Source organism: Guyanagaster necrorhizus (assembly GCF_019112545.1).
Source record: "Guyanagaster necrorhizus MCA 3950 unplaced genomic scaffold BT62scaffold_74, whole genome shotgun sequence".
Classification (NCBI taxonomy): Eukaryota; Fungi; Basidiomycota; class Agaricomycetes; order Agaricales; family Physalacriaceae; genus Guyanagaster; species Guyanagaster necrorhizus.
Window position 1 is genome coordinate 1 of NW_025064953.1, and position 118,513 is coordinate 118,513.

At 43.4% G+C, this 118,513-nt stretch overlaps 26 protein-coding genes across 26 annotated transcripts; 17 read left to right on the forward strand and 9 right to left on the reverse strand.

The window, feature by feature from the left end:
• Window positions 1–21,266: 21,266 nt before the first annotated feature.
• On the forward strand, window positions 21,267–21,476 carry BT62DRAFT_1013970 (uncharacterized protein; the record flags this gene model as incomplete). Its single annotated transcript, XM_043178136.1, has 2 exons — window positions 21,267–21,336; window positions 21,391–21,476. The coding sequence occupies 2 exons, from the start codon at window positions 21,267–21,269 to the stop codon at window positions 21,474–21,476; spliced, it is 156 nt and encodes a 51-aa protein (XP_043032901.1).
• Window positions 21,477–23,237: 1,761 nt separating this feature from the next.
• Window positions 23,238–24,650, forward strand: BT62DRAFT_983431 (uncharacterized protein; the record flags this gene model as incomplete). The annotated part of the gene is made up of 6 exons (XM_043189782.1): window positions 23,238–23,585; window positions 23,646–23,730; window positions 23,797–23,884; window positions 23,918–24,137; window positions 24,228–24,407; window positions 24,429–24,650. The coding sequence occupies 6 exons, from the start codon at window positions 23,238–23,240 to the stop codon at window positions 24,648–24,650; spliced, it is 1,143 nt and encodes a 380-aa protein (XP_043032902.1).
• A 6,280-nt stretch (window positions 24,651–30,930) lies between these two features.
• On the reverse strand, window positions 30,931–32,113 carry BT62DRAFT_737417 (uncharacterized protein). The gene has a single exon (XM_043182090.1). The coding sequence runs from the start codon at window positions 31,832–31,834 to the stop codon at window positions 31,232–31,234; it is 603 nt and encodes a 200-aa protein (XP_043032903.1). The 5' UTR covers window positions 31,835–32,113; the 3' UTR covers window positions 30,931–31,231.
• A 1,216-nt stretch (window positions 32,114–33,329) lies between these two features.
• BT62DRAFT_737843 (uncharacterized protein) lies at window positions 33,330–34,654 on the forward strand. Its single transcript, XM_043182092.1, has 6 exons — window positions 33,330–33,496; window positions 33,545–33,737; window positions 33,791–34,049; window positions 34,098–34,241; window positions 34,366–34,387; window positions 34,463–34,654. Exons 2-5 carry the CDS (start codon window positions 33,562–33,564, stop codon window positions 34,366–34,368), a joined length of 582 nt encoding a protein of 193 aa, XP_043032904.1. The 5' UTR covers window positions 33,330–33,496; window positions 33,545–33,561; the 3' UTR covers window positions 34,369–34,387; window positions 34,463–34,654.
• On the forward strand, window positions 34,616–35,826 carry BT62DRAFT_737737 (uncharacterized protein). The gene is made up of 3 exons (XM_043182091.1): window positions 34,616–34,755; window positions 34,807–35,636; window positions 35,696–35,826. Exon 2 carries the CDS (start codon window positions 34,917–34,919, stop codon window positions 35,469–35,471), a length of 555 nt encoding a protein of 184 aa, XP_043032905.1. The 5' UTR covers window positions 34,616–34,755; window positions 34,807–34,916; the 3' UTR covers window positions 35,472–35,636; window positions 35,696–35,826.
• Window positions 35,582–36,163, forward strand: BT62DRAFT_939008 (uncharacterized protein). The gene is made up of 4 exons (XM_043187637.1): window positions 35,582–35,636; window positions 35,696–35,771; window positions 35,827–35,990; window positions 36,038–36,163. The coding sequence occupies exons 3-4, from the start codon at window positions 35,862–35,864 to the stop codon at window positions 36,098–36,100; spliced, it is 192 nt and encodes a 63-aa protein (XP_043032906.1). The 5' UTR covers window positions 35,582–35,636; window positions 35,696–35,771; window positions 35,827–35,861; the 3' UTR covers window positions 36,101–36,163.
• Window positions 36,164–36,168: 5 nt separating this feature from the next.
• Window positions 36,169–38,363, forward strand: BT62DRAFT_939010 (SET domain-containing protein; the record flags this gene model as incomplete). The annotated part of the gene is made up of 10 exons (XM_043187638.1): window positions 36,169–36,583; window positions 36,614–36,824; window positions 36,852–36,866; window positions 36,984–37,133; window positions 37,182–37,338; window positions 37,390–37,443; window positions 37,494–37,642; window positions 37,739–37,854; window positions 37,912–38,044; window positions 38,096–38,363. The coding sequence occupies 9 exons, from the start codon at window positions 36,169–36,171 to the stop codon at window positions 37,935–37,937; spliced, it is 1,293 nt and encodes a 430-aa protein (XP_043032907.1). The 3' UTR covers window positions 37,938–38,044; window positions 38,096–38,363.
• On the forward strand, window positions 37,754–38,375 carry BT62DRAFT_939011 (uncharacterized protein). Its single transcript, XM_043187639.1, has 4 exons — window positions 37,754–37,854; window positions 37,912–37,933; window positions 38,012–38,044; window positions 38,096–38,375. The coding sequence occupies exon 4, from the start codon at window positions 38,096–38,098 to the stop codon at window positions 38,249–38,251; it is 156 nt and encodes a 51-aa protein (XP_043032908.1). The 5' UTR covers window positions 37,754–37,854; window positions 37,912–37,933; window positions 38,012–38,044; the 3' UTR covers window positions 38,252–38,375.
• On the reverse strand, window positions 38,292–40,724 carry BT62DRAFT_989550 (uncharacterized protein; the record flags this gene model as incomplete). The annotated part of the gene is made up of 8 exons (XM_043190167.1): window positions 38,292–38,550; window positions 38,604–39,224; window positions 39,274–39,429; window positions 39,485–39,869; window positions 39,921–40,046; window positions 40,182–40,312; window positions 40,347–40,628; window positions 40,657–40,724. The coding sequence occupies 8 exons, from the start codon at window positions 40,722–40,724 to the stop codon at window positions 38,304–38,306; spliced, it is 2,016 nt and encodes a 671-aa protein (XP_043032909.1). The 3' UTR covers window positions 38,292–38,303.
• Window positions 40,725–41,224: 500 nt separating this feature from the next.
• BT62DRAFT_737983 (uncharacterized protein) lies at window positions 41,225–42,114 on the reverse strand. The gene has a single exon (XM_043182094.1). It carries the CDS (start codon window positions 41,792–41,794, stop codon window positions 41,315–41,317), a length of 480 nt encoding a protein of 159 aa, XP_043032910.1. The 5' UTR covers window positions 41,795–42,114; the 3' UTR covers window positions 41,225–41,314.
• Window positions 41,911–42,418, reverse strand: BT62DRAFT_737997 (uncharacterized protein). The gene has a single exon (XM_043182095.1). The coding sequence runs from the start codon at window positions 42,287–42,289 to the stop codon at window positions 42,026–42,028; it is 264 nt and encodes an 87-aa protein (XP_043032911.1). The 5' UTR covers window positions 42,290–42,418; the 3' UTR covers window positions 41,911–42,025.
• A 628-nt stretch (window positions 42,419–43,046) lies between these two features.
• On the reverse strand, window positions 43,047–45,913 carry BT62DRAFT_737965 (uncharacterized protein). Its single transcript, XM_043182093.1, has 2 exons — window positions 44,338–45,913; window positions 43,047–44,288 (listed from the first exon to the last, which is right to left on the reverse strand). The coding sequence occupies exons 1-2, from the start codon at window positions 45,693–45,695 to the stop codon at window positions 43,388–43,390; spliced, it is 2,259 nt and encodes a 752-aa protein (XP_043032912.1). The 5' UTR covers window positions 45,696–45,913; the 3' UTR covers window positions 43,047–43,387.
• A 3,206-nt stretch (window positions 45,914–49,119) lies between these two features.
• BT62DRAFT_913725 (uncharacterized protein) lies at window positions 49,120–49,497 on the forward strand (the record flags this gene model as incomplete). Its single annotated transcript, XM_043183893.1, has 2 exons — window positions 49,120–49,264; window positions 49,319–49,497. Coding segments are annotated over 2 exons (324 nt in total), but the record flags the coding sequence as incomplete, so codon positions are not given.
• Window positions 49,498–49,754: 257 nt separating this feature from the next.
• BT62DRAFT_939016 (uncharacterized protein) lies at window positions 49,755–50,536 on the forward strand. Its single transcript, XM_043187640.1, has 2 exons — window positions 49,755–50,184; window positions 50,248–50,536. Exons 1-2 carry the CDS (start codon window positions 49,771–49,773, stop codon window positions 50,413–50,415), a joined length of 582 nt encoding a protein of 193 aa, XP_043032914.1. The 5' UTR covers window positions 49,755–49,770; the 3' UTR covers window positions 50,416–50,536.
• Window positions 50,537–51,524: 988 nt separating this feature from the next.
• Window positions 51,525–52,898, forward strand: BT62DRAFT_939017 (uncharacterized protein). Its single transcript, XM_043187641.1, has 2 exons — window positions 51,525–52,493; window positions 52,550–52,898. The coding sequence occupies exons 1-2, from the start codon at window positions 51,612–51,614 to the stop codon at window positions 52,703–52,705; spliced, it is 1,038 nt and encodes a 345-aa protein (XP_043032915.1). The 5' UTR covers window positions 51,525–51,611; the 3' UTR covers window positions 52,706–52,898.
• Window positions 52,899–54,605: 1,707 nt separating this feature from the next.
• On the reverse strand, window positions 54,606–55,051 carry BT62DRAFT_1013980 (uncharacterized protein; the record flags this gene model as incomplete). Its single annotated transcript, XM_043178137.1, has 3 exons — window positions 54,606–54,720; window positions 54,784–54,864; window positions 54,906–55,051. The coding sequence occupies 3 exons, from the start codon at window positions 55,049–55,051 to the stop codon at window positions 54,606–54,608; spliced, it is 342 nt and encodes a 113-aa protein (XP_043032916.1).
• A 1,162-nt stretch (window positions 55,052–56,213) lies between these two features.
• On the forward strand, window positions 56,214–57,707 carry BT62DRAFT_924732 (alpha/beta-hydrolase; the record flags this gene model as incomplete). The annotated part of the gene is made up of 8 exons (XM_043184650.1): window positions 56,214–56,302; window positions 56,327–56,405; window positions 56,453–56,639; window positions 56,672–56,758; window positions 56,808–57,110; window positions 57,162–57,374; window positions 57,426–57,500; window positions 57,601–57,707. The coding sequence occupies 8 exons, from the start codon at window positions 56,214–56,216 to the stop codon at window positions 57,705–57,707; spliced, it is 1,140 nt and encodes a 379-aa protein (XP_043032917.1).
• A 3,195-nt stretch (window positions 57,708–60,902) lies between these two features.
• On the reverse strand, window positions 60,903–62,513 carry BT62DRAFT_913717 (P60-like protein; the record flags this gene model as incomplete). Its single annotated transcript, XM_043183892.1, has 7 exons — window positions 60,903–60,969; window positions 61,028–61,104; window positions 61,160–61,411; window positions 61,467–61,784; window positions 61,859–62,217; window positions 62,275–62,339; window positions 62,395–62,513. Coding segments are annotated over 7 exons (1,257 nt in total), but the record flags the coding sequence as incomplete, so codon positions are not given.
• A 1,314-nt stretch (window positions 62,514–63,827) lies between these two features.
• BT62DRAFT_939023 (uncharacterized protein) lies at window positions 63,828–66,294 on the forward strand. Its single transcript, XM_043187642.1, has 9 exons — window positions 63,828–64,362; window positions 64,414–64,446; window positions 64,495–64,690; window positions 64,738–65,154; window positions 65,202–65,402; window positions 65,455–65,547; window positions 65,596–65,770; window positions 65,823–66,010; window positions 66,059–66,294. The coding sequence occupies exons 1-9, from the start codon at window positions 63,866–63,868 to the stop codon at window positions 66,119–66,121; spliced, it is 1,863 nt and encodes a 620-aa protein (XP_043032919.1). The 5' UTR covers window positions 63,828–63,865; the 3' UTR covers window positions 66,122–66,294.
• Window positions 66,295–67,455: 1,161 nt separating this feature from the next.
• On the forward strand, window positions 67,456–68,339 carry BT62DRAFT_939025 (uncharacterized protein). Its single transcript, XM_043187643.1, has 2 exons — window positions 67,456–68,146; window positions 68,199–68,339. Exon 1 carries the CDS (start codon window positions 67,658–67,660, stop codon window positions 67,934–67,936), a length of 279 nt encoding a protein of 92 aa, XP_043032920.1. The 5' UTR covers window positions 67,456–67,657; the 3' UTR covers window positions 67,937–68,146; window positions 68,199–68,339.
• A 2,261-nt stretch (window positions 68,340–70,600) lies between these two features.
• BT62DRAFT_939028 (uncharacterized protein) lies at window positions 70,601–72,086 on the forward strand. The gene is given in 5 exon segments (XM_043187644.1): window positions 70,601–70,937; window positions 70,986–71,130; window positions 71,187–71,419; window positions 71,469–71,554; window positions 71,567–72,086. 5 exon segments carry the CDS (start codon window positions 70,656–70,658, stop codon window positions 71,757–71,759), a joined length of 939 nt encoding a protein of 312 aa, XP_043032921.1. The 5' UTR covers window positions 70,601–70,655; the 3' UTR covers window positions 71,760–72,086.
• A 2,699-nt stretch (window positions 72,087–74,785) lies between these two features.
• BT62DRAFT_924739 (uncharacterized protein) lies at window positions 74,786–76,470 on the forward strand (the record flags this gene model as incomplete). The annotated part of the gene is made up of 3 exons (XM_043184651.1): window positions 74,786–75,754; window positions 75,831–75,949; window positions 76,338–76,470. The coding sequence occupies 3 exons, from the start codon at window positions 74,786–74,788 to the stop codon at window positions 76,468–76,470; spliced, it is 1,221 nt and encodes a 406-aa protein (XP_043032922.1).
• An 815-nt stretch (window positions 76,471–77,285) lies between these two features.
• On the reverse strand, window positions 77,286–79,987 carry BT62DRAFT_924740 (uncharacterized protein; the record flags this gene model as incomplete). The annotated part of the gene is made up of 11 exons (XM_043184652.1): window positions 77,286–77,400; window positions 77,458–77,876; window positions 77,928–78,048; window positions 78,099–78,124; window positions 78,181–78,297; window positions 78,349–78,462; window positions 78,517–78,828; window positions 78,885–79,196; window positions 79,248–79,394; window positions 79,424–79,769; window positions 79,935–79,987. The coding sequence occupies 11 exons, from the start codon at window positions 79,985–79,987 to the stop codon at window positions 77,286–77,288; spliced, it is 2,082 nt and encodes a 693-aa protein (XP_043032923.1).
• Window positions 79,988–80,216: 229 nt separating this feature from the next.
• BT62DRAFT_983436 (2,4-dienoyl-CoA reductase) lies at window positions 80,217–82,925 on the reverse strand (the record flags this gene model as incomplete). The annotated part of the gene is made up of 7 exons (XM_043189783.1): window positions 80,217–80,593; window positions 80,649–80,742; window positions 80,795–80,829; window positions 80,903–81,057; window positions 81,114–81,151; window positions 81,210–81,342; window positions 82,906–82,925. The coding sequence occupies 7 exons, from the start codon at window positions 82,923–82,925 to the stop codon at window positions 80,217–80,219; spliced, it is 852 nt and encodes a 283-aa protein (XP_043032924.1).
• Window positions 82,926–83,010: 85 nt separating this feature from the next.
• Window positions 83,011–84,072, forward strand: BT62DRAFT_924742 (uncharacterized protein; the record flags this gene model as incomplete). The annotated part of the gene is made up of 7 exons (XM_043184653.1): window positions 83,011–83,097; window positions 83,151–83,267; window positions 83,339–83,453; window positions 83,509–83,615; window positions 83,673–83,803; window positions 83,842–83,919; window positions 84,033–84,072. 7 exons carry the CDS (start codon window positions 83,011–83,013, stop codon window positions 84,070–84,072), a joined length of 675 nt encoding a protein of 224 aa, XP_043032925.1.
• A 1,260-nt stretch (window positions 84,073–85,332) lies between these two features.
• BT62DRAFT_1013993 (cytochrome P450) lies at window positions 85,333–87,440 on the forward strand (the record flags this gene model as incomplete). The annotated part of the gene is made up of 11 exons (XM_043178138.1): window positions 85,333–85,516; window positions 85,577–85,901; window positions 85,956–86,104; window positions 86,155–86,270; window positions 86,330–86,438; window positions 86,493–86,506; window positions 86,566–86,755; window positions 86,806–86,887; window positions 86,943–87,059; window positions 87,136–87,303; window positions 87,362–87,440. 11 exons carry the CDS (start codon window positions 85,333–85,335, stop codon window positions 87,438–87,440), a joined length of 1,533 nt encoding a protein of 510 aa, XP_043032926.1.
• Window positions 87,441–118,513: the final 31,073 nt, after the last annotated feature.

The window sequence follows — 118,513 nt, forward strand, 5'->3', positions numbered from 1 at the left end:
TGTTTTCAGACTTGGTGAGTTTTCTATTATTTATCTTGTGTGGCATTACAGTACTCACTGGAACTACAGAGACATTATAGCTGCCTAACATTGTGTCTCCCAACATACCTGGACAAGATATGTACTAGTCACCTCCATTATACCACTGCTCTTCTCACTCTCATAGGTTTCCTGCAAAATGACTTGGCTACTGCCACCAAAGCTTTATAAACATCTCCTTACATTGGTGACTGTCCTACAAGGCTTCTTGCAGATATAACCTCACATATCAGAGCTGATTTCTCATTGCATCATAAAAGCATCAGTGCTATAATTCAATGCTCTGAGACAAGTAAATCAAGAATGATATATGAGATGACTGCTATGGTATTCACTATACCAATTAACATTAGAAAGACCAAAAGTGCTGATATAAGAGCTGATATGCTCTTTTCTTCCTTTCATTATAGCATTTGACCTGTTGCAGCATATTTCAACCCTGATATAACCATGCACAAATATCTGATCCCTAATGAATCTGTTAATCTTCACAATTGCTACTACTGCTTTCTGCAAACTCTGTTTCAATCTATGGAAAAAGAATTTTGTGGTGTTATTGTCAGCAAGAATTCTGATCCAGCCATTAAAGCTCTGAGGTGGAGAGACTATCTATCAAGTGGAGTTGTCTACAGAATATTGTATGCAAAGGGTGTTGCCCAGATTATATCAGTGGGAACTCTTGATGTTGCAGTCAAGCAATAGTGCTAATTTTTGGATAGTATGAAATTACTGCTGCTCAGACTAACCACTCTGAGAAGTCAAAGAAGAATAATGTAGAGCTTCTCTTCACAACAAACCAGAGTTTCAACAGCTTACTGTTAGACTCAAGCATCATATGAACAGAAACACATGATAGACAGTTGTCACCTCACACTTTGGGTGATTGAATAAATTCACTGATGTATATTCTGATTGATGTGTCACAAGGCCTAAAGGATTGGCTTCAGAGTAGAATGAGGTGAATAAACTTTAGCTCAAAGCTGGGGTTTCCAGCAAGAGCAAGTGGTCTTAAATACTATACTGGGCATGCTAATAATATTACTACTTATTGTGCTTTCCTGAGTCCTTTATGCTCATTGTCCTAGAGCATCATTATCATACATAAAAGGATCATTGTGTGTTGTCAGGCAACATTGTTGTGTCAAAAGACAATGACAAACTTGGCTAGTTGTGATGACTAAGCCTTTATCCCACAGTCTTAAGCACCTGTTTCTAATGCCCTGACTAAGTGTGAATAGAGGTTAAAAGAAAAAGAAAGGTGAAAAATCATAACATTACCCCCTCATTAAGACTATTGTCCTAATAGCTTAATTTAGAGATAATTCATAATTATGTATGGTGTCATCTGCATTCATGAGTTTGTTGTCTACCCACTGATTGGATTCTGGTCTATAGCCTTTCCAACTGATCAGGTAGTCAACAGTTGTGGTTGTTCCCTCCCCTTTTGCTCTGATCTTTTATAGTTTGTGGTCCAAAACTTGACTGACTTCATAGTGTTCTTCATCATCAATGAGTTTGGGTGGAGGGGGGAGTGGCTGTTTCTGGTTTGGGAATGCTGGTGTGACATACAGTGATAATAAGAATTTGTTGAATACATCTTGGATTTTTCAAGTTGTGGAGAGTTTGAGTTTGTATGCAGATTTCCTGATTTGTTTGAGTATCAAAAACAGACTGGTGTGTTTGTTGCTAAGTTTTTGTTTCAGGCAAGGGAGATAGAGATGGATTGTGTCCAGCCAAACTCAGTTGTTAGGTGTATATATATGTGCAGTTCAATGGTGTTTGTCATACTGCACCTTCATTGTTGTTGCAGCCTTTTCAAGTGCTGCCTGTGTTTCAGTATGAATCTTTGTCATTGTAGCAGCAAAATCAGAGGATGCAGGGGTTGAGGTGTCATGTTGTTTGGTGTGGCTTATGTGGGAATATTGTCCATGGTTAATAAAGAATGGGGTTTTGCCAGTTGCAGAGTGCATATAATTGTTATGTTGAAAGATGACAAGAGCCAGCTATTCTATCTAGTCATCCTGTTGATAATTGATGAATAGATGGAGGTATTTCTTGACCTCTTGATTGATACATTTGGTCTGTCTGTCCATTTGGAAATAGTATGCTGTTGAGGTGTTCTGCTTAATATTGAAGAGGTGATACAGATTATCTAAGAATTTAGAGATGAACTGTGGTTCTTGGTCAGAGATCACTATTTAGGGCATTCCATACTTCACATAGACTTCATCATATAAGATCTTTGCCCAACCTTCTGAGATTAGCTCTGTGGAGCAGGTGATTGAGATAATTGCTTTTGAGAATTGATTAATAATAACAATAATAGCATCATAGCTATTACAGTCAGGCAATCCAGTGATCATATCCACTGAAATATGAGTCCAGGGTGATGATGGGATCTCATTTGGGTGTAGTGGCACTGCTTGGGGTCATGTTGACATTTTGCCTCTCTGGCAGACCTCACACACATTGACATATTGGGTGATATTGTTTCCCATTTTTGGCCACCAGTATTCTCATAGTATGAGCTCCTTTGTCTTTGTGATCCCTGGATGTCCTGCTGTAGCATGGTTGTGACAGGTGGCAATGATTTCTCTGCACAGTTCTCAGTCTCAGGGAATATAGATCTATCTATCATAGTGGATCATTCCTCCCTCTTTTGTCATTCCTCATTCATGGTTGAGAGATGGTCCCATCTACTGATCCCATTTGTAGCTGTCCCTGGTAGCACTCTTGATTCATTTATAAATCTCCTCCTCTGTAGGCATTATCATTGCCTGGAAATATTGGGGTCAAAGGAGTATTACTCCTTCATTGTCTTATTTCTCTTGATTGTGATCTGCTTATTGGCTAAGGAGATTGGCCTTCTTATTTGCCATACAAGCTTTGTGATGAAGGGTGTATTGGTATTGGCTGAGCTCAGTCACCTATTGAGCTTGTTGTCAGTTTAGTTTTTGTGGCTGTCAGAAGTAACAAAGGTTCTGATGATCTGTCCAGATCTCAAAGACTTCGACAGCACTGATTAAATAATATCACCATTCCTCTAGAGCAAGCATTATTGCCAGTAGTTCTTTGTTGTATATCTTGTAATTTCATTCTGTGACAAAGAGTGTCTTTGAGAGAAAGGCTACTAGTCACTATTTACCATCTTGTTCTTGAGACAAGACTGCACTGATTGCTTCCTTGCTGGAATCCACCTCTACTTAGAATCTCCCTTCTTGGTTTGAGATGGTGAGAATCATGTCTTTAGCTAGGTGCCTTTTGAGGTCATCAAAAGCAGCTTGCTGAGAGTGTCTCCAGGTCCATGGGGTGTTTCCAGTGAGCTGTGTCATTGGACAGACTATCTTACTGTAGTCTCAGATAAATTATCAGTAAAAGTTGATGAACCCTAAGAAGGACTGAAGCTCTTTTTTAGTTGAGATAGGCCACTTGGTGAATTCTGTGACTTTGACAGGGTCTATGCAGATGCTCCCCTCACTGATGATGACACTGAAGTACTCTGTCTCAAGCACCTCAAATTCACATTTCTCTACCTTGAGAAACAACTTGTGCTTCCTCATCAATGCTAGTACTTGTTGTACTAGCTTCCTATACTCCTCCTTTGTTTTTGATATGATTAAAATGTTGTCAAGATATATGGTGACTTTTTCAGTAGAGATGAGATCCTTGAAAATGTCATTCATCATTCACTGGAACATTGCTGAGGAGTTAGTGAGTCTGAAGAACATGGCCATTGGTTCAAAAAGTCTCCAGTCAGCCCAGAAGGCCATCTTCTATTTGTCTCCCTCCTTGATTTAAACATTGTTATACTCTCACTGGACATTGAGCTTGATGTAGTACCTCACACCCTACAACTTGTCCATAAGTTCTGAAATCAGGAGTAGTGGATAGTGATTTTTGATTGTCATTTCATTCAGTTTGTGATAATCTTGCACAGGGCAGAGTTTATCATCTTTTTTCTTGACAAAGAAAAATGGAGAGGCCATAGGGGATTTGGATGGTTGAATCCTCCCACTGGACAAGTTCTCATTGAGGAATTTATCAAGCTCTTGTTGTTTGTTATTGCTAAGAGAGTATATCTCACAGTCAAGATTGGCATTGGCATTTGGGATTAGCTCAATTGTGTGATCCTAGGGTTTGAGTGCAGGGAGTTCATCAAAGCTCTCTTTTTTGAACAGGTTCTTAAAATTCTGGGCCTATTCTGGAATTATCTCTTTGAATGTTTTTTCCTCTCTTTATTCATTTGCTTTTGCTGCAAGATTGTTGGCATGATGGATGATGCAGATGTGGATTTCATGTTGAAGGTCTATAGTGAGGATAGTTTCCCCATCCTTCATCTCTTCATCCTATTAGTCCTCTGGATTTTTGTCTGGTAATTTGAAGAGAAGTTTTTGGCATTTGCAGCAGATGAAGGTTATCCTCTCAGTCTTCCAATTGATCAGTGAGTTGTGTCTGATCAACCAGTCATGCCCAAGGAAGACTTCCTTGATTCCCAAATCAGTGACTGGGAGGTCAATCCTTTTGGAATGATCACCAATTGTGAGTCTAAGCTCAACAAATTCAGTGATTGAGCTGGTAACATGCTCTCTCTATGTTCAGGCATATAAAATTGCAAAAATTGTGAATACATGGACTGCATTCCAGTCTAGTAAGTATGTAACAGAAAATAGGACTAGAGTGTATAGAAACCTAGCTATCATAATGCTAAACTGAAGTAACAATAAGCAGAGTGCATGGTCTAGTAACAGATTAATACCAGAGGGGTTAGACTGCATGTGAGGTCCCAGCACTTGGCTCTAAATGTGCCAATACTATTATAAGAGGACATGCTAAAAATAAAAAGACTATAATCAAAATATGATCAGCAAGTCTAATCACATTGATTAAAGATGTACAGCCATTGATGCACTGATGGGATATGCTTTAGAACAGAGAACTGAGACCCAAAGAAAGGTATCTGAGTAAATGGATATTAAACAGAGAAATAGACTGATGACAATAAAGTAATAAGTAGAGGAATATTACCTCAGAAATGAATAGTGCACATACCGCCCTGAGCCTTGCACACATACATATAGTGCCTTAGCACACATAACACAGCAAGGGACTCTATATCATACCAAGAAATGGCACCTTTGGTGAGTCAGATAGAATGACTGGTTGGACACAGGAAAGCAGAACATAGCCATTGTGGCTGGCTTCTGGCATGAGAGATAACTCTGGGAATCTGAGACAGTTTACTACTGTCAGAGATGTCACCAGAGAAATAAAAAAGTGAGCAGACCTGGTGAGGCCAGCTAGCTAATATCAGCTAGTGAAGAAACAGCAAGCACAGTTATCACTCAAAAGAGAATAAGCACAGTGATTGTGATATGTGTGCAAATAATACCCACAGGATCTGGCATGGAGTCCCATGCTTTGAGGATACCATAGTAGAGTATTTAAATATGATATTGTATGATTGGAGCATAAGTTTCTGACTCTTACAGTTGCAGTGTATTGGACACAGAAAGCCTTGCACTCTAGCTCTGAGTTTGTGTTAGTAACTTTGGGTGAGAGAATAAACTGATTATTGGATATTATTAAGAGTGCTGTGAGAACTAAGCGAGGCATCGAAGCTTGTAAAGGACTTGAGCTTAGTTTGATAAGAGGTTTTAGATTGTGCTCTAATCTGAGAATAAGAGAGCAGTGTCTGAAGGGCATCATCTTGAGTTTTTGAGGTATTTGTGACATGCAGCACTACAGGTGACAGAGGTTCAAATCCTTTGGCTTGATTAGTGTGCACTTTTGTGTTATTTCCACAGATTGGCAGATTCAAACCCTTTGGTCTGTCAGATAGTGTTTTATTGTGTTTTGTGTCTCTGGATCACATAGGTTTGAATCCTGTGGGTCTATGATTAGTTTAGAAGCTTGTGAACAGAGATCTGCACTCTTTGGCACTTGTGGATATATTTGTGATTGGTTTCTTTTGCTTAGAGCATAAAGCTTTGAGTCATGTATTGTGTGTGTTAGAGATTTTGAGATGATCTGAGCTGTGCTTAGGATGATTTGGAGAATTTTCTGAGAGTTTTTCAATATATTATATTGAGCTGCAGTACCCTTTGCCTTGGGGTCTGACAATATCAGTTGCCACCTCTTGTTCTGATAAAATGAAAAGCTTTGAGGCTTAGAGAGACCTCAGACTGTTGTAAGTATGCTATTATTGTTTGTGTGTGGTGATCTCATTAAAGAAGACAATTATATTTGTTGATTGCTACTTTTATTGCATTATAATCCCCTCATGAACTAAGAGTTTTGTGTGTGTGTAGTCAGTGGATAATGCTCTGCTGTATCTATTTTCACATTGCATGTGCTTAGATCCTCTTCACCAGCTTGATTCTTTGTCCCATTGATGTTGTAGACTGGGATTGGAGCTGCTGTGGTTTTGGTGAAGAGTCCATGCTGCTTGACAAAGATTCAGTTGATTGAACTTTCTGTACAGCCACTGTCAATCAATGCTGTTACCATGTGGATTGAGCAGTTTGTCAGCATTTTGATGTAAGCTTTGACTAGGAGGTTCTGACCCAGTGTTTTGGACCATCAAATAAATTTTCAGAGTCCTTATAGCTCATCAATGATGTGCTTGATGACAGCTAAGTGACTAAGAGAGATGAATGAGAAATGAACTCTCAAACACCAACACCTAACCACTCAATACACAATCACCAAATACAGTTGAGGTCAGTTGTTTCAAGTATGATAGAAGCACTCTTGCAGTCTTAAGTAAAATCAAAGAAACAGTCAATAAAGACAGTTATTCAACTCTATCTTGCTTTCAAAGATGCAATACTCATGAGAGTAGTTTATAGCAATGTTTAAGTATAATTAGAACTTAGAATCAACACCAAATTGTGCTTCAAATCAACTTAGAATATTCTGAAACCCAATGAACTCTGAAACCCAAATACTAAGTCTATCAAGCATTTAGGCTTGACTAGCTGCACTCTTGGCTGGCTAGCAGTCCTCAAAACCAAAGAACTTGTATTCTGATGCTGAAACCCTTATAGTTTGGAACCCAAATTAATCCAAAACCCAAAATACAGTTATTATTCCAATCCAATCCTCTCTAAGTGACAAAGCAACTTAAATAAATCACTCAGTCAAAGCAGAACTCAAAATCTGTTGTCCCAGGGACTAGCTACAGTGGGCTAGAAGGCCTGAATGTGGGAGTGGGTCACTTGCTTGCTATTTCCCCCCCATTACCTTCTTTTATACATGAACAATAGGTACAGAATCTATAAATAAAGCATTCAAAATAATATTTCTCCTGTTTAAAGCAGAATCACACCATTATTCCAGAATGGCAGCACTCCTGGGCTCCCCTAGGCTTGCCCAGACCTGCCTGGCCACCACACAGCTTTATTTTAAGCCTACAGTGCCTGTGGGTACCTAACTCCTTTCTGTCTACTCAAAGTTTTAATCCTCTGAGTTATTCTTAGTAGCTCAATCGATCAGGTCTAGTCAGGTCCAGTCAACTGGTCCTATCCACTCTATTCCTCTCTATTCTAAGCCCTTTAGGTCACCTGATACCTAGAAAATTTGGACTTAGGCATTTGAGTCAAAACTCACAGTGCTAGCCACAGATTATTAGGTCTTTTTTCTTACTACTCCTAGATGATGCTGTCTTTACTCAATACTCCACAACTGGCTATAGTATTACCCCTAGCTGTCTTAGAATATACTTGTCTTAGTGGCATGTAGAATTGGCCCCATTTGAGGTATCATTTCTAAGTCCAACTTGAACTTAGTATTTTCTAAGGTGTGATGCAGAACTTAGAAAATTCTAAGTTCAGACCTGACTTTGGATTTTTATCCTTAGGCCATGTTATTTTTACAAAGTCCAATTTGAACTTAGTATTGGTGACTAGCATGACTATCAGCTCAGAGCCTCAGCCATAATCCTCTACTGGCTAATGATCCTCAGTTACTAGCATATTCTAGTGTGTTATGCAGAATTTGCAAATTATAAGGCTGGACATGTACCTTGCATATCACTGTTCAACAGCAGCAGCAGCAGCAGCAGCAAGAAGAATGAGCTTGGACTGATTCTGAGCAGGCCTGAGAAGAGCTCACTGAGCATGCCAGAGTGGAAGCCCAGTGAGAGTATGAAGAAGAACAGGAGGACAGGAGAAGGTGACAAGAAGAGTGTGAGCATGAAGCTGCCCACCTTGGGTTGGCCTCTCTCAGCAGATACAGACTCTAAACAGAGTCCACTCACTCTCCCTTCTGGGAGCCTAGCACTTCAATCTATAGACAGGACTCTATAGTCCTGTCACCCTCAGTGAAGCTGCAAGAAGAGACCATACTCCCTCTCTCTAAAGAGACAACAACTCTCTCCCATGAACCTCCAGTGCTGACACTGCTCACTCAGATGCAGAGTTCATCCTCAACCTCTATAGACTATGAGTATCTCTCAATGCCTATATCTCTGACTATGTGCTCCAATGATTCCTCAGAAGCTGAGTTGCTGGACAGTTTCTCAATCTGGAGTTCTATGGAAACTTCAGAATCTATCATAAAGAACTGGTAACAGCATAAGTGTATGGCTGGACTCAGTATGATGTTGATCTTAGAGCCAGTCCCCAAATACATGCACCTCTAACTAATGGAAGCACTGCAGCTGAGCCAAGCACCCAGCATAACCAGCTCTCTAGCAACAGTCAAACCATTAGGAGTGAGCATCTTCAACCAGCCCATCAGTTCCCTCCTCAAGAGAGGAGAACAGTGAGGTCAAGAATGACAAGAACAATATGAGTAGCAGTGAAGGCCTCTATTGCCTCAAAGATTTTATAAAATACACACACAAAGAGATTGACAAAGAAGCATTGAGAGAAGAGATACAGAAAAACAGAAAGGAGGAATACCAGAACCTCTATAAGAAGGGGGTAATGTTTTTATGATGCAATATCAAATGGCTCATGTCACATATGGGACAATTGTATATTAATACAAAACCACTGAAACAGTGGAAAATTTTACAGTACTCAGCAACAAAATATGCAGTGAATATCTACAACAAAAGGCATCCTGAGGACCAGTTAGCTGATCTACTGGCTTACAAGTCTAAATTTGACATCCAACCAATGCCATAGACTCTATCCATAGCACCAAAGTGAGCTGTCTATATAGCACTATCTATTTAAATCCTACAAAGCCAATACTTGTATGCCACTCTATTCACTCAGTCTTCAGCATCTCAGCACTCTCAGTCTCACTCTCAGCTAACACATCAGACTGCCAGCCTTTGAAATTATTAGACCAGCAAAGAAAGCCAACTACTCAGAGGACAACCACCATCTGATAAAGCCAAGGAAAGTGGCAGAGAAAAGGAACCAGTATAAGATGATCTCAAAGTCATCAAAGTCAGGTTTACCATCCAAAATAGAGTCATCATTTGCAAAGAAGACCTCTCACAGGAAAGCTCAGTGGCCAACAATGACTCACTCCATTCATTCCTTAGGCTGCCAACCAACTGGCCTCACCTGTCCTTCAATGAGTGGCCCAATCCTATGGACATACTCCCTGAGAATGCTATGGTATTTCAATGCAAACCTGCCTTACTCTGAATGCTGCAGCCTTTTAAGAGAGCCTCAGATGATATTGACTGATTCCTCATAGACTGCAAACAATATTTCAAAGTCTATATCACTTATCTGAGAAATAACATAAACAAAGTCACTTTCACAGCCTCTTATCTCAAAGAGAAGATGAAAACATGGTGGATTCTGATCTCTCTAAACTTTTACTCCACTATCTGACAACACCATCATTTTCCCTCTTGGCTCATCTTTAAGCAGATGCTTAATGACAAGTTCATCAATCCAGCCATCCAAAAAGTCCACAAATCAAAAATCAAGGAGTTCAAGATAGGCAACAAGATGGCCAGAGACTATTTCAATAAGCTAGAATGACTTGCCAAGCTCACTGAAATTCAGGAAGACATAGCCAATGATGGATGCATGGTTGAGGCCTTCAAACATGAGGCACCCACATCTTACATCATGATGATCTCTGCCATCAGAAAGTTTATACCAAAAGGGTATGATGAGTAGAAGGAATAAATTATCAAGATGTATAAGGAATAGCAATAGCAGAAGATAGAGCAGTCCAATCTCCAGGACTACTGAAAGAATCAATCCTCTGCTTCAAAAGAGGGGAGTCAATCCAGAAGTCCTAAAATGGGTGGATCATCAACTGCCAGCACAACAATATATAGCATGCAGAAGACAGAAACAGACACTACATACACTGGAGCAGGAAAGCCCATGGATATCAATCAGATGAAGAAGGAAGAGAAGTGCTTCAACTGTGGATAGAAAGGCCATATGATAAAAGATTGCCCAAAGAAGAAGCAAACTCATGAAGACATTAGGGCACAGATTGCTGAGCTACAAAAAGAAGAAGAGAAGCTCAGGCTGGAAACAAAGATCAAAGAAGTAAAAGACAGAGCCAGCCAGTGAGTGATTCCACAAAACTAGCCAAAGAACTTAATAGGACTGTAAAAGTAGCTATTGAATAGACTAATAGTTTCTCTGTAGATACCAACATGTCTAAATTATGCATGCATTCAAATATACCTACATCAACTACCACACATCCTATCTCTGAATCACCAAAACCCAAAACTCAAGCACCTACAGACTGAACAGAGGGAGAGACCCTCAACAAGGTATGGCTCAAGCCATTTGAAACTGAATGGACCTGGCAAGCCATCAAAGAAGTGCCAATGAAAAAAGCAGCAAAGGCAGTACTCAAAAACTGAGTACATAAGACCTGAACTGAAGAAGTAATTGATGAAATGATTAAGGGCATGTGAAAAGTGGAATGGTGCTGAGTCTTGGAATGGCTTAATAAACTCCATGGACTATGGAAATACATCCAATGTACCAAGACCCTAGGACAGGACCTGACAGTTAAGGCCTAAATTAAAATCTTAACTGATTGATCCACTCATGCTGTGATCATCTTGATTGACAGTGGGTGCACTGGAAGCTTGATCAACTGTGCTTTCATCAACAAGCATGGGATCCCAACATGGGCAATAGCTGCCTCCATTCCTGTCTATAATGCAGACAGAACTAAAAACCAGACCAGTTTGATCACTCAATTTGTTGAACTATAACTAACTATTGGCAACTACTCTGAATGGATCAACTTAGCCATAACTGATCTAGGAATGAAGGAGATCTTCCTGAGTCACAATTGGCTAATCCAACACAATCCATTAATCAACTGGAAAACCAGTCAGATCATCTTTGCATGCTGCAAATGCTGAAAAACCCTATTTGAGCTATCAGATAGAGATCCAGAAGACCTGTGGAATGAAGAAATGGAGGATGGAGAGACAATCCTCATGGTGGACTTGGAAAAAGCCATCCACATACATGCTGTGCATCACACTAATGATTTGACAGCAAAAGCCAATGCAGGGAAAGAGGAGAAAACATTTGAGAAAATAGTATCTGAATGGATCTGAGACTATCAGAACCTGTTTGAGAAGGAGAGCTTCAATGAACTACCAGAGCTGAAACCATGGGATCAACTATCAAGTTAATCTCCAATGCCAATGCCAGTCTGGATTGCAAGATCTATTCTCTTAGCAATTACAAGCAGCAAAAACTTGATAAATTCTTAGACAAAAATCTCTCTAGTGGATGCATTCAACCATTGAAGTCTCCCATGGCTTCACCATTCTTCTTCATCAAAAAGAAGAATGATAAACTTTGACTAGTCTAGAATTACTGAAAGCTCAATGAAATGACAATCAAGAATCATTATCCACTCCCTCTAATTTTGAAACTCATAGACAAGCTTTGAGGGGCTTAATACTATACCAAGCTAGATATTTGATGGAGTTATAATAACATATGCATTAGGGAAGGTGACAAATAGAAGGTGGCTTTCTGAATTAACCAGGAGCTTTTTAAGCCTACAGTCATATTCTTCAGACTGACCAACTCCCCTGCCACCTTTCAATGGATGATGAACAATATTTTTAAAGATCTCATTGCCACTGGAAAGGTGACAATCTATCTGGATAATGTCCCAAGGACAAAAGCAAACATCAGAAGCTCATCTAATGAGTTCTCAAACTGATGAGAAAGCATAGGCTCTTCCTTAAGGCAGAGAAGTGTGAGTTCAAGGTACTTGAAACTGAGTATCTCAGAGTGATAATCAGTGAGAGAAGCATTCAGATGGACCCTGTCAAAGTTGCCAGAGTAATAGAATGACCAGAACCAACAAAGAAGAAGGAACTCCAGTCCTTTTTAGGCTTTATGAACTTCTATCAAAGGTTCATCTGAGACTACAGCAGGATCATGCACTCAATGACACAACTAACAGAGAATGCCCTCTGGTCATAGGGCCTCTCACAACAAGCTGCCTTTAATGATCTGAAGAGGTGGCTAGTGGAGGATGTAATTCTCACAATCCTAACACAGGAGAGAAAGTTCTGAGTAGAAGCAGACTCCAGTGAGAGAGCTATCAGGGCCATACTTTCCCAAAAACAAGAGAGGAAGTGGCAACCAGTGGCATTCCTCTCCAAGGCTCTAACCATAACTGAACAAAACTACAAAATATATGACAAGGAGCTGTTGGCAATAATGCTTGCCCTAGAGAAATGATGATATTATCTAATTGAGGCAACCCAGATCTTTGAGATTTGGACCAACCATCAGAACCTATGATATTTCCAACAGTGACAAAAGCTCAACTGATGATAAGCTTGATGGATAACAGAACTGAGCCAGTACCTGTATACCCTGTATTACAAGGCTGGGTCAGCTAACAAAAAGGCTGACCTCCTCAGTCAACAAGCAGATCATGATCAAGGAATCAATGATGATGAGGGAGTTATGTTATTAAAGCTGAAATACCTTCACACCATGATGATGCCAATGGAGAAAGAGATCCATGAACAAATCAAAAGCATTCTAAGAAATACCAAGAAATAAGACCAATAAATGGCTCCATCTCTTAACCATAAACAAGGAATGGTGAAAGAGAGAGGATTGATTTGCTATGATGAACAAATCTATATCCTAAGGAACAAGGGACTTTGTGGCAAAATCATTGCCATCTGTCATGACCACACAACAGTGGATCACCCAGATATCACCAAAATAAAGGAACCAGTCCTATAAGAATATTGGTGGCTAAAAATAAGCCACAATATTGAACAATATATCAAAGAGTGCAAAACCTGTCAATATGACAAATTGTCAATACAACCACAAGCTGCACCACTACATCTGAATGAAGTTCTCACTTCTCCATAGACTCATATATCCATAGACATGATCACTGGATTACCAGAGTGTAACAGATATGATGCAATCATTGTGATTGTTAATCACTTTTCTAAAGCAATCATTCTGATCATATGTTCAATAGAGTTGACATCCAAAGGATGGGCCAAAATCCTTCAAGATGAGGTCTATGCAAAGTATGGAATGCCTCAAGTTGTCATCTTGGACTAAGGCCTTCAATTTGTCTCCAAATTTTTGAATGACTTATACAAACTTCTTAATATTCAATGAAATGCCTCAATGGTCTATTATCCACAAATAGATGGGCAAATGGAATGAGTCAACCAAAAGATCAAAAAGTACCTCTGGTTATTCATTAACTATCAGCAGGATGACTGGGTTGAATAGTTGGCTCTTGCAGCCTTTCAGCACAATAACCAGATCCACTCTGCTATGGGGAAAATGCTATTTTTCATCAATTATGGTTGTCACCCAAATGTATCCCATACTGAATGTGCCCATACTTTGACACCAGCTTCCACTGATTTTTCCGGCATCATGATAAAAATTCACAACAAAACTTGCTCTGCACTTAAAAAGGCCACTTTCATCATAAAGAAGCACTATGACAAACATCAACTACCTGCTCACATGTATAACATCAACAATAAAGTCTGGTTGGACACCATCAACCTCCATCTTCCTCACCTGAAACAAAAACTCACAAATAAGCACACTAGCCTCTTCTCCATTACTGCCAAAGTCGGCCTGTCAGAATATAAATTGCATCTTCCAGTCAACTGAAAGGTTCATGATGTCTTCAATGAAACTCTACTCACTCTCTTCATTGGACCTACATTCTTAAACCAAGAATGACCACCTCCACCACCATCTGATCTGATCAATAACAAAGAACACTATGAAATCAATCAGATTTTAAATCACAAGCTGCACAAAATCAAAGTAAAGGGCAGTGGCATGACAATAACTATGGACTACTTGGTTAGTTGGAAGAGGTACAGCCCTGAATCCAACCAATAGGTAAACAAAAAATACATGAACACTGACAACACTATACATAAATATGAATTATCTCTAAATTAAGCTATCAGGACAATGGTCTTAAGAAAGGAATAATGTTATGATTTTCCTACTATTTTTTGATCTTGACCTCTATTCATACTTAGTCAGGACATTTAGACTAGCACTTAAGACTGTGGGACTGACTTAATCAGCACAACAAGCCCAGTCAGTCATTGTCTTTTGATATAATGACAACACTTGATGATGTACAATTACTCTTTTATAGACAGTAGCAATGCCCAAGGACAAAGAGCACAACAATCAGGACAAGATATGATAGGTAGTAGTATTTATATCAACAATGACTTGTAGTATATAAGAAAGCTCACTCTCACTGATAGTCTTCAGCTTCAAGCTAAAGTTTATTCATTCTCACTCTACTCTTGAGCTACTCTATTAAAGCCTTGAAGCATCAGATCAACAAAGCATAACAGGTAAACTCTAGTGGAAGGCTCAAATATGAAGTCACACTAGTTTATCACATGCTTATAATCATATACAACCTGAGCCTAACAGATAATGATAAGCTATTTAAAGCTGCAGTAGCTTATTTGGAATGAAAATATAGTATAAAGAGTATAAGAACATCTCTATACAACTCACAGGCCAATGAAAAGATAAAACAACCACACTAGAATGTGTGATAGAGTTTATTTAAAGTATATGGAGGAAATGAGAAAAAGTGGCATTATTACTTCATACTAGTAATATGGGCCAACAGAATCACTGTAAGAAAACAGATGGGATGCTCTTCTTTCTTTGCAGTTACTGGCACATATCTGATATTACCACTTGATATGCTAGAAGCCATATAGTTAGTCAAGTATTCAGAGAGAATTTTAGAAGATTGAGAGCTCTATGGCTTGCATACAATAGCACTAGAAAAATATACAGATAAAGTAGCAGAAATGCATGATAATATGGATGAGAAAAAGAAACAAGATATATTGAAGTATGCAACAATGCATGTAAATAAAATCAAGTCCTATAACTTCAAACAAGGGGACTTAGTTTTAATGTGCAATACACAGATTGAGAGTGCACTGAATACAAAGATGAAACTGAGATACTTAGACCCCTTAGTGTTGCTAGATCATTCAAGTGCAGAAAACTACATTCTAGCAGAGTTAGATAGTGCATTAATTGGTTCAAAGATTACAGCATTCTATGTGATTCTATATCTCACACACAATTCAATAGAGTTTGTTAACAGGATTATATACTGACTGCATAAAGATTCAAACAAATTACAAAGAATAATAAATATGCCAGAACTAAAAAAGAGATAGCTATTGAATTTCACTAAAGAATTTGAAGAATCATCCAATCCAAAGATTTCAGATGCAGTTAACTTAGATAAGGGTTAGCATGCAATTCAGGCCTTTCACAGACATGTTATTACAAGCAAAGACTGGATATACACTGCTAGATATAGCATTTATGAGAGAAAAAGAAATAGAATACAAGTGTAGATACTTAAAACTATGGAAAACAGCAAGACTCAAATCTTCAAAGAGTCTTAGAATAAACTTGTAAATGAGAAGCAGAAGCTCTGTTACAAAGTCAGAAAATTGAAAAATAGGAAAGCAATATGAGATAACATATCTGACACTTGTCAGAGTGATCTGAGAAAGAATAGCTATTGAATACTGCAAGAGTACAATTAGAAGGCCCCTCCTAGAGTTAAAATCTCTTAGTGAGGGGGATAGCAATAATGCACAATAAATAGCAGACCTTAAAGAGTTTGATGCATGTATCTCCAGTGGCTGCATCACTAGCCTTGGCCTTGAAGAGATTTATTAAGTTATGCCTGAGGACAGTCAGATTCTCTTAGTGTAAAGAATATAATGGTATACCTAGAGTATTACCACAAATATATTATCTATAAAGACTCAATAAATTTCACAATTTCTGTTAGTGACAGAAAAAGAAGAAATGAGGAGATTTAACGAAATAACAAGAGAAAATACAACTAATAGTGGCAATAACAATGTCAGGACATTGGATTGAAGTGATGCACAAGACAATACCAATCTCCATCCAAGGTAATAAGAAATTTTACACACAAAATGCAAAGGATTACTCTGAGAAATAACAAAGAAGAAAATCAACTGAGAGAGACTACAGATCTGCAGAATCCAGGCATGAGTCTAATATTGCATTCAGAAGCCCCCAGAAGGAGATTGATTCAGTTGGAATGCTGTAAAAACAGATGAAACTTAGTCTCAACTGAAATTGAAAGAGAGCACAACAAGAAAAGAGATATATTGAACTACTAGAGTTTTACAGGCCCAAGAGAGTAGCATGCATGACAGAATAGCAAGGTATAGCATAGAGGCAAGAGCTATAAAGAGAAAACTAAAAAAAGAATAAGAAAGTTTTGGCAGAGCAAAGAGTGCCTCAGCATTACTCACTTATATCAATAATAGAAAAGAGTGGTTTATCACCATAATATTGGATATGCATATATGGATATCTACTGGAGAGACTATGAAAGATCCAAATCTTAGTGGGGGGATATGATATGCCTGCTGCATATCCAGGCATGTAATTTTGTCAATTATGATAATATATTGACTGTATCACAATCTACTATGCATGCAATAAAGAATACAGCTAGAGTGCAGTAAAATAAGACTTGTATGACAGCTGGCTTGAGTGATGATAGATGAAGAGCATGGTCTAGCAGCAGGATGATACCAGAGAGGATCATACTGCACATGAGATCCCAGCACTTGACACTAATTGCACTAATACAAGTACAGAAAGACTCACTAAAAATAAAGAGCACATGATCAAAATATGATCAGAGCCTTGCACATGACTTTGCATTATATTGATCAATGATATGTAGGTATTAAATTGCTGAGAGATATGTTCTAGAACAGAGCAATGGTGCACAATGAGATAAACCCAAATATTAGAGAGATTGGCTAAGAAATGAGAAGATTTGGTGAAAGAAATGACCAGAAATGATCCCAGGAGTCTAGAATAACTTCTGTAGATGGATTAATTGCTCTGAAGAGATAAAAAAGTGAAGAGACCAGTGGCCAGGCCACTAATAGAGCTAATCAGTGTCAGGTTGCATAGAAACAAAAGGCAGGCCTGATCTAGAGCAGAATATGCATGTCAGACTGTGATATGTACACAAATGATATGCTAGAGACTCCAAAACAGAGTCCTGCACTTTGAAACTACTATATTTGATGTGTCTTAGTAAGTACAGTAGTAGACTATTTAAGTACCACATTGTAAGAGTAGTAGACAAGTTTCTGACTCTCCTATAGTTGCAGTGTATTGGGCACAAAGGTCTTGTGCTCTATCTCTGGGTTTGCATTTACAACTTCAGACAAGAGAATAGACTTATTATTGATATCATTGAGAGAGATATGAGAACTGAGCAAGACACAGAAGCTTGCAAGAGACTTGAATTCAATTTGATAAGAGATTTTAAATTGCACTCTAGTCTGAGAATAAGAGAGCCATGTCTGAAGGGCACTATCTTGAGCTTTTGAGGTATTTGTGACATGTGGCACTACAGGTAGCAGAGATTCAAACCCTTTGGGTCTGTCAGATAGCATTATATTGTGTTTTGTGTTTCTGAGTCATATAGATTTGAATCCTGTGGATCTATGACTGGTTTGGAAACTCATGTGCAGAGGTTTGAACCCTTTGGCACTTGTGAATGTGTTTGTGAAGTATTTCTGCTTAAAGCACAAAGCTTTGAGTCATGTAGTGTGTGTTTAAAGATTTGGAATTGATCTGAGCTGTGCTTGAAACCTTTTTAAGAGTTTTGTGAGAGTTTTTTGATGGATTATATTGAGCTACAATACTCTTTGCCTTGAGGTCCAGCAACATTCATTGCCACCTCTTGTTTTTATAAATGAAAAGCTTTGAGACTTAGAGAGATCTGAGACAGTTATACTCATGCTATTGCTATTCACATGCAGTGGAATCATTTGAGAAGACAATTATATTTGCTGTTACTACTTTATTGCATTATAATCCCCCTAATGAACTAAGAAGTGTTATGTATGTGTTGGTGTGGTTGTGATCAGTGGATAACACTCTGCTATATCTGTTTTCATCTTTCACACATGTAAAACCTCTTCACCATGCTCAGAGAGAGTAATAAAAGCAGTGAAAGATGGCAGAGTGTCATAGAAGTTGAGCAGAAGATCATCAAGAAGGCCAGATAGAGCAGGAGAAAGGTCTGCCAGAACTTGATGGAGGTATCTCAACTGCTCTGTATAGATGCAGCCTTATCAGCTTGGTCCAGATGGATACTGGAAGTCACTGAGCTTATTGGCTTCTTTCCTTTGGTCCTCTGCAACTGCTTCTATAGCTGAGTTTCCAGGACTGGCTTTGGATACAGAGTTTACCTTGGGCTTATTGAGAATTCAAGAGGTGGGAGATTCTTCTGAGAGGTCATAAAGAGAGAGAACAGAGGTGACATTTTGTTGAATTCTGTAGAATGTATGGAGAGACTGATAGTATCTGATTACCCAGATAGTAATTGACTGGTTGCTATAGCAAAGAAGGATAAGAGCAAAAAGCCTGAGCAAAGTGCCAACAATGGCACTCAAGAGCTTGAAAAATTTTGATGTGATGTTGAGGGTTGCAGGCATTTGGCTTTCTTCACAGACTAGCTGTATAAGAAAGAGGAAGATTAAAGCATTAAGCTAATTATTAGACCCACTCAACATATCACTAAAACACATAATAAACTAGTGCTGTATTGAGTTTATACAATCACACTAGAGTTCACTATATATGTTTGAGTTGGTGCAAATATGGCATTCACAGAGTAAGCTTAAGAAGAATAAGCAGTATAAATAAACTTTAGCTCAAAGCTGAAGTGTTACAGTGAGAGCTATCCTACTTAGATACATGTCTTAGAAGATAAATATAGTTCATACATTATTATATCCTCCTATATTGTAATGCTATAATGTGTAGTTGTTAAATACAAGACAGATGGGTATTGTCTGTTGTTGAAGTGTCTGTTATATTGTGTTGTGGTCCATCTATTGTGTCCATGTCATATTGCATGGTGATCATCCCATGACTCTAAGTGTCCTGTGATAAGATAGATGCCTGATAAGATATAATAAGAAAAATAGAAAAATTGTAACATTTACCTCTGTGATCAAGCAGATTGAATGCATATGTGCATTATTGATGCATGTCCATGTCATTATGTCTATTTTGTATCAGGTGCACATCAAGATTGCAGCTGGGAAATATGAGTGGGATTTCAATGATGAGGAAACAGATGTGCTACATGATGATCTATGGTATTTGGATGTATATGTCTGTAGAATTGAATGAAGGATGTGAATTTATCAATGCTTGTTGAATCTACTATAAAAACTGTGAACCAGCCTTTGTTAGTCATTCCTAGCATTAATGTCAAGCCACTTATTGCTTCCATGACTGTGTTCATTCTCTCAATGCCTATTTGCTGAATGAATGAAGGAATAACTTCAGCTATAAAGTAACACCAATCCAGTGGAAGTGGATCTACTGAAGATTCACTGTATGAGACCAAACACAGACTGGGAGAACTTCAAATGAGGAGGTTTCTCTCTAGAGTAATAGGTGGCATCTCAAAGGAATTGTATTTAGAGACATGGTCCTAATACTTATGGAACATGATCATATGAGCTATGAAGCTATGGTTGAAATAGTACAGTATAAGATGTAGTCTAAAGACTTATTACTAATCATAGTTGATTAGCAGCAGTGGAGACCTATACAAAGAGGGATGGTAAAAGCAAATGGTAGATGGCACCAAAGTGAGCCAGATTATTTGGCTTTCAATTCATTGTGATCTGGTTAATGGGTTGCATATTTAGTGCAAATGGTCACTTTTGAGAATTCATGGCTTGAAGGAAAGCATTATGGAGTACAAGATGAGAAAATCAATGCTCACTGCCCATACTGAAGTGCCTTTTGAAGTACTTACTAGAGCCATTGGTAAAGCATAGAATAAGTACACATGACATCTGTTCAAGGATCTACAGCTTCCTTTTTCCCCCAAGGAAAGCTACGTTGACAGATTGTATGAGGATCCTCAAAAGAGGAAAAAGTAAATAAGCTGCATCACAGAAAACTACCATAGGAATCATGGAAACTGTCAGTTAACTCAGACTCATCAGGCCAAAGTGCTAATCACCATGTGCAGTTACCTTGCTCTAATCATGACTAATAAACTTAAACCATGACACTCATGCCACTACAGATCTCCATTTACTTGTGTTGGGATTTTGCCAGAAAGTTCTAGAAAGGGCAATCCAGCATCATGCCAAGAGTTGATGAGTAAGCTCAAGCTCAAGAGAAATTTGTAGTAAATTCTAGATATAAGCCTGGAGAGTATAAATATAAGCTCTGTAGGAGCTGTAGAATAAGAAGTTCATACCATCTGGCCTTACCAGCCTGGAGTCTATCCTGCCTAACACCTGAGATTTCCAACAACTTGTACATCAACAACCATGTCTATGAAGCACCTTACATTGTGAAAGTCATGGATGTTGCTGAGTGCACTGATTTAAGGGAAGTGTTTGTGCCAAAATGCAGATTCTTGAGGGAACTATATTTCTGTAGAAGGTACTGTCATCTCTGTTGTTGTTGTTCCTGTTGTTTATGCTTCCAAAGCCACATGAACATCTAAATCTGAACCTTGGAGGCTCTGCTGACCTGTGGGGCCAACTGCTGGATAAAAATTGTTGACTGGATGTATTTTGTGATGAAATAAGGAATGCAGAATTAGTCCAAGATATGTTGCCTATAAGTAATCACCATCATCAGATGGCACTGACTGCTCTTGTTGCTCAGATTACATCTGTGGAACAGACCATGATATTGCCAGACAAAATACAAGGTGATCTTGAAGAGCAACATAACATCCTTGGAGAGCTGGAGAAAAGTGTGTGGGTCTTTGTTGTCTCACAACATGTTCTGACTAACCCTATACATGCAGAGCTCTACATCACCATCAAAAATGTACAACATGGCATGACTCCATCCAACAGCACTGACATGCCCTCTCCATGTTCAGGCATGTAAAATTGCAAAAATTGTGAATATATGGACTGCATTCTAGTCCAGTAAGCATATAACAGAAAATAGGACTAGAGTGCACAGAAACCTAGCTATCATAATGCTAAACTAAAGTAACAATAAGCAGAGTGCATGGCCTAGTAACAGACTAATACCAGAGGGGTTAGGCTGCATGTGAGGTCCCAGCACTTGGCCCTAAATGTGCTAATACTATTATGAAAGAACATGTTAAAAATAAAAAGACTATGATCGAAATATGATTGGCAATTCTGATCACATTGATCAAAGATACACTGATGGAACATGCTTTAGAACTGAAAACTAAGAACCAAAGAAAAGTATCTGAGTAAATGGGTATTGAATGGAGAAATAAAATGATGATAATAAAGTAATAAGTAGAGAAATATTACCTCAGGAATAAATAGCGTGCATACCACCCTGAGCCTTGCACACATATGTATGGTGCCTTAGTGTGCATAACACAGTGAGAGACTCCACATCATACTGAGAAATAGCACCTTTGATGGGTCAGATGGAATGACTGATTGGACACAGAGAAGCAGAACATAGCCATTGTAGCTGGCTCCTGGCATGAGAAATAACTCTGAGGGTTTGAGACAGTTTACTGCTGTCAGAGATGTCACTAGAGAAATAAGAAAGCAAGCAGACCTGGCGAGGCCAGCTAGCTGATATCAGCTAGTGAAGGAACAGCAGGCACAGTCATCACCTGGAAGAGAATAAGTGCAGTGACTGTGATATGCATGTGAATAATACCCATGGGATCCAGCATAAAGTCTCATGCTTTGAGGATACCATAGTAGGATTGTATTAGTAAGTACTATAGTAGAGTATTTAAATACAGTATTGTATGACTGGAGAAAGGAGTTTTCTGACCCTCCACAGTTGTGGTGTATTAGGCACAAAAAGCCTTGCACTCTAGCTCTAGATTTGTGTTAGTAACTCCAGGTGAGAGAATAAACTGATTATTGAATATCATTAAGAGAGCTGTGAGAACTAAGTGAGGCATCAAAGCTCATGAAGGACTTGGACTCAGTTTGATAAAAGATTTTAGATTGCACTTTAATCTGAGAATAAGAGAGCAGTGTCTGAAGGACATCATCTTGAGTTTTTGAGGTATTTGTGACATGCAGCACTATAGGTGACAGAGGTTCAAACTCTTTGGCTTGATTAGTGTGTGCTTTTGTGTGATTTCCACAGATTGGCAGAGGTTCAAACCCTTTGGTCTGTCAAATAGGATTTTATTGTGTTTGTATCTCTGAATCGCATAAGTTTGAATCCTGTGCATCTACGATCAGTTTGGAAACTTGTGAACAGAGATCTATGCTTTTGATCACTTGTGGATGTGTTTGTGATTGGTTTTTGCTTAGAGCATGAAGCCTTGAGTTGTGTGTTATATGTGTTAGGGATTTAAGTTGATCTGAGCTGTGCTTGGAACTATTTGAGAGTTTTGAAAGAGTGTTTCAATATATTGTATCGAGTTGCAGTACTCTTTGCCTTGAGGCCTGGCAACACCAGTTGCCATCTCTTATTTTGATAAAACAAAAAGCTTTGAGACTTAGAAAGGCCTTGAATTGTTGTAAGCATGCTATTACTGTTTATGCACTGTGATCTCATTGAAGAAGACAATTATATTTGTTGATTGCTATATTTATCGCATTATAATCCCTCCACAAACTGAGAGTTTTGTGTGTGTGTTGGTGTGAGTGTGGATAGTGGATAATGCTCTGCTGTATCTATTTTCATCTTATGCACACTCAGATCCTCTTCAGTGCTAAATCAAAAAACTACTTCGACCACCAAAGCAATGACACACCAATTCTCAACAGTTGTTATAGCCTCTGGCAGATAGCAATCTCTCCTCTGATCAAACTCTATTATCATATCTTTACTTCCTTCCAGGCTTGCATTCATGATGAGTCCTTGCCTGTTCTAGCTGATATCATCCAACTCACAGCAGAGCTCACAAGGACTGCCTCTCAGATATCGACCAATGCTTTCATGTGTCAGGGCTCTACCAGGAATATTTTGTGGCAACTGCTTAACCATCCAGTTTTCCAAGAGCTCAACCTCAACAAGATGAATTCAAACCACATTGTGCAATTCTAATATACATCTCCCCCCATGCTAGCAGCTGATATCATATGTGAAGAAAAGGCTGAATTAGGTTGGAGTGGTAAAGGTTCCATTCAAGGATCTTTCTCATATGCTCAGTACTGGATGCAGGAAGACACCCAAGTTTGTGGCTTATCTTCTGTTCATCTTCATGTTGATTTATCACTTCTCCAGCATGAACATTTTCTTAAAGCATGCTACTGCTCTTCATTCATTATCTCCATTACAGGATCTTGGATTGTTATTTTAGGCACTGTCTTCACAACTCAGCCAATCATCCAGTGTTTGACCAACTATCTATGACTTGGCAATAGTCATGCTAATGATAATGACCATGCTCTTCATTTTGCTCATGTTTTTCAGTCTCTGAGACTAGCCATCAACAACCTTGAGAAATACTACAAGAAGCTTGGACTCTCAGACTCCCATTCCCTACAGACCATTCACTTCTTTTCCGACATAACTGAATATGATAATGACACAAAAGTCATCAGATTCCAATACCTTCAGCCCCTAGAAATAGATGCAGCATGGGTAACATTCCTTGTGAAGCTCAACAAGACACATGGAGAGAAACAGGTTGTTGTAAAGTTTATTAAGCAATATAGTGCTGAAGCCCACAAGCTGTTAGCAAGTAAAGGGAAGGCACCAGCACTAAAGTATTGTGGTCCAATTTCCAGTGATGGCAAGTACTGGTATGGATCTCTTCAAATGGTCATTATGGAGTTCCTCTGTGGCCAGACGGTAGCACAGAAGTATGAAGTGAGCATTGCAGAGACAGTGTATAAAGCAGTTCCAAGTGCTGTTTAAATTCTTTACAATCAGTCATTCATTCATAGAGATATTCACACACCAAATATTGTGATCATTGATAGTGTGAGAGATAAAGGGGAGAGGATGAGGATAATTGATTTTGACTGGACAGGTGAGCAAAGCAAAATAAAATATCTGCTGCATATCAGTGACTATATATGGAACACACTGCATGTCAAAGACTATGATATTATTACATTTCAGCATGACATGACAATGGTTGATATGTTATAGTCAGTCCTGCATGTTGTTTATTGTTACTACTATCAAATTTGAGTGGTTGAAGCAATCATGAAACAAGGAGTATAAAGAAGAGTTCTATTTCATCAATACCCCTATAGATCATAGTGGGAATTTATCTTCTGATAAGTATCTTGCTAATAGCCTGGACTACTTGGAATATACTATTGTACAACTAGCTTGCTAGGCCATCACACTAGATGAGTGTCAGGTTTCTTTGCTCTCAATAGGAACAGCTTCAGTGCTAGCCCTTTCATCACATCATAATGCCTGAGACAGTTGTCATTCAACATTTCTACATTGTTTCAATGTCTGCATCCTTGTCAAGCATATACTAGGTACTTAATGAATATCCCAGCTTTTGTATGAGATTATGACTGACAGTTTTGCAGGAGAGGCAGTAAGGCTGATCTCAATGTCTGTTCCTCTGATGTCTATTTGCCAAATGAATGAAGGAATAACTCCAGCCACAGAGTAACACTAACCTGATGCAAGTGGATCCACTGAAGGTTCATTGTCTGAGGCCAAACACAGACCAGGAGAGCTTCAAATGAGGAGGTTTCTCCCTAGAGTAGTCTTAAGGCCAGACTTCTGGACCCAGAGTAGACAAAGGCTCTGAGGGAACAGTAGTTATAGATATCCATCCACTTTCATCATGATAGGAGAAAGCAGTCTACTGTATGATTCTCATTCTCATGAACAGCTGCTAAAGATGTTGCAGGCAGGTTACTTTTATGCAGTGGATAATAGGCCAGACTGAGTATAATGATCAATTGCTTAAAAGCAGAGGTATGTATGACTACTACTTACCTGAGTATGATGGTCAATTACTTAAAGGCAATTGACTATCAACTCAGGACAAAACTGTCTATGCTTATATAAGGTTGACATCAGGTACTTGTGTCATCCCACAACACTCCCTCTCAACATAATACTTCTCAGAGTTTAAGATCCAACAGTCTGATCATGTGAGTCATCTTCTCCTTCCCTAAGGCCTTTGTGAAGATGTCAGCAGGCATGTCTTCTGTGTGAAGATATTCAATATGTATGTGCCCCTGCTCAATCTCATCTTGTAACCAGTAGAAGTGGAGGTCAAGATGTTTGACACAACCATGATGATCAGGATTGTGAGTGACAGAGAGAGCAGACTGGTTGTCAATCAGCAGTGGAGATAGTGACAGATGATAAAAGCCAAATTCTGTGAACAGATTTCACAGCCACAGAATTTCCTGTTCAGCAGAGATGGCAGCTATATATTCAGCCTCTGTGATTGATAAGGTTACTATAGATTGTAGCCAGCTCATCCAGCTGACTGCACCTGTGCCCATCTTGACAACATATCCTGAGGTTGAGCACCCATTGTCTGAGTTTCCACTATGATCTGCATCTGTGTATGTTTTGAACAGATCTGAGTTTATAGCATCAGGTGAATATGTCAATTTTAAGTTGATTGTTCCCTTTATGTATCTGAGGAGGCATTTTAGAGCCTTCCAATGCCTCAATCCAGGGTTTTTGCTGAAATATGATAGGACACTAACTGCAAAGGCTATGTCAGGATGAGTGGTGATGGCCAGGTATGCTACAGAGCCAAGGATCTGGAAATATGGGATATGCCACATGGTTTTCCATTTCTCTGGAGCAGCAGGAGACATTGAGCTGAATAGCTTAGTGTGTAGATTGAGAGGAGTACTGACACTGTTACAGTCAGACATTCTGGTACATTCTAGGATTTTTTGGATATACTGTAGTTGAGAGAGTGTGAGTGTTTGATTTAGATGGTCTCTGTGTATTTTGACACTGAGGAAGAATGAAGTTGGACCTAGATCACAAAGTTTGAAGTGCTTCTTAAGATCATTGACAATATGTCATGCAGACTCCATGGACTTTGCAGCAATTATTACATCATTGACAAACACTGGAACAATAATCTGAGCATCATCTCTTTTATACACCCATATGCTGTGTTCACAGCATACTCTGTCAAAGCCCATCTTAGTCATAGTGCTGTGGAGCTTTTTGTGCCATTCATGCCTAGCCTGCTTCAGTCCATAAATGGACTTGAAGAGACGAAGCACCCAGCTCTTATCCTTTGTCTCAAATCTCTCTGGTTGTTGAAGGTATATCTTCTTTTTTAGATCACCATTCAGAAACACTGATGAGATATCCACACTCCAGAGCTCTAGATCCTCAAGTGCAGCAAGAGCAAGGACTGTTTGGATAGCTGCCTATTTTGAAGTAGGAGAGAAGATTTCAGTGTAGTCAAAATCTGGCTGCTGTGAGTACCCTTTTGCAATATAGGATGCCTTGTAGCATTCAATGGATCTATCAGGGTTATGCTTCACTTTGAAGACCCATTTTCCACCTATAGCCTTTTGCTCTGGAGAGAGCTTTACAAGCTCAAAGGTGCCACTCTCCTGCAGTGCATTTAATTCCTGCTAAGCTGTCTCATACCATTTTTCACTTTCCTCTTCTGGCTGAGTCATCACCTCTACAAGTGTCTTTGGTTCATTGTTGAGTGCAGATGCTTGGTTTGCCATCTCTACTGCTGCCTGAAATGCAAGCTCAAGAGCTTCTGTATATGTGATATAGTCATCATCATGCAATACAAAGATCATTCCGGCAACAACATCTGTCTCAGTAAGCTCTGGCTCAGCAGTGGTTTCATTAATGAGATCAGAAATGAGTTCATCTGAGTCTGGTGAGTTCATCGCATTAGTGCCAGAATGTTTATAGTAAAAACCATGTCCAGTGTTTAGAGATGGAATTATAAGACCTTTAGAGTTGTATTGTGGCTTGAAGCATGCCCGAGGACATAAAAGTGGTGAAGAGGGTATAGGAGATGTCAGAAGACTTGATAGTGGAGTAAAAGATGATCCTGAAGGTGTTTGCATATTTGATAGAGTGGATAGAGCTGGCAAGGATGATGAGAATGATGATGATGGGAGTTGCTCAGATGGCAAAGATGGCTTATCAATAGATATGTTCTCTTCCCCTTGATGAGACATCATCACATCAGGTATAGCAGTATCTGTGCTGTTATGTCTGTTTGTGAGAGATGTATCATCACTAAGAGAATTTATAATATTTTTATGATTTCCAGGAAATACATGCTCATTGAATACAGCATGGCTGGAGGTGATGAACTGCTGTGTAGAAGGGTTCCAGAATAGCCAGCCTTTTACTCCCTCTGGATATCCAACAAAGATATATTTTTGGGTGTGTGACTCTAATGCTCGATGTCCCTTTTTTCATACTAGCACATATGCAAGACATCCAAACACATGAAAGTGAAATATATCTAGTTTTCGGTGATTTGGATCTCATTCTGTGAAGAGTGTAGTGTTTGGAAGAGGATCTATGGAGATGTAATTTTGGATATGAATGAATACTCAGAGAGTGAGGTTCTGAAATGATGGTGGGAGATGTGACTCATTTAGCATGGCAGTGATAGCCTCTGCAATTGTGCAGTTGGCTTGTTCTGCTGTGCCATTCTGATATGGTTCATCAGGTTCAGTATATTGCCTTTTGATTTTATGCTCAGCACAGAAGTTGACAAACTCCTTTCCCATATATTCACTATCTTTATCTTTCTGAAACTCAATGATTTTGAGTCCTGGGTGGATATTCTCTGCATATGCTTTAAACTGCTTGAAGGCATTAAAGGCATCACTTTTATACTTCAGAGATGCAACAGCCCAAGTGTCAGATGCACTGCAGATAAATGTTATCCAGTAGTGATAGCCCTCTGGAGTTGTGACAGACATTGAACCTTTGATATCACTGTATACTCACTCAAGAAGGTGTTTCTTCTGCTCTGAGAGGCCATGAGGAATATTGTGGCAATGCTGTTTGCCAGCAAGACATGGTATGCAGATAGGATCAGTTGGAGGACCTGACTCTCACTTTATTCCAGTTACTAGCTGCTTTGTATGCATGTGCCATATAGTGTCTATATTTCGATGACAGCAATGTCTATGCCAAAGTGTGTTGTCCATCCAGCAGGTACTTGTAGAGCTTGAGTTTGCAACAATAGTGGTCAATTTTGAGAATGAATGTGTGGTAGCATTGACATAGCCAATATTGCTCTTGTTTACAGTTGCTGTGAATCAGATCTTTTCACCCTGGCTAAAAGTGACATCTGATCCAGCAATTGAGATCTTAAATCTCTTTTCCTGTGTAAGATGATAGGGTGATAAGAGATTACTTTTCAATGCTGGTACATATAATATGTCAAGAAGTTCCACCACTAAGCCCTTCTCCCTCTGAATCTCTGGCTCCAATACTACTGACCCAATCCCTGCTGAATAAATGACTGAATTGTCTGCAAGATGAATGAGAATGACATGTGGAGCATAAAGTTGGAACCATTGTCAGTGAGGGGTCATATGATGAGAAGCACCTGTATCAGTATTCCAATAAGACACAGCAAGTGATGATAAATCAGTATTTGCTTGGCTAGCAGTCTCCTCCTTTGTCTTGGCAGAGTTAGCAGCTTCTGAGTCCTTCTTTTCAGCCCCCTTGTGATGATGCTTCCCAGTGATATAGTTAGCAGCACATTCATGATCCCATTTAAGTGAGAGCTTCTTGGTTATACATTCTTCTTCTGCATGATTCTCATGAAGGCACCATCTACATTTTGCAGTAGCATTGGTAGCCTGATTCATGGCTGAATAGAAAGGTGTGGCTTTGAGAGTGACAGAGACTGCTGGATCACTAGCACACAGCTTCTGATTGTTTTCTTTATTGTGAAATGCAGTGTGGAGTCCTTCAAGAGTGAGTTTATCAGAGAGAAGAAATAGCAATGTGATGAAGTTTCCAAATTTGGGCTGAGGGAGTGCACAAATCAGGGCCATAATGAGAAGCTCTTCTTCTAACTGCTGCAGGCCAAAATGAGTGGAACACAGAGCACAGATATGACTCATGATTTGAGTGCCCTGACTGGCAAGATCTGGAAATGATTCTTCTGTCTCCTTCTTGAGATTGAAGAAGCTGTTGTAGGCTACAAATTGAGTCGCCAGTTTTCTTTGCTGATGGTATGCCTTTAATGTGTCCCACATCCTCTCTGGGTTGTCAAGACAGCTCTTGACATGAGCCTTCTGGGATTCATCAAGGCAGAGATAGATTGTGCCAGCAGCCGATACCTGAGTCTCCTTTCAGTCCTTCCAGTCCTTCCTCTCCTGGTATGTTGGCTTCTCAGGGTCTGCAAACTCTGGTTCAGGGTCACAGCCAATAGTGATAAGGTACTCGTGGTGAGTTTTGAGTAGGGCTGACATGTTTTCTTCCCACTCACCATAGTTGGAGGCATTTAGATTGTCAAAGCCTTTTTTGATTGTGTCGAAGGATGGCATGATGTATGTGGTGATATCATTTCAGTAGTAAAATGACTGATGGAGAGATAGCAGGGCACAAGCAAGATGTGAAGAAAAAAAACTTGAAATAGGCCTTAAAGCATGGGGCCCATAACTTGTTGCAGGCAGGTTACTTTTATGCAGTGGATAATAGGCCAGACTGAGTATGACAGTCAATTGCTTAAAGGCAGAGGTACATATGACTACTACTTACCTGAGTATGACGGTCAATTGCTTAAAGGCAATTGACCATCGACTCAGGACAAAACTGTCTATGCTTATATAAGGTTGACATCAGGTACTTGTGTCGTCCCGCAACAAGAGACCCGAGTCTGAAAGACGTATTCCAGGATCTGCACCTAGGAACTTTTGATTTCCGCACACGGATAAATCTGTAGGTGCTGATAACGGTTGATACGACTCGGAGATGGTGTGGTTTGCAACAGCAGTCGATGAGTAATAGACTTGCTGCCTCGGGCTTGGTAAACAGTGTTTGGAGTGTCCGAGTCAAATCTAGGTCGGGTTAGTCGGGGACAATGCTGACAAAATTCTGGGTCTTCGTAATAGAGAACGTATAAAAAGATTTTGTTTCGAGTCGCGACAAGTAAAAGACAATCATGACGCATGCTTAGTCATCCAGTCATGTTTCCTTCTTCCCACTGCAAGGACGGCGTCAGGTCTAACGCCATACCGCACCACACGCACAACACTCCGCGTTGGCCTTAGCTCTCTTGGATTTGCCTGGATCTACCGCGGCAGAACGCGGACAAGCGGGGATAAGTCAGCACCGAACAACTAATGACTCGGCTCGAGAATCGAGATGAGGAAAGAAAAACGAGAGGCGCCAGTATCAATAAAAAGTTTCAAATAACGATGAACGTACCTCCCCCCTTTGGCGACATTTTCCGAGTGTTCCAATGACGGTACCAAGGGTCAACAAACTGTAGTCAATGATAATCAGTACGTACATCAGAGCAGAAAGGTAAGGCCAACCTAGTGTTGATATACTTCCCTTCCCTTGTACGCTCCTTATCACTCTCGCCTTTTCTGGACCAGCGAGATCAATAAGACTCTGGAAAGGACGTCATTAGCAAGAATCATGGAGCAAGTAAAAAACAAACTCACCAAAACAGACGTCTGCACTCCTTCCACCTCTCGCTTGCAGCTTCGGACCAGGCTTACTACTGGCACCACGATCCGGTGTCTGCCTTCCACTCGGCGCTGGAGTCACTCGTCCAAGGCTTCACCACCCTCCCTACTCTCGATCACCAGCCGGAAAACACTATGACTCCGACTGCTCCTCTCATCCCAGTCCGTACAAGCCGTCCGTCGATGGCTCTCCCCGCGCTTCAACACATCCTTGACCCCCTTCAAGCTCATCACAACTTCCTCGCGGGGAGGCGGTCTGTCCGTATGCAAAGATGACAGAGTTGTATCCTTCCATGGCGGCATACACATGCGATTGAGTGACGGTGCTGTAAATAGGTTTGTTCGGTGAGCCAGTGAGTACAGAGTCAAAGTCAAATTTGTTCTCCGCAGGGTTCGGAGCGCCAGACTTTGCATGGAGAGGATTGACATGGATAGAACTGGCGCTTGACGACGGAATCCATGCCGAGTCTGCATTCGAAGGTCATACACTAGAACAGGATCAGGCTTGATATCAACAGAGACGCCCAAAAAATACATGCCTGATAGAGACCATGATCTTATCTCGCTTCCCATGGTCAGCATCGTTCTCAACCACGCCTCGTCCATCTCAACAGATACGTCTGCTTCAAGAGTCTCCGAATCCACCAGGACCGCTTCGGGGTCGACATTACTGACGTCCATCTTGCTCGTCGGTGAATCCTCGAACGTCAGCGTTTTGGATCTCTCGTATGGGGTCTTGCGTCGTGGCGACCCGGGTATCGTCGAGAGAGGCTTCGTATAGTCCTTGGCCTCGATTCCGATGACACAGGCGCCTTAAAGCGCTTGTGCGTCGAGCCTAGAATGTTACTTGTGCCGGAGGAGCTTGATCCTGTTCGGTTGATGCGGTTCACGAGGTCGCTGCTGCTGCTAGAGGACGACGACGAAGACAGAGGCCTCTTGCTGGACGTGAAGGGTGCTCTCCGCGCAGGCTTCGACGATGGGGTGCTCGGACATCTGTTGTAGTAGCTGCGGAGGAAGGAGGAAGGGTCGTCGTCGTCGTTGACAAGGGTCTGGATGGTGGGAATAAGTTAGAGACGCGTCTTGTCATGTGACCGCACTTTCCCGATCGTTCACTTCCGTTCTGGATTCATACAGTAACGAGTTCTGTCAGCATCTCATAAAGCCGGTTCACTAGGTTATCGAAGCGTATGGCCTTGAAAAGGCCCACTTTATAAATGCGAGCTTTAGCGAAATTGAATTTCAACTTGGTTTCAACCGAGCCTGATGCATAATGACTGAACGCTTCTTTTCAGCCCGTTTTGGTTGCAACGTTATGTCCCCAAGTGGACACCCATTGATAGGGCATGGACAACAATATCGACAGACTGGGCATAGGTGTTTGGTGCACTGACGATGGCAATTTTTGGCTGAGCTAGAGCAAGCAGATCCAGTCCCATTTTCATAGCACCACTCTAGTAGATGCATTCGAGAACCGGAGAAACTTCGGTTGGGATGTGTTTCAGATAGTCGAATACTGAGAGGAATGAAGAAAGTTTGTCTGCGGGAAGAAATACTGTGGGATTCATAGGTCAACCAATGATACAGAGACATTGGGAGAAGTCAGGGAGTCGATAGGATGATTGGTTTCCGTCCGTGCTTTAGGACCGGGTGATGGTCGTCGGAAGTTCAACTTGACCAGAGTGCGGAACTTCGGGAAGAAGCTCCGATGATTGGCACTAGCATGTTCCGTTATGCAGGGTCTTGCCAAATATCTCGGCTTTTTTCCACCAACCACGGAACGGCACTGTGATTCGTGTCGGTAACGATATCTCATTCCTACTAGCGTGAAATCTAGTCGATCTGCCTCGCAAGAACACGTTTTCATGGCTCAAGTCTCGCGACGAAGACTTGGGTGCGATGAGCAAGTCGGATATTCAGTCGTGGCGGAACGCGATGAAAGTGAATCCGCTGGTCTGTCATGGCAGAGAGACATGGTACTGAAAGACTGGTCGACGTCTATGGATATGGCCAACATCGGTTATTAGAAAGCAAAACAGAAAGACCTGCTTGCTCTCGTTCGGCATGCAGGTATGTGCCCTTTTTGTGGCTTGATCACTGATTCTCAGATAGAGCTCTCTTTATCCAAAATCTTGACATTTTCAAGCTGTTGGCGCTCACATACCCCAGATACGCTGATTCAATATCGAAGAAGGATGCTGTCGAAATGGTAGGAACGGAAATGATAAAGAGGGACAAACTCCGGGGGACAATGGATAGCGATGAACAAAGGCTGGGAGTAACAGAGGAAATGCTGGGTTGGCTGTCGCGTGAGGTGGTGCGCTATTCGAAGCTCAGTTCGTCAAGGTAAGCATCGTCTTATCTTGTCTTCGGTTCCAGCTTAGGCTATCGAAGTGCTTGTGCTCCTTCAGATGTGGGATATATGCATACAACATAATTCGACGTTCTCAGAAACGCAATCTTGGAGCGTCTTGCTCGGATCCATGGCTCTTCTCCTGGATATGATCAACGACTCTTCACGGGCGAAGGAATCTCAGGAATCTGTCAAATATGCTGCATTGGTCATACGAGGCGCGCATTCCGTTCAGTGCGTTTTCGTATCTCTCATGTGGCTTCACCGTCTGATAGATCCGTATCTGGACTTCTGCGGACTCTCAAAACGGATACATCTGGTGTGGATCGACAAGGCGCCGGTCAGGGACTGAGTGAAGTTTTGTCCGGTCTCGGAATGGAGCATCTCGAAGGGTTACTTCCGGATATCATCGCGAATGCACAATCTCCTACAGCTACCGTTCGAGAAGGCTTCATGTCGTTGTTGGCGATGACGGCCGGAAGAATGATCATAACTAACTATTCGAACAGGGCAATCGATCTGTTTGATCCTGGTTGGCGCATCCGGGTATGAATCTCGCTATCTTGTTTGTTCTCGCTAACCGCCTTTCCCTAGCAATCATTATGTTCAAAGTTTCCGGCATCTCGGGAAAAACTTGTGATCTTGATGAAGAAGACGTCGTCGATGCGAGCACTGCAGAGAGCTCTCGCCGCGCTTTATCTTGTTCGTCAATCGTCGATACAAATCTGGAAAGCGTTGGTGAGCAATACTCCCTGGACAGGTACGATGAATCCGTTTGGTAATTTAGAGGTATACTCATTGCTGTTGTGTAGTCCGATATACTTCCCGAACTGATCAGTCAAACAATTGTTCTTATATCTAGTGATGAGTCTGAGCAACAGGAGGTATGTGGGTGTCTTTGTCTGCCGTAAGTTTGATGAAAAGGTCGTTGGCGAAATCATGGTTTATTCTCCTCAAAGTCAAGGTGACGTCGACCGATTCGCGGACACGGGAAGGCGTCTGCTTGGTCCTGAGTGAAATCATGTGAGCCACCCTCGATCCGAGAGATAGACTGATTTTATTCGTTGTCCCTGTCGCTGGAAACGCGCTGAGCAAGCGGCTGACGGTCATTACCAGTGCCTTTGTCAAAGTTATCGAAGACGAGAAAGATGAAGAACTTTTTATCTTCAGCGGATGAGGCGACTCGTGCATCGTTCAGGTCGATCAATGACATTGAAGGGTTAAACACTCTCATGATGGTGCTCTTGGGATGGTCGGTGTATCATCGGTATATTATGTGTTAGTTCTAACGTTGTTACTTCAGGTCGAAGCACGATACCCTCAGACGGCGAAAGGGCGCATACAAGTTCTTCTCCCTCTTCTGCGAAGAGACTGAACTGGATACTTCGCTATATCAGACAGTTTATCTCTGCCATGGAAGACGATTACGAGGATGTTTACGCCAGTGCCCTACAAACCATCGACGTATTCCTCAGATCCGTTCCCAAAGACGAACTTGAATCGCTCGTGGTCCCCTTGCGGCGGAGTGTCGAGTCTACAGGTGCTCCGAGTCACTTTGTTCCTGGTTTCAGTGTCCCCAAGGCAGTTGGGCCTCTCGTTCCGGTCATTATCGCTGGTCTGACTACCGGTAGTAACGAGCAGCGGGAACAAGCAGCGTATGCTATTGGTCATCTCGTGGAACGTACGGAAGACACTGCAATCAAACCATTTGTGGTATCTTTCACCGACCTGCTGATTCGAGTGGCGACACAAGCAACGTCGTACCGACGGGCGGTCAAGACGGCCATTCTGGGTCCACTGACATCAATGTTGGAACGTATACCTGCGTTCGTGAAACTGCTCTACCTTCAGCCGCAGAGGACGTTTGTCAAGGGCGTGAGCGACCCCGCAGGTATTGTCGTTAGGAATAAAGCGGCCAAGGCGTTGGGCGTGTTGATGAAGAGCCAGCCTAGGTGGATGCAGCCGTGATGGAGCTTATCGCAGGAGCAAAAAGTAACTTTGATGACGGTATTGGTAGCAGTGCAGTGGTGGCGCTTGCGCATGTGATGAGGAGTGCGAAGGAGAACGTAGGTGAAAAGGCGAGGGAAGCGTGTGTCGACCTTGCGATCGATGCATATAGGGGAATCTCTGGTGGTAAGCTTTCTGGATATAACGTGCATTTACGGGTAAAGTTGTAATTTTCTATCCTCTAGAATCATATATATAAGCTATTGCTTCGTTAGTGGCAGCGTTAGCCATCTTCCCGGACCACCTCCAACCTGCTTTCGAGTGCGTATTGTATTTTTTCCTGTCCTCAGTTTTTTCTGGGTTTTTTCTAAAGCAGTCCTCTCCTGTTAACCTGCCCGGCGGAGGCCCAGCATGTTCACCCGAGTGGCGGCCGTGCTGCTCATCCTGCACATCCTCTTGTTCTTCGTCGGACGTACGTTGGTCGCTCCAGCCGACGCAATACACACTCTTATTCGATTCTTTAGAAGAGGAAAAGAAAAGGTGCAGTTTATCCTTTCAATGTCCCTTCAGTGCTAAACATTCCCTAGCAGGAGACAGCGGTTGCGAATGGCCTGTCCCCCACGCACCTCGACATTGATCACTGCGCTTAATTACAAGAGGGGGGTATTATTCTGGAACAGCGAAAACCAATCTGCTGCAGCAACAAAAGCGGCAAAGCATGGCTCAGGAGTCTCGAGATATTCAGACTTGGTCTTCTACGGATATCATCAATACCCGGAGGCGTTTTCGGGCGCAGGCGTATGAGGAGAAAATCGCATTAACAAAAGATGAACCCATTCCGATTTCAGAGAAATTGGTGGCGCTACTTTTTGATAAAAACGTTCCGCCACAAAAGCACCCTTCACCTGAAAATACGGACGGCGAGGAATCCGACGCTTCTGGGTCTTTGGACACTGAACCAGACCCTCCGTCAACACCTCCCCCTTCGTCTAGGCTGAGGAATAGGACAGCCAACAACCCAGCGCCGTCCAGACACAGACTTCCAGGCTCAGGGGAAAGAGCACACTCGCCAACCGCATCGACTATATCGGCGTCATCCAAGATGAAGGGGAAAGAGAGGGAAGCACCAAGAAGTGACTACAGGATGCCTTCGACGTCTTCAGCATCCGCTGGCGAAGACGGGGCCACTCGGTTACTCCTACACAGGTCCACAAGGCGAGACGGTTCTCTCAACATCCGAGAACTTTCTGCATCAATACGTTCTCCCCATTCAAGAATTATCGGAGCCTCTCATTCTTTCGAGGTCGTCACCAGCGCTAGACCTGCTCGACTCGTCTCAATTGCGCGACCTTTGGCTACCCAGACCCCGGCCTCGTAAATCCTATTCACGGCGTTTGATAGCAAGCAAAAGCGATGGTTGACAGCCTCGGAAGCATGCTTGCCACGGCCTAGGAAATGTCTTGAGAAGCTACCATAAAGGCAAGTTCACATAAATCCCTTCTTGTTGAGTAGCTTAACACAGTTCTTATCAAGGCTTTCACAGCACGAAATTCTGCAACGACATTGGACCCTTGAAGCAGCAAAAGCAGAAGCAGCTCCCATCACGTTCGTTAATCAAGTCGACGATGAAGAAACGCCCGAGCTAGCCAAGGATTTCATGTATCTGGAAAGGGAATACGTTCAGTACGTGACATTCTTCTTCTTCCAGTAATGTATCGACCATTTTCTCAGCGGTGCGGGCACCCCCGACGTTGACGACACACTGCTCACCATCTGCACCTGCAGAACGTGCACCCACCCATCTGTGTGTGGTTTCCAGGCTGATTCCGAAGTCAAGAGGGCCAAGCAAAACGGGGAAGAGGTTCAAGTGTTCACTCATTCCTTCAAGGTGGGAATACACTCTTTTCTGGCTACTCCTCTTTTACTGAGCGTCTCACAGGATTTATTCACCTTCAACGTGGAAAGTCATGTCGCTGTTAGCGAGTGCAACAGGGTTAGCAAAAGCTCCATTCGGCTGAGAGACCTAACCTCATATGCTTCCAGCTCTGCCGCTGCGATATTAGCTGTATAAATCGCACAGCCCAGCGTCCTCGTCAAGTCCCTATTGAGGTGCTCAAGACAGAAAGGTGTGGCTGGGGTGTTCGCTCGTCGACTGATATGGAGCGGGGGAAGGTTATTGGGCTGTATACAGGGTAGGTCGTCATCTCGACTCTTGTTACTGTGTATTCACTGTTGTTAGTGTATGTACATGCGCCGTTGCTTGCTCGTGTACTAATGACATCCTACAGGCCTCGGACTGTAGCCAACAAGTCATCGGACCAGTCATTTATCTTTGCGTTGGATTTCACAGAAGACGGGAGCGAACCTGAGGAAGGGACTTACAGCGTTGATTCAACATTGTATGGTGGGATACGTTTCCTCTCCTATCTTTTGAGTTTGGGCTGACACCCGATGGCGAAAGGAAACTGGACGCGTTTCTTGAAGTGAGTGTTCATGCACTCTGGGACCAAACACGGATAGACAAACATGTTCCCAATCATTCCTGTGATCTGACGCTGCAGATATATCAAGTCGTTTATGACACCATCTTTGAGGTATTCATCAGCTCTGCCTTCGTGGTGTTGATATTCACGCTGTTTCCGCAGATGAGGACACCTTATGTTGCCTTTGTGGCAGAGAAGAAAATATTCGCCGGCACCGAGTTCACGTTTGACTACTGCCCGTCGACAGCTGTCAAGAAGCGCAAGAGGGGGAATCGGTGCATGTGTGGAGCATCAAATTGTCGTGGATGGTTGGCTTGAGATTTTCTTGACACTTTTTTTTTCATTATTGGCCAGACGCTTGATTGTTGTATTATGTGTATAGGGGGGTAACTGTTGTATGTTCATAACTCGTGTACAGATATAAAAGACATTGATACTGTAGGTATATAATCCTGGCGATATTATGATGGGTGTAAGAAAGTTTGAAGCTGGGTAGGTGGTCAGTCTTCGGCTGTTCGCCATAATGGTGGAGCAGTTGACGAAGCTGCTTGCGTGATATTTCAGTGCGATACAAGATCTCATCATCCGTACGCTTCCCGTCAAAATACTGATTGATGCTGGAACAAACGTCAGCACAATGGCCGCCTTTCAACTCGGCAAATGAACCTACTGATCAAATCGCTTAGCGATCTGCGCGTCCTTGCCCTCCGACATAGCTGAGAGCCACTGTCGCTGCAGAGGTGTCGTACGACTGGAGTCCTTGATTATGGACGACGTCAAATGATCGTCATTCGTGTCCCATCCAGAATCCCACTCCTGTTCCTCCTCCTCGAATTCCTCTTGGTCGTCAGCATCCACTTGGCCCCTCTCAGATTCAGGAGATGGACGGTGTCGTGAATACGCGTGGGCAGCCTTCGGCGATAAAGAGAGCCACATCATTCCCGGTGCAATAGGAGACGAGTAGTCCGTGTCGGCGTCGGCTTCCCGGGAGAGCTTGCTCAGGCTTCTGTTGGCCTCCTCCGCCCGGGCTTTCTCAATGCGATGCTTGACGCGTAATTTGAGCTCCTTGGTGGCGAGTATGCGTACGCGGAGGTGGAGAGCGACGAGCAGGTCGCATTTGAGCATCCGTGAGATTACGCTTTGATACGATGGTGTGAAGGCCTTGGACTGGACAACGACGTCGAAGAATTGGGTACCAGATGAGGTCGATATCGCAGAGAGTATTTCTGGAAGAGAAGAAACTGGTTGTTGGACAAATTCTCTCTCGAATTCCTCCGACAGTTGCGATATACTGCATCAACATGTCAAACACGTTCTCAGAAAGGCATCGCATCACGTACGGTGCCGGGAATTTCGGGGGAAGAATGAACAAAGTCTTCAATCCGGTGTGTACAATGTCGACAACCTTCGCTCGCCGATGTTGGACGAGCCAGCGAACGGTCGGGAACAACTGCGCCTCCAGGTCCCAGTCTAACAGAGAACCCATGTCGGCAAGTCTTTATATGACCGTTAGCATGAAAAGCGTATCTACCAATAAAAACTGAAACTCACGAAAGTGTAATCGCAGCAATCTCCATAAATTTTACGAGGCCTTCAATCAAGTTGTGATCGTTGCCGTCGATGTGAGGTGTTCTGAGGTTCAGGGAGTCATCCAACAACAGCAAACTTTTCCAAGGTGCCAACGCCGGAAGTTTCCAGCCAAAAGCCATTTCAGGTCCCCAACCCTGCCATTCTTCGCCCTCGGACTGATGGAGATCGTCATCTTCAGTATAGAGGATTCGATCCAGGAATGGCGGAAGCTGCAGCTCCAGAGGAATATTATTGATTGCGACGTAGGCCACCGAAGACAATTTTACAGGTTCATAAAGCGTTTTCATGGCCGGCGCTATAGATGAAACTTCTAAAGCCTGGGTCATAAAGTTTGAGAATGGTTCTCCTAATATCTGTAATTTTAGATGCTGGCAGACAGGAACGACAGGAAACTAACTTTTTGCCATGCAGCTGTCCTTGAGCGAACCCAGTTTGTCACATTCTTCCTCGAAGAAATTTTGTAGGACTTGTTCTTGAAAAAGGACGGCAGTCATCGTGAAAACGATCTGTTCGTACACAATCTCTGTGATTGCCCGACGTAGAGGACGAAGGATGCGGTAGGTCGAGGACAATTACAAAATTGAAGGTCTGGAGCCAGGTTGACTTGGTTGGCGCCTTTTGCTGTAAAACTGGACTTTCTCAACATCGGACCCTGGACTTCTCGTCTCCCTCCCTCTGGCAGGACTCTCGGGTTTGAAGTGCCATTCACCATCCGCGTCATCGCAGACAGGGTGCCCGACAAAAGCGAGATCGTCGACAAGTAATTCACATTTCTGGTAGCACATAGACCTCTGGTGGCATAGAAGGGCCCGCTAGGAAGGACGACGAGCATCCGAAGAGGGCGTTGTATTCATCCTTGGCGGATGTAGAATCTAGATCTTGGGTTGGCAAGTTCTTTCCGGAAAGAGGATGATATGATGAACGGGTCAAGGAAGTCGACCTGTCGCGCACGAATTGGGTACGTTTCCATGCGTATTCGGATTCGTTGATTTGCGCACGGAGTCGAAGGTCCGAAGGCTCCACAGCATCACTGTAGTTGGAAGCTCTCCATACATTATCGAACTGAATGAGTGACGAAGTATTCTCTGGATATGGATGGCTCAATCTTGGAAGACTCAGGATTTGCAGGCCACTGATACACGGGATTCGCCTCCTTTGCGGAGGTCGTCATGAGCAAAATGGCAAGCAATGTGTCTGCCATCCTTCTAGAATATTGCTTTTGAACAGGCTATAAATGTTTCCTTAGTAGCTGTAATGAGCTGTCGTAAATTCTGCTCACAGTAAAGTTACATGGAAGTTGCAAGATATAAAAGACGTGTCTTGGTCAACTAGGAGAAGATTTAGGAAAAGGAGACACCAATAGATAAAGTAGCACTTCCTAGCATTGGTCTCGTACACCGATTTTACGACGTGTACATGGACGTTCAATGCAAGTGGCCGTGATGGTTGAAGTCCAGATTTGAAAAATCTGATGACACTGACCGGGCCGATCATCCGGGTCTGAAAAAAGTTCAATAAATCATATTGTGTCGCGGGTATGCATAAATGTAAAAGTACATATGCTTAGTAGAAGATGCATGATAACAATTAAAGGGTCATGTCTAGCCTGATAACCAAAGCTTGTAACGAAGAGAGGTCTAGGACATATCCAAGAGATCCTGATATTTACGGTTAACGGCCTGCGAAACCTTATTACCGGCATCCTCAATAACAGCACGAAGAGAATCGTCCATCACCGTGTTCAACAAGTTCCTCGATCTCCATTGGTCTGGATGGAACGTCTGACGAGTCCTACGCATCAAAAGGAAGAGATCTCCTCGCACGCTCAAAGAATTTGTCGGCCAGCGTCCAATCTTCCAGCATACCCACATAAAATCGGTTCGGACTGATCAAAACAGGCCAAGGCACTCCCGAGGGCGTCAGGGGTTTAGACTCGGAGAATTGGGTCGTCTCGAATTCTTTCAAGACAAATAAAACCCGATTTATCGCTTTCTGGTAGGACCACAGTTGACCGAGCGAGAGGTTCCAATTCTCCTCGTCTCGTCTGTGGCATCGTTCTTCTTCTGCCGTCATCGCCTCGCGCCATCTTTTTCTCCGTTCTCGCTCTTGACGCTCTTGTTCCTCCCGTTCGTTCTGGATAGCGCGTCCCTCCACTGCCTTCTTCTGCCTTTCTTCCTCAGCAGCCTGCTGCTTCTGATGTGTTTCTTCCTCCAGCGTCTGCTGCATCCTCTTCCTCGACGCTTCCAATTCCGCCTGACGTTGAGCCTCCATTCGCCTCGTCTCCTCCTCCTCCTCCGCTTCCCCCTCCTGGCGAGTGGCTTCGTGCCGTAGTTAAGGTACCTCTTGTTCCAGCACTTCGCGTTTCCAATAAGCGGCTTGAAGCTGCTCGGGAACATCGGAAACCTGGCTCTGACGATCGGAAACTAATGCTAGAGCATCGTCCCTTTCTTGTTCCTTCACCCGAGAGCTCATTTCTGCGGAACGAACGCGTTCATATTCATCCTAAATATCCAGAGCCAAAGCTTTACCCTCAGCCTTCTCCTTCTCCAAAACGGAGATCGCATGACGCGCGATCACGTTGGCCGCTAGCGCACTATCTCGTTCCGCCGTCACACTGGAGGATGTTTCTTCGGCGACAGCATTGATCCGAACAACCAGGTCCTCCATTTCAGAACATCTCCGCCGACACTGAGAGTGGGTATCGGCAAGACGACGCTTCAGCCGGGATTGTTCCGGCTGCTCCTCCTCAAGTTGTGCCTGCAACATCTCCCTTTCCCTGGCGGCGTCCAACAGTTTCTGCTCCAGACGAAGACGCGCAGCCTCGGAGCCGTGCAGTTTCAGCTCAATCTCTTTCGCGGCCTCCTTCAGGATATCAAACTGACCCTTCCAATTGGCATGCTCTACCCGTAGATGGACCAAGTATTCGTTTCGACTCTGCTCCAACGCGTGTTGAACCTCGTTCTAGCTGACCATTCTGATGATAGAGAAGGTCAACCTGCTCTTCGGGCTCCGCTGCTTTCAGATCGAAGGTGTGGGTTCGTTCGTGCTGTGCAAGAGGAGATCGTGGGAGAGTGGCGGTTACAGAACCATGGCTGTGGTCAAAGAAACTGTGCTTGGCATCGGGGGATGTCCTTCCCGACTGGTCGAAAGAGCTGTTGCACAGGGTGGATCTGTCGTCGCTCTCAAGGGACTAAAAACATCGCTTTCAGCCAAGAAACATGCTGCCAGGTGCATCCAACTTACGTCGAAAGTCGTCTGTGAATCAGATCTAGACTCGCCATCGTCTTCATCGTAAACGTATGGAACTTCCACCTCCGTGTCGTGCTAACAGACGGAGTTCAGCAAAGACACCTAGCGACTATTGATAAGACCAACTCACCGTAACATCCTCCTGGACCGACGCGTCTTGTCCACCAGTGATAGCCCAGTCACAGACTTACAGAAGTATCGAGTCGCGGTCAGCTAGCATGGACGTGATGAACACTCGAGGTTACTTTGAATATGGCACTGGCAAGTCAGCAAACGCGCGGCAGCCGAACAAATTCCCTTGTGATCTTGACCGGCCCATGACGCACGGAGCCAACGCGGCGTAACCTAACCTAACACAATGTGCTCAGTTGCTTGTAGAAGGTTGAGTGAATCAGTCAAATAGGGTTGATTGCTGTACAGTTACCCGGGCATCGGCAAGATGGAAACGTTGTCCAAAGGTTCAGTACTAATAGAATGGGCATTGAACAATACGATAGCACTTTTGTCGTTTGGGGTATACCAAGATACCAAGATATAAGCTACGAAGGAGACTTCCAGCTTTAGATACATTTACCGTAAGAATAACCAAAGCTACTCCACTGACGAACGACGCATCTATTCTGTAGAAACCACCGCGGTAACGCCAATCTGCTTCAGAGACATGATAACAACCGACGTCACGTCCTCATCAGCCAAGCTGATCTTATCAGGATCCAATGCTTCGCCCCTCCGCCACTCAAACCCAGGATGTTCGTCATTGGACGTAAGCCTATTCCCTGGCCCCTCAGGATCGTCCTCTCCATCAGCATCCGACCCATATTCTATAACTCCGGAGGAATCTATCGTCCGAATGGGCATAAACAAGGGCGCCTGCTGTCCGACGAACCTCCTCCGAGTCGTCTGAGCGTCCTTGTTCACCTCTTTCCTCGCAGGATCCACTTCTCTCAACAACGGATTGGTACCTAGCCCCCAGACAGGCTGAATCTCCCCAACGAACACTCTGGAACGCTGGACCAAGAGCGTATTGGAATTCCCATCCTCCGGAATATACGCAGTCCCAATTTTCTCCCCAGAAAACCCGTATATACTACCCCAGTATTTCACTGGACCCTGCTTACGTTCACTGAGCGGAGGTATAGTAGTCCAACCACCGAGGAGAGAAACATGTGGAGGGTCGCATCGTTGCACATGACGTTGGTGCCGGTGCTGTGTAGGAGCAAGGACGCGCGACGAAAGTGCACTGTGATCTGCACTACGTTCTTCCGTATACATTCCCTCAGCGTCCCTAGCCCTCCGTGACTTGAGTAATTTTCGCGTAGAACGTGACGATGAAACTGACGGGCGGTCCGCTTCCACTGTACGTGAACGCGTGGGCAGTGCCCGCTTGGTCGAACCAACCCTCATTGAATGATACACCTCGCCTCTAGCCCTGGTGCAGATATCACATGTGCACGTATTGTTACACTTCGGACAAACGAAATCTTTCGCGTCGGCATCAAATTCCAAATTGTCGTACCTGAAAAGAAGTCAATGGCCATCCATCTGCTGAGAACGATCGACCCCACTTTATCTTAATGCACCTGACACAGTATGCCTTCCCGCACCCGCAATACACGGATGCTCGAAACGAGCGGTTTCTGCACTGATGGCAAAAGGATTCCTTGTCCGTCACAGGCCACTCGGATCTCTTCCTCCGGTCGGGAGGGCGAAACCTTTTTTTCAGCTTTGGCGATGGATGAGGTTCGAGAGGGATCAGATCAATGCACGGACTACTGCTGTCTTCAAGAGAAGTCAAGTCCGACATCTCCCATTCATCCAGCATATTTTCTGCTTCAATTTGAACAGCAGGGGAAGGTGGGTTTGGTCCCCCACCCAAAAGAGACGGGTCGATAGTACCATTGTGCAGCGGTTCTGAGTCCTCTAACCAAAGGTGCGGTAAATCATCCTGCAAACGCGAATTGCCTTGGAGAGAAGAAGAATCGTGGAGGGGATCAAGCAGCTGCTCCTTTCCTTGAAACGACGTCGAGGAAGGGAAAGAAGTAGCTGAATTGTGAATAGGAGAATGATGTACAAGGGGAAAATGCGTCGTAGGACCAACTTGTGGCTCCGATAGACCTGTGTGGGGATCATGGAAGACGGAATGATTGTCTTCGAGGTATACATAATTGTTGTCGAGGTTCGTATCGATATCGTATGCCGGAGAAAGCAAGATGTGGTTTTCAGGGACGGTGGGAACGGCGCTTTGTTTGCCTCCGGCCTTTGGAGACATAGGCGGGGTTGGTGGGGAAGTCCCGACGTCGACTCCAAGTCTCGAGCCCGCCTCAGGATCATGCCATTCTATATCTTCGACAACACCATGGCCATTCAACCGTCTCCGGATGAACTGCAGGTTCATAGACAAAGCTTCTTCAGTAACGGTATCGGGATCATCGTCTTGCATGGAGTATTCGTAGATCCCCTCGCGGGCATCGATGAGGCGCACATGCTCCAGAGTATCATCGTAGTAAACCGAGAAAGTCATGACTGGTTCCTGGTCGGGGCTGAGAAACTCCTGGATGGTCTTCGCGCGACAGTTGACTGACTTCATGCGTGCCCCAAATGAGTGTGTTCGCGGCCTGACGGACTCCATTCGCTTGGAAGGCTTTGGCTTGACTTTTAGTTTCTTCGGCAATGGATCCCGGATAACGCTCGCCCTCCCGCTCACATCTGGACACCGATTATACTCGTCCACACCAGTAAGCACCTCATCCCTCTTGCTCTTCTTTCTCGGCGGCGGCGAAGACATACCCTCAGTTGACAGTTCACCCCGTTTTCTGGGTGATGAGCCAACTTCGGCTTGTCTACTTGGACTTGGTTGCACCACCACTGAGATCTCGTCCTGAGAGCTATACGTTGGACTTTGTGCGCGTTTGCGTTTTATCATGAGCGGACGAAAGCTACTGCTGTAAGGGCCGTTCACCGTCTGGGCTTCCTCCTCCAGGTAAGCGGTGTCAAACAGCGAAAATCGAGTCGCGGAGGCGTCTCAGTGAGAAGGTGAAAAACGCTATCGTGGTGACTGGTAAACCATAGAATTTGTTTCTGATTGGCAGGGGCATTCAATCTTGCGGCCATCACATGACCGGTCCGGTTGGTCCCGGTAGACCTGTGCTAACCTTTCGTTCTGGTGAATCAATATCCAAGACTTACATATGGTTCGACGCGGATTCAGACGAGTCTATCATATGTGCATGCTAATTGATAGCTTCCCACCGGGAATCACGCGGAGATGAGAAAAATGAGAAAAGCCATGATTGGTGATAGAAGGGATTTTGGAGGTTCCTTTAGTCAGTTCCTGGGGTCAAAGACAATTGTTCGTGTTTAAGCATTGTCCTGTAACTTAGTTGATGCAATCTTCGAATGACGTTAATGTCACGTGATCTGAGGCGCGTCGCGTCCTGTGTCAGCCGACGCGCCTTGTGTTCATATGGCTAAGATGTGAGCAATGCAGATAAGAAACTGATCAAACGGGGTGAAACAATATATGTCCCGCCTATGAACTAAGCTTGATGTGTTGAAGAGCATGTAAGAATGAGAACAAATGAGGGGGCTAAGCTCAGTTCATTGTGGATTACTGAATGTAGCTAAGGAACGGTTTGCCGTCGCCATAAACTTTGATGAAAATGAGAAGGAACAAGGATCTCAGAAGGAAACTGGGAAAGCTTCAAAATTTCGGTTTTTCAATAGCCAAGTCTTGCCGTGTCTGGCAGCAAATCAAGATTCGATAACAGCGCAGAGGCCTATGAAAACAAACTCATCCTTGTGTTACATTGCAAGTTACTGTAAGTTACAGGTAGTACTACTAGTAGTACTGAACGGAAGGCCTCGAAGACATATAGTCGCCCGTCCTGTTAGAACGATGGCGGCGTTTTATCGCTTGTTGGCGGCCCAGGACCTGCGATCGTTGCCAATAAACTTCCAAATCCCTGATAATCTGATATCTACGTGGACCCTTTGACTTACTTATTCACCCAGATACTGTCATCTCACTCTGTTGTTAGTTGTCACCGACATCGCGGAGAAAGGAGTTCAGGAATAAATGAATCCTTTCAATCTTCACTTGATAGTTTCACGGATGTCGACGTCGTGGTCGCCAAGGAAACACGGTAATCTCCAGGTGCCTTATCGAACTGTGTACACGGAAGCAGGAATGCAGCGTACGCTTTCAATTCCGCGTCTCGTCTATGCCTGTTCATGCCTGGATGATCCTGATTTGATAGTAAACTGTCAGCCGCTGAGAACTTGAGCGCAGCTTTGCGTACCAGTGGGTACCTTGAAGCGAACAAATGCTTCAATGCCCTCCATACTGTGACTGATGGATATGGGTGAGTAAGGAGATTCGGCTCCTCGGTCCGAATTTCGAATAGACTAAATTGCATCGGATCCATCTACTAACACGGACCGTTACTGTCATGTTATAACCTGCCGTCTATTCCGATATCCTGGCCCGATGACCCTGCTTCATCCCCAAGTATTTACCTCGAGCGGTCACAGTGGACTCAAAAGTGAAGTTCATACCGTGGCATTTACTGACCGGTGCCGTGTACAAGTAGAAGTCCACGTTTTTCTGTGTCACTCCACCCTACTACCGAATATTAGAGCATAGAAAACGTCGACCAGCTGTTTGTAGGGGTAAACCTCCGAGAAAGTAACCGACATCTTACATCTTGCGGCGCAGCTCTCTAGGCAGGCAGGCAGGCAAGACAGACGTCATATCGGATCACTGTAAATAACCGATAAGAGCATTGAGCTTGAGTCAAAGAAGTCGGCGCTCCGAGTCTTACACGACGACAAACTTTGTTATATTTGTCGCCAAAAAACGGTGCCTTGCAAACTTCGGGACCTGACAGGTACGACCATGGTGCGCGGTCTCCCTAGGCAAACTCTTAAATCTCTGGCGGAATTAGTATGCCACTTGAATAGTTACACGGTATCAGAGAAAGAGGACGGCGTTGATCTACAGCCTTCATCTCGCTATGAGCTGCTGTTATTGTAGAATTGCTGTTGCGAGGGGTTTCGAACGCCGCGGGAGAGCACAATAGCTGCAATCATGACTTTGTAAGGACACGCGTAACGTGATAAATTGATGTTGACGACGTGAGAGTAACAAATACAGATGTTTTTCTTGTGATATCGACAAACTGCCTGAAAAGCTTTCAACGGGGACAAGCGTATACAAGGAAAAGGAAACTCACCCTGCGACTAGGTGACCTTCGTTTACCAGTCGTTCCTCTGTAAGCGACGTGTCAGTCCACCGAGACGTGAAATTCCAAATATTGCGAATAGACGTGTACCGTATGCATACCCAAACCCGAGTCACCACCACACGTATAAAAATACTGAACAAATCATCTTGCACTGCACTTTTGGACCACATCTTGGTCCGTACATCGATCGAGATGGACAGGGTGTTGCAAGTGACACTGGTTCCGAGCGTTGTGGTCAAGACCAAAGGAAGACACGGCTGCAACCATAGTAGCATCGAAAAGCATTGACATCGTCTCCGCGGTGGCCACAGGGCAACATACTAGATATCGATGTGGTGAATCGCGGTAGAGATGTCTTTTGAGGTATCGACGGCCATTGAAATATTGAAGCTTGAAGTCAGGAGGGTCTCCGAGAGATAGCAATGGGTATTGCTGTCATAGCTAGGAGTTGGTAGGGGAACTGGTAATGGAACCGGCCCTCAAGCAACTACTACTGCTTTTGGCCTATTGCGCTCTCTCCAACCTAAATCCCCGCGAAGCTATTTTATCATAGCGCTCTTCAAGGACTAGATGGAGCTCCTTCTGGTGATGTCATAGTGTCAAGTGCTCCTGCCATCATTTGGAGATTATTCAGGTTTTCTTACGGCGAGATGAGTGGATGTTGCGAAGTACGTACGTTTCTCGTATGTACTCTTAGCTGGTTGCTGGTTTAATCGTCCTCTGGCCCCGAAAGCTGCTACTCACTGAGCGGTGAGTTCCATTGGACTCCAATGTCTAGCAATGCTGACGCTAGGATTTCTAGGAATCACCCCTCTCGAGCTTGTGATGAGCACCGCACAAGCTATGCGAAGCGTCTCTGACTCCTTGTCGACCGGCTTATGGATATGTTTCCACCAATCATATCGCAGCCGATTTCCACATCATTGACGCGTACACTTGGGTCGTTGGGCCCACCTCACGCAAATACTTGACGAGGTGGAGAAAGCAGCAAACCGTATAAAAGAGCCCCGTCTGGCCGACCCAAAGTTATACCTCGTTTCCCCAGTACACAATGTCTACTTCCCAACTTGTTTGTCTCATTACTGGAACTTCGTACGCCCTTAAGTCTCGTCCTTGGGTCTTCGAAGCATTCGTATCGACTTTGGGTACTTCCGTACCTCTTTCCTAAAACGAGACCATCGGAAACCGTACGTTGCCAAGATCGAGGATTATAGAAAGATGGCGGAGCAGGTGGAGAGCGCTTTGCAGGGTAAGTGTTGTTACCTTTTCACCTTTTTTTGTGTACCGAGGGGGCCTGTCGCAGCGTACAATGGAAACCAGCCAGGAGATCCGAAGAAGGGCGTACAAGTAATGTTGGACGTTGTTCGTGGGGAGGGTGTTACGCGAGGGAAAGAGTTCCCAAAATCATTGGTATTGGGGTCGGGCTGTTTCGAGAGCGCGCAGGATCAGATACAAGGATATCTGAAGCTTCACGCAGAATAGGAAGGTGTTTCGAAGAGCACAGATTTTTAACGTTGCGGTCCGAAGACTCCGCTCGGCTCGGAAACGTATATGCCGGCGGTAAGCTATTCCAGTTCAACCTGTTAAAAGTAGACTAGGTTTTGACCTCTACGCGTCCGACTCGCACGATACGGATCTACTGCGCTCACATTCAACCGTGAATATTGACTGTCCCGCCAGTTTGTAATGTTCCTTCCTGCTCGACCTCGGCTGCATCCAGACCCTACTCTTCGAACGAATTCCTCGCTAACGGCTATGTACAGATTGCTAACAGGGACATCTACTTTGGCGCCCTCCCATCTCCCCACCGTTCCGTCGAAAAGTCATCTTCCGGGCGTGTTATCCGTCCCTGTTTGCTCGCCGTCGCGCGCGTTCCCCATCCATGTGTTGGCTATCTCGTCTTCCAAGATTCCCTCGGAGCATTGTATGGTGTTTCCTATACATGCTCTCGTCCTTGCGTCGCACTGCGCGCATCTCCCGGTGATCCCACCTGCTCATTCACAAGCCGGCCAATCGCTGGTCAAGCTCCCTGTTCTTCCCTTCGCCCTCCCCTCGCCGCAGGCATTCGGCATTATCCATAACTTCATGTACACCCACCGCCTCGAGCCTGTCTTCAGATCGCTCCTCCCAGTCCCAGTAGGTTTCTTCCAATCCATCTCACACGAGACGGTCCTCGATACCCTGGAGGCCATGGGGACATGAATGCAACTGTCGGCCTACCTTTGCTCCCAGGAGCAGGGAGACTTGCAGAAGCCTACTACGCATGCTGTGCATGTTAAGGAGCTCTGGCAGGATATGACCGCTATCGGCATCTACAGCACAGATTTGTGGGACGCTGTTGACCTTGCTTGGAGAATTGTGATTGGCGCGCTTACCATTGCCGCTAGGAACGCGAATTAATTTCGCACCACGCTATGCCTTTAATATTCCCGGGCGCGCTTGTATCCAAAACATTGTTACTAATACCCTTGCATTATTCCACCAACCCCATATTTCTAGTATCGTTACTGTATTATTTTTTGTAGAACTTGATTTGAGTCGAACATCTTCTATATATAGCCTTGCATTTTTTTCACTCTTTCTACGCGTATAATCCATATAGACCAAACCAAGACGTCGTCTTCTCCTTCCTTATGGCACAACAAATTGATGGTTGTTTAGCTGATATGTACATGACGTCCCAGTTGCACGGAGAAACGGGGCCTGAAATGGACAAAGGTCACGTAGAGGAAGCTGATACACGGGTCAGCCTTGACACGGCCTTCTTTGTAGTATGGATTGCACTTGCCCGGGAATGATTGTTCTACGCTTGTATCTACGATTCTACGGATAGGAGTTATCAGACTGGCTGCAGTGAGCGTGGTCGAGGACAAACGCGTGATTTTTGGTCTTTGAAAGCTACCAGGAAGATGTGAGTAAGGGATAAAGACGCGTTTATCAGAATGCTTACTGGAAGGGCATTATGGTGGTGATGATGGTCTGTGATTACATCATAGTTGGCATCGTCCACCGCAGCATTTCCTTCATGCAAGTACGCATTGTTCGTCGTTCCATTTTTCAGAACGGAAATCTTGCACAGGCTGAGGAACGGACTCTGAAAATTTACAGATGGATGGATCCCCATTTCTTTTCGAAGAATGAGAAGGTCAAGAGAACACAGCTGTGTGAATGACAGCAACCGTTACATCGTTGCTACCGCGCCGTTGCAGCATTCAAGGTAATTGCAGCCTTTTGTGGGCGCTTTGATACGTATCACCTTGAATTTTGCTTTTTTGAGAATAGTGGGGGTACAGCAAGATATCAACGAGGCGGTCGAGAACAGCAAGGGCGTGTCGGCAACGAAGCAAATGTAGGGCACGAGTACATCGATTGAATACTCTTCACACTATGCGCCCAATTTTTCAGCAGAAACCAAAGTATCTGTTCAAGGCTTCCCTTTGCGGTACTAAGTTTCCTTACTGAAAGATAAGCGGAACCTAAAATATTGAAAGGAACGTGTCCACCGCCAGGCAAGGGCGATCGTGGGAACTAAACCCAACGCTAATGTCGACCGCCATCTCCTGCCTCTGCATCTTCTTTAAAGACGACAGAACAAGATGATGCCCTTCCAGTGGCTCACCCGGCTCTTCTCTACCGTCCTTTCCTTCATCATGCCGTCCCCTGGCCCTTCCGACGACATGTGTATCTTCGCAACCGAGCCTCAGCGGGGGGCGACGAGCGCTACGCTCCTTCTCAGCGCGCTTAAGAACCGTAACGATTTCCTCCGGCGAGGCCTCGGTAATATTCATGTCGAACAAATCGAGTACCGTAAGTGTTGTCCATCCCATAATGTGTCTCAGCACGAGTACCTCGTGGTGACCGTGAAGGAATCTTCGGGAGCTGGGCGGAGTGGGTTCCTCATGGTAGATAGGTTGCACGATTCACCTACACCGAATGCCTCACAGTCCAATTCTTCTACCGCTTCTTCCTCGACTACCACTGATGATCACTGGGATACCCCAAACCGTCTTCATCACTTCGGCGCCAAAGTCAAGAATTTCAGCAAGTGGTATCCTATTGATGCATTCGACAGAGTCGTCATCTTGCGCAGCATCGACGAAGCCCTGGAGGTGCAGGGTGGATGCCCGTACCATTGCCTTATGACGATGGACTTCAGTCAGGCGCAAAGACGCGTCACCCTCGAGCACTTTCTCCTCCTCCTCCAGACCACCTCGACGAACACTGTAGTGTACCACCTCATCTTTGCGCAGTGCTACTGGTTTGCATACACCATTTGGAAGGTTCTCGATATGGAGGCAGCACCGCATATAGCACGGACAAAGTATGCTCCATTACAGGGCAGGAATCCTGAGTTGGCGCCGGGCATGGTCCTTGGGAGAGGCGATGAAGTGAACGAATGGAGGGCGCCGGAGACGGTCAAGCTGCAGTGGGAAGAAGCAAAAGTTATCGCGGACCAGGAGTGGGTTGAGTTGCGAGACGTGAGCTTTTGATTATCATTCTTTAGACGGACAGATTTTTCTGATATGCTTGTCAGGCGCTTCTTGCTCCAGAGAGGGCCCGTACACGGGCAGAGGAAGCCCTTCAGCAAGAACGGGTAGCCCGTCAACAGGCAGAGGCAGAGGTCAATCAGCTTCGAGCGACGTTAGCGAGGTATCAGTCCCCTGCTGGTGATAGGTCCTATACACAGTAAATTCTTCTTGTTTCTCCTTCCTCCACATCGTTTTCGTTCTTCCTATCTTTCCATCGTGCTATGTAATACTACCTACGCTCCCTGCTTTCATTGCTAACTATCTGCTTTCGATGCTTCTGCGATAATGTAGTTTTATGCCGTGTTTTGTTTTGATGACCGCTGCTAAATGTGATAGTGTTTCTTTTGACAGTCATGCGACATTTTGTGTTCATCGGATGACCAATATCGCACTCGGGCTCGCCATGGTGCTAAGTACTCTGTCGGATTTGTTCCGTACGAATCTTTCAGCTGAAATTACTTCCACTTATTGTTCCTGGGACAGATATCATTTCCTTTCTCGCCTCTTCGTGCAGTTCCAATAGCCAAAGGTATCATTTATGGTTTCCGCTCGGACAGAAAAGGGCGAACGACCAATGAAAGAAGAAGAAGGTCGACCAGAACGTGCTCCCTTCTTCAGGAAGCTTAGAGAATTTGTCTCTTCTCTGGCCGGGTTGGTAAAATGTCGAGGAATTGGAGGTCTTTGGACTTCTGAGCGACATTCATCTCGGAAGCGAAGTCGACATGGGCGATTATGTTCACAACGCTATCATAGCTATCGTTCGGGGCCTCAATGTCTTACACGATGCATCTTTATGCTCTATGAACCTGTTGCTAGTCGTTGATGCTAGATAGCGACGTGATATGATAACTCGGAGAAAACTGACCTCTACGGCCAGCTTGTCATTTTGTCGCTTTCAGTCTCATTGGAAATGCATGGTCTTAAGGATGCAGAGTATAGCTCTTTTTTGCTAGACATATGGCAATTGTCTCACAGCTGGATGAGCCTCTCCTTGTTACCGGTATTTTATTACCATCGTCTCGCCAGCCATGTCTAGTATGCTTGCCTGCGAACTATCTCGTTTTCAAAAGCTGCCTAACCGGACCACACCGTATCATTGTCATCCTACAACTGAAAAAAATGGCGTGATATTCACACTTCCTGAAATGCTTTTCTTCAACCGACTTGATGTTGTAATTTAGCATCTTTTCGTGTGTTCTCGCTTTCTCCTCTCGCTCTATATAGTTTGATGAGTTTTTCCTGATGCTTTAGACTAATACTGTTCCTTTACGTCGATGTACATATCTTATCGCTTCAGTGAATCAAAACTCTGAGCCTTAGGACTCAGATTCGCCATTATACAACTGGGAACGCAAAGCTGTGAATACTCCCATATTTTCCGGCAACGGACCTGTCTTCATAAGGACTTGCGTAGAGGCATTCGTGTGCTGGTTCCCTGGCACACGAAGGGTTGATGCTGCTAGCCATGACCATTATGGTCATGGATGTTCGCAAGCCCACCTCAATGGGGATGATATCTTCCTTAGACTGGACTAAGGCAGATTGACTCGTCGGTCTCGATGTGTGTCTGGAAGGATTCGGAGGGCGACTTGTGTCTTCTCCATTTCTGGTAGTGCGAAAGCATATGAGGATCTGGATGCGAGGCAGACGATCGTCTCCACTGTGGCCATCTTCCCCTCCTCAGTAAGTCATTAGTAACCTGGTCAGAATTGAAAGTGGGTGCTGATATCAAGAATGGAAATCGAATCACGCGAGAGAAAAAATGGTCGAATAGGAGAAGTTGAACAAGTGAAAGTGAAAGTTTCTTTTGTTTGCCCCAAATTTGAAAATACCGAGCGGTGAATACCTCTTTGGGAATCGATTGCAGATTTGCTTCCGCGGATGGTTCCTGGGTACAATTTGAGACTGATCTAGATAGCTTGAACTTGAACGTATATTCATAAAAGAATGTAGGATACAAAAATAATTTAAGAGCGTAAAGGGAAAATAACGAGCATGGTTCACCATGAAGATCATCCTGTCAAGGACGGATGGAGAGAAGACTCTGGCTTATCGGTGTCGCTAGTGATTGCGCAATAGTATTCCAAAGGCAAGATTTTCAGGATAGAGATATGCGCCTTGTGCATCCTCCTTGTATTTCGAGTCGAATTCTGTGACTTTCTCTCGACTGCGACGCCTATCAGGAGAAGAATCAGCGCTGTCGTACGAGCGCACCTTGCTCGATCAACTCCCTGTTTACCAGCCTGGCTTCGCGACTGCTTCGAGTTGTGAAGGAGGCGTGATCAGGAGATGACAGTGTTTATAGACATCGATGCCACAGCTGGATTACATGAGCTTGTAGACCCGCGAGACAGTACCTACGGCCGCTCATTCTGCCGTCTTTCCCTTCTTGCAGGACGAAGGGCTGGCGTTTTCACTTCTCCGAGTGTTGGTGAGAATGCGTGATGCGCCTTGGATGGAATCAAGGTAAGTTCGGGAAGCGAAGCAAGTGTGCAGAAAGCGGCCATCGAATTATTCTTCCGTATTGCTGGACCCGACACTGCCTTTTTTTTTTTTGCTCTTGAACACGGGTTGGCGATTTGAATCCTTTGCCATCCAGCCAGCTCATTAGGTCCCTGAGATACTTCGAACGAAAGTCACGGAGCCAAATTCTGCAAGGTCGCCGATCGTCCTTCCTTTGCACCGCGCAGGTTTATTAATAATTGTATGTATCGACCCAGGCTTGACACGGTAGCAAAGAATGGGAAGTTGTCACAAAACCTTGGAACCTCATGACCGCATAGCATGTAAAGTCTGGAAGCTCCTCCGTACAGTTGTAGCTGAACATTGAAAGAATATGGGACTTGGTGACGAGACACGCAGAGGTCTATGAGGGACGAAAATGAAAAAAAAAAAAAATTAGGATAAGCAGCCGAAGTTGTTAGGTTTCTCCGGAAGGTCTTGTGTGTTCCAGGATTTTGTGACAACTTCCCGAGTCCTGATTTTCGCCACCGTTGAGTTTTCGACAGATGCATGTCATCGAGAAGGAGAACAGTTTCCCCCTTACTCATGTCGAAGTCACTTCTCATCAACGACCGCAGCAGGAGTCCATTATACAGTCCATTTGATAAGCAGAGCTTTGAGCGGAGGTTCAGAGTGCAATTTCTTTCCTGACTTTCTCTTTCCGACGGCCGTGGGTATCTGAAGATGTCATGCAGCGGAGCCGTAATGAACTAAAAGGCTTCACCGTCAGTCGCGTCGGATGCCGGAGTACGCGTCCAAGTCTGAAGTGGACAAAGTTGACCAAACAAGCAAGGCGTTTCTCCTCCTTCCACTATTACTATCATCCCGCAATGCCTGTCACTTATTTCTTTCGATACTCTGGCGCCAAAGGTGGCATGCATGGATCTTAAGGGCATAATTCCTAAGTAATGCGCCGCAAAACCCGTGCATGGTGGACTCGCTGATACTTCGGTAGGTCAATCACTGCTTCCTGACGCGTCGGATTTTCCTTAGTTTACGACAGGCGAACAGAACCTTTTTAATTTGGCTCGAAGCACCTGCGCAGTGCGCGAGAATCCTATATTTTGTAATAATACCTCTTCCTCTTTCCAAACGGTCATCCTTCTCCGAACCCAAAAAGCTACATAAGGAGGGCGATGTTCGCTCCCATTGCTCGTCGCACTAATCATGCTCATCGTGGTGTCCGTTCTGTGCTATGCTCTCTGGGCTGTCTTTGCCCGTCATGTTCTGGTAGAACTATATCTTTCATTCATGTGGTCCCTGCGCTAATGACAACGGAGGACCTATGGTGGCGGTTTCGCTGGAGGCGCTTCGTCGTCGTACAATGGAAGCAATATCGTTTCCCAGAGTGTTACCAAAGTAAAGTTCCGCATTCTATCTACGTGTTCGTGACTAATTGCCTCCAGGGAACTCCCATCATCTACGTGAACTACAATTATCGGCTAGGGCCGTTAGGTTTTCCCCAAGGACAGGAAGCCGAGAGCAGAGGACAGCTCAACCTCGGACTCAGAGATCAGTTAACTGCCTTGGAATGGGTTCAGCAGAATATTGGCTTGTTTGGTGGTGATAAAACCAAGGTGGTGAATTCGTTATGTGCACCTTCTCTTGATAACATTCCCGGGTAGGTAACAATTTTCGGAGAAAGTGCTGGATCTATGATGACGAATTTGATGCTTCTAAACTCGTCGATTTCCAACTTTGCCTGGGCTGCGGTACGCATACCGTCATTTCACAAAAGTTATTATTCTGAATCTGGTTCAGCGTCCTCCCCTGTCATCTATAATGCATCTGCACGAGAATCTACCTGGCAAGATTTTGTTGCAGGGACAACAGGCTGCAAGTCCGTCGCCGGCACGCAGAACAATTTCGGCTGCCTGCAGGCGGTGAATTCGTCCGCTATATATCAAGGAATCGTGGAGGCCTATGCGTTAGCTATCGAAGATTTCCCTTTTTATCCTGTGCTGGACGGTACTTCGGGTGTTCTTCCCGATCTGCCTACGCAGCTCTGGGCGAAGGGCAAGTTTGCCACGATTCCTTTCATCTCAGGCACGAACTTGGACGAAGGTATGATATGAATTTTATACAAAGGCCAAACTCAACGTTAGTGTTCATTAGGGACTGGTCAACAGACAAATCGCAGCTTCACCGATGGGGACATCAAGGATTACATACAGACCACCTATTCAGCTTTCCCACCTTACATCCCTGATGCTATCCTGGACCGCTTTCTCGAACTGTACCCTAACGATCCATCCTTGGGTTCGCCGTATGGCACCGGAAATGAAAGTTTTGGGTTACCCGTAGGCTATAAGAGATTGGCATCTATGAGTAAGCATTGTTTCTTGTTCCCAATATGAAGTGCTTAACCATCAATTTCAGTGGGAGACTTAACCTTTGATGCTCAACGTCGAACATGGATACAGGCTGCTGTGCGAGCAGGCGTGAAATCGTACGGTTATCAATTCGCACAGAATTCCTCGTCTTGGGCGCCCTACTTTGGAGGCGGATCTCGTCTTTCCTGAATCCGTCTGAGTTGTACTGAGATATTTGCCAGTGACTCATTCAGCGGAACTAGAGTTTATCTACGGAGAACTGGATTCCTCCACTGAGCCGGCTTCGTCGATCTTGCTGGGTGAAATGATGGTCGACTACTGGGTTTAATCTAGTACGAGCTTGGATCCCAACGATGGCTTAGGGACGTCTCGTGAGTGATTCTCATGCTGCTGGTTGGATGCTTGTTAATCAATTGGCAAACCCTAACTGGCCACAATACACACCGGATAATGAGGCATGTTAAAATTACTCGTTAGAATGGTTTCTTTCACTGATCGTGGCCCCCCGGTGCTCATACAATTGAAAGGCGAGAATATGACTGTAATTCCGGATGACTATCGGGAGGAACAGATCGAGTTCCTTAGGGATAATGCTGTCGCTTTCCACCGGTAAAGATAGCGCGTTTATGTCTCCCTCGGTACTAGATCAATGAGTGCGCATAATTTGCCTTATTATTTTGGAGCGAGTCTAGTGAAGAATGCATAAGAAGTTATTGAATGAACACCATGTTGCTAAACCTCTTTGTGTGGTTGGAAGCGTTGCCAGATGACCAGGACTCGCTCTGTGTTATTGTATATCATATCAAGTTATGCATGAGATGATAAGGTGGTACTATTGACGCCGCTCGGCTTGGAAGCGGCATGCTTTCTGAATACTCGAGACGAATCGGTTTGGAGTTTGACTTGACATATGTAGCACGGATCTACCCCTCAAATTCCAACCATGGATTACACACTGTCTCTCCAATACTGACGAGTTTTTGACATTTCTTCCTGCCTGACTGCACCCAGAAAAAACGTACCCGACTTCAACTATACCTTATACCGCTCACGGCCAAGACGTCGCGGTCGTCCCTCGTCCCATCTACTGCCAACCAGACCCTACTCTCATCCCAAGAATTCCTCTTTGGATTGGTCAATGACCTCGGCGTTGGTCGCGTCAATGTGGAGTGATATGGGAATGACATCTTTTTTCAGACTGAAGACAACGTGAGCCGGTGCAGCAATTTCGCCACTTCTGCGATACGAGGGCTGCTGCTGGTCTTCCAGATCCCATAAAGCCTGTTGGTGAGATGCGGCCCAGAGGCGACTTTGATGACATTACCGTTCTACGGTGGCAATGGGGATGGGATGGGGAGCCCGGCGTCCTGGTTTGTTCTGTGTGGCATATTCGGTATCACATGGGGAAGTCCTCCGTATCCAAGCCCTCTAGTTTTTCCAATTTACGCCAACTTGACTCAGTCCGCTTTCTCCGGGAGAGGGGAATTCACCGAAACGGAACGGATATCGATAGGGACCAGGACCAGGCTGCACGATCACAATCACGGTGAGCAGAGTAATGTTCTCTCCGTTGTTGCCGCCAACATTAAGAAAGGCACGGCTACAGCCGGAATCGAAACTTGAAAAGTTGACGGTACTGGCTCCTTTAGCTCGAAGAAATAGAGAGACAAGACACCGACTCCAGAGACACACTTCATATCGCAGCTGTCACGGTTGTCGAGGGATGCAGCAGCGAGTATGTTGCCATTTTTGTCTTGGACGTTAGTAATGGCTGCGTTCTACGCTGTCGTTGCGGTCATTTGGAAAGAGGACAGCACCGGCCCTTGAGCAGCCACTACCGCCTTTCGCAGTTGTCAGCCGCAAACCAAGACGTATCTCTGGTCATTATCTAATGTCGCTTCTATCGATGAGAAGGAACCTTTCTTCGCTGCAGTCGACCCTTGGAACCACATCGTTCGGGACACCTTGGTCACGCTTTTCGCCTCGCTTTTTGTTGGCACCTCCAGGTTAGCGGGTTTTTTGGGGGTTTTTTTGAGCACATTACGGCCTAAAGATAGCTGTGTTTCGTCGTTCGGCAATGGCTCTGCAGACTCGACGGCACCGAACTCTGATACGACCAGAGTCGAAGATTCCGGAAGGCAGGCGGATGGAGGCACCGATGGCTTAGATGATTTCCGACTGCGAAACAGTCGCTTCCAACGTCCAGTCGACACTTTGCTGTCTGATTGAACTTCATCGGTGCTGGAGCTATTGCGGCTCGACTCGGAATCGCTCCTGGCAAAAGGAGAAGCAGATCGTGGGGCGTCATCAGTGGGAAAGTCGTAAGGGAAGTCTATGATACCCTGCCAGTTACTTCAGTATGTTTTAGCAGCAAACAGAGCAGAGCATGCATACCTTGCACGAGGACGGTGACGGAGGTCCTTCTTCAAAGGGTGGCCGATTCGTTGGAGTAGGTGCAGTGCGTCCACATATCCGAAGATACCCAGGGGGTACAGAGGCGGTAGACCCAGCTGACAGAGTGAGAGGCAATAAACAACTGACAATGACCCCTCATGGTGGAACAGGCGGTTTCTTTTTGGGCAGAGGACTCGGTGGGGTTTCGTCAACATTAGGCAGCGCATCGAATGTTGATTCCTCATCTGGGGGATAACATGGCTCGTCGTCAAAAATGCTACCGCCCTCCGGGATTGGCGACAGAATACGGGGATGATATGGCTGATAATATATTGTGCTGCTCGGAGTACTGTAGGACGGCTCTGACGCGCTGGGCATCTCCACCTCGGCATCTGCCACCTCAACCAGTGAAGGTGGGAATGGAGAAGATGACGGATTCCACACCATACTGCTGGACTCTGACGACACGTCGCTGGTGTTAGACGTCTCTGACCCGTTATCTGTCACAGGAGGCGGCGAGGGGGAAGAGTGGCAGACGGGCAGTGACTGCGGAGGGGCACCAAGACTAAAAATTGATCTTATTAAATAGACGCGACGACAAGGACTTCTCCGATGATGTCGTCGATTCTGGCTGGTGGGCCATAGATAGAGACGATGCTTCAAACGAGGGAGGGTGCGGAGAAAAGGGAGTGTGAGAAGAATATGAACCGAAAGGGACAAGGAACGTCGATTGGTGTAGGTGGACGACCAAGAACAAGAGTGCTAACTGCCTCGCGTTTGAGGGAGGTAATGAGTAAACCGACGTCCTTTGGTCAAGTTTGTCACGGGATCGAAAAGGGAAAGGTGGCAAGAGCGGCCATAAGACGACAATGAACCTCCGGGGTGTTTTGTGACGATCTTTGAACAATGAAAAAGTCTTCTATAGTCGCATGAACTTCACCTAAAATCATGCCTGCGAACGTCTAGTGGGGGAAAACTTTACGAGCCTGCACATGTCTCAAGACTGTGAGGCGGCGACTGTGTCTCTATTTTATCGGCAATTCTATCCATTAATGTAACCTATATTACAGACCCTAATCAGTACTACTCAAGCGTGGCGTAAGACAACATGGCATACGACGTCTCATTACTACCTATCGAACTTCTTCCACGCGTGTTTCTCGTATTCCACTGTCTGTGTTCTCTGTTTCTTAGGTCTAGACATCCCACAAGTCAGCGCCTCATCAGAATAAAAAATCACGGGGGGCTACATACAGTACGAACGCGCGAGGCTCAATCCTTCCTCGGTGTTGCAAACTGAGGAACCGAACCCTGAATAGATTACCTTCAGGCTGCAAAAAATATTGCGAATCAGGGGACGAATGTACAAGGATACCAGGTACTCACTTTGAGCACTCTTAAACTTTCGCTTAGGTCTTCTCCCAGCTGCACGTTTATTCCACCCTCTGCTACCTTGTGCTTCCCAAGCTTTTGCCCCGACAGCCCTTTCTTCAGCTTGGTTTCGGCCAAAAGCCGAAGCTGTTGACGCTCTGCGTCGCGCTTGGCGCTATTTATCTTCGCCTCTTTGCTTAAAGCTTTGACTCTGTCAATCGTGGCCAGTATACGTTTATTAGCAGCTTTGTTTGCCAGTGCACGTTTCTGGAAGGTCGCATTAGCATGGTGAAAGAGGATCAGGATGATATCCGCTACTAACCTCTACTGGCAGTACCTTGGCAGCCTTTCTCCGCTGTTGTTTCATCTTCCTCTCCAGGGCTGGTTTACTGAAAGTTTCTGAGGGCTCCTCCTCCTCTTCAACCGTAGTGGCGATATCGACCTTCATTCCGGGTACGCCGCTATTACCATCATCCTCACCCACACGTGCGTTCTCCATCTGGTTTTTCACCTCTGTCAGCTTTTCAGCCTCGGCAATCCTCCTCTCCTCGATCTCGTGAGCTCTGAGAAGGAGCTCGCGATGTGCATCGGCTGGAGGATTATAGGATGTCCCAAGGTGGGGCTCGACCACTGCCGGGACCTCGATGATTTTTCAGGGCTGTGAATGCGTTGGCGCCTGTCGTGATGCATTAGCTTGCGATAGTACCACAGTACAGATAAGCAAACCTTCACGGGCTTTTTCTGGAGACGTTCTGTTCCCTCTGGCACTTCTACTTTCTCTTCTGCGTCTGCAGCCCACGGGTCGAATTGGCCACTGTTTTTCATCGCCTCTGTTAACCCAATAATAGCACTCCCTGCACCAAATTCTGTAGGGTCGACAATACTATTGAAAGGGCCTTGTCTTGGACGCTTCACAATACGCAACATCCATTCCTTTTCCTCCCTCGTCACCGCTGCCTTTCTCTTCCCGGACGATGTCGCCCGTGAAAACACCGCCGGCACTGCCGATCGCTGGGCAAGAATCTTCGCTGCAGTGGTTTGCGATGCGAGTGACTTTGGTATGGATTTCCGGACTAGAGATATCTTTGTAAACAATGGTTCAACTGCAGAAGGACTTGAATGTCCCGTACCTTGATCATCACCGGCGAGATCAACGAAGAAAAGACCGTTATCGGTGGTTTTCTGCAAAGGTTTACTGAAGCAAACGTGAAGAAGACTGGCGGGAATCAACAAATAGATAGAACACCTACCCTACCACCCTCTCTTTTTCCCTCATTCCGTCCAAGGCCTCTTCGACGTCTTCAATATTAACGTTTTTGCGCCATGCTCGTTTGCACCTGCGGCTCGACTGATTATGCTGGGAAGGAGCTCATACGGCTGACCGCATGGGTTTGGCTTTGCTTTTTGTTTTCGAAGCAGAAGTGGACATGATGGTAAAGTGTGGAACAAAGGTGCAAAGCCAGACGTGAAAATTAGTGGGGCAAAGATAGATCTCACATAAGCATAGATATCCGTGGCTAAGCGGCAAAGCGCTGGACGCCAAGCCCTCAGTTCGATTCCAGAGTTCGCTCGATTTTCTTTTCATTCGCCTAAAAACTTTCATTATTATTGAAGATATTTATATTGCTTCTTATTAGTACTGCTATTCCATGAAACACATCTGTGACCGTAAATAAAGTTTAGTAAAGTGCATGCAAAGAGAGGCGCTCGATTCTGCCCAATTTCCAGAAATTGCTCCAGAAAATCCAAAAAATCGAAAACGACACGACGTCCAGTGACCATCAAGTGTCCCCCGAGATATCTAATATATAAAGCCTGCGCCGGTAGAACCTCCGGAATGACGGCCGTCCAGACCATTCTTTGGGAAATATAGTCATGAAGTAGTGGCAGAATTGTTACGACACGCTGGAATCGTCTCTATCAGAGATCCAAGCCTCGTTATCTATGTGGAGTATGTTTTATTTCGTCCTTGACAGATATTATCTGAAACATTTCAGGACGGTGTCAGTCACGCTCAAAAAAATTGGCGAGATGTCTGGCGTTGCTGCCAAATATCAAGACCTTGCAGATCTGAGGGCGTGACTTCGAAGGCGCCGAGACAAAGCTTTCTGTAGCTTTCGCGTCAGTAGTCCTTCCCTTTGTAAGGAGACTAGCTGTGTCCCATGAGGGTGTCGGGCTATTTTCCAGCATCTCTACTGTCCGCGACATCACATTCTTCACTCATTGACATACCTACCACACCAAATATTGTGCTCGTTCTGTAGCGAGCTCCTCCCCTCATATAGAGCCGGTGAAATTCCGAGAGTCTCCTACAAAATTGGATAGTAAGGCACATTATATTTCTTCTGCAAACAGTTATCAACTGATCCTCAACTCATTGCTCAGGGCTCACTCATAAACTCGTGGATTTTTCCTGACTGGTGTAAAGCGTTCAGTATTCATGTTCTGCTGACATATGAATATCTTCTGAGGATATGCATATGGTTACGATATTACCGATATTGCATAATATGGTGGGTCGTGCTAGTACATCGCGTTCGGTCGTGGTTGAAGTTGCTATCGGTCAACCGTCCCGAAGCCCCGCGAACGCATACCGGCGAGGAGATAAGATAACAGACGCGCTGATAACTTATCACGTGGGCGAGACGCGTACAGCATGTCACACCACCCACCCCTCTTCCTTTTCCTTTTCCTTACTTCCATATTCTTCCTTTTTGCTACATGTTCTCTTGGCAGTGCTCCCGGATTCCTCTATCTTGGTCTCGTACGCAATCACTAGGCTCTATCAAAGAAGAGTCTGAAAGCCTTGAGGACGAACTACCTTCCGAATCAGATGAAGACGACGGTGCGACAGAATCCGATGGCAACGACTTTTCTGCACCAGTGCAGCGTTCCTCATTACAGACGACGTCAGAGTCCGACGACTTCTCTGATGCCCTCCAGCACCTCCTCTTGGAAATGGAGGAAAAGAGACGCTCCGGATTTTGTACTTCCATGATTCGACAGCCGTCTACTGAACACTCATTTTTACGCTTATTTCCTCAAAATCTTCTGCCTACCGCTACACCCAGCATGGATCGCAATTATTCTTTCTCAACCGTGAGCCCTGCTTCGGATTTCTATTTCTCGCCAGGATCAGAAGGCAATACAAAACGTCCACGAGAAGACGCTCTTGAAGACATTCGTAGTCCCAAAAGGATTCAAAGATGTAGCAGCCGGTGTGTTGCACCTATCTATCCTAGCGTTCGTACTGACGTTGTCTGTATCAGACACTCTACCATTACCGATGAAACGACTCCTACGTACGTCAGCAAAGCCTCGTCTTTTTCAGATCTCATTGTTATATGAAGGTTTCGAGGCTGGAAGCGCTCTCGTTCTGAACGAAAGGATTATGATATGCCTTCTCCGAGGAAGAAGGCCCGACCAACTCACTGCTCATATTCAGTTTCCCAGCCAGCAAGCCTACGTCGCGCGCAATCACTCCGAGCCGACACTTTGTTGTCTTCTTCCTCATCCGGCAGCTCTGGGTCGACCTCAAGAACATATGTCCGTATCGTGTATATCTTGCAGAACCGGGACTCATACCCTTTTAGACGCCCACCATCACACCGACTGGCACTTTTCGTATTCCCCACCTCGGGAACTCACCCCCTGATTCCGATTGGATACCGACAGCACCATCATCGCCGGAACCTGTGCCTGTTCAGAGGAACACCTATGCGCATCTACCACCGGAGCTTTTTCTCCCTTCAAGGTTCGGTGTTACACGTTCCTCGCCGAGGGATCCCGTCCCCATTATCGCACCTCCGTCAGATCACACAGCGATGCTGGCTTTGTCATCCGAAGCCCAGGCTAAACGTCGGTTACAACTGTACGTCTCGCGGGAGCATCAGCGTCATCAGATATGGGAACTAGGATGCCGCAACCAAACCTCTACATTTGACGATTGGGAGAATGCCATCGGCATAGGCCAGAAGTTGCGGCGGAAAGTTGTAGGATGGATTCTTGAGGTACGTGGATCATCGCTAATGAACATCTTTTCACTGATGATTCATAGGCCACCTTGCGACGCCATGAAGGCGAAGATCTACATGACCAAATCACGGCCCTCTCTACCTCAAGAGAGACTCGGTTCCATGCGGCATATCTCTTCCTTCTCTTTTTCTTCTGTTCCGGTGGGACAGAGGGAGTGGAATGTGATGGCTTCGAGGATACGGTGTGGGATATGGCCGTCGGTGCCGTTGCCGTTAGCGTCAAGGTAGGCGCTGTTGTATCTTCGTTTTTCTTTCTGTTACTGATGCCTTTTCTAGTATCATCGGGACTTTCTCCCACCCCTCTTCCCTGTATATACTTCCAGCTTGCAGGCCCTTGCACCGCACGAGATAGGATTTGGTGACTTGGAGGTATGTTTGCTCACATTCTGTTTATTGTCGCACTGATCTCCATTATAGGGTGCTCAAGCTGACCTTCTATCTGCCGTCGGCTACGTTCTTGGCGGGACGCCGGTAGGTGTCCTCGATGAGTTGTTAGATGCGCTGCCCTCGCTACGTGAATTGTTTCCGGACGAAGGGGAATGGAGCCGGGTGTTGAGAGAGACCTGGAGGTCTTTGATGATTTGTATACTAGGTCCGTTCTTCTTTTTCCTTATGTTCGTGCTCCGATGCTACGGTTTATATAGAGCCTGACATCCTCAACTTCCCGATATCCCTTCTCTCAGCGGCAGCGGTAAGTGAGGCCGTTTTGGATGTTTTGTTGCACCGGAAGGTCAGCAGTCGTGACAAGTATAAGGATGAGTTGCGAGAGGAGACTGAAGAGGAAGCGGAGGGCATACTGTTAGATGTCCAGAATGTCCTGGGTATCGGAGAGGTTAGTTTTGGTCTTTTGAAGTGAGCTTCTTACTGACGAGAAACGCAGAGGGAGATGCATGAATGCCGGGAATGGATTGTAGGGGTGAAAAGGGATTGGTGTGAGCTGTAAGGAATTGCTATCGCTTCCTTCCTTGCTTAGTCAGGGACATTTTCATATTTTTCACGACTTTCAGATGGATTGTATTATTTTGGGATGTTCGAGGCTTATCATTGATGTATGGAAACGGTTGCTATAGATTAATGTTGTACTTTCATGTAAACGTACTCGTATGCAAATGCTATAGAACGGTTTATGAGCATACAACATCTGCATCATCCGTCCCAACTAAATGGTATTTGACCCTGTTCTGTCATTTTCTGTCTTGTCTTGTCTTGCCTTGTCTCTTACATGGCTTCGTTCGTTGTCGCCAGGGTAGGTAACTTTACTGGCACTGGTGCGTACGCATGCCTCCAAGATCTCATCCTGTTGGCCCTGCTCGAAACTTCTCCGGGCGTCTGTTTGCCAAGAACGGTTACTCCGTCGGGCTGATCTCGCGAACCAACATCCATCACCTCCGCATTGGCCTTGAATGCCTCTCTCGCTTTGAGAAGATCAGCGTTCTGTATCTACGAGAGACAGTGCATGGTGGAGCACATGATTGATCGTTGTACCGCGAACATATTAGACTCGTGAAGGAAAATCTACGTCAAGCCCCCGATCAAAGGGCAGGACAGGACCTCAAGAAGGGCATCGTTCGGTGCCCTGGGTCTATATCGGTAGGGGAATGGAACCCTCCCGAAGAAGTGGTGGATAGTAATCGCGGCACGGAATGAGATAAAGGGAGGATCTAAATGAATCACCTAAACCCGACTGCCTTGGATTCACTATTCCTTCTTAATACCATGGTTGCAATTCTTGCGACGATCCTCTCGCTAAGACGCGTTTCGATCATTGTGCGGTTCCCGCATAAAAAAGGGCGCTTCACTCATTCCATATCCTTTCCTTTCTCAGACGACCCATCTCTCTGCAGTTGGGCAAAAGTACTCGCGATTGGCCTTGTAGCTATGTTCTCTCACCGTCTGGAGGAGTTTCTGTCGCTCGAAGGACATGCGGTCCCAGACTGAAATTTAGAATCGAAGTCACCGCCCGTTGTGCCCGGTGTATATGTTCAGCATCCAGAATAAATCACAGGAATGGATTCTGCAAACATCATGATTTTCTATCTCCTTGCCACAAATACGTTTCCTGTTTCTCTCTCTGGCTCACGGCAGGGTGGTGGTATCGGTACAAGGTCCCCAAATACAGAACGGCCGGATCGGACATATGGCTGTCTGCGGCGGGTCCTATCATGTGACGGTTCAGCCGAATAAGCATCTGTTGGACAACCTGGAGCCCAGGCCCAGTGGTTCCAACAGCACCGACCATCATTTTTCTGCAACAATACAACCGTTCTGCGTCATGGTGTACAAACTGCGGTTATTCGCGCAAGTCATTTTCTCAAACAGAGAGAGCTGCTCACCAGGACCTGCTATCACCGGGAAGAGCAAACGTGACTGGGCTTCCAGTTCGAAACTACTTGAAATAACTTTCCTATTGGCCATCGGTTCCGATCCCAGCTAAAGACCGACTGACACGTCTTCTCCGAAATATGTATGGAGCGTTTCCATGCTCTCCTGGCACTTTCTCAGACATGCATGTCTCTTACTTCCTGCCGCTTGTTTGGGAACGTCTCGAAGCGTGTACAATTCGAAACCCCTACCCTACCCTGGCGGTGTATGTTCGGTACATGCATACGCGACCTTTATGCTCAGGCGTAATGCTTCTTATGCAGTACAATCTCTGTGGACGCTGCCCCGGTTCTCAGCTAATACCGTGTGCCAGGAATTGGCGCGCTGCCTCCCCCCTCCTGCTCAATCTCAATACGCTCCAGATTTGTCGGATTAGGGTCGCCGAAAGGCCCTGTATCAAGCCTTTCCACAGGACGCGTGTTTAAAACAGTCACAGTCAAAACACTTGTTTTCCCTCCGAATGGCGGCACTGTGAAGTACAAAAAAGTCGCGTGCACCACGAGGACCAAGTCGGTGATGGCGAATACTGTGGACGGGTTGAAAGTCTCGATGTGCGCTTTGTAGGTGACGGGCAGTTGTTGGTAGAGTAAGACGTCTGCATATTGAAGCTTTTGTTCTTTCACTGATTGGGCGTATAGCTATGATGCGAAAGATGAAGGCGATACGTGACCTCCGAACGATCTATATTTGCAGCCCGCATATGACAAGAGTATGTGCTACGATCGTAAAAGCCTCGCATTATTCTAATTCCTAACGGGGTGACCTGAAGCATCTCAGCCATTGGAAGGACCTGACTATTCCACAAGGGAGAACGAAATGAAGACTGGTGGTCTAATTTTGGGACCAAGGGAAGACGTAACACGACGAAGGACACTCAGCCACCAGTTCAGTTGTCAAAGTTTCATCCTTTTGTGATATTTATAGACCGAGGCATTTTTTTTCTCTGCTGAGCACCCGCAGTATGCTCGCTGCGCCACATATCGCCACACCGCAGCATGGCTTTTTGGTTGGCTGTACATAATCCATTGTCTTATCACTATCCTGGGATTAAGCCGTTCTGCTTGGAAGGTTTCTTGAGGCATCGCAGCTGTAAAGGTGACTCGGACCCTCGTTACCGGGCAAGGTGCATGGCATTAGCACCCATGATATACTGCGGACAAAGGGGTACGGCTGTCCCAGTGAATGTCATACGGTTGACGTACATAAGTATCATGGCGCAATAACTTCCTTATATCAACCTCCAAGTTCACCCAAAGTCGGTATTTTCATTCTACCTCGCGAGCAATATCTGGTTGTCAGAGAGACCGTTGTGGAAACTCGGAGCAACCGTCATCGTATCGTGATCACTCGGTCGGCGACAATTACAATGCCCGCATTCGACGTTCGAACAACCCAGAATCCACGTACGCCCAGATGTGTGATGATAATATGAGACCAGAGCCACTGGTCATCGAGCAACTGATATGGCCGTATGGATGTGTCATTCTGGTCTCGTTCTTGCATGTCCTTCCACCACCACTGCCTATTACAAAGTGCATGTAATTGTTTCGAAGCAGATGGATACATGATCGCACAACGTTATATTTTTCCCGACACCGACACTTGATGCAGACCCCTGACGTCAGTTATATGATACCTCACATAATAGCAAAAATAGCGCATTTCCGCACGTACTAACGGCTGAGTGAATGCCAGTCCATGAATGCACTCCTTCCTCCGTAGAATGTTGAAGCCTACGTCCATCATGGGCGCAGCACCACGCTCCGGTCTGATCCATTGCAAAGAATGGCTCGCTGATCGGTCGCTGAAAGCTATCATTTTCTAGTGAAAGCATCTCCTCATTTACAGAAGTGCTCTGCTACTGATCATGAGACGAGGGGGTGGATGGGAAAAAGAACGAGAGAATGTCATAACACACTGGCCACAACAAAAATAAACTCGGAGTAGAAGAAAACAAAAATAGATGTCGGGGCAGGGAAGTTCGGAATTCTAGAATTAAGATCAGCTCACATCCGATCAACCGTTGGACTCGTTGGAAAAAATACACAAAGGCACTGTTTGTTCAAGGATCAAAGATTCACATGGAGCCTAGGACTGGTTGGGAGGAAAAATTGTCTAAAATCACAGGAGACAGGTCGCACACAACACTGCAGCAAGGGGACCTTTTGATGCATACAAGACTCGTAATTTCAAAAATGGGCCGATACTCGTGGTTGGTACGCTAGCAGATGTATGTGTGCAAAGAAGGCCATCCCTTCGAAACGCGGATAGATGTCGGTGATGAAGAGAACCGCCACCCACAGGGCACACTGAACAAGCTAAGTAACGGCGCTGAGTTGTAAACTATCGCAGTAGTTTTGTCTTGTTACTCGCCAGCGAGCCCGTAATGGAGTCTTGGTGGAGTAGTCCACTTCGACGTCGGGAGAATAGAAGTGCCTTGAAAATCACCCATCGTTAGGGAAGTTCTCGTACAAGTGTCCTCAACTCGTACGCTAGGCAACCCTAGCCGACGGAGCGCTAACGAAAGACTGGTAGCCAGTCACAATGCGGCCAACATTTGCTGAGTATCCGATGATCATTATGAAAGCACAAGGAGTCCCCCTACACGTTTTGATGTCAGAAGATGAACGCCTGATCGTATTAAAGGGTAGTAACTCGGAGAATGAAAAGAACGGCGTAGGAGAAGCTCAAGCACGAGTGCACTGTTCGCGAGGTAGATAACTGGCGCACAAGTTTACCCAAAGAGAGGACCAACAAGAGGAGTACGTAGGAACAGTTGAAGAAAAGATGGTCTGGCAATGCTGTGTTGGTGTGGGTGTGGGCGTGGGCGTGGGCGTGATGGAGGAAGCATGCCAAAATTTAGACAATACTGACACCGAATGGGGAAATGTCATTAATGTTTGTTTGTACACGGAAAAGTATATAAAGACAGAAACAGAGTGGTCTTGTCCTCGACTTTTTCCCCTTCCCCATCTATCGTCCCCGCTGCAGCCCTCATCTCCCTCCTTCCTCCTTCCTCCACGCCTACAGTCTTTTTGCTCGGGAGCATCTGACTGACCTTGTATCTTCCGTTTCACCGATCAACAACAGTAAAGATGAAGGCTTCCTTTTTCCTCCCCTTGCTCGCCGCTTCCTACGTCGCCGCCCACGGATACGTGCAGAAGGTGACCATCGATGGTACCGAATACACTGGTCCAACCGTCGATTCTGGCAGTACCGATGGGATCACTCGCGAAATCTCTACTCAGGATCCCGTTAAGGGTGCGACGAATTCCGATCTTACCTGTGGGCCGGGTTCCACCGCTGGCACCCAAGTTGCCGATGCCAATCCTGGCAGCACCATTGAGTTTTTGTGGACAGGTGCTAGTGGCTCGGCGGTGAGTATGATTTTTGTTAATTCGGTATATCCGCTGATTTTCTCTTAGTGGCCCCACAATGTCGGACCAATGATGACCTACATGACCAACTGCGGCAGTTCATCATGTGCTGACTATGATACAAATGGTACAGAATGGTTCAAGATTGACGAAGTTGGGAGGACCGATGGTACATGGGGGCAAGCTGCTCTCAGTGCGTATACTCTTTTAACTGTATATTCCGTTCTCTTAAAGTTATATTTACTCCAGTGACGGGTACCGCTGCCAATGTGACCATCCCAAGCAACCTCGCTCCCGGCAACTACATTATCCGCCACGAGATAATTGCGCTCCAGTTAGCTCAGACAGAAGGAGGCGCAGAGTTCTACGCATCGTGCACTCAGCTCAAAGTCGGTGGCTCTGGTACCGGCACTCCTTCCAGTAGTGATCTCGTTCAGTTGCCTGGAGCCTACAGTGACACTGATCCTGGTATTCTGATCGATGTATGTCTCTTCTCTTCTCACACTTGTAGCCTGGCTAACAGTTTTCAAGGTCTACGACGATACAACTGCCTCCTACACATTCCCTGGCCCAGCAGTTGTCGACCTCAGCGGCGGCAGCTCCAGCGCTTCTGCCTCCGCCTCTGCCTTCGCCACTCAGTCTGCTTCCGCTACCTCCACGTCCAGTAGCACGTTATCTGGTTCAACGGGAGCCTGCAAGTTCAGGAAGCGCACGAATACCAACAGTACCGCTGTACTCACCAAGAGGGAAACCGTCGCCAAGAGACCCCGCCATGTATCTAGGATCATGCGCGGATTGGATTTTTCTTCTCACAGGCATTAACGCGTCAGTCTGCGTCTTGCTCGCGCTAGTTCGTGTTGTTTTGGCCATGCTAGTCCATGGTTTATATCTTCTGCGTGTTGATACCCTTTTACACTTTATATCCTCTACGTCTGCTCACGACCATGACCTCCTCACACTCTCTTGTTATTTGGCACGCTCTTGTATTGCTATCGCTCATTATCTGCTACGGCTAGTCCGTGGCATTGTAATAATAGGTTGCATGGTCGTAGACTAGACAGACATCCCCCTCACATACACGTAGTATACATTGATTATTGATTGATCATTAACGAGTAATATGGTGTCATCAAACTCTTGACATTGAACCCTTGTGTTGTTAAAATGGGTACGGTGGTGGAGTGAAACTCCATGAGGCCACTGGATTCGAAAGAAACCACGGTGTTCGTAGGGGGGTGGCATGTACGTATAACCCTTGAAACTGGGCCTGGTCTTGTGTTAAGACACTGCTGTCGACCTCGAGTTACATGGGGGTAAATGGCCTTCGCCAATAAAGAAGTCATCCATGAGAAAAGCGTGCAAGCTTAAACCGATCAGAACCCACGTACCACCAAACGCGACACGTCAATATTCAATCCTAAAGCATAGGGTGCGGTGATTTAGTTCAGAAGACAATGGGCTGTATGGAACGTTGCCGAGGAAGGTGAAGGGCAAGGAGGGTTCATCGACCGCCTTCAAGTATGTTCGACTAGCTGATTCTATATCATACTGACTCTACCGCATAGCTTGAACATTTCCATTTTACCGCCGTACAATCACGTCATGCACCTCTTTCGCAAAATAACTCCGAGGTGGCCGTGTGAAGCTTATGACAGTGCTCGTCTGCTATCGCGGGCTTGTTCCAGTTATACGAATTCTGCACAGGACCAACATCGCCCCCCCTTCTATTGTAATTGTCAGCGTCACTGCTGCTTCGCGCCTTGCAGATGTCTCGATATCCGTCGGAGAATTGAATACAATGTCCATAAGCCGTTGCAAAATCTTACCGGTTCGCAAAATGTTGGGAATAGGAGGACAGGGTTTCTACCCTTCTAGTTCGCTGTTGCCTCTATGGGGTTGTAGTATTGGAGGTTATCTGCACCTTGACATTGAGTTCCTGCCGTTCCGTATTTTTCCTACTTATTACTTACCTTTTATATACATACTCCTGTCCTTACAGTTTTTCATATAAAAGCCTCGCCGTAGTTTACATGATACCTCAGTCGTTCTATTCTTGCTGTGTACGACTGAGTTCTTACAAAGTATCTTTTGTCATTATGTAGCCACCCAAAACGAAACTGTGATCTTGACCATGACTTCACGAGTAACTACTTGCAATTACAGCTGGCTTCGACATACTCGATTGTGAAAGGACAATATAGGCTATGGACACTGTTTCGGCCTAAGCACGCCCAGAACCCTGAGTCTATGTCAGATAGAGACTGATGAAGAATCACAACCGTGGCGACCGTACGTTCCGATAATGCTGATACATACGTATGCAGCCTCTGGCGCTAGCCCATTCAAGTGCAGGATGTTGTGGTGAGTTTTTGCTACACCTACTGCGTGGATCGAGTTTTATAATGTCAATGTATATTAGACGATCGGTCCAACATCCGTGCCACTTTGCCAACGCCGATGATGGTGACTGCCTGGTGTACATTCATTTATCTATGATGTTATAAAAAATGTTCGGACGATCACTCATCTCCCCTGCCACTGTGGACGCACCTAAGGATATTCAACAACCCGTGAGCACTCTTCTGATTATATTCCGCATGGTAATCAGCATTGCCTTGCAGTGTTGCCTGATGCGCCGGTTCGTCAATATCGCCAAAGCTCTGCGATGACTGTAACAATGACGATATTACTTCGTGTGCTGTTTCTCTAATTCGAGGGTGAAAAGATTTACTCAATTGATGCCGCACCGTCCTATGAATTCTTGATCAATATCAGCATAGGGCTGCCGACCTATCATTTCACTTGACGCAGTCGTTAACATATCATCGGATAGAATGAACCAGTTCTGTAGTTTCCGTTTGTTCTGTTTGATCCTTTCTGTTAACAATTAGCAATACTGAGCTCCGTTTCTCTATGTAGCCAATTACCACCTTGTCGAGTCACACCGAAATTGTTTGTACTCATCTGAGGAATATTTATTTGATACACACCTTGAACAAGGAGGACCAACGAGGCGTTGTGATGTAGGCTTCACAGAAAAGAAGGAGGACTATCAGCATATCAGCTCAGAACGCGGACTGAAACGATCGATAAGGCCACTGCTTAAGATCTGACTGGCCGCTACAGCTGTGCGCTGTTTGCAGTGGCCTTATCGATTGTTTCAGTCCGCGGAACGCGGTTTGAAATAAGAAACTCTGGTGGAGATTGCGTACCGTACTCCGAAGATGTATTCGTCTTCGTTGCGGCATGGGAGTTTTTCGCCTATTTCGCTTTCTTCACTTCATGGAGGAAGAGATCTGTGTTGGCGACTTGGACGACTGATACTTGTCACTGTTCTATTCCTTGAATTCCCTGGTATAGCTCCTCGTCCTCATCCTTGGCTCTTAGGCTCATAAAGAACCCTGTTTTTCAATCCTTCACACATCCTCTGGCCCCGCATCGATAGCGTAGAAGAATGAGTTGGCCTGCTACTCTGATCACCATCAGTCTACTGATTTTGCACCCTGTTCTTGCTCAATTTTGCATATGGGACTATTTTTGTCAAACTTTCTGTGGTATCCCATTATGCTGGTTCATATCACATTGAAGAGAAGTACTGTAGCTGACTCGCTTGCTCCCAGTGGGACCTTCGTTGATGAAACCAGGGAACAGGTTCAAGGTCTCCGTTTCGAGAGCTGATACCTTTAGTCGTGGGAATTGCCAGAACTTGATCGATGCCTCATGCCGACGACCAGCTACCTCAAGCGTAGTGCTTGCTCGCTTTTCCTCTGCTTTAAATACGGACAATGCGGAACATGAAGCCGTTTCTGTGGCTCACCCAGCTCTTCCATACCTTTCTACGTTTCATTATGCCCCCCCAACGCAACGACGAGATGCGCGTCTTTTCAACCGACAAGGACGTGACCAACGCCTCGAACCTTCTCAGCTCTCTCAAAGAGAATCTTCCTTTCCTCGACCACGGCCTCGGAAACATCATCGTCACCCAGGTCGAGTACTGCAAATGTCGCTTCGGTGCAGGTAGTCGCTGGGAGCATGAGTTCCTGATCGTGACACTGGAGGAATCCGTGCGAGCTAGGCGGACGGCGTTGCTCATGGTGGACCGGTTGAATGATGATACGAAGGAGTACAAGGGGCCGGGTGAACTGCTGGCAGATTTAGTCAGGCACCAGAGCCAGGAAATGGTTGACGTAGAGGCGGACGTAGAGGCGAACGTAGAGGTGACCGCCGACTCGACCGACTCGAATTCATCTGCATCATCATCTATAGAATCCTCGACGACAGCCTCGCCTGCCAGAGCCTTACCCAATGCGCAACAGTGGGGCACCACGAATCGTTTCCATCGCTCCGGTGCCAAAGTCAAGAGAATCACCAAGGGCGATCCTCCCAATGCGCTCGACAGGCTCATTGTCTTGCCCAACAGAGGTGCCATCGCAAGAGAGCTGGGAGGCTGCCTGTACGACGTTCTCATGACGATGGACCTCACCCAGTCGCAAATCGATAGGCCTGTCGCCCTCGAGAATTTTGGACACCTGCTCCGGACCACTTCGAGAAACACCCCGCAGTACCATTTCATATTTGCTCAGTGTTATTGGTACGCCTATACGATTTGGAAGGTCCTTGAGCTGGAGACACAGCCGCATATACACAAGGGGGCGCTGGCTGGTCGCCAATGCTCGCATTCCTTGACGGGCTATGGGCAGAGGTTGATTCTGGGGAGAGGTAGATCAGTGAATGAGGTGAGGACCCCAGAGACGATAAAGGCAGAGTGGGATGCTGAGAAGGTTGCGGAGGAAGAGGAGTGGGCCCAATTGAAACAGGTGAGCATAATCACAACACTTCCGAAGAACAGCACTTTCTGAGAATACATTTAGCAATATCATGCCCCTCTGGTAGCAGCAGAAGAAGCTCGCCATCAAGCAGAAGCAGCTCGCCAAGATGAAGCTGAGGCTCGCCGTCAAGCAGAAGAAGCTCGGCAAGATGAAGCTGAGGCTCGCCGTCAAGCAGAGGCTCGGGTACGTGAACTTGAGAGGAGGTTGGAAGGTTTGGAGCACCCTCCACGTTCTGCTGATGCAGTTTAAGCCATCGTCTTTCTTTTTTTTTTTTCACTCCTGATTATTGCTCTCATTTGCTTTCCTGTGATCATGGCTATCGTTCAATGTTTGCTATCATGGTATTGCTTTCGGTCTGTCATCTTGTTTTATTGTATATGAATTAGTTACTGTACATACCATACATATGTCAATGTTTTATGGCTCTGGAATATTTGATTATTACTGCTACAAGTCTTTTCACAAATTGTACGATGCATGTTTCTATCCCGAGAATTGACCTATCTGCACATTTTGGAGGTTGATGTCATACTAAGTTGCACGTTCCGAGTACAACTACAAAATGGTTCAGTATAAGTACTGCAGGCGATGGATCTCGACAAAGACTTCGACGGTTCAATGAGACACAAGGTACGAACAAGCTTCACAACCTAAGTAAGGCATATGCATACATTAAGGGTGTCCAGGACACGGCATTGTCTTGAAAAGCCACCAAAATACGGCAACATGCTTAGCGACTCAAGGCAGATCGGTGAGTTTAAACGCATTTAAATTCAATCTTTTATCACAAATCGATAAAATTCGCAAGAACTGTCACAAAAACAAGAATAAAAAATCCAAAAAGGAGGAGACAGTCAGAGAACCTGAAGAGAAATGAGTATAGAGATGTGATAATGTTACGCTGTCCTCGAAGAAAGACACAAATTGGCGAGGGCTTTACGAATAGAAGAAGAGAGAAGAGAAAATACAAAAAGACCAAGTAGAAAAGGGTATACGGGGGATAGGAATGATAAATAGCAATAATGATATAGGCTGGAGAGGGATAGAATGATAGAATGATAGCCTGTGAGGAATGGATAGATATCCACAGAGAGATACACAGATGGAGATCATGAACAGATCAGAAGCGATAGAAACCTGCATCATATAATTTGTGAAAAGAATTCTAGTAGCGATAATCAAATATTCCAGAGCCATTGTGGTTGTACTTGGAACGTACGGCTTAGCACGACATCTACCTCCAAAATGTGTGGATAAGTCAATTCTCGGGCATGTGTGCGGGTGTCCTAAGCGAGGTCCAAAAGACGGTGAAGCGACCGAGAAACGAGGAGAGGCAGGAGACGACGAGGAAGTCGAAAGATGTCATAGTCTATCGTGCACGCGATGGGATGAGGTGTTAGTGGCACAGGACGTATCAACTACTCGTCAGCAGTCGAGGCTCCCTCATCTACCAGGGTAGAAGAAGGACCGGTAAACTCGTTAGCGTACCAGCCCTCCTCCAGTGACCAGTTGGTCGTCCCTAAGGTACCCAACGCGGCAACGTAGTAGGTGTGCGACCGACATCCTCGTCATCTCTATGCGCTCGTTGATGTTTCTGTATGGTTGATTCATCGTGAGGATCGCGAAGAACAGGCCTAGGAACAACGTGAGAAAGGTAAAAAAAAAATATAACAACTGGAATCAAGGCTCACCCTACAATGTGCTCGGCGCGAATGGGAGCCGCTTTCTTCCTGCATGCGCCTGGTCGGCGTGGGTGCAGGGAAACGGAGTTGCCTAGTATTTCGCTGGGAGGACGGCAACGAGGGGACAGAGGGGTAATATATCTGTTCGAGGTCGTTGCCCCTTGACAGACCTGGTTGGAATGAGGGATGGGGACGAGGACGGCCTGCCGGTGTGAGTGGGTCCAGTGACCCGAACCGGAGGGACAGTCCCCCTTTTTCCGGGTCAATTTTGGAATACGCGACGACGGCACACCCGTGACAATAGGCGAGGCTGTCGGTGCCTCGGACGGTTTATTAATCTCCAGATCTTCAACGGAAGAATCTGAAGAACCCGAACGAAGGACCGGGTTCGACGGCCGTGGAAACGAAGGGCGAGCCATAGACGCGTCCTGCACAAAATGTTAGTAGGTAGTTCACAATAATAAATTGACAACACTCACCAGGACCTCGTCCGGAGAATCTTGTTGAGTGCCAGAAATCTTGGTGGATACGGTCGGCGGAAGGGCGCAATAGGTGTTCTTCCCATGGGCACTTCCGGTGTCGTCAAGGGCTCCAACAGAACTAGAAACCGTCCGCCATGAACAATCAGGGGATCCAGATCCCTCACTGACAGTGACGTCGATACTTGGGCCATTGGCTACAAGACAAAACATATTAACAAGTTTATCAGAGAAAATTATTAGTAAAGCATACCAAAGCAGCCTCTCTGACCTCCTCATATACTGCTCGACACAATATAGAAAAGGCATCCTCCTGCATGAGATTGTTGACGGATGGGAAGGATATTGTGTCAGCAATCGTGCGCAAATCCTGAGAACATGAAAGTGAGTAATGGTTGTGCATATGTTCCACATGAGTTACATCAAGCGGGAGGCTGCCGGATGGGAGGGGACCTTGAAAGGATGCGTCTGAGGAACCGGAACGAAGGACCGGGTTCGATGGCCGTGAGAATGAACGCCGAGCTATGGGCGTATCCTACGCAACATTAAACGTCAACAGACAATTTATAACTATTAGCAGAATGCTTACCTCTGCTTCATCTGCGGAATAGTCACTAGTGCCAGAAATCTCGGTGGAGACTGGCAGTAAACCTCGATATGCGATGTCGATGAGGTTCTGGTCGGTCCTTGCCCAGCGTGCCTGAGGGTAACAATGCGTAACCGTGACTGTGGAAATACTTTGCGTCGCACTCGCCCTCATCCCTGAAGACCAATTATGGTCCAACGGAATGAATGGTTCGGTCTCGTCAACAACCCCAAGGGAACTAGTAGCCGAGCGCCGTAATGGATCGGAAAACTGGAGGTCTCTAAATGACAACAAGGTGGACATATGGGCCGTTGGCTGCAAGATGAGAGATATTAGGACTTTGATCAGAAAAATTAGTTGGAGAAGCTCACCTCAGTGTCTTGTGTGACCAACTTGTACACCTCTCGACGCAAGGCGTAAAAGCGATCGTTCTGTGGACGATCAATGACAGAGGGGAAATGATCGTCTCCACCATGGCCCGTAGATCCTGAAAACATGATGGTGAGGAAGCGTTCTATGTCTTCTCGTCTCCGACTTAGTGGCAGGGTTGACTTTGAGCTAATACCAGAGCGGAACGCGGCATAGCCGACTGCCGTGCCCTCAATTGCAATGCGTGATATCGGTTTCTGTGGGGGGACCGTAGCGTACAGGCTGCTGACCGGAACTGACATCATAGATAGCTCCTGCGATATGAATGTTAGTTGTGCATTAATAGCATTGATCGCTATGCTTACCTGTGCTTGAGGGACATCCAATGTGAAATCTACATCACCCGAGGATGTCCTTGACGGGTGAAGAGCGTCGATACGCGGAAGGTCACCGTATGAATGGCGTGCAGTGTCACTCGTTACCGGAGAGCAAAACTGTTGAGTGGCCATGGGCTAGAACATCACATATAGAAGGCACTCACCGAACCAGCGATATGCCCTATGCAATCCAGTATAGGAGTATCCACCGTCTTGACCTCGACTTGGTCAATCCCGATTTCCTGAGACTGTCTTCCCTCCAACATCGCCAACACAGCGAAAACAGCTTCCAGGCAGGCCTCGAAAGCGACGTAATCGCACAAGTCCCTCAAGAGTAGGAGGAGGATGTCGCCAGCAGCCTCAGTTTTGTCAGAGGCGAGGATGAAGAGACCGATGGCGAGGGCGAGTCCAAAGACGACGGGGAAGAATAAGAACCCATTGCACGCATGTGAGCGAACGACGGGACATCGCGGTGGGGGGAATAGGGAGTCAAGACACGGGAGCCACTGACTGTTCTCGCAGGGCAGTAGCTTCCTGGGTTTTCATGGTGCCCAACGAGGAGGAGGAGGAGGAGGAGGAGGCGCAAAACGAGCTCCGCCAAGTTCGGTGAAGGGGAACATCATCATCCGGGCTAAGTTGACTTTGACGGATAGGTGAAAAAAAAAAGGTTTTGACCAAAAAGCAGTGAATGCTTGCAGAAAGCCAAATGTCCATTCGCCGTGGAACATAGGGGAAAAAGACCGTGAAAAAAAATCGACGTGTTCGTTAATGCCCACGTCGCTTTAGAACGCAGCGGATCGGGAGAACGGAGCGGCGGGGAGTTGGAATGGAAGAAACGCGCTTTTATACTCGTCGGGATCCGTGGATGATCGGGACGTGTCATGAATGTACGGTAACTATGTCATCCAGACAGACAAGTAAGACTTGGTTATGCACGCTATTAATAGTAGAGATACTCTACATCCTTGCTTTGAGCACCTTCAACGTGGCGGAAGGATCAAACACCGAAGCCGGATATGGCAGCTGCGTCGTCCGAAGATGCTCACTGCCTCCATCGACGGCCAGTATTTGGCCCGTTATAAACGAGGCAGCATCGCCGAATAGAAATATCGTCGCATTGCTGACATCTCTAATATCACCGAGACGTCCCAATGGATAAGGGCTATCTTTGCCGGCCATGGGCGCTAAACGGGCCGCGCCCTCTGTGTTGGCTATGGGACAGGGGGATATGACGTTCGAGCGCACGCCATGCGGCCCTTCTTCGACAACAAGAATATTGGAAAGAGCATCTACGCTGGCTTTTGCTGCTGATACGTGAGCTTGGTAGGGAGTCCCTGCGCGAAGCCCTTAGCTGCATACAGAATAATGGGTACGTCAAGAAACGCCCACCGTCGTAATGGAGCGTCGCGCTGGTCATGATGTAGGAGCCCTTGGAAGCATGGACATGAGCAAGTGTCGCTTTGATCGTGTTATACGTTCCAATCTAATTTGAGAGTTACGTATGAGATTACATTGGTAGGGGCGGGGGGGCGTACAGTGTCTATTTCCATCACGGTTCGGAACGCATTTTCTGATAGACTGGATATCGGTGCCAAAAAGTTGTGGAGAGGTCCAGTGATGATGATAGAGCGATTGAACAACACCACAGATGACAAAGTCGATGCGGCCGAATTTCTCTATCGTCTTCGAGACGGCCTCTTGAAGGGCCTTTGATTGTCTGACATCTGCTTGTGTGGGGATGCAGACTTGACTCGTCGCCTCTGAAAGTTCTTTCGCAGCCTGTGTGAGCCGGTCAAGTCTACAGATGTCACCAAGCACTCGTCAGTAAACAGATCCGAACTTGCAAAAACTCACTTGCGTCCAACGATAGCGGCGTTGGCTCCATGGCGCATCTGTGATTTTCGTCAGGTTATGAATCGAAAACACCTGGTCCATAGACGTGTTACGCACCACAGCTTCGGTCATCGCCCGACAGATTCCGGAACCACCACCCGTATGGAAGAGCACTTTGCCCTTGAAGATATCATCTCGAAAGATGAGTGTGGAATTCCCAACGGGCGCGACGTATGCAGAAGGCGTGATGCTGGTCACTGATCAAAGAAAGCCCAAGTAAAAATATGTTGCTTTCCGGCTAACAAAGAACCCAGTCCGGTGAAAAGGAAAACCCCAGTGTCTGTTACCGTAAGCCAAATGTGCGGGCATCATTACAGCCATTCATTCGCATACAGGGTTGACATGGACAGTCTATGAATCGTCCGACTTGGTTATAAACCGAGGTTTGGGCGTAAAAGCCGCTCCGAGGACTCCTAGATAGCCATAAACTTCCTGTCCAAAGTCCGCCAAAACCTCAAAGTTCAGATGGCTGTCGACGCGTTAGTTTGGCGTAGGTCAAAACTGGACCAATAGGATTACAAAATGGTTGGATCTGCTGCGTAGCAGGGAAGAGCGCGTATAGCGTGAAGGGGCAAAAGAGTTACACACCTGTAAACGGGGGATGCAGCGTTCAAACTCCGATCGCATGCCGATTCGTTCCGAAGGTCAACTCCACTGAACGCGCTTGCCCGCCGTCTTTCACATAAATCTCTTTTTCATCACTGTCACAGTTGTGTCCTTCAGCTGGCTTAAAGCCTGGCGTTCCCTAGGCTGTTTAACTTGAACTGCTCAAGACAAAGCGGTGACAATGAGAAGCTAATGAGAAGCAAGAAACAGGAATTATTCAAAGCCAATCGCGACTCAGTCTTACCTTCTGGCATGCTGGGTTGATGGACGTGATCAGCACAGATGTACGCCCCACAAGACCGACCGAGGTAAAGGATCTTTGGTGCCTATCTTCACTAACATTGGTTTACTTATTCCGTTGAAGCTTATTAGCTGCTGTACCGAAATTCGCCAGCCTCGGACTCACTGACATTGCTACTTGCGGGTGCATTACTAATGGCGTAACATTGGACATACGATTTCGTCGGACGACATCCGGTCTGCGTAACTTGAAGGGGTCACGTCGTATACACATTCACCTCACCTACAAAGTCTTGCCGAATTTCGGCCCACCCTTTCTCGCGCTATCTAAATCGGACATGACAATCCCGCGACTCCGTTGTGGAGGTCGGACCGATGAGATATGTTTCAACTTCCCATGACAAGATGATCATCAACGCTTGTCTTCTGAGGTGAATCCGCCGCACCCCGTGGCTTGCATTTTACTGAATTCTTGGCGGTATCCGCAGAGGACGTTCTGAAAGTCGGGCCGATGAGCGACGTGACAATACGGCTCTGTGTCCCGCTGAGCAGATAAAGGCATATTGAATGTTCACCGTCACCTTATTTTTCTGACTCGTTGCATAGTTCACATATGCTCAACAGGACTAGGCTAGAGTCTTTTGAAGGGTAACTAGGGGCCCCCGTGACAATGCGCAGCCCTGTTGAACCTGGTAGTTCTTCTGTGCATCTCGTCGTTCCCAACGAAGGTCGGGTCGTCAATTCTGTTTCCAGTCAGAAAAATATTCAAAATCAGCTAGTCCCATCAGAACAAAGCAAGATCACTTGATTCACCATAATGGATAAAGATGGAAACCGTTGGAGGGAGATACTAGGGAAATATGGTTACAAGGCGGCTATGGGTTTCGCGTGACTGCGCTCAAAAGACGCCAAAGACGCAGGTATCATTGATATTAAGGGACATCCGTAGCCTGTGGTTGTGATTCTCCGTCTGACCGGAGTTAAGTGGAAAAGGATGACCTATTGATGAGCGATGAGCGACGAATACGGTGGGGGTGGAAAAAGGCAGCAGCACTCGTACGGGTTCTTCCGCTTCCGGGGGACAGGAGTGTGGATCCTTGTAGGTCCTGAGTTTTTTTTTTAATGGTGGCGTGTTGAAGCGTGTTCTTCTAGAACCAGCCTTCTTCCCATGTTTTTGCTGTCGACGGCAGAACGCCCTTCGGCCTCTACGAAATCATGGTTACACTCTATGTGCTTGACATTGGCACAAATGCGCGCACAAGGATGAACGTAAGTTGTTGAACATGTTACGGACGATGCCAATCTAACCCTTCGGTCGCCTGGACAGTACTTCCGTCAAGGCTTTGAAGGCAAGTTCCAACACCGGGAACATAAGAGCCGATGTCGAGATACAGATTTTCGCTTCCAATAAGACCTCCGTCCTATTGTCATTTATTGGAGTATTGGATGTATACGGTCCGTAGAGCAGCGCAACGGGGTGCTGTCAGTCGCTTCAATGTCTTACTGGCAGATTCTTCCGCCTTTGACATGGCCCGCTCCTCGCACGGATGGCATACCGCCGTGCTGCATGCCTGGCGCTCATCGCAAGCGTCAGTTTGCCCTGCGCGCCACTGGATCGTGAGGACATTTTTCCCATCCAACTCTGACTGCGCAAACGGTTATTTTTATACCCAGGCCCGTAATTCCCGCGGAATGGGATGGATGGTCCCGCGGATGATCCACAGGCCCCAAGTAATAGTAACAAAAGGGAGAACAATGCAGTGGCACCGCCGTCAATCCAGTCATCTTGATCGCACGTACGGGCCGTGTGCCGTAGTCATGGTATTGTTGAAAGAATGGACAGAATCAGCCTCATGAAGACGGTGATCAAGTGGAGCCGCTTGAAGCTTGAGAGACTGGAACCATCGGCTCAGCCGCTCAGGTAATCTCCATTTTCTATCTTTATCGACGTTCGGCAAGCTGAAAGAATGGCATGGATTCCTACAGTCACTCAAATATTCAGTGCTCGATTCCCTCTCAATGATTGAATAACAGGAAAAAGTTTAAATCAAATGGAGAATTGATGGTCCATTGAATCTCTACGACCAATCTTGGTTCGCTTTGATCGGGTTCTGTTTAACCCGATACATCTGTCAAAACCGCCCGTCCACATCGGCAGTTCTTGAACTCACAAGTTCCAAGGAACCAAAAAATCGACAACTACTGTTGTTATTTCGTCGAGAAGATGGTGAAGCTCGATTTCCGGTTTCGGTCGTCTTTCTATCATGGGACCTTGTGGGTCCGCTCTTCCCTGTTCTTCCACTCCTACAATCACGGAAAGCTGTGCAGGACAATTATAGACCTCAGCACTGTCCACATAACATCCATTACTCCAAATGATGGTGCTTTTTCTTCGTGATACCGTTTCGTCGAACTGTGTTCCCGGCGATGTCATGGGTTAATCCTCCGTTGTCTTCCATGACACTGGGAACGCGGACCGCACAAACATGAGGAGGCTGGGACGTAAATTGAAAGCTCAATGCGACTGACTAAGGTCTGGCCTGGAGAAAAAAAAAAAAGGACAGCCAAGCTGATGGGCCACGCCTCGTTCCGACTCGCGCCGACATATCGATGTCCCTTGAGCCTTGCGGCTCGAGAACGGGCGAGCCTCAGAACAGGGAGAAGGGCGGGCGAGTAGAAGAGGCGCAGCGAAAGGTCAGAGCAGGGGAGTGTGAGTGACGGAAGCATTTCAGGCGCCACCTCAGGGCGCCGTCCAAATCTAGCTCTTCTTGGACTGTGCCCATCACCACCTATCACCCACCGTTGAAATTGTCTTACCAGATGCGTATGACAAGGGTCAGTCCTGCCTGCTTACTCGGTGAGTGGACAGTCTATTGGAACGATGAAACATGCCGACTTATCCTGACAGTATTGGCAGATGCCGTTAGCATCAGTTTGAACTGCAAGACCATCGAAACGACGATACTCCGTCCTCATTCGTGTGTGGTACAAAGGCGAATACCATGAATGCAAGACGCCGGTACACACTTTTGCAGGCGCGATCAACAAGGACCGCAGAGCCGCCCGCCCGCCTTCGGAACGATGAAGAAGCGGTCAGAGGCGGCAAGGCAGGATGGGTATTTCCAATTTCGTGGCGACACGATTGTGAAAACACTATAGTCAAGATCGAATGAACGCCACAGATTTCAAAGCCCTTAATCAGTGGCCGTCGAGGAAGCATGGTGAAAAGGTACCGGGTTACTTTGTATTTAATGGGCACACTCTAGTTAGAAAATTTCTCGTCTCTCTTGAGTCCCTCTTACTCTCCTTCATATTTCCCTTCCTTCCGCTCACCATGAATTCTTTCCTCTTTCTCGATTGCATTCTCTTCGTTGCAAGCATCTATTTCCTTCAACGTGTAATTTCCAAACGACGCTCCCTACCTCCTGGCCCTCGCGGCCTTCCTTTGATTGGCAATGTCTTCGACATGCCCTCCGATCGCCCTTGGCTGACCTTTGCTAAATGGGTAGACATCTGGGGTGCGCGCGCCATCCTTCTTTTTATTTTCCCATGATACTAACGCGGTCCAACTTCATAAGGCGATGTCTGTTCACTCTTAATGTTCGGCCAATCCTTCATCGTTCTTAACTCTCATCGCGCCGCCTATGCGCTCCTCGACAAACGAAGCGTCATCTACTCTGAACGTCCCAAGATGGTGATGGCTGGAGAGCTTATGGGCTGGAACGACATAATCGGTCTGGCTCCTTACGGAGAAACTTTCCGTTCGCACCGTAAACTCCTTCACTACGTTCTCGGCAGCAAGTCGGCGATTCGGACTTTCTACCCCATGGAAGAGCAGGAGGCCGTGAACCTCATGAAACGGCTTCTCGATTCACCAGAAAAACTGCATTCGCACATCTCACAGTAAGTGTCTCCGCTCCGTTTCCCCGTCGAAGCAGGTGTTGATCCGTTCGCCAGGGACGTCGCGGCCCTGGTGCTTCGCATCACTTATGGTTACGAGGTGAAAAGTGATAACGATGAAATGGTGGCGCTCGTAAACTGCGCGATGGAAGAGTTGTCAGTCGCTTCCACGCCAGGTCAATTCCTAGTTGACATTATTCCGATGTGTATGGCTGCCCTGTTTCTCGCCCTGACTTTTTTGACTGTCTTCTTTCAGTGCGCCATATTCCTGAGTGGCTACCTGGTGCAGGCTTTCAGTCGAAAGCCAAGCAGTGGGCACAGGATTTGCGTAACATGATCAACGTGCCCTTTGAAATGGTCAAGCAGAACATCGTACGTTTCTACGTGCTTAGGTTATTCATGATAATGTCTGACTCGGTTAAACGATCTAGGCCAATGGTGAAGCTCAAGAATCTTTCGTTTCAAACCTGCTTCTTCAAAATGACACTAAACGTGTGCAGGAACATGATCTGAAGTGGGCGGCTGGAGCAATCTATGCAGGTTTGTTACTTTGAATACCCAGGTAGTTTCCTCGCTAACGCCATTTCACGATAGCGGGCGCCGACACAGTACGTTACGCGTAACACCGCTGGTGGCTTACCGATGGGCTGACCCTTTCCCCTGATAGACCGTCGCAGTCCTCGACACATTCTTTCTTCTCATGATGCTTTACCCTGAAGTCCAGAAGAAGGCTCAGGCCGAGTTAGATTCTGTACTTGGAGGCGACCGGCTGCCGTCGTTCGATGACCAGGAAGATCTACCGTATATCAACGCTCTCTGCAAAGAGCTTGTGCGATTTCACCCTGTTGCCCCGATAGGTTTGTGACTCTTTCGCATTTTAGTCGTCGACCTACTCAACTTCCGCTAGGTATTCCTCACGGTACCCTCGAAGACGATGTTTTCGAGGGTCATTTCATTCCAAAAGGATCTGTCGTGTTTGCCAACATATGGTGATTATTGCGGGATTGTATCTCCGCCTTCGTCCACTAACATTCTGTCTCTTAGGGCAATGACACACGATCCAGAGGTGTACAAAGCCCCGATGACTTTCGACCCTGAACGTTTTCTTGGTCCCAGTCCCGAACAAGACCCCAGAGAAATTAGTTTCGGATTCGGTAGACGGTATGTTGTTACATGGCCATATTACCGCTGTTCAGTTGGTTGACGGACTGTCCCTTTTAGGATATGTCCAGGCAAGCTTGAATGCCCTCCGCGGGTCATTTCCAGATATTGATATATTGCTCCCAGGACGTCTGCTGGCGCAAGCTACTATGTACATTGTCTGTTCGATGGCGCTCGCCTCATTCGACATCTCAAAAGTGAAAGGTGACGAGCTCGTGTTTGACCCCATGCACGGAAGTGTCAGGTAAGCGTAAATGGTTCGTTCTCGTAAACCCCTCCTCCCGTACTCATCCCCACGAAAGTCACCCCGCACCCTTTAAGTGTAACATCACACCTCGGTCAATGCGAGCAGTGGAGCTTATCGCACGGCACGACTTCTAATCCTACTTTCTTTTTTTTCTTCATCGACGTCTGTTGTCCACTCGCTTAATGATCCGGCTTCTCCGCTGTATAATACTCAGACAAAGGGCTGTACTAGTATTATCATTTCTCATTTGTTGCAGGGCGCGTGTGTTATAGCATCGTGTATATTACCATAGACTACGCATTCATACATACATTAGCCAATTACTGTACAAGTTTCGAAGGCCGGGAAGGCTGCACATTGTTATGAGTGTTCTATTACTTTGTTTAATAACTAGAATAAGCTCTTCTGAAGAGGAGAGGCCTTGCTATTGTGTGCACTACTGCCAGACTGGTATCCAGATACATGAAGCAGGTTCATATGTGTGTTGCTAACCGCGTTCCTTCATTATGTACTTATGTATACTGTGCTGTGGTCTTCCCATTTCGAGAGGCTGTTATCTGTGTGCAGCTGGAGGAAACAGATGTCGGCTCTGCTAAATTACATCAAGCAGGCATGTGTTATTTAGGGCAGACCGGGACTTTTCATTTATGACACTTCACTTCTCCATTGATATCCGTTGACCGGCTCTATCTTCACATGGGTCATTGGTTCCAGCTCATGAGACCACCATTAACTTGCTACTCCCAAATTCCTTGACCAATGAAACTGGATATATGTGCCTTTCATGGATTGAGTGAGGCCTTTGCAGTCATTGTAGAAACATCACTCCTACCTTGGATGCCTCAATGGAATATGATGAGCTCATATGTCATTGAGCCTCAAAAAATCACCTTGCTATGGACCATTTTTTCATGGCTAAACCTTGCATAAATCTGTAATTGGTGAAGAAATTATCTCCTTCATGGCTTTTGCTTACATGGACTTTTCTGTAGGTGACAAAGACATCCAGTAGTACAAACTGGCACTTCCCATTGAAGCAGAAGAGAGTAAATAAGTGGTATTGTACATTGATGTGGATGGAAAGGGAGGGAGTCATTGCTAATAGAAGTAGTATGATATGGCCATCTGTGAGTACCATAATCTTTTGGTAGACATTGGTTGTATTGAGTTATTGCAGCACCTTTCCAGAGCTATCATCTGACAGTGTCTAGCCCATTGAAAGTTTCTCAAACTCAGCTCACTTTGATGAAGATGTTGTTCTAGTGAAGTATTTCTGAGAAACAAATTGTGTATGCTTTTTTCTTGCTCATGTCATTATGAGTTTGACCATTCCCACAGGTGGAGAGCCTCTCAAATATTCTGATTGTGGGAATACACAAGATGACTTCAAAATGACAATTAATGATCTTACCTTCTCAACCCTTTGTTGCTGCCCTTATTTCACCACCTGTGTTGACAATAGCATTCTTGTGTATATCTCTGTATCATGCCAAAGGAGGTATCTGATTCTCTTTGTTTTCCTCATTAAACACATAGTAGGCTGCATGTTGCCAATTTTAAGGCATATGCACTGTGGGTTATCTTGATGTATACCAACAGTAGACAGAATGGAGCCTCACTATCAGCTTGCTGATCTGGCCTCATGAGATCACTAACAAGATGAAAAGCTGAGAAACATAAGCATCAAGTCTTTATTTTTGAGATTTCTTTGGTCTTACATTCTTTTAGGTCTCTTCTGAGTCATACAGATTCTTTGGCTGGTCTGACCCCTGCAAGAAATACCTGATGTACTTGTGACATTGCCAGACATCCTACCTGTAGCATGAAGCTGAGGAAAATCATTGAATCAACTGATATTAGCTCTTCAAGTCTATAACCCCAAAACATTTGGGCAGAACTGACTGAAAACCTTTGCTTGCTGTCAATAGGGAGCATGTTGAAGTGGTCAAACATTCATGTCAGCATCCCACATTTCTGAGAGATGTTAATGTTGCTATAGTAGAAGGCATCCATGATGACAAGTTCCTTCTTGTCTTCCCAGTTCATGCCTCAAGGCTGCTTTAATATTGATGTTCTTGAGCATTGATCCTTGTGTAAACTAAAATGAAGCCTACTAGTCCATTATTAAGGGAATGATATATGTAAAGGAGCATGTAATGGTGGTCGGTGGTTGCTGCATCTTCAGAACAAAGTTTCATATCACAAAGTGGAGATAGACATCTCTGCCTTAAACTATAAATGATTGGTGGAATAGGCTTCATCTTTCATTTACTTGCTGTTATTATCTTGATGACCATCAGATTCTCTCATGACCTCCTGATATGCTTGATTAATCAACTAATGGCTTTTTGACTTGTTGTGACTGGCCACTGCTTTTCAGCCTGCAAAGCATTATCTCAAATCGACATCATTTTCAAGTTGTCAGTGTACTCTGGAACACTCAGGTCATTCTTCCCTTCTCTTCAGCTGCTGAAATGCTATGTTGGCTCTGACTCTTATTCTTCCTGGCCATATCACTTCCTTGTGACAGTCTATCAGCAGATTCTTCATGCAGTTATAGCAAGTCATTCTTGATAGCCTGAGATATGATGTCTCTGTCACATATCATGCATTTCTATGAATTACAATCAGTTACATTCATGTCTATGTTGTACCCTAGATGTATATACCTTTTATCCCATAAGAGTGCAAAGCCTGAGATTGACACCATTTGCATTTTGTCAGCCTACTTTGTGAGAGAGCATACACATGGGCATCTGACACAGCCATGACAGTTGGCTGGTCACTAGACTATAAGTGTTATATCTTGTATCAGCAACTGGTCTAAAAACAACGATGAACTTGAATGGATGGCACTTTTTGCCTTCTCTTTTTATCTTCTTCAGTTTTCATGAGACTCATCATCACATGCAGGCTTGTGATTATGATATGATGATGTTAGGTCAGGTCCACAGGATTTTGGATGCTATTGCAAGTTTCAGAAATTATGCATATGGAATGCAGAGGTATGTTGTCTGTTTTTTTTTTTGCTAGCACAGTGTCTTAATAAAGTTTACAGGACAGCTTAAAACACATTCTTTTTTCAAGTATCATTGATATTCCTTGTATATGAAGAGCCTTGACTGGCAGTTTTGTCTCATTCTGCTTCTTAGAGGCTCTGGATGAGGTTCTATGTTGATATTCTTATTAGACATAGAAACAGTATGATATGCACATGTTCACTTACTTATTTGATATTTCTTCCTTTTTTAGTATATCACACTGTTCTGCATGTCTCAGCTTGCAACCATAACACTGAGATGTGAGTATCTCCTATACATATCTATCCTTGATCATATTTATTTATTACCTATATAGTAACATTATGATGTTTTATCCTAGCATCCATTCTCTTCTGAAAACTTTTTCCTTATTCACCATATTCACACTCCTACCTCATTAACTCCAACAGGTTATAGGCTTCACTACTAGCATGTCTACAACAACTGAAATAAAGCTAGTTAGCACAACAAAGCTTGCAGATGATGGATTGAACTGAGTAGCATTTTCAGAGAAGCTCACCACCAAGTTCCTGGACAAGGGCCTTGGCCAGCACCTCTGAGAAACAGCTTGTATACCCCTGCACCCTGTTGAGCACAAAAGAAACCTTTACTGGTTCTCTGATACTGCATTTTCACATCCACTCTCAGATGAAAATCTGGATAAGCTGGAGGATAAGCTAGAGGAATATGAGCAGAAAGAGGCAAAGATGCATAATATCATTTATAAAGCTATTTCTGACTCTACTTTCAATGAGATCAAAGGTGAGGCAACAGCTGCCCTCATCTGGAGGAAGCTCATTGCTGTCATGATTGGCAAGGGTGATCTCATGTAAGAGCATCTCCTTACTCAGCTTGGAAACATGACATGCCCTGATGAAGGCAATATGTATGAACATCTTGCTGAAATGAAAGTCCTTCATGAACAAATTGAAGGGATGGGTCTAAAGATTGAAGATAATTAGTATAGTTTGATAATCCAAAAATCACTTCTATCTTCCTATGATCATATCTGTTGCACCCTCTCTGCTGCCAGCAAGTTTACTGGAAAGACCCTGACATCAGACATCCTAGTTGCAGCCCTGCATGAAGAATGGGATGAGAAGATTGCATCAAAGGCCACTGCTAAAAATATAGCAATGTCTGCTCAACAACAGAGCAAAGAGAAGAGCCAGAACTCTGGAGAGAAGTCAAAGAAAAGACCTGATTGATCTCATCTCAAATGCACAAACCTAGCATGTGGTAAAACTGGCCATCTCATTGCAGATTGTTGATATAAAGGCAGTGGAAAGGCAGGACAAAGCCCAGCTTTAAAAAAGAACAAGGCTAAGGAGAAGAAAAAGACAAAAGAGTCAGCATCAGCAGCTATTGATAAAAGTGATGATGAACATATTATTGCTATTATAGCTGATGACAATGATTATAAGAATGTGGCATTAATATGCACATCTGATTATAGAGCTGAAGGTAATACCTATGCAGCAAAAGAGGAGAATATTATGGCATTAGCAGATTGTGGAGTATCAAAAACATACTCACCTGAATGTCAGAGGTTCAAAAACTATACCAAAATTGAACTAAAGCCTATCAAAGCTGTGAATGGCCAAGTTTTCTATGCAATAGGAAAAAAGAATCTTTGACTACCACTTCCCATGGAAAAGAGACAGAAACCCACCATTGTGAGTTTTTGAAATACATATCATGCACCAAAAATGGCCTACACCCTTATATCACTCTCACAAGTCAGTTGCACTGGATTTTCCATCCATATTGAATCCTCTGATCACACTATATACATCCACATACCACAGCCAGATGCTAAGATTATTACAAAAATCTCTGAAGCCAATGGCTTATATATAATCTCAACCTCAAATACACAGCAAACTATAGCAGCCAAATCAGATATTGCTATAGTGGCAGATAAGCTCAAGATAAACATTATTAAGTTATATAATATTTGTGCTCACTGAAGTCACACCACTCTTTATTGCATGTATGTTGATGGCCATATCGAAGAAATTGAGCTTGATCTTAACTTCAAACTAGAATTTTGTGAGATCTGTGTGAAGATCAAAGCAAAGCACAAGCTATTCCTAAAACAAGGCTAATATAAATATATCAAAAATAGCAGTGACAAAGTTGTTGGAAACCTGATAGGCCTAATGTCTGTGGCATCACTAGGAGGAGCCCTCTATGTTTGCACATTCTGTGATCTATACACTCACAAATCAAAATCTGAATACTTATCAAAGAAATCAGATACCTTTGGATTATATAAACATTACAAGATATAGATCAAGGTTCAGCAAGATATAGAGATTATCAAGATCCTTGGTACAGATTGAGAGGGAGAATTCACTAGCAAAGAGTTTGGTCAGTATCTCAAATCAAAGGGGACTGTTCAACACCTTAATGTATATGATTCTCTACAGTCAAATGGGATTGCTAAACATTCAAATGGCTATTTGATGGATATGACCAGAGCTTTCTTAATCAGTTCAGAGTTATCAAAATACCTCTGGGCTGAAGCTCACTGGCATGCCAAATGGATCTACAACTGCATCTCAACAAAAGTGATATCATCAGAGAAAACCCCATTTGAGATGGCAACTAGTAGAAAGCCTAACATCTTGAGTCTTTGCTCTTGGGGATGCCAATGTTGGATCTGAGTAAAGACACCAGAGAAACTTAGGAAGCATGCTATTGAAACTTGCTTTGTGGGTATTGATACTGAAGCCAAAGGCTGGAGAGTTTACTGGCCCAAAAAGTGAAAAGTCAGCATTGAACATAATGTATACTTTAATAAGAATGACCTGACTCTGGAATCATTCATAGTCAAAGGGAAGGATAAAGATACCAACTCTATTGTCTTAAAGTTATCAACTGCTTCTAAACCCTTCAAAAACCTGCTGGATGAACCACTCACAGATATAGAATCTGATCCTATCTCTCAACCCAGCCACCCTAAGTGATCTGCAGCCCTGAAACTTGATCAACTCACATCTTCAGACTTGTGCAAACATCCCACCACAGCTGGAATTGCAGCAATAGCACTTGAAGATGAGTCAGAATCAGATGATGATGATGAATCAGACAGCTACTCATCAGTTGACTATGCTATGATGGTGGATATCAAACCAGTAACTATGAAGGAAGCACTGAGTGGTCCTGATGAAGAAGAATGGTGTGAGTCAATGCTTGCAGAGATAAGGCAGTGTGAGAAGAAGAAAGTATGAGAGGTGATAAAAAGAGAAGATGTTTCCACAGATGCAAATATTGTGAATATAAGGTTTGTCTACTGAATCAAACAAAATAAAACTGGTGAGCCTGAAAAGGCTAAGTTCCATTTTGCAGCCTAAGGATTCTCTCAGATCCAAGATGTTGACTACTTCAACATCTATGCTCCAGTTGTCCATCTTCCTGCTCTCTGTATTCTACTCTCCATGGCTGTCTCTCAAAATGCAATTATAGACCAAGCTGATATCAAAAATATATACCTGCATGCTGACATCACCAAGAAAATCTATATCAAGTTTCCAAACAGATATGAAGAATTCTTTACAATCCTGGAACACCTCAAAGGTCAGAACATTTATGCCAAGCTGCACAAATATCTGTATGGCACAAAACAAGCAGGATATGGCTGGTATCAGACTCTAAAGACAATGATGATCTCTCTAGGATTCACTATCAGCAATGCAGATGAGGCTGTTTTCTACTGGATCAAATCAGAGACCAAATATACCATTGTCACAGTTGCCACAGATGATTTCACTATCATCACAGACTTCTAAAATGAATCAGATCAATTCAAACAAGAAATAGGCTCATTTCAAGCTAGTTGATTTCAAACCTATACATTGGCTCTTAGAGATGCATATCACTTGGGACTGAGAAAGGTGTACTATCAGCATTGGACAGACAGCTTATATTGATTAGATCACAAAACAATTCAGAGTTCAGAACATAGCACTATTTGTGATGCCAATAAAAGTGAATCTTGATCTAAATCCAGATTCACTCTCCATATTCACAGGATCTATTATGCCATATGAAAAAGCACTCTATTGTGAGCTGCTAGGGTTCCTCATGTATGTTGCAGTTGGATCCTGCCCTGAAATCAGCTATCCAGTATCAGCATTATCATAATTCATGGAAGACTCATATTCAACTCACTTAAAAGTAGGATTCTGAGTCCTTCATTATCTCAAGAGTACACATGATCAACAGCTTATAATCAGTGGCCCTGACATCAGTCTTAAGGGCTATTATAACACAGCATATGCCAATCAGTCTAGATGAAAGTTTATATCTGGATTTGTCCTATTCATGGGTTAAGATGCTGTTATGTGAACATCAAGAAAGCAATCAATTATTATTGTCTCCACCAGTGAATCAGAATACATTGGACTCACACCAGCATTAAAGAACATGATATAGCTTCACAAACTACTCTCAGAGCTCTCCATATTTATTGTAAACCCTTCTATTTACTCAACAAACCCTACTATCCTCTTCTCTGATAGTCAAAATGCACTTTCTATTGCCAAGGATTCAGTATTTCATAAACAAATAAAGCATATTGGAGTTTGATACTATTTCATTCATCAAACCATTAAATAAGGTCATATCAAACTGATGTACTATCCAACTGATAATATAATTGCTGACATCCTCATAAAACTGTTGGCCCATCTAAAATTCAAGAAGTTTACAGAGGCACTGAGCATCATGTAAGTGAATCATTTATATTTTGAGGAGGAGTGTTAGATGTAGAAACAGTATGATATGCACACATTCACTTATCTATTTGATATTCTTTTCTTTTTCAGCATGTCACACTATTCTGCATATTTCAGCTTTCAACCATAATGCTGAGATATGAGTATCTCCTATATATATCTATCCTTGACCATATTTACAGTTGACTATCTCATAATACATGATATCGAAATGCATAATTCTGACTTTGCATATAGATTGGGCTAGAATGCAGTCAGAGAGCAGGAAAATGGGCTAGAAATGCATATTGCATAATGTATATGGTTCTAGTTAGGAATATGCATTGTCAGATCAAAAATTATAGTAAGCTGATATAATATTATACATATATTAGAACAATGAAGAACATAATTTATTTGTATAGACTATGACAAATATTAAAAAAATTATTGTAAAGTGATACAGTCTATATCTCTATAAACATGCCTCCTGAACCAACATGAAAACCATGTGCTAAACCTGGAAATTCATATGAGCATATAAAACAGAAGGAGAAAGTCTCGATATACACATTATCAGCTCAGCCTCCAAAGCAGATCTCTCACTCACATCTCACAACAGGAGACTGGCTCATAGTATTCAAACATGTTGATAATCATCCTTCCCATTGACATGCTGATATTGTGGCATATTTCACAAACTAAAAGGAAGATGCACTGCTCTTTACCTAATCAACTCTTTCATAGAAACTGGCATCTCATACAAAAATTGAACAGCATGCAAATGAGAATCTTAATGCACTATTATCTAAAAAGTCTTATATTGTCATCTGACCTGATGTAGAGCATGCTGTTGCATCCTGGTATCAGAACATGCAGCTCTGAGATGAGACTGTGACTAGTGCAATGCTGATAGAGAAGCAAAATCAGATTGAAAATCTGATGAATATTCCAAAGGATCAGTGTTTGAAAGGAGAGAGATGGTTGAGGTCATTCTGCAAGGCATGGAAGATTCAGGAGGTTTGGCAGCATGGAGAAGCAGACTCAGTGGATATGATGGCAGTAGAAAAAGAACATGTATATCTTTATAGCATTATGGTGAAATATATGATATGGGACAGATAGAATATTAATGAATCCAGTCTTATTATCTTTGCCATCTCAGATCATACCTTGGCATCTGGTTCTATAAGTGGACAAAAACAGAATAAGTTCTGCATCACCATGTGTTTTGCTGTAAATGCAGATGGGAGTGAGCAGATGCTAGTTGTTTTCATTGGCAAATCAAAGCAATTATAGTGTTTCAAGAAAAAGAGTCCAATGGCAATGAGATTCTATTATTGGAATAACAAGAAGGCCTGGATGATGAGTGAAATATTTACAGAGTGGGTGAAGATGTTTGATTTAAAGATGAAGAGATATGGCAGGTTCTGCTGATCTTGAACAACTTTCAAGGGTATTCCATCACTTATACACTCCATAACATAAAGCTGGAGTTCTTTGAGCCTAATATGACTCTATATGTTCAGCTGCTAGATGCTAGTATTATCTGCTGCTTTAAGACACATTATTAAAATGTCATATGTATCTGTGCACTTGATCTTGATGATCTTGGAGAGTCTGAGATCTTTAAGCTTAATCTCCTTAAAGCTATGACTATCACTTGTGATGCTTGGGCAAATGTTAGCAGTGAAATAATAGCAAACTGCTGGAAACACACTGGCATAATGCCTGACAATGCATCTGAGTCACAGTCCATCACACCATCCAATGATTTCTAAGATGCCTCACTTCTCAAGTCTGTATGGAACTTTGTTTGTGACTTTGCTTTAACAGACAAATACATGCTTCCAGAGATCAAACAGGCATTGCAGGATCTGCTTGAAAACTAATATGCTGATGCTGACTGATGTTCTGCTCTTATGGCTGTTATGAATGCAGAGAATGATGTTGGTAAAGCACTGGAGGCAGTCAATCAGTTGGCTTCTTTGTCACAGTCAAAAATAAACACATCTCCCACTCAAACTGCCTCTATTCAACAGCTTCAGATAGCAGAGATAATGTTGAAGGATCATCTTGTCGAATTGAAACAATGAAATTGCATGTTTGGTTCTATTCTAACTATTGAAGAGATGGTTAACTCTATTGCAGAAGAGTATACTGAAGATCTTGAGGTGATGCCAATAGATGAGGAGATTGTTGCTGCTGTCAAGCATGATATTGCAGTAGAAAATAGAAAAATAACTGTCATTGATGATGATGAGGAGGAAGAAGAGGAAGAGGAGAGTGAGGAAGAACAGATCTTGATAATTACAAGGAAAGGATTTGAGCTTATTCAAAAGCTGGAGGCATTTTGTGTTTCATAAGATGACCAGGGTGGATTAATACCACAGCTGAGAAAGTTGAGAGGGGCATTATTCAAGGAGATGCATGGAAAGCTGACTCAAAAGCCACTGACAGTATTTTGGAGCAATGATGATATTGTCACATAAAGTCACATGTCACATCACATGCTATTTTGATTCTGCATAAATCTATAAATGCATATAATTTTGGTGTCTCCTGACCATATGCATTGTGAGATAGTCAATTGTATTTATTACTTATGTAGTAACATTATGACATTTTATCCTAGCATCAGTTCTCTTCTAAAAACTTTTTCCTTGTTCACTACGTTCACACTCCTACCTTGTTAACTTCAACAGTTCTTGAACATATGATTGATATGTTTTGATATATCATGGGCATATGAAGATTGGCTCTCACAACAACAGGAATCTCTTAATCTTGCTAAAGATTTCTGAGTGCCTATGTCAAAATAGATATTATCATGAGTGATCTTAGCTACTGACTTTAGCAGGGAATCCACTTAACTCTGGTGAGACTGTCTATTATAATGGATGTTCTGTTATTGATGATGATTCAATGGAAAGTCCTTGCTTTCCCAAAACTCTCACTATACCATTTCTGGCTACTGGCCTCCTTATACAGAGTCCAGAGCAAAGACACATGTAGAGTCTACAATAAAATGCTTCACATCTGGTCTATTCATTTCTCACTCTTTCTCCATCTCTGCCTAACTTTATATTGCCTTAATTTCTTGAGGCTATAGGCATTATTGGTATGTCCTACTGCATGCATGTTATCTTGCTTCTTGCACAGCAATCAAACTGGCAACCCAAAGTCATGCTTGAGGCTCTGAGTGAGCCTGAGCTTGTCAATCTTAATGGTCTGCAAGGATTGAGCTCTATCTGGTATGCTCCATCAGATTCTCCATGCATGCTTGGTGCATTTGGTTCTTTGACTTTGTGTACTCCAGTTCTGACTGCTGCTACTGTAGATGCTGACATAGATCCATCTCAGTTGACTAAGATAGAGATTACATGGATACAATACAGAATAGGAGATAGGCTGAGGGAAGAATATAAAATGTCAGAAGAGAAACTGTCAGACATGTTCACTTGCACCAATATCAACACTGAATAGGAATATAAGTTGGAAAGCTCATTATCAGACAGTTCTCCAGTGAATACTTCCAAACCTGAATATCATGAGTTTGCATCTATGCTTGATGCTGGCTGATACACTCATCACTGGATCTTCTCACAGTGCTATAGAACCTGTTGAACAATAGCCTGAATACTGTATCAGTTCAGTTGTCTCAAGAGGATTCTGCTTGAAAGTTGAGCAATAGCAGCAGCAAGAGAGATGATTAACTTATTACTTCTGCTATACTCTTTTGATTCTGAATCAATTATAGCTTAAGAAAACAGATGCTATTGTCTTTATCATTACCATCCTTCCCTGTGTCAGCATCACCAAAGCCAATAATGCATAATAACTCCCATGTTCTGTACCAGCCCTCTACTCTTATATTACCCTGTGTATTTTCTATTCAATGTGTTGTACTCAACTTCTCAGGTTTTGACCATGAGAATGACTATGATTAATTTTATACCCTTAGAGAAATACTGGGAAAAAAATTACAATGAGAGAGATCTCATGTTGTAACATGAGGTCACTGGATATCTCAGTTTGCCTGTATTTAAATAAAAAGGTTTTGATGGTTTTTTCACTTCCATCTTTCTCATCATATTCTTGTATTCTATGTGGACTGCTAGTCTAATGATGTGTCAACTATCACATTATGTTTAGCATACTCTCTTTCCTGATAAGATTTCTCTATGCTATGTCAAAGTCCCACTTTACTGCTTAAGAGATCAATCAACATCTCCTCTCCTCATTACCAAGCAACAGTATCTTCAAGCCTTGATGCCAAGGAACCTGCCCAAGCTATGCTTTGGATCCTGGGAGTCTGACATTCATCTAGATTGACTAGCTCAGGTCTTGAGGTAGTCAATCTAGATAAACTCTGGAGTCTCAATTGAGCTTGCAATGAAGACCTTTATGGCTAGTCTAATATAATGATGCTGCATTTATCAGAAATTATATCAATGGTATGTGCTTGTATTATATACTTCCTACTGTTTGGTCTTGTGAAATCATTTATCTAGATTTATGAAAGCTGACTGCATCTTTTCTTACTATTGTTTAGAGAAGAGAAAGAGGATAACACCAAGGTATGTGTTATATGGAGACTATATTTCATTTCTCTCTTGGTAATCTGTCTCTAGTATCTGCTAATATCAAACATGAACATGTACACCTTTCCATTTGTAAATTATAGATATATAGAGTGAATGTACATCACTTTGTTACACCTTCCTGAACTATACTCTAGCTCTCTCCTGCACTGTATCACCTCTTAGAGAATTGACACTAGGACCAGCACTCCAAATCATGCCAGTCAAGCCAAATCCAATACCATCTTCCTCAATCACAAACTTGGCTGTAATGAGCTCATCTCTCACCTCATGATACTGAGGAACCACAGCAGTGCAATGATAGAGTATGTTATTCATAAAAAGTAATCAACAGTAAGTCATGAATAGAAGAATCCAGATACAACATAAATGAGAACTAGCACCAAGAGAATGTGAATTACTGAACACAGCAAGTGCAATGGTCCTGGTGGCAGCTACATAGCTGAAAACTAGAACATTGATTGCAGAGCTGAGGCATATAACAACAGCACATCTCAGGCATACCATCTTTTTTAACTTTCTCCCCCTCTGTACAAATAGAAAAAAAGTATACATGCTGAATCAATAATAGGAGTACAGCCAATGTTATTGAGCTTATCTTGTCTTTTCTTTCCTATAGATCTGGCTCTGTGGTCAGCACTATTGTATTGGGAGATAACAGAACACAAGATTAATTAGATAACTGGCATCTTAAATGGATTCAGAAAAGCAGACTAGAATGATATCACAGAGGCTATGTAATTGATGGAGCATCAGTGATGCAGTGTGATTCCAAGACTGTCTAAGAAAATCAATTTATTGAAGGAGTGATGATTGGATTTCACTATTGATCTCTTGATACTATCCTTTGAATAATAATAATATATGAGAAATCATGCCAAAAAACTGAAAGATCATGAGTACAGCATCCACAATGCTATTTTTCTTCACAAACTTGATACTCACCAGCTATAGATTGGACATTCAATGCTGCACTTGAAATTATTGAAAAAATTGGCAGGCTATTCAAACTGATACTGCCTTGTCAGCATCATTGAAGAATAGAATGTTGGAACATACTTAAGCTGGAAATGCATCCAATTTTGCCCAGTAGGAATGCAGTAATAGCAAGAAGCAAAAAGAAAAATTAAAATTGAGATCTGCTTATGCATGTGATTGTAAACTGCTTACTCAGGCTTAGAGAGCAATCTGATCCTGCACCTTTTGCCAGCACAATTGAAAGAAGTCAGAGATGTGAGAAGAACAATAAAAATATGAGACCTGCATATGCATAGTAGAATAAAATATATCTTGAGATTAAGTACCATCAATTGTGACTTTTATAGTAGACAAGATATTCTATAAAATCAATTCTTGAAGTGCACAGGTTTAAGACCTTTACCCATAGCTCAGTGGATAGCAAACAAGATACAAAAATCTGATGAATACAGCAGTATGTATATTAGAATACATGGGGATTGTCAACTTTTGAGCAAGATATTAAAGACCATAATAAGTACATGTATTGGTAGTGACAGATATCAATGAATATCCTGAGTCCAGTCATATATAGTAACTTAATCCAGATACAAGTCTATAGGGTTTGTCTCTATTATCTTATATACAAGAGTCAAGCCCAATAGGTGCATACACATCTGACTCACCATCCAAATCCTTATTACTATAAGTCATTATATTCATCATTGAAGCTTCTATTGTCTCTGTAATTATATCATTAATCTGTATCATCATGAATTTTCTAAAGGGGTGAGTCACCACCACATCTTTGTGCATGAGGATGTATGAAGCAAGAATATTGATGCCAGCTGTCCTTTCTGAGTCATGCTATCCTGTGACTCTTCTTGAATACTTATGGATGTGGTAACAACCACAGAGAGGTTACACACAATTAGAGAAATGCAATCCTAATTTATCATTAGCCCTTCTGACAGTGACAATGCAATTAGGAAGTCCATATACCTTGACTATAGCTGAGATGACCACTTTTGCTTCATGAAAAGTGAGGATGTAGATCATATGAATAAGGAATACAATGGTCATCATGATGCAGGTTGAAAAGATGACTGTGAGATAATATTGAAGACATTTGTCTTCTAGCCCAACAAGGAGTTTTAGAGAGGCAAGAATCAATATAAGATCTGCAATCATGTTGGCTGTCAGATGGGATAAGGTCAAACAGACATGCTGATGATACTTAGAGGATAATCAACTTACAGACTAGTTGGGAGATAGCCACTTGCTTGTTGAGGATACACTGCAGGCTCTGCATGTCCTTTCATCCTGGCTCTGATTTACAGACCCAGAACAGCTAAGCTATAAGGATTGTGAAAACAAGGATGAATAGAGCTGTGACACAAAAGAGTTTATATTGTTGGGTTTTGCTGAGATTCAGCTGGAATATTAAAAATAGTATTAAAAGTTGGGCTGTCCTACTCCAGATGTTAGATAGATGATAATAAGATAGCACTTCACTCACCAGATAATAGTGTAAAAAGTGACAGCCATAAAATAGTAAGCTGCTATATATATGGATCTTGAGAGAACAGCTGGATAAAAAGTTAGAAAAACACATGACATCATTGTAATAGTGCTCACTGAGATTGGGTAAGTGTATAAATACTGCAGCAATCTGCAAAAAAAGAGCAAACATAAATACTAGTCTCCATGCCTATGGTAAAAAAGAAAACTGTGTTAGACTCAAGCATCATGTGAACAGATACATGTGATAAACAGATGTCTCTTTACACTTCAAGGGATCAGCTAAGTTCACTTGATGTGTAGTCTGATCAGTATATCACAAGGTCTTGAAATCAGCTTGAGTATAGAATAGTATAAGAATAAACTTTAGCTCAAAGCTGGAGATTTACCAGCAGGATGAGTGGACTTAAATACTGTATAGGGTCTGCTAATAATACTACTACCTATTGTATGTATCTGAGTTTATTGTGCCCATTGTCCTAAGGCATTGCTATTATACACAAAAGAATAGTTGTGCATTGTCAAGCAGTGTTGTTGCATTAAAAGACAATGACAGACTCAGCCAGTTGTGATGACTAAGCTATGTTCCACAGTCTTGAGCATTTGTCTTTGGTGCCCTGACTAAGCATAAATAGGAGTTGAATTGAGGAAAAAGTAGAAAAATCATAACATTACTTCCTCCTTAAGACCATTGTCCTAATAGCTTAATTTAAGATTAATTTATAGTCATAAATCATGTTAGCAGCATTTATTTGTTGTTTGTTTACCCACTGGTTGGATTCAGGGCCATAGCTCTTCCAACTGATCAGGTAATCAACTGTTGTCATTGTTCCACCACTCTTTGCTTTGATTTTTCAGAGTTTATGATTTAAAACCTGGTTGATTTCATAATGTTCTTTATTATTAATGAGATCAGAGGGCAGTGGCAGAGGGTGTTTTTGGTTTGAAAATGTGGGTGCAATGTATAATATCAATAACAATTCATTAAAGACATTATGTATTTTTCATATTAGTGGTAGGCAGAGTTTATAGGTGGACAGGCTGATTTTAGAGAGGACCATGAAAGGGCCAGTTCATTTGTCAGTGAGCTTGCATTTAGGGTGGGAAAGATAAAGGTTTATGGTATTGAGCCAGACTTTGGTGTTGACAGGATATTTATATGCAAAGTGATGGTGCTTGTCATATTGATGTTTCATGGCTGATGCAGCCTTTTCAAAAGCCATTTTGGTTTCTTTATAAATCTTTGCTATAGTGGTGGCAAAGTCTGTTGATGCAGGTGTAGAGGTTTGATGTTGCTCAGTCTGCATAATGTGTAGGTGTCAGCCATAGTTAATGAAGAAAGGCATTTTTCCTATAATAGAATGTACTCAGTTATTGTGTTGGAAGACAGCAAACACTAGCCACTCCATCCAGTTATTCTGCTGATAGTTTATGAAGAGGCACAAATATTTCTCCATCTCCTGATTGGTCTATTCTGTCTAGCCATCTGTTTGTGGATGATATACTATTGAGGCATTTTATGTGATATGTAATAGTCAATAAAGATTGTCTAAGAATTTTGATATGAATTGCAGTCTACAATCAGAGATGACCACTTGTGGTATGCCATACTTGGCATAGACCTTATCACACAGGATCTTTGCCTATCTCTTAGATGTGAGTTCTGTCAAGCAGGCAATCAGAATGATTGCCTTTGAAAACTGATTGATTATGACAAGAATAGCATTATAGCCATTGCATTCTGGTAATTCGATGACCATGTCAACAGAGATGTGAGTCTAGAGTGATGATGGGATCTCATTCAGGTGCAATGGTATTGGTTATGCTTAGGTTGATAATTTTTCTTATTGACATACTTCACATGCTTTGACATATATGATGATAATGTTACTTATCTTGGGCCATCAGTATTCTCATAACACCAATTCCTTGGTTTTAGCAATGCTAGGGTGGCTGGCCATTATATAGTCATGATGAGTGGTGATGATTTCACCACAGAGGAATCAGTCTCTAGGTATATAGATTTGCCTATTGTAATAGATCAATCTGCCCTCTCTTGTCATTCCTCATTCATAGTTAAGAGATGAGGCCATTCATTAATCTTATTTATGGTTGTTATGGATCATGCTCTTAATTCATTCATATATCTCTTTTTCTGTTGGCATTATCATAGCCCTGAAATGCTCAGGTTTCAACAATGTGACTTCTTCATTGTCTTTTCCCTCTTAGTTGTGATCTGCCTGCCATAAGAGCAGATCCACTTTTTTGTTTGCAGTTCTGGCCTTGTGATATAATGTGTATTGGTGCTGACTGAGCTTAGTCACCCATTGGGCTTGCCTTCAGTTAAGTTTCTGAGGTTGTCAGAAGTACTATAAATTTTGATGATCTGTTCAGATCTCAAAGATTTGGGCTGTCCTGATTAAATAATGCTATCATTCTTTTAGAGTGAGCATTATTGCAAGCAACTTCTTATCATAGATTTCATAGTTTCTTTCCATTACCATAAGTGCTTTTGAGAGAAAGGCAACAGGGCATCATTTTTCATCTTGCTCTTGAGAGAGGACTGCATTTATTGCACTTTTGCTGAAGTCTGCTTCCATCTGAAATCTCTCTTCTTGTGTGGAGATTATGAAGACTATGTTTTTGAAAAGTTGCTGCTTTAAGTTATCAAATGCTGTCTGTTGTGAGGGTCTCCAGGCCCAGGGAGTATTGCTGGTTAGTTGGGTTATTGGCCAGATGACTTTGCTGTAGTCTTGGATAAATTGTCGATAGAAATTTGTAAAGCCAAAGAAGGACTGCAACTCCTTCTTGTTTGGCTTGGGCTATTCTGTTACCTCTGCTACCTTTACAGGGTCTATTCAGATACTCCCTTCACTGATGATGACTCTGAGGTACTCAGTTTCAAGTATCTTGAATTCACACTTTTCCACCTTGAGGAACAGCTTGTGTTTCCTCATCAGAGCTAACACCTGTCATACTAGCTTCCTGTGCTCCTTCTTTGCTTTCAACATGATTAAAATATCATTGAGGTAAATAGTGACCTTTCTGGTGGTGATGAGATCTTTGAAAATGTCATTCATCATCCATTGGAATGTGGCTGGAGAGTTGGTGAGTCTAAAGAATATTATGGTTGGCTCATATAGTTTTTAGTTGGTGCAGAAGGTGGCCTTTCATTCATTTCTCTCCTTAATGCACACATTGTTATACTCCCACCAAATATTGAGTTTGATATAATATTGAGCTCCCCACAACTTGTCTATTAGTTTTGAGATTAGAGAAAGAGAATAGCAATTTTTAATCATCATCTTGTTGAGTTTATGGTAATCCTGGATAGAGCAGAGCTTGCCATCCTTCTTTTTGACAAAGAAGAAAAGTGATGCCATGAGAGACTTTGATGGTCAGATCCTTCTGCTGGATAAGTTTTCATTCAGAAACTTGTTAAGCTCCTGTTGCTCATTATGTCTGAGTGGATAAGTCTTGCAGTTGAGGTTGGCATTAGCATTCAGGATTAACTCAATTGTGTGATTCCAAGGTTTGGGCTCAGGGAGCTCATCAAAGCTCTCCTTTTCAAACAAGTCCTTAAAGTTGCATGCTCATTCAGGTATCATTTCTTTAAATATTTTTTCCTTCTTTTATTCATTGGCTTTAGCAGCTAGGTTATTTGCATAATGTATCATGTGAATGTGGATCTCATATTGAAGATTAATGGCCAAGATAGTCTCTCCATCCTCTATTTCTTTATCTCATTGATCTTTGGGATCCTCATCTGATAGTTCAAATGGGAGTTTGCAGCACTTGCAATATGCAAAGATTATTTTCCTATTCTTTCAGTTGATCAGAGGATTGTGTCTGATCAGCCAGTCATGTCCAAGGAAAACTTCTTTGATTCCCAAGTCAGTTACTGCCAAGTTGATTCTTTTGAAATGATCTCTAATTGTGAGTCTAAGTTTAACAAATTCAGTAATCGAGTTAGCTTAGTTTTTAGTCCTGTCAGCATTATAAATGGAGATTGGGGCTGTAGTAGTTCTAGTGGAGAGATTGTGCTGATTGATGAAGATCTGATTGATAGAGCTTTTTGTGCAACTGCTGTCAATCAGAGTGGTCACAGCATGGACTGATCAGGCTGTAAGTGTCTTGATCTGAGCCTTGACAAGAAGGTCTCATTCAGGTATTTTAGACTGATGAATGAACTTTCATGGTCCTTGGAGTTTATTGAGCCATTCTAGAGCTTAGCACCATTCTACCTTTTGCACCTCTCTGATCATTTTATCTACCACTTTCTCTACTTGTGTTTTGTGTATCCAATTTTATAGTACAGTCTTTGCCATTGCTTCATCCTTAGTGTCTTTGATGGCTGTCCATGTCCATTCTGTATCAAATAGTTTGAGTCATGTAGTGGGGCTTGCTGCCTCTGTTCAGCCTTTAAGTGCTTGAGTTTTCTTTTTAGGCAATTCTTTAGTGTATAAGATATTAGGTTAGAGTATATTTGAATGTGCAGATACAGTAGGCATAGTAGCTATAGAAATACTATTAGTCTGACTAGTAGCTATAAATTGCATACCATAGAGTCCTTTGGTCAGTTTAGTAAAATCACTCACTGATCAGTCTTGTCTTTTACTTCCTCTATTTTTGTCTCTACATTGAGTCTTTCTTCCTCCTTCTGTAGCTTGGCAATTTGAGCTCAGATGTCTTCTCAGATTCACTTTTTCTTTGAGCAGTCTTTGGCTATGTAGCTCTTTTGTCTACAGTTGAAGCACTTTCTTTTTTTCTTCATTCGATCTATATTCATGAGCTTTCCTACCTCTGTGTAAGTTGTTTCAGTTTCAGTCTTCTGCATGCCATAGACAGGGGCCATTGAGGATCTCTGTGATTTCCTGGCAGTTGTCTCTAATAGTTTAGAGTTGTTCAGGGTTAATAGAGTTGATTTCTTTAAATTATCTTGCAGAGTCAACAATTCTACTTTTTGTCTTTGATGCTCCTTATATATTTTGATGATTCATTCTTTTTATTTGTCATAGCTGACCAGCATCAGGGCTTTGATACCGATGGCTGAGATCATCATAATATATGAGGAAGGGACTCCTCTCTTGAAAGCTTTAATTATCCTTCTGTCATTCACTATGTTATTTCATATTCCAGCAAGCTTTGCAAGTCATTTGAGTTTATTGAAGTAATCAGTCACCATCTTATCCCCTATCTTGTAGTTCTTGATCTTTTGTTTATAGACTTCTTGGACTGCCAGATCAATAAACTTGTTATATAGCATTTGTTTAAATACCAGCCATGAGAGATAGTAATAATGCTCTCAAGTTGACAATTGGAAGTTCAGAGAAATGAGAATCCACCAGGTCTTTGCCTTCTCCTTAAGATAGAAGACAGTGAACATGACTTTGTTCATATCAGTCTCAAGAAACCTAATGTATACCTCAAAGTACTGCTCACAGTCGATCAGGAATTGGTCAATATTATTAGAAGCCCTTTTAAAAGGGCAGGACTTTCATAGTAAGTTGGGTCAGCACTATAATATAGCAGCATCTTATGGTAATGTGCCTATCAGGTTTGGCCATTCTGAGAATGGGAGGCACTGCCATTCAATCAGTGGTCTGAGAAAGGAGTGTAATAAGTTGTCATTTACCACTGGGCTCTCTGGTGATGCTGCTTTTTTTTGAACAATGACCTCATTCTGCACTGTGAATCCAAGTTGTGTGGCTTCAGAATCATCTTGCACTGGCTCTTTCCTCTTTCCACTCCTGGTTGCTTTATCTGAAGAGAGTTGAGCCCCTAATATTCAGCTTTCTCTGCCAGTCTATGGATTTTAGTATGTGCTTGGAGATTTGATCAGCTGGAGTCAAGTTTTCAACAGCCAGATTATCATAGAATGGAAAGATATGGTGAAGTATAAAAATATACTTTGAATTGATGAGGCCATGTATACAGCTCAATTTGGGGTGATGGCAGGTGATCACAGCATCAGCTGAATGTGTGGAGGCTCTTAGTATGCTGGAGGTCAGCTTACTGGATCTTTAGAATGTTGTTCATTATATCATTGTGTAGCATAGTCTGTAGCTATATGTCTTAGGATTTCTATTTTTTTATTAGTTTCAGAATGCAAGTATAATTGTCTGAGGCATAATATCAACTAGTTGTTGTTATGCTATAAAAAGTTCACCCCTCTCAGATAAAACTCCTGATACTTGCTTGTCCTAGCCTTCTGTATTGCTTTTTTCAGTTCTTCTTTATCTATATCCTCTTGGAGACTATAACTCAGCTCCTCTCTCCTTCAGGATGGTTTGCTTTCCTCAGTGTTATCACTCTTGGACTTGCCCTCCTCTTTCTCAAGAAGGAAAATAGTGGGCAGGTCAAAGGAACTCCCTTTTCTCTCAAGTGATCATACTATCATTGTTGATCTGCTGCTCTAGCTTGGTGCTATCCCTATCTGTGGGGTCTGAAAAGTCAGATGTGTTGATATAAGTGCCCATAGGTCAACTCCCAATACTGGAATCATATCAGTTGCCTCCCATTGCTCATACTGCCATCACTCACTTATGATAGAGACAGACATTCTGTCAGTGTCTATTATCAAGAAGCTGGCTGATCACTCAGCTCCTGAGGAATCCTCAGAGAGTATGAATGGAGATATGAGCATTATCAGAGGTTCAAAGTCTATAGTGTCCAAGAATAGACTCATTATCACTAAATATAGTGTCAGCACTAGGGGTTTGTTGGAGAGGAGGATACTGAAGGATTGGAGGGCATCAAGAGGATTCTGGAATATTGTTCCAAGAAGGAGAAGGGACTCTATCACCTCCTATTCTGGTTTTGATGGTAATAACTCCTTCATCTCACCTATGCATTTGGTATTTGAAGTTGAAGCTGCTGCTGGGTTCCTTAAAGACCAGGGTCAAGAGAGAACAGTCAGTATAGATGGGTGCAAGTATGGATATGACTTTGGACTGGAGTCTATATCAGTTGGAGATGTCAGCCTATGTCAGTCAAGCTCTTTCAATATTTTGCTGCTCCTTTCGATGCTGCTGGTCATACTTAGCAGCTGCAGTCACTTCCCTCCTTTGTCTGCCTTCTTTGAGGAGATGCTCCTGAAGCTCACTGTGAACTGGCTGTAGAGCATTTTGCTGTCTATACTCTTCCTGTTGAAGGGCCTTATTATAGTTGAAAGAGACATTAAGATTTTATATGGAGAAGAGTCTGTGAATGATCTTGTTTTAATTCTTCCAGTACTGTCACTTATCAGTGAGCCAGTCTGAGGGCATCCTCCCCAGCCCACCACTTGTCCTGACAGAGTAGGTGGCCAGACTGATGGTGCTCTGAGACTAGCTTTAAGGTGTTGTGGCATGAGATCTTGAAGCCACCTGAGTGGCATTGAGGGAATCTCAGGTATGGTCAGCAATTCTCTGAATATGAGAGGCAGTGGAAGAGAGGAGAGCACTCAGGTTGTGCTCCTAGTTGGGGATGAAGGTTGAGATTTAAGGGTTTCTGAATCCTGTGACATGAGAGTCATGGTCTCTGCTAGGTCTTCTGAGAGGATATTGGTGTTCTTCTTGAATATCCCTCTGATGCAGGCTGCTAGGCTTGGCCTCAGGTAAGGGGTTTGTTGAGGGCTGGTGGAACATTTATCTGGATTCTGGGATGTCATATAGTGGAAGGTCTGGAGTTATATTTTATAGGATTTGCCAAATATATTGAAACTCATTGTAATGTCTGATGATCCAAGTAGTGATTGAGTGACATCCTCTGCATAGCTGGATGATCACCAATAATCCTAATGAGGTACCAACAATAGATGCAAGGAGTTTGAAGAACTCTTGGTTAAAGTTAGAGTCTGATATGTTGATTGAGGGCATTTGGTTTTCTCCACACTATAGTGCATGAGGAAAAGAAAGGAGCAGCTTTGAGCTAATTGTTAGATTCAAGCATCACATGAACAGATACATGTGATAAACAGATGTCTCTTTGCACTTTGAAAGATCAGCTGAGTTCACTTGATGCATAGTCTGATCAGTGTGTCACAAGGTCTTGAAATTGGCTTGAGTATAGAATGGTGTAAGAATAAACTTTAGCTCAAAGCTGAGGATTTATCAGCAGAATGAGTAGTCTTAAATACTATACAGGGTCTGCTAATAATACTACTACTTATTGTATGTATCTGAGTTCATTGTGCTTATTGTCCTAAGGCATTACTATCATACACAAAAGGATAGTTGTGCATTGTTGAGCAGTATTGTCACATTAAAAGACAATAATAGACTCAGCCAGTTGTGATGACTAAGCTATATCCTACAGTCTTGAGCATTTGTCTTTAGCACTCTGACTAAGCATAAATAGAGACTGAATTGAGGAAAAGATAGAAAAATTATAACAAACTGTTAATGATATTTATCTTCAAAATTGAGAACTTATATCATCAGCCCAATATTGACCCCTTCAAATGAAGAGGTGATGAACAGTTGTTGCAATAGCAACCATAGAGCACACTGTACAACTGACTGTAAAGAAAACATCAATTACTGCCTATCTTACACCTCTCTTCTTCTATCTAAAATGATTATTCACTCTTCAATATAATAAGGAGATTGCTTGTATCAAGCATGATGAGAAAAAACTGAGGACAGACCAATGGTGCTCCAAGCCAGCCTGAGTGGATGTTATAAAGCAAGATGGATGGATACTATCAGTGATAGAAGAGAAAATGAAGTTACACATGACCTTCTAAGACTCAAAACTGAAGGAAGATGTGTATTATCTGTCATGCTTCTTGGATTCAATCAAAGACCCATGTTATGCATATAACCATATTTATATTGGATCTTAGACAGATCAGACTTTGCAGAAGCAAGCAACTATGAGTCTAAAGGAAATCAATGTCAGCAGTAGACATGGAGAATAGAGATTACAATGAAGTGAGATAAATAGAGACCTGTTTGTTAAAAGAAGAATGCTCATTGTCACAGTTTGTGGAGAAAAACTGGAGTTCTTTGATAAATGAAACAAAGCTGATAAGGATTTTGATTTTTCTTATCACTTGGTAAATATGAACTATGGATGAACTGATCAGTGCTGCAGAATAGCATATTTGAGTTTCAAAAAAATCTTCAGCATGTTATTGGCCTGTCACCTATCATAGCCACCCTTAGATGTTTTTGAACACAGATTATCTAGTCTTTCCTTCTTCACTCTCATACTCTGTCTATGTCTCAAGACCTTGAGGCCAGTCTTGCACTTCTGAATACATTTATAGATCTGCTATTGCCAAGATATCTCATAATTAGCTATTTCACTTAGAGCTAGAAGATATTTGTAAGCTTTTATGTAAGTTCTCTTATCTCACTCACAATGACTGACATTGCTACTCATGAATTTCTTGCCTATCTTGAAGTGCTCTACCCCAAGCAAAATAAGGGAGTTGTCAGTCTCTGGTCTTTTGTTGCTGTGACTGCTGTTAGTTTTAGCTAAAGAACTATAAATATCTCACTGTTTTCAGACTTTTCAGAACATCAAACATGTTTATAAATAGGTGAGATGGAAGCACACTTCTTAGCCAAATAGACTAAGTTGCTTTGCTCAAATTAAAAATCTGCCTGAGATAGCTCAGCTACTATAGATATCAGTTCACTCTGTTGTGGTCACTGTTTCTTCCAAGGCACTATTGATTTTTATATCTGTTTCTGACTTCTTATTGATGGGATCTACAAAGTTTAAATAGAAAAGAAGTGATGCCTGATGACTTGAATGCCCTAGCTTTTAGCATTTCTCAGCTACAAAATAATTCTCAATTTTAGTATAACTATCTTCTTGACTGTTGCACTTTAAGAAGCATACAACCTTTATTTATCAGTAGATTAGTAATCTTATCTTGATATCTGCCTTTCATCACTATATCACTGACAAATAGATGTGACAGTAAGAAGAGTATAGTAAGTCTGGTTTCAGATGGCAGACCACTAGCTGTAAACAAAAGTATTTAATATAAGATTGATCTGAACTTGATTCTTATCATTGCAATCCTCTATCATTGTAGCTGTTTGTGAGTTCTCCTCTTTTTTTCTTCACTTCAGATGCTTATTTCTATTTGAAGAGATCAAAAAAATATCAGTATGTATGCTTTGTTATATGCTGTTCTATCTGTGCTAATAACTTGAATAAACTATAGAAAATGCAAGAGTAACTCCAGGCATTGTGTGTCTCTCTTAATCCTCAACCCATACCTGGCTTATATAGTTTTCTCTAGTATTTCTCATCATTGTATGATATCACCATAAGAATCATGTGTGGCCTTTATCACTTTACTTCTTAATAGCAACTCTATCTGATAAATTAAGCTCAAGCTCATTTTCTCACACTAGCTTACCTTCTGTTCAGATGTATTTGGCAGCTTACTTGTATTTGCAATCAAGAAAATAGATTTTAGTTCTAATATGATTATATCTAGATTTGGTAATCTCAGAGGATAAGCCTGGATTGTGAGTCAATATCACCACTAGATTGTTATACAATACTCTGTTGATTCTCTCTCATGCTCTAGTTTTTTGTTGGAGGAATTAGATGTGTAATTTTTCACTCATTGCTTTGGCTGATGGCTCATCTGACTAATACCAGCAACTATCATTGCTTCTCTACTAGTATTGTGAAAGGTGCCTAATATAAGTATGCTCTAATAACAATCCACTGTCATTGCTTAGTACTAGTATAGTAGTACTCAAGCACAGCCAAATTTTTCACTCCAAGTCAAAAGGATCACTTTATGAAAGTGCTTCACTATAATAATGAGAGAGAGTCATGCCATTTAGAGATATGCTTTATTTGAGAGATGTTATGAGGTTACAAGTTATAGCTGCAGACTTCCATATACACTGAGTATGCTTCAGACTTTCTGATAAATTGCTCAAGCTTATCTTGATGTTCAGAGTGGTAATGCTCTTATACTCTATCTCAATATTCTTTCTCACTATTATCAACACTCTTGGATACTCTATTTCTCAAGCTCAACTGTATGTCTTCCTCTTTAACAGTGCTGATATGTCTTACTTTTATTCTATAAGATGACAATACCACTTTATGCTATTAGTGGTATCTTTACCATCTTTCTTGGTACATACATTGTCTGACTGGTTTAAGGTACATGGACCTTTTATTGTGGGATGCTTGCTGCTCATCATCCTTGGATATGTGGGCATCTATCATATATGCTTGTCTCCTTGTCAGAACTTTGAAAAGAAGCTCTGATGTTTGGCACAAGCATGTTTCTTTATGCAGGATATTATCAAATATTCTGGCTTTTTTACCAATCATGAAACTGCACTGTGACTCATATCAGTAATGGTATCTCATTTCTACTAGTGTGAAATCTAGTCAATCTGCCTCATAAAAACATGTTTTCACAGTTTAAGTCTCATGACAAAGACTTGAATGTGATGAGCAAGTCAGATATTCAGTTATGACTGTCTTCAGCCAGCACAGAATATGATGAAAGTGAATCTGCTGATCTATCATGGCAGAGAGACATGATACTGAAAGACTGGTTGATATCTATAAATATGCCCAACATCAGTTATTAGAAAGCAAAACAGAAAAAACTACTTTCTCTCATTTGGCATGCAGGTATATGCTATTTTTATGGCTTGTATATGATCACTGATTCTCAGATGAAGCTCTCTTTATTTAAAATCTTGATATTTTCAAGCTGTTGATGCTCACATACCTCAGATATGCTGATTTAATATTAAAAATGATAAAGAGGGATAAACACAGAAGAACAATAGATAGTGATGAACAAAGGCTGAGAGTAATAGAGCAAATCCTGAGTTGGCTGTCACACAAACTGGAATGTTATTTGAAGCTCAGTTCATCAAGATAAGCATTATTTTATCTTGTTTTCAGTCTTAGCTTAGCCTATCAAAGTGCTTGTGGTTCTTCAGATGTGGAATATATACTATATGCATACAACATAATTCAATATTCTCAGAAATACAGTCTTAGAGTATCTTGCTCAGATTCATATCTCTTCTTCTGAATATGATTAGTGACTCTTCACAGGTGAAAGAATCAAAGAAATCTGTCAAATATGCTGCATTGGTTCATATCAGACACACATTCTGTTCAGTGCATTTTCATATCTCTTATATGGCTTCACTGTTTGATAGATCATCAGGCTGGTGAAAAACTGGATCTCATCATTGAGGCTCTTCTCAGACAAGCTAAGGCCACTCAGTATCCTCAATGATTGATAGCTTTGATGAATATTGCTATAGGCATGCTTGTGTGACTAAGAAACATTCAGATTATCCAGTGTAATAAAGGTATGTTATTTTTTTATGTTCAGTCATATGAAATTTATCATGTGAAATCAAGAGCCACATACTCACTTTATACTCAAGCTGACTATTTATATCCAAACATGCTATTCCTGCCTATGTATTGGTAAATCTTATTTGTTCTTATGGCAGATCTTGAACTGACTGATGAAATAAGATGTGACCTATGATTTCATTCATCATTTCATCATAGAAGTTGACTTTTCCAATACACTATGGCCCACCTGTGAAAAAGCTGTCCTCAGGTCACTAGAATACTCACTAGATGTCACAGTCAGTAACAGCTTAAAGTTATAAGGTATTTTTTTAATGACATACTCATGTCCCTTCAGTGATGATTCTGTTTACTATGTAATCATGTAGGCTATAAATTGCTCAAAGTCAAGTAACGCTATAGTTCACACAAATTCAATCCAACTGTTCAAGACTATTGTCAGCACAAACAAGACACTATTGATTTTAGAGACTATTGTAAATAAGCTGTTAACACTTGCATAAATAGGGAAGGTAGTAGGGTAAAGTTATTGCATCACACTCTATATCATACTTGCATCAATATCCACTTGTGCTGTTTCCACCTATATCATTCAAACCATTACTTCTTTCTTTGCAAAATAAAGTTATCATACAGCTATATCTGCTCTTGCTTATGCTCTGCATCCCCATATACTCCATTTTCTTCAGTCAGACATTTTTCTTTATAAAGACATATTGTTCTTCATAGCTAAAGAAATGAACAGCCTCAGGCCTTGCATCTGAAGGAAATTTTGTGCTTTAGTGAGTAATGTTCTATAGTCATCAGAGATTTTGAATACACCTGTGTGGTTAGCTTTCACTGCTGCAGTCTTACCCTCCTTCAAAAGCAACCTAAAGACAGTTTTGAACAATCCAAATGTTGGTGCATTTGAGAGATATATTATGATAGCAGTTCTGCTTAGATATTTGATGTAGGCTGGAAAGTTTGGTATATCAACAGCCAGTAGTAGGCATTATATAGTGTTAAAGCTCTATTATAGATGAATCTATAATCTGGAACACTGTGATTCAGACTATTACATTCAGTTTTATAAAGCTCTTATTCATTCTCTTTAAGCAGGTTTATCAGAAACTCACTGACTCTAAAGACAAGCTGTGAGTTTTACATGCTATTAAGGTCATGATATGGTTTTTTAGCCAGAAAATATCCATCAACAATGCTATCAGATCTTCTTTTTTTAAAATTAATTATTGTCTGTTTGCTTATGATCACATAGGCTGCAAGTTAGAAATGTCTTTCTATATTTTTCTGTCAATGGCTTATCTGCAGATATCTGAAGAGATGTGAACAGAGTGATTGAGTCATCTGCTTCAAAATTCTCAGCATTGATGTCTAATCTGATCTGTGATGCACTGATGGCATTCACTGCTTATAGGCTGCCTTTGATGGCCAAGATTAATGATATGTTAGTTTTATAGAACAAGCACTTATGATTTTTTGTGTTGCTTCTCAGCTCTGTTGCTTTTTCTGCTGACTGATATTTCAGTTAAGAAACAAGAGGTTTTAGAGGTATTAATTGTGTTAAGTCCAAGTCATATATGATCTAAACATGTGATAAACTAATGCTGTATTGAGTTCACACAGTCATATCAGAGTTCATTATATGTATTTGTTAATCTAATGCTTCAAGGCCAAAGACAGTTGGCTTGAGATAAAGTGATAAAGAATAAACTTTAGCTCAAAGCTGAGAATATACAGCAAGAGCTATACTACTTATATACTGTTTATATAAGAGATAAATATATATCTACCATCATCCTGATAAATTATTGTAGAAAGAGTTCATAATCACAAATAGCATTAGCAGCATTTATATGATGCTCATTGATCCACTGGTTAGATTTAAAACTATAGCCCTTGCAACTGATCAGATAGTCAATGGTTGTTTGTGACTCTCCATTATAAGTATAAACCTTATAAAGTCAATAATTAAGAACTTGATCAACCTTATAATGTTTTTTGTTGTCAATTAATTCAGAAGCAGGTGGCAGTGAGTGTTGTTGATTTGGGAAGGCAGAGGTGATATATAGAGTAAAAAGTGTTTTATTGAATACATTGTGAATTCACCAGCCAGTAGAGAGTCACAGTTTATATGCTGATAGACCAACTTTGACAACAATTAGAAATAGCCCAGTATATTTGTTGGCCAACTTCTATTTGGGATGAAGCAGATATAGATTGCTTATATTAAGCCAAACTTTATTATTAACAGAGTATTTATAAGCAGAATAGTGGTGTTTGTCATATTGTATTTTTATAGATGCTGCTATCTTTTTGAGAGCAGTGCAAGTTTCATTATGGATGTTAATCATAGTATGAGCAAAATCTGAGAAAGTGAATGTTGTCATTAGTAGTTGTTCAGTATATAATATATTTAGATAGTAGCTATAATTAATGAAAAAAGAGGTTTTCTCTGTGGCAGAATCAATGTGATTATTATATTAGAATACAGCCAGAGTGAGTCATTCAATTCAGTCATCTTGTTGGTAATTGATGAACATATAGAGATATTTTTCTATTTTCTGATTCACTCAATCTATCTGTCTATCAGTCTGAGAATGATATATGGTGAAAGCATTACTTCAGATATTTAGAAGGTGATATAAATCATTAAGAAATTTTAAGATGAATTATAGTTCTTAATTAGAAATCATGACTTATAGCATCCTATACTTTATGTAAGCTTTATTGCAAAGAATATTTGCCTATTCTTCAGATGACAACTCTATTGAACATGTGATCAGAATAATAACTGTAGAGAACTAATTAACAATGACAATAATTGCATTATAGCTATTGTAATCCAGAAGATTGGTAACTATATCAATTGAAATATGAGTTCAAGAGTGTTAGACCCAAGCTGCATGTGATTATAGACATGCGATAAACTGACATCACTTTACATTTGAGTGTTCTATTAGAGTTCATCTAATGTGACTATTGATTATTATGCTTCAAGGCCTTATGATTGGCTTAAGAGTAGAATAATGTAAAGATAAGCTTTAGCTTGAAGCTTGGATTATACTAGCAAGAGCTGTTCTATTTATATACTATAATCCTAATTAATATGAATAATACTCCCTATTGTGTCTGTCTTTATCATTATGCTCTTTGTTCTTGAGTGTCATTACTGTTTATAAAAGAACAATTGTGTATCATCAGATGTTATCACATTGAAAAACAATGATAGATCTAGCTTGTTGTGCTGATTAAGCCAATCCTACAGTTCTAAGTGGTGGTCAAGAAACTCTGACTAAGTATAGATAGGAGTTAAGTTGAATAAAAGAAAAAGAAAAAAGAAAAAATCATAATATTATCTCTTTCTTAAGATCATCATCCTAATAGCTTAATTTAAAGATAATTCATAGTTGCATATAGCTTCAGTAACATCCATTCATTTTTCATTTATCTATTGATTAGATTCAGAGCTGCAGTCTATCTAACTAACTAGGTAATCAACAGTAACCATTGTTCCACTGTCTTGTGCTTTGACTTTGCAAAGTTTATGATAGAGAATTTAATCAATTTTATAATGCTCCTTATTATTGATGAGGTCTGGCAGAAGAGGTGGTGGCCATTCTTGATTCAAAAAGATGAGTGCAATGAATGAGATAAAGAGAAATTCATTGAATATATTGCAGATATTTCAATATATTAAAAGATAAAGTTTATATGCAGAAGCTCTGACTTTAGCAAGAATGAAAAAGAGAGAGTCTTATTGAGGGGGCATTTTAGTGATGTAGGATGAGATGGAGGATTTTCTGACATGTTTTTACATATTTCAGACTGCTTTTTTGAGCTGCTGGAGAGGAATAGGGCTGGGAGAGAGGAGGAGGTGATTAGTCAAATTTCTCAAATGTCATCTGGAGATGGTTTGGGTGGTTCCTGAGTCAGTCTGGAGGGTTTTTGAGTGTGAGGAGAGGAGAAGCACATCATGAAGGTTGGTGAATATTGATCCTATGGACATGAAAACACTTGTAGCTTATAGATATCAGTTAGT

Coding starts and splice junctions, on each gene's coding strand:
- BT62DRAFT_939017 (XM_043187641.1), top strand. CDS start 51,612: ATGATGCCCTTCCAGTGGCTCACCCGGCTCTTCTCTACCGTCCTTTCC. Junction 52,494..52,549: donor AGTGGGTTGAGTTGCGAGAC/GTGAGCTTTTGA, acceptor TATGCTTGTCAG/GCGCTTCTTGCTCCAGAGAG.
- BT62DRAFT_737997 (XM_043182095.1), bottom strand. CDS start 42,289: ATGTTGCAGGCACAACTTGAGGAGGAGCAGCCGGAACAATCCCGGCTG.
- BT62DRAFT_737843 (XM_043182092.1), top strand. CDS start 33,562: ATGTGGGATATATGCATACAACATAATTCGACGTTCTCAGAAACGCAA. Junction 33,738..33,790: donor CGAGGCGCGCATTCCGTTCA/GTGCGTTTTCGT, acceptor ATCCGTATCTGG/ACTTCTGCGGACTCTCAAAA. Junction 34,050..34,097: donor ATCCTGGTTGGCGCATCCGG/GTATGAATCTCG, acceptor GCCTTTCCCTAG/CAATCATTATGTTCAAAGTT.
- BT62DRAFT_737983 (XM_043182094.1), bottom strand. CDS start 41,794: ATGGAGGCTCAACGTCAGGCGGAATTGGAAGCGTCGAGGAAGAGGATG.
- BT62DRAFT_737737 (XM_043182091.1), top strand. CDS start 34,917: ATGGAAGACGATTACGAGGATGTTTACGCCAGTGCCCTACAAACCATC.
- BT62DRAFT_939011 (XM_043187639.1), top strand. CDS start 38,096: ATGAGGACACCTTATGTTGCCTTTGTGGCAGAGAAGAAAATATTCGCC.
- BT62DRAFT_939023 (XM_043187642.1), top strand. CDS start 63,866: ATGTTCTCTTGGCAGTGCTCCCGGATTCCTCTATCTTGGTCTCGTACG. Junction 64,363..64,413: donor ATTCAAAGATGTAGCAGCCG/GTGTGTTGCACC, acceptor TGTCTGTATCAG/ACACTCTACCATTACCGATG. Junction 65,403..65,454: donor CCGTTGCCGTTAGCGTCAAG/GTAGGCGCTGTT, acceptor TGCCTTTTCTAG/TATCATCGGGACTTTCTCCC.
- BT62DRAFT_737417 (XM_043182090.1), bottom strand. CDS start 31,834: ATGGACGTCAGTAATGTCGACCCCGAAGCGGTCCTGGTGGATTCGGAG.
- BT62DRAFT_939016 (XM_043187640.1), top strand. CDS start 49,771: ATGTACAGATTGCTAACAGGGACATCTACTTTGGCGCCCTCCCATCTC. Junction 50,185..50,247: donor AATCCATCTCACACGAGACG/GTCCTCGATACC, acceptor CTTTGCTCCCAG/GAGCAGGGAGACTTGCAGAA.
- BT62DRAFT_939028 (XM_043187644.1), top strand. CDS start 70,656: ATGAAGGCTTCCTTTTTCCTCCCCTTGCTCGCCGCTTCCTACGTCGCC. Junction 70,938..70,985: donor CAGGTGCTAGTGGCTCGGCG/GTGAGTATGATT, acceptor ATTTTCTCTTAG/TGGCCCCACAATGTCGGACC. Junction 71,131..71,186: donor ATGGGGGCAAGCTGCTCTCA/GTGCGTATACTC, acceptor TATTTACTCCAG/TGACGGGTACCGCTGCCAAT.
- BT62DRAFT_737965 (XM_043182093.1), bottom strand. CDS start 45,695: ATGATAAAACGCAAACGCGCACAAAGTCCAACGTATAGCTCTCAGGAC. Junction 44,289..44,337: donor GTCAGGTGCATTAAGATAAA/GTGGGGTCGATC, acceptor ACTTCTTTTCAG/GTACGACAATTTGGAATTTG.
- BT62DRAFT_939008 (XM_043187637.1), top strand. CDS start 35,862: ATGTTCACCCGAGTGGCGGCCGTGCTGCTCATCCTGCACATCCTCTTG. Junction 35,991..36,037: donor TTAGAAGAGGAAAAGAAAAG/GTGCAGTTTATC, acceptor AACATTCCCTAG/CAGGAGACAGCGGTTGCGAA.
- BT62DRAFT_939025 (XM_043187643.1), top strand. CDS start 67,658: ATGCTCTCCTGGCACTTTCTCAGACATGCATGTCTCTTACTTCCTGCC.